The 144179-nt window shown below is 41.0% G+C and overlaps 4 protein-coding genes across 6 annotated transcripts; 2 read left to right on the top strand and 2 right to left on the bottom strand.

Moving 5' to 3' along the window:
• The first annotated feature begins 61452 nt into the window (after positions 1-61452).
• Positions 61453-116366, top strand: LOC310965681 (semaphorin-3F-like). 2 transcript variants are annotated; one of them, XM_083939408.1, is made up of 19 exons: positions 61453-61708; positions 63159-63309; positions 93916-94076; positions 94163-94225; positions 96451-96570; positions 97928-98017; positions 99760-99853; positions 102710-102829; positions 104565-104704; positions 106460-106574; positions 111000-111069; positions 111870-112014; positions 112166-112388; positions 112628-112716; positions 112847-112888; positions 112989-113146; positions 113275-113342; positions 113502-113635; positions 113846-116366. In XM_083939408.1, exons 2-19 carry the CDS (start codon positions 63198-63200, stop codon positions 114275-114277), a joined length of 2376 nt encoding a protein of 791 aa, XP_083795534.1. In that variant the 5' UTR covers positions 61453-61708; positions 63159-63197; the 3' UTR covers positions 114278-116366. The 2 variants fall into 2 exon arrangements, with proteins under 2 accessions (XP_083795534.1, XP_083795535.1); XM_083939409.1 differs by lacking the exon at positions 97928-98017.
• A 1366-nt stretch (positions 116367-117732) lies between these two features.
• On the top strand, positions 117733-120619 carry gnat1 (guanine nucleotide binding protein (G protein), alpha transducing activity polypeptide 1; the record flags this gene model as incomplete). The annotated part of the gene is made up of 9 exons (XM_083938443.1): positions 117733-117838; positions 118864-118906; positions 118997-119138; positions 119251-119408; positions 119485-119613; positions 119729-119858; positions 119956-120109; positions 120204-120420; positions 120514-120619. The coding sequence occupies 8 exons, from the start codon at positions 117733-117735 to the stop codon at positions 120392-120394; spliced, it is 1053 nt and encodes a 350-aa protein (XP_083794569.1). The 3' UTR covers positions 120395-120420; positions 120514-120619.
• Positions 120620-122353: 1734 nt separating this feature from the next.
• On the bottom strand, positions 122354-134172 carry edem1 (ER degradation enhancer, mannosidase alpha-like 1). Its single transcript, XM_083938485.1, has 12 exons — positions 133573-134172; positions 130763-130835; positions 129627-129730; positions 129301-129472; positions 128923-129106; positions 128590-128764; positions 127466-127586; positions 127204-127374; positions 127042-127115; positions 126865-126961; positions 125789-125974; positions 122354-123961 (listed from the first exon to the last, which is right to left on the bottom strand). Exons 1-12 carry the CDS (start codon positions 134049-134051, stop codon positions 123872-123874), a joined length of 1926 nt encoding a protein of 641 aa, XP_083794611.1. The 5' UTR covers positions 134052-134172; the 3' UTR covers positions 122354-123871.
• Positions 134173-136014: 1842 nt separating this feature from the next.
• LOC310965396 (ADP-ribosylation factor-like protein 8B-A) lies at positions 136015-141498 on the bottom strand. Of its 2 annotated transcripts, XM_083938957.1 has the most exons (7): positions 141302-141498; positions 138939-139019; positions 138783-138856; positions 138558-138651; positions 138361-138428; positions 137225-137295; positions 136015-136638 (listed from the first exon to the last, which is right to left on the bottom strand). In XM_083938957.1, the coding sequence occupies exons 1-7, from the start codon at positions 141362-141364 to the stop codon at positions 136589-136591; spliced, it is 501 nt and encodes a 166-aa protein (XP_083795083.1). In that variant the 5' UTR covers positions 141365-141498; the 3' UTR covers positions 136015-136588. The 2 variants fall into 2 exon arrangements, with proteins under 2 accessions (XP_083795083.1, XP_083795084.1); XM_083938958.1 differs by lacking the exon at positions 138939-139019.
• Between the last annotated feature and the right edge of the window lie 2681 nt (positions 141499-144179).

The following is a 144179-nucleotide window of genomic DNA, read 5'->3' as shown; positions in this document are numbered from 1 at the left end:
AAATTAGGGAGTGCTAGTCCACCTTCAGGTTTAGGAAGTTGAAGAATATGTTTTTACACAGGCTGGTTTATTCTGCCAAATTAAGGCGTTAAGTTGTTTGGTCTAGATTAGTAACAAACGATTTGTTAAGACAAATTGGGAGTTATCACAAAAGATACAGAAACTTTGGTAAAACTACAATCTTAATAAGATTAACCCAGCCTGCAAGGGACAAGGGGACGCCCGCCCATCTAGACAAGTCTGAATTGCATTTATCCAATAACGGCTGAAAGTTCTTTTGAAAAAGGTCCCTGAAGGAGCTGGTGATACTTAAACCCCTCATCAGCTGTTTTAAAGGGGAATATGGATTGTGGGAGTGATCTCGCCAAGTTGTAACTCACTTTTCTGAATATTCAACTTATACCCCGATAGGTGCCCAAGCTGATCCAGAATTTATAAAAACTGGGGGGAGGGAGGATGTGGGGTTTGAAATAAATAAGATGAGGTTGTCCGCATATAAGGAGAGTTTGTCGACTAGACCAAAAACTCATTCTGGTTTCTAAGACAGATGGCTAATGGCTCGATGGCTATGTTGAACAACAAGGGTGAGAGCAGACAGCCCCGCCGGGTCCCACGTTTGAGAGGGAAATGCGCTGAACGGACATCGTTAGTATTTACAGAAGCAGAGGGGGTTATATTTAGAAGCTTAACCCAAGAAATAAAATTAGAATCAAAGCAAGTGAAAAATAGAAAGCCCCACTCCACCTGGTCGAAGGCTTTCTCTGCATCTAGCACCACTATGACCTCAGGAGTGTCCCACCCAGGTGAGAATATGATGTTGAGCAGCCTTCTGGTGTTGAAGAATGGATGTCTCCCTAATATGAAGCCTGTCTGGTCTAGCGAAATTATTGATGACATCACACTTTGGAGGCGGATGGTAAGGACCTTAGCAAGGATCTTAAAGTCTACGTTTAAAAGTGAGACCGGTCTGTAGCTGCCACATGAGGTAGGATCCCTGTTTTTCTTCAGGAGCAATGAAATAGATGCCTCATACAAGGTCGCTGGCAGTCTATCTTCAGTAAAGGAGTCATTGAACAATCTCACAAGGATGCGAGCTAATGGCATCGAGTACACCTTAAAGAACTCAACTATAAAACCATCAGGACCAGGAGATTTCCTGTTTTGCATAGACTTGTTTGCTTCATGCACCTCCAACAGAGAGATGGGTCTACCGACTTCCCTAGAGATATTTATTTCAAACTACGGTTATGTTAAACAGTTTAAGGGATTAGGGGCACTGCAGTAATTGGGCTGCATCCAGAAGTATATCTGTGGTGTGGAAATCAGAAAAAGACTTGACTTGATTGATAATCACTGGATCAGAAATGTGGCTGCTGTCCGGAGGGTGGGGGTGGAGTAAGTTCCATCGAGTTTCAGCAGTTCCTTTGCAATTTCCACCAGCCTAGCCTTTCAGCCCTTCTCATTTGAGAAATATAGGATATTACTTGTCCCCGAATAGTGGCTTTAAGTGCTTCCCATAGCGTGCTGCTGCTGAGATCAGGGGTGTCATTAAACTCTATGTAAGAGCGGATTTGAGTTGCAACAAACTCTTTAAACTTACTTTCCAACAGTAAGTGTGAGCTGAACCTCCATGGTGAACGTGGAATTGTATCCCATGGAAAACTAATGTCAACTGTGGTAGGAGCATGGTCAGAAGTGACTATTGGGTGATATTCAGTCACACAGTCTAGGAGGTAGTCATCGAGTAAAAAGTAATCGATTCTTGAGTATGTGTGGTGTACATGGGGGGAAAATAACAGAAAGCTTTATCAGCGTTATCACTAAACCTCTGAGGGTCCAAAATTCCCGACTGTGATGCATATGGTTTTTTAAATAAAAAACTGTTTGTTGTCCCAGGGGGCGCATAAACCAAAACTAAGACCACAGGTGTGTTCGGAAGTGGGCCAGAAACTATGACATAATGGCCGTCAGTATCTAGGATTAAATTTGCCGAAAAAGACCCAAACAAACACAAAACAGAACAAAACAACATGTAACAACCGTCTCATGTACCTATGGGGCCTGGGTTACTCTTACATTGTAGTTATTTTTAAGTTAAAATAAATAAATAAATAATAATAATAATAATAATAAAGTACAGCACTTGGGTTCAATGGAAAATATTCTTTTCTAAACAGAAATGATACCCATTTTAAGTACTGTTCAGTTACTTGTAACTAACACATAGAAAGCATGAAAAAAACTAATGATGGGCACACGCACACTCTCACACACACACCTGATCCACAACAGTCTGTATCGAGTCAACCAAAACCCCTGTTGCAGGCTTGTGTCGTTCCGTGCGTGGGTTGAGGCCTAAAACAAACTGGCCGCTTCACTTTCAGTAAGCATAACAAAATGCACGTGCAAATTATGTACTCACGGCTCCCGACAGTTAATAGGGAAAAGGGGAATGAGCAGGTAACCGACAGGGTGTTCACAGGCGATTCTCTCCGTAATACCGTCAAAATGTCCGTCTTTCTCTCCTGAAATAAATATACACATTCTAAGTCTATGAGCTGTGTCGTAGTATGGGCTAACGGCTAGCTGCGGTAAGCAATAAAAGTCAGTTGTTACACTGTAGCCTACAGCTTAGTCACAGTTTACAAAACACTTTTGTGCTCAAGTTTACCAAAGCAGTTCACCAGTTCATAACATCAGGTCACTGTCCGTTTCCCACGAATTATGAACCTCGGTCCTCTGAAACATTCTTCGACTCAGTCAAGCTAACACGTGTCTCCTTTTTTCCTCTCGCTCTGTCTGCTCGGAACCACAACACGGCGCTATCTCCCACCCCCTCACCGCAAACTACCCTGTTATTGACCGGAGTCACTGGGGCTTCACGCATGCCAATCATATAAAAGAAATTAGTGACTGACAGCTCTCAAAACAAATAATCATCATACACCTCAAAACATTATTACAAAGCATCATAACAAAGCATCCCTCCTTCCAGCCTCATGACTCTGAGGGTTTGCACAGTCCACTGCTTGTGATCTGCTGTAAAGAGAGTTTCTAGCTACATACCTTCCACAGTTCTGGATGTATGTCACAATTTCAGAAACCATTTTGGGCCAATAAAATCGGTCCTTAATGAGCTCTGTGGTTCAGTCTGTACTGAGATAACCAGCATTATTGTGCACTGATTTCAACACCATTTGTCGATATTTAGCAGGTAAGATAAGCTGACTCACTTCTCTCCCAGAGGGTCTTTTGGTGACTCTGAACAGAAGGCCATGCTTTACCATGTTTGGAACTTTCTCTCTGCAGCAAGGTCACATCTGGGTTACGATACTTAGGAGCTGGGGCACCTTGTCCTCGCTCAACTTGAAGCTTCACTACACCTATGACTGGATCAAAGTCTTGAGCTTCCAAGAGCTCTTTAAAGCTCAACTGCTCCAGCGGGCTTATTTAAATCTGAGTAAGGCCAGCATATACAGCAGGAATGGCGTCAGGCAAAACTCCGAGCTGGTCAACAAATCTGGTGTGTGTTGATGGGAACCACCTGTAGGGATCCTACGACACAGGGCTTTTATGCCAGAGGGAGGTATATCCACCCACCCATCTCCTGTTTCTTGCAGATTCCTGGACAGTAAGTCAGCATCCATATCTATATAGGCTTGTAGCGGATGCTGAAGTCATAGGTGGAGAGTCAGTCATCAAGACGTAGGTAAGTGGATTATTGTCTGTTCCCACTGTAAACTTTGCCCCGTACAAATAGTCATGGAACGTATCAACCGCTGCCCATTTGAAAGCTAAAAATTCTAACTAATGGACTGGATAGTTCCGTTCAGCTGGCAAAAGCAACCGGACGGAGCCCTTCTGGATACTCTTGATTCAGCCCTGCTCCCAGCCCGTTCAGACTTTCATCTACATGCAGGATGTAATGTTTAGCCGGGCTCAACAACTACCAAAAGGCTCAGAGACTTGGAAGTAAGTTTCTTTCTTTCCTTTGATGATATCTTTTCTATTTCTCTGTGCAGGAGGATATCCTTTGGTCAGTTCCGTGAGTGGGCTGACAATGGCAGAATAGCTCTCAATGAAACACCTGTAGTAACCACAAAATCCTAAAAAGGATCTCAGAGACTTTAAGTCAGTGAGTTTCTTCCAGTGGGTCACTGCCCTCACTTTCTCTGGGTCAGTGGAAACTCCAGAGGCAGAGACAATGTGCCCTAAGAATTTCACCTAGGGCTTGCAAAACTGGCTTGTCAATGGAGATTTTGAGGCCACATTCCTCTAGCCTATCCAGAACAGGTGCTCCTCGTGTTCCTCTAGGGTCCTACCAAAAACAATGAGATTGCCAAGGTACGCGAGAACTTGTATCAATATATATCTTTGGAAGGTTGCAGGAGCACCAGTGATACCTTGGGGCATTCTTTCAAAATGAAAGAAGCCAAGAGGACACATAACAGCAGTTTTTTTCCTTATCTGCCTTGGACATCTCCCCTTGGTAATATCCACTTCTCAAATCTAATACGGAGAACCATTGGCTCCCTGTCAAACAATCCAGTGCATCATCTATGCGTGGCATAGTATTCTGATCTAGAATGGTTCTGGAGTTCAGCAGCCGATAGTCAATGCACATTTGCAATTTGCCATTCTTTTTCCTTACTATGACAATTAGGGATGCATACTGATTCCATGACTCTTTGATTATTCCTGGCACCAAAAGATTTTGGAGAGGGCGGTGAACATCCTCAATGTCGGCTGGCGATTCTGCTAGATCTCTCCCTGAATGGCCTGGAGTCTCGCAGCCTGATATGGTGAGTCACACCTTTTGCTAGACCGACGTCCAACTCCTCCAATGAGAAGACATTGGCTCTCCCAGCTAGCTTTGTGGCTAACCTGGCTTTCCAAAGTTCAGGGATGGGAGAATCCCCAAAGTTAAACAACTCAGGGTCAATAGACTTCTCTTGGACAGAAGTCTTCATTAACTAAGTGACCGTGTCAACCGGATACACCTGGGCCAGCACTGTGCCAGTAGGGACAACATTCTCCCAGGTTATAAAGCTCCGACATCACCTCTAGGTGTTTTTGGCGTTCTGCAACCACCTCCGGTGCATAATCCTCATATATGGCGATGGGGGGAGCCTCTGTACCCCAGCTTCCCTCTCCTGGCACAGGCTTTGCATATGATTTTCTCCTTCACCTGGTATCTGTGCAGCCTGATAATGACTGGTCGTGGTCTCTGTCCTGGCTTCGCCTTCTTGGCTAGCATGCAGTGAGCCCTGTCGCATTCCGGCGGTGATTCCAGGAAGCCTTTACCAAAAACCTCCATGAGCAGCTCCGCAAAGAAGCCTGTCGGACGTGGCCCCTCCACTGCTTCAAGTAGTACAATTACGCAGAGATTATTGCGCTGGTTGCAGGACTCCAAGTCGCTGGCTTTAACCAGCAGAATATTACTATTTGTAGTGACTTTCGGGTCCTAAAACGTGAAATTGTCAAAAGTTGTGGGAGCAAGACTCGACCCATGTTTACTCCATCTCAGCCAAACCGGAAGTCCAGACAGGTAGTATTTTAATCTCAACTCTTAGCAGCGAACAGAAGTAAAAACTACCGTTTAGTTTAAGTAGAAAGTCATTGGGGTAAAACTGGACAAACAGCAGGAATTAAGGTAAAATCTCCAGCCTGCTGTTGTCAAGGTGGTCCGGATTCAAAGAGACCCTCCCTCTTTATTCAAACTTGTATCTAAATCCCATTCTTTAAGTTTGTCAGAAAGATTTCAAACTCTGCATCACACCCTTCCCTCAGGGGGGAAACGTGTTGTATTAAGTTTAAACGTGTTCTTTGCATCTTCAGTTTACATGTCTGTTCTCCTTACAGAAACATCATTTTTTTCAATCTGTCTAATGTCGTATCTTGATTCCTACTGTTATACTAAAAAAAAAAAAAATCAACATTTCCCACATATTAATTAATATATTTGCTCAGTGAAATACCTCAAACCACACAGGTTACATCAAATAAGCCACTGTTGCCATTTTATTCAAAATAATTCATATATAGTATAAAAAAAAAGCCTTCTCTGTTCACTCAAAAAAAAAAACTCAAACTCATGCAATAATACAATGATAAAAGAGACCTATGCCATAAAAAGCTAGACCATTATTTGTCTTTAAAATGTCTGCACTCAACAGGTTCGCTCACATCCTTAGATGTTGTGAGGTCTTTTAAATTACAGCATTTTTTTCTCTCTCTGTCTCTCCTGCTGGTAGGATGACATGATCACATATTTTAATTCCATGTAGGTCACTATATCCTGTGACATCAATCAAATGATTATATTTTCAGGGAAACAGACATAGAGACGCTAGCGGTGTATTTGCATATAAATAGAGTATTTAATACCAACATTCACATGAATTTAGAGGTTTCATACACTTTATTGATTCTGCTTTTCATGACCTAGACTATCAGGTAAATGAAATGTGATCATACAAGAATGAAAGAATGAAATACAAATTACAATCTTGGGGAGAGCGCAAACAGCTATTAGATTAAAAAAAGTACTTGCTGATAATAAGCTTACCATCCATATCCTATAAAATACAATTATATAACACTGTACCAACAATATTAGCAAATCCTTGCATTTTGCATTCATGCAGACATCTCAAATAAAGCCACGGAGAGAGGGACGAGCTGGCGTTTCCATTTTTTCCACATATGACAGAAGGGGGGCATTTTGAGGAATTTCTGCCTATTTTCAGTTTATTTTATATGGATTCATTTCTATTCCTCTTTTCTCCATTCTGTCACAAGAACCCAAAGACAGTCCCAGCTCCCAGTGACAGATGTCATCATTACCCAGTCCTAACAGTCTATAGAATGAAAATGAATGTGCAGTCAGTCTGTGAGGATACGAGGCCAAACAGAGAGGCGGGACACAGAGAGCTGCTATGTGAGTATCCCATGCATGTGTGAAGCAGAGCTTTCAGGCAGCGTGAATGTCATAAAAGGTGGACAGGGGGGCCAATTATCCCAGCTGGACAGCTTTTAGCGGCAGTCTGGGGACGAGACAGAAGAAGAACACAGTCAGCAGGACTCTCAGATGTTGAGATGTGCTGTCAGTCCACAGAGGCGAGAAGAGAAAGGAGTAGCATCATTTGATTCCTTTTATCGGAGGTCTGACAACAAGCTGTTGCGGATGGACAAAGATGCTCTTAAATGTTGTGTTGAAAACACATCAAAACCTATAAAACTTTTTTTCTTACATCCATTCATATCAACACCAACAGACAGGCAGTTCACCAGACACCATCTAGTTTTTCCACTTTTATCTTTCAAAGAAGCCCTTTAAATAAGCTGATTTCTGTATGCAATTCAACCCATGTAGTACTAAAGATGAAATGGATTATTTTTACAATATTCCTACATGTAGGATGACTGTGTGGTTATCTCAAATCTCTTCTTTGTCGGTTATGACAAATGATCAAAAAACACATCCTATGTAGAATGACTCACTTAAGAAGTAGCATGTGTTTGTGGTCGTCCCATGCAAACAAAAGACACTATACCATCACAGACTCATAGGAAAATCATGCTTGTCTGAGCAATTATTCACCATCTGGCTTATCCTTTCAAGTGCAAGTTGAAAAATGATGTCTGTTATTGATTGCTAATCTATAACATCATCTCGAAGATGTCCTCGTGATTGTCAGGCATGGGACGTACTTCAGAGTACAGCTTATGTTGAGTTTGGAGCATCGCTCGTAGCAGAACCAATTCCACTGGCAGACTGTCTCTGAGAACATTATATACATTCAAAACATTTGGAAATGATGTCATGGATCTGCACTCAGGCACTGACGGAGATATGACAGCAGTGGTGGTGATATATTAATACAGAAAACAGACAGCTGGAACATTTCCTTTATTTCTATTGTTTGCTGATACTGAAAAAAAATAGCTTTGTATAATTCACTGTTGTCTAATTTAATTATCACTCACAGATGACTAGAGCAGTCCTTGTGCACATAAAGCTATACATTGCTTTTGTAAACACACTGAAAATAACACTCACTGTGAGGGCTGCCAAAGATTTGTAAAGCATATCTGAACTATTCAGACCTTGTGTGACTTAAAAAGATAAATCTTCTCGTACTGTAACCCTGCTGCCATGAAGTTCTGCTCTGCATCATTTGTATGTCATAATGACACTTGGCAGTTAGTTTGAATCATTATCTTCTGACAGATGTTACTTTTTCTCATTGCCAGACTAGATTTCAAAAAGTTCATACCCAGGAAAATTGTTTTTGAAGAGCCTTAACCTGGCTGACAAACTCTTTTAACTTTAGCCTATGTTCGGTATGTGTTGTTGTTTTTTTAAGCAAAGTTTTTCTATTGGCAGTCAAAACGCTGTGTTAAACGGCTCATTCAAACCTAACAAAAACACAACAATACTTAGTTTCAGGTGATTATACAGGAGAGAAAACATACTTATTAATATAAATTCAATTTCTGCCAATAGAGATGCCCCAATATCCTGCACACTCGAACTTTAAGACAAAATTAACGATGAAATGCAATTCAATTCAATCTCTAATTTTGTTGTATTCAATACACTTATAGTAAAGGCTATTCTATTAAATGCACACTGTACAGACCATTGCACACAGATGTCTGTATATCCTACTACTTTCTTGCCAAAAAACTAGTTCTTATATTTATACTTTCACCAGACATAGACATTTTTTAGATGCATGAGTATTTATGATTATTGTTTTGGGGGTGGGGACCAGGAAGATTCTTTCACCAAAGTCAAATCAGTATAATGAGGAAGCATTGTTTTTTTGGCCTAAGGGAGCAACATAACCCCCGCCACAAAAACAAATAAGCAAATATCTGTTCAGTTTTGACTCACAATGTAGGATTTACATGCCAGGATGATGAAAGCTTAATCTACCAGGACCATTCAGAGACCGGTAGATTAACTATTTAATTACCTTGGTTTATAGTTTACTTCAACCATCAGCTTGAGCAAACAAATAACGAAATAAAGAATATCAACTTGCCAAACTAATTGATTTACTGGAGTGTGCCACTTCTTCTTCTTCTCAGAATCAGGTTCTGTCCGGCTAATACGATTTATCATGACCATGGAGTTCGAGCACTCATCCTAGTATATTATTAATGACCTGTTTAATTTTTCATGTAATTTAAGGTTGAGTGAGCAAAGGGTTGAAGGACCATGAGATTGAGGGAAGAAACAATAATATGTTGAGTCAATATTAGCAGGAGGGAATGTCTATAATAACTAACATGGTCAGGTAGCATGTCGTTTCCATCAGAGGGGAAGTTTTATAATTATTTTGGCTTTGTATTTGTACGTTGTTGTTTTTTTCATTTGGTGTGGAAATACCTGGCAGTAATGTTGTTAACATTTTGCAGTAATAATGATAACCCTTGGGAATATGTCTTATGAATTTAACATAGGGGCCATATGGAAGAAACATCTTTTCTGGTCAATTCCCCGCTTCAGTTGATTATTGCATGAAGTGGAAATAACCACCCTTGCAATCAGCCATTACTGCTATATTGTGCATTACCTCCATTAGCCAATTTTGATACCATATTAGCTGCTTTCGATCTATCATCTCCTTCTCACGCCTGCATTGTGTTCTATCTTTATCCAGTTTAATCCTCTATGGTTGCATCAATGTACATAACATCAGCCTGCTACGAGGCAGCTGGTACCTTTGTAGCATGATTATGCTTGTAGCTAAATTGTGTTGATTGATGTTTTAGGGCGAAAAACACAAGTTAAAAGCATGCTACTTTTATTTTTCTGCTGTTTGAGAATTGTCTTTAAAATCTAGTGGACCATCTTGTCTGACATGTAGAGGCCATTGTTCAGTCTGAGGTACCTTCCCATAAGAGACAATATTAATCTTATTATGCATGATTGCAAGTTTAGACTATCATCCCATGGTCTTTTTCAGTACTAACATACATCAAATAAGCCATAGAGGCAGTTTTTTTCGTGTAGCAACTATTAAGACAGAAATCCAGGAGTAGCTAACAGTTGCTAACAGCCGGACATGGCTAACACTGATTAGCTTGGGGCAGTAAGGTGATGGCATTAAAATGGCTTTTTTAGGCACTAATATTACTCAAAATAACACCAAACCTCTGCAGTAGCATGAGAAGATTCCCTACAAATAAGACGAAGCACCAACAATATAGACTTACCTACTGGCCCTGGTACCAGCTCCTCTCGTAGCAAAGTCCATTCAAGACGATTACCAAATGCAATCCAAAATGAAGGAGCCCACTGGGCTTTGTTTTATGTGTAGGGACACTTATCATGCTACTGCAGAGATTTGGTTTTATTTTGAGCAGTATTAGTGGTTGCGACTCTCCTGGATTTCTCCGTTAATAGATGTTACACTAAAAAAACTGTCTTGATGGCTTATTTGATGTATGTAAGTGCCTAAAAAGACCATGGGATGATTTTGCCCCTGAATTACACTTTAAGTCATTTAGGCCATGTAACTATTCCATGCAACATTACGTACTTAACTGAAATTACATAAAACATACTTACTTGAACCGAAACCACAATCTTTTTAAAACTCTTACCAAGTAGTCTTGTTGCCTAAACCTAATCAAATTCTGACCGTTTCACAACATTAACCACATGTTTAAAACTGTGACCGTAACATTTAGGCATGAAGATGTGTTGATATGCTGCCACGGTAGGGGCACTAATTTAGGAACCTTATGGGTTGTATTAGAGGGTAGGGACAAATGACACATGTTGTCATCACTCCTGGAAACTTACAAGTGAGAATGATGATCTCCTGCTGCTGCAGTACCTGTATTTCCCAGGGTATCGCAAGTGTTTTACATGGCACATATGCATTATCACAGCTGGAACACTATCCAGAAACTTGGCTATGCTTTTCAACCTTCTTACAGGGCAATACCTGTGTAGTGGGGCCCTGTGAATGTGCACTGAATCAGAGGGTGCTGAAAGGTGCTTGCAACACCAGCTTTTTACCCTAGAACAAAAGCTTTCCACTACTCTACATCTTTCTATGGAAGTAACCGGAGAACAAATTGCTAGTTTCATCAGCAGTAGGTTTACATTAGTTTTTTCCAGCTGATAAACCTATCAGCACAGTGTTGGGTAACAGATGAAGACGTATTGACGTGTTGCTGCCTTTTCTCATTCACCCCGACATTACCACTTGATCCACTTTGAGCTGCCTTCAGGATATTTTTATTCCTGCTCTTTACAGTTTTACAGCGTTCTATTATATACAACAGCATTGTTGGAACACAGTCACCTGCGTTGGAGCCAATTCCTGGAGTGAAAATAACTGTACAAATTATTCATTGTCCTGGAGGCACAAACCAGTACAGTGACCACATTAAGAGCCATATCACGATTGTAAGCTTTTAGAGATCATAGCGGTCTGTAATGTTGCCTGCATTTTTACACAAATGAGAATGGATAGGGCTGGTGGGGGAACATGCAAATGTTTTTGTCTCCCCTTGATTTTCACTATGATAGGTAAGTCCCCATTTGTGCGTATCTACTGTATACTAATGGGGTTTGCAAATTAAGTCAGTTTAATGTTTATGTCCATGCAAGAAGAAAATCAGGACTACCATTTGCTGCTTGTAATTTTAATTTGACATAGGTGAAATAAAGGAGAAAGTCAACTGAAAAAAAATAACACATTTCTATACTAAAGTCAGCCTGTACATTGGAAAGGCACAGAAGTCTTTGTGTCTTGTTAATGTCATTTGTCTTCAGATGAAGTGCTTGAGGCCCCATGGGCGACAAACTGAGGCCATAAATCATTGTGTCTCTTTCAGACACACAGACCTCCAACTGCATTAAACCAAGGATGGAAAGCGCCAAATTGTGTCAGATAAAATGCCTCCATATGTAAGTTTTTCTTTTTCTAAGTGTATTTAAATTACATCTAAATAGCTTTATGTTTAACATGATTTACCTACCAGCCTTTAATTTCCTCTCTCTCTCTCTGTGCCAAGTGCCTCACACGAACAGTTATAGCTGAGAAAGCCTCACAGCCTTGCGACACTTTCACCTCCCAGGAGGGATTGCTGACAACAACACAGCCATTTGGGGCAGCCGGTCCCTGAATGCTGCGTGGGTGTAAGAGCACAGAGAGAAGTGCTGTAATGTGTGTGTGTGTGTGTGTGTGTGTGTGTGTGTGTGTGTGTGTGTGTGTGTGTGTGTGTGTGTGTTAATGGCCAGTTAAACCTCAAGTTTGGCGGCACATCTGCATGTTAGCAGAGGTCTTTTCTTGAGAATTTCATAGGTTCAGTAAAGAAATTATCTACCTTGGGACTTTAATGAACCAGCGATTTCCTGTTGATTAAACTATGCTTTTACTGTGCTTTCATATATTTACCTGTTCATTTAAAATTGTAATACATACATTTCTGAGACCATCAGAAAGAGGTAGAAGTGTTGTAATTATGGATTTTATTACAGCTTCACAATGAGAAAAGTTTGTGTTTCTTATGTCCCTCTCCTAAACTTTTCCCTAATTTTCCAGATGCTGAAATATACAGTGATTCGTCTACTTTTGCCTTAAACCAAATTTGTATAAAAAGAAAATTAAGGGACTGATCTCTGAAATTGTTACATAATTTCACTGCTTTCTTGATCCTCATTTGAAACTATTTGCTTGGCTTGTATTTTTCAGTTGGGCTATTAAAACAGCAAATAATAATAAATCACCATAACCGGTTCAGATTGTTTATTATGATCAGCACTCAGTATATTGATGCTCATGTCAGGCACTTCTGTTTGTCTCTCCCTCTTGGAATATCTTTACTCAGAACATCTGCATGCAAATCTATAAATGTGCTAAGAGCATCTTTCAAGCTGTTTCTGTCCCGTCGTATCTGATCTTGGATTCTTACCTTTGAAATGCCAGACTTTTCAACGTGTTTCTAAGTTATACGTTTTCACTCCCTAATTAGTGTCAACACCATGGCTCTTGCCTCTTATCCCTCCACATGTTCTTTTAATCTCTCCTCTGCTTGTCACATTGGTGTATCTTTTTACTTTTTAAATTTCCTAAAGAAGAAATGAAAGACAGGGCATTCATAGTACTGGTGTATTGAAGAACCTAGTCTACCAACTTTAATCCAAACAGGAGGAGACACATTTCGCCATTGACACAGCCCAACCTCAGTCACACATCAGATTGGGTGGTCTGATCAACTTGTCCACAGAGCAGGAACAGTGAATGATTACTGTTAGCAGAGCCTGATTGATGGCTTCGCCATGGAGACACAAGGCAATCAGGTCTGGAGGGGTAATGAGGATAGTCATTTCCCTTTGTCTCCTGCTCTGGTCTCTATGAGCATAACTATGGGACAGTGATTGCTGATGCAATTTTTTGGATGTGCAGATCTGATGTCCAAGCAAGCATCTCAGCGAAGTATGGCTCGGTTACTTAAGGCCTGTGATCGATCATACAAATCACTACAGAGCATCTTGACTTGATCCCATGTAAATGTATTTATGTCGATGTCATGCGCACATAAGGATACAAATTCCTGTAAAACCGTTCCATATGCATGAAAACTGGTTATGAAAGTTCAGATCAGGACTGCCATGATTGCAGTGTGATTAGATTTAGATGTGGGATTACTCTTCATCTGTGCATGCGTTAGGACATTGGATGATTTATAGGATTGCAGCACATAGAAACCTCAAATGACACAGGGGGTCTTGCCTTGCATTTAAACTCTAATGGAAATGTTGATGTGTTGGTCCAAACCTAAAAAACTCAACAACTGTTTGATGGACTGCAATTATGTTCTGCAGATATTTTAGCACTAGAGGATGTCACATTTATATTTGTGGTTTTGACAACATCTATTGGATGGATTGCCATGACATTTTGTACATATATTCACATCTCCCTCAGGATGAATTTGAATGACTTTGGTGATTCAGTAACTTTAAATCTAACTCTATTATCAGGTCAACATTTTGGCCCTAATGACCAAATACATGCAAAACCAATGACACTGCCAGCGTGGTCAACATTACCATTATACGTCATAGATTAACATTGTCATCATGAGCATTGAGCATGTTGAGGTTAGCCTCTCTCTCAAAGCAGTGCTGTGCCTAAGTACAGCCCCACAGAGCTTGGCATCGCTGTAATCTCTTATCGTGTTGGTAACAGTAAGACCTTGTGCTTTGTTTTTTAAAATGTTCTTATGGCAGTGAGAGAAGCAGGGATGTTTACTGTTGACTGTACGGGACTCTCACGGTGCCTAATAAGTGGACTGTGACAAGTCTGATCACTGTTGGCCACTATTCTTTAAGTTGAATTCTGTCTCAACTTTTCACCGCAGCCCAGTGTGTTTTTTTTCAGCACCCCCTAAAGCTTCACCTCCACCGCCTAAATTCACTACCCTATTCAAAATGAATGGGAGGACTTTCACCAGACCACTTGAGCTAGTTTAAATGCCTGCTTAATCCGAATATAAGGAAATAAGCTTGAAAAGTTTACTTTCTTTAAGGTAGGAGTTTTAATTTTGTAAAATGGTATTACACTGGGATCTGCACATTCTCCGTTGCGTGGGGAACTCATAACAGTATTTGACATTTCTCTTATCATATTGCAGTCCTGTCTCCTAAACATTTTGTTACCATACCATAAAACTGTATTCTCAACGTATTATGTCCCAGATTATCAAAATCTGTGTAGGGAGGAGGTCGGGGGCGATGCATGGATTAAACAAACACAGGGCTTTTGCCAAGGAGACCGCTGTTGGTGTTCCTTGTCAAAGGGTTGGATATTGATGAAATGCTAATTGTTGTGAAATTAAACCATGTACTATTATATGCAGTATAGGCAATAGTAAAATCTGCACATATGAGTGCATTCGATGTCTTTATCTCTCAGACTCAAATATTTTTCCAACGTGACCTGTGTATGAAACTGTCTTGATGTTTCCATATGGTCACGTCACATGTGATCTGTCTTCATTTTCATGGATTTGTTCGATTCTGTCCAGCTATGTGATTAGTTTTCTTTGGCCATTGATCAAAATGTTTGGATAGTCATGGTGTGCTGTTAGCCACCTAATGGAGAGAGATCAGTACTATGCTTGGATCACCTCCAACAAGGTAAGACTCCCAGTGCCTTGCATGTTTTCCCTTTGACGTGAACCTAATCACCTACATAAGTCATCTAACTGTATCTGGAGTGGCTGAGGGACAGAGGAGCTTGTGTTACAGATGCACCTTTATGTTGCATTTGTGTCAGGCTTGGTTGGTGTGCGTGCCATCTCTGCAGCTGTTCAGGCATAAATCAAACAAGGAAACTTGATAAGGCCCTCTAGTAGAAAGCGTGTAGGCATATTTGAATAATCAGCGACCATGAGAGCCCTCAAACTGGATTGTGTTGCTGGATTGCGCGAAGTGTCCAAGTTTAATGCAGTCAGTGGAGGGCAGCCTTCTTTACTTTCATAAATCTAAAGAAATGTTGTTTCACTTTTATACCTGATACTACAATGTGAACTTTCCCCACTGGAGAATTGATGTTGGTCTTTTCTAAGAGCTTGTTTTGTGTTACATTGCGTTCTTCTGAAATCCTAGAAGGTGTTTGATCTGCTGTTCTGCATGTGGCCCGGTCCATTATACGTCCTTGGCATATCAAATGGTTCAACAATGGCATGTTATCCCTCTGGCCTCGACTTCCATTTGAATATCATCTGTCAGGCAGTACAAGAGGAAACCTGCTCCAACAGAAAACGCCCATAGCATCTCAAATTACACAGCAATTTATATGTCATCTGTAATCGTTCTGCAACCACTCCGTATCCCGTGACAGCCATTAATTATCAGTACTTTTTGTCTCTCTCCTCCTCTGCTTTAGAAAACTACCTGGATTCTCTGGGTGTTCAATCACAACACGAGCTTTGATATTGGAGACAGTGCTGATGAAGACATTATATCATGGTGCTGATATGATTTCAGAATCGCTGACTGAGAAGTGAAAAAGGCCGTTATCTGACCCGCTTTGAGGTGTTGGGCAATAAGGTACAGTATATGAGGGACATAGAAGCTGTATAGTTAAATTAATTGTTCCCTTAAATTGAGCTGCTGCAAGCTGTTAATACAATGGCAACACATTTTAGCCCTGAAGGAAAAAGGCAATTTTCTTTTTGCTCAGGTCAAATAAAAGAGCAACACAGGATTAAGTTTCTGTTGCTCTGTACAACGGGTGCCAAACACAACAATGTAATGCCAAAAGAGTGTCACCACACACAGGCAGGCAGGCAGGTCAAAAAGAATCTCTATCTCACACATTTCCACAGGTTATTGTTTTCTTACAATTTCTTACTTTACTCATAATTTGTTACACAGTGTTATGGATTGTAATAGGCTTACTTGAAGTTTTCTTTTTTTTATCAGGACATTTCTGTGCTCAAAATAAAATCCCTCATCTGTGTGTGTGTGTGTGTGTGTGTGTGTGTGTGTGTGTGTGTGTGTGTGTGTGTGTGTGTGTGTGTGTGTGTGTGTGTGTGTGTGTGTGTGTGTGTGTGTGTGAGAGAGAGAGAGAGAGAGAGCAAGAGGGAGAGCTAAGCTTGGGCGTACAAGGAGACAAGGAAGATAAGCTTTGGGCAACATTCATAATCTCCTTGTAAAGACAAAATACATGATCACATACCCAATTTTATGTGAAAAAAACAGCTTGCCTTGATGCCCATAAATTCATGATGACTTGTGGATATTGATGTTTGAAGTTCAGCACGTTTGCCTCATTGCTTTCACTCACACACATGTAGAAGGAGCTAATGCTTGAAACTTTAAGGCCACAATGTATCCTGTGTCACAGGACGCCCCTCTTACCCACTGTCCACTGGAAAAGAACTCTCCTGCTGTCTGCTTTCTTAGTCCAAATGCTAATTATTTTGTGCTTGTTCAGCTATTTTCACATCAAACACAGGCAGAAAGTATTAAGACAAATGTATAGGCACTAAAAGTCATGTTATCACCTTGGCCAAAAAGCTGCTTTTGAATGTATGCTTCTGGATGCATGCTTCTGGACGAGCGAGGAAACTCACATTTAAAGTGTTGTGTTTAACGTCATTATGCTACACATATATATGTTGCTGTTTGAGGTGATCTTTGTACAGTTTTCAATGGGACTTTTTCCTCAGTAAAAAGTAGATCCAATAAAAACTGTTCACGTGGTCTGTGGTTCATCCTAAGTAATTGTGGCATTGTTTCTGGAAAAGACACACTGCTGTTGAGTTTTAAAGCATACTTGTCATTGGTTTAGAGCTATGGTCTACATTCTGAAAATCAGTTTGAAAGAAATTGAAAAAAGCAAAAAAAAATGAAAACATATGTAGAGCTAGATGTCACTAGAAAAAAAGGTGAGAAGATGTGTAATTTTGATATTCACATGACTTGACTCTTGACTTTTTAAATTTACTTTACTGAAAGACAAAAGTAAAAAATCTGTTACATTCTCTTTGTCTCACTGCTTTAACGAGAGGCTTATGAGAAATATATCAACAAAGGAAAGATAATTGGATAAACCAGGCTGCATTTCTCCCTGCAGCATTGGATAATCCTCAAGTCTGTAAAATGTCTTTTTGTCCTGGCATTCATTTCTATGACGCAATAGCTTGAGACACGTATAATCAGCACACCGGAATTGTGAGCTATTAGTCGTATCTCTGTGTCTCTAATCCTGTTCAAAAGACTGTCCATTGAGTTTCCCAAGAATGCCTGAGCCTGCGAGAATTCACATGGCCTAGAAGTCAACTTTAAACACGTTGGACACATGTCGACCTCTGACCTGTGGCGAAACAAAAGAAACCAAAAAAGACACAGGATTATTTCCTGTAAAGTTTTAATGACTGATAAGAAGCATAACGAATGTCCTAGGTTGTTAATGAAGCAAATAAAAAGCCTTGCCAATATGTCAAGTAACTGAATTCCATATAAATAAGTCATGTATTGTTTTTAGACAGTTAACAGAGCTGCTATATTATTTTATGAAACCAGTTTTTCTTTCTTTCTATCCCTTATCTGCCTATCAAGTTAAAAAAAATGAAGCTCCTAAATTATATTGTTGTCCTGCTGCACACTTGCTTAACATTTCTGATTTCTCAGTAGACTGCCGGCTTAATCTCCTGCATACTTCAAATCACCACATCTGTCCAATCTCTACTCAACATCTGACATCATGCAGCTGTTGCCATGGGGAGCCCTCCCTGCTTAGAATGAGTTTTGCCTGCACTGTACCGTGGTCACAGTTTACACATCATAACCAGTCCCCCTATATGCACACACTGAGTCACACTTTCTCCCCATCATTACATGAAGTGTAAGTGGGAATGTGTATCCAGAAACATTCATACAAGGCATAACAATAACTTTATTTTATGTATTACATGAATTAAATGGCAAAACATCATTGGGTTCATGGATCTTTTGGTGTCATTTGTGTCTGAGTGGTTGGAAGCTAACATTATAGCACATAAACACAGAACCGAGCTCCGCATGCTGCACTTACATAAGACTTATCTTTTTCTTTCAAAGGAAATCTGTCTACTTGATAAATCCAAAATAAACACCAATAGGTATTATAAAAAATTTACGAATAAGCAGTGCTTTCATGCTTCACACAGTAATTCATTAGAAAAATGTTTCTGACATTAGCACTATATTAAATCTATCACACCACGGCTGTAATTCATTTGAGTAATTGTATATTCTGGTTTATTCTTTTAAAAAAGCAACAGACCGAAGCACTAGATATCACATAACACACAGCAGGTGAGTATGTGCAGAAAAAGTAGAGATGCCGTGTCCAATCAGAGAGAGCATTTGCATGACCTTCTTATGAAAATGATAAATCATGGATAATATAAACTTATAAAAGGTTTAAAATTGAATATAAAATATTTTTGGGACCCTTTTCAAACAGAAAGGTCTACTTAAATTATGTATTCATATGTATTTCACAACCTAACAAGCCCCTTTTTAATACATAAAAGCATGTCATCTATGGTTGAACATGCGCCTTCACATCAGAAATCAATCTGAGCAGAACCAATGGCAGTTTGATGAGCCCCTGGAGTCTACAGCTCCTGTCAGGTCTGTGCATCAGACAGGCGCCTCATCTGGATCACATCTGGACCTCATCAGGCCTCTGGCCAGCAGAGGGGCAGGCGTGAAAAAGCCTCACACAGAGCACAAGGGTGCTCTGCAGAGGAAATTAAGAAGACAAAGGTGTGACACCTGGGCGAGCCAACCTCACCTTAGGTCTCACTTCATTTTCTATTTAAGTTTGTCCAGATAAGTTCAGACTCATCTTATTGAAGTCAAAGCTTTGAAATAAAAGTAGTGTGGGTATAAAAGGAGTACATGAGAGTTACAGCATTATGTGTCTTTTATTCAGTGCTGTACTTCTTTGTATCTAATGAATTTAGACTTCAAAAGACTGATTCAGACCAGCCTCTATCATTTGACATCAAGACATATCCATTTTGACAAATTCCACAGCTTCCTTGAGTTACTTTCAGGTCATATAATACTTCCTGTATTTCAGAGTGAGTGTCTGGTCTCTAGAGGAAGGTAAACCAGTGCAAGATGGAGGGAGGGCATCATGATTGCTGAGTATACTTAATACATATAGGAAGCTATTTTCTTCTTTCATCTAGTGATATCATCCATGCCACATTGCAAATGGTCTTGGATCCAGTGACCGCTAATCCAAAAATTGCATCATGAAACCATGATCAGAGACTACTGGTACATTACCTTACAGAGATGTCCCATAAATACTACCATTCAGCCAGTAGAGAGGTTAGGCTATATTATAGCCACAGTTGTTCTCCTCCTCATTCAGTTACTTCCCTGGTAACATTTTATCAAATTAAAGTTTGAGCTTGTAACAGAATATTTTTCTTGCAGACAGGAAGCAGTTTTATTTGAAAGACAGGCACTTGACTTCCTGTGGTGTTTCGTAAACTTGTCTCTGCCCAGCGGGACTCTTGACAGCCCCTTGGCTGTGTCCAAGCTGTTCCTGTTTAGCACGTTGACAGTATATTTGACACAAGTCTTGCTTCAACTTCCTCTCAGCCATAACAGACCCGAGGGCAGAGCATGAGTACATTTTGAAGGTTAACTCTGCTAATGAAGCCAGGCTGGCCAGCAGGACCCCTTGAGTTTTTGTGGCAAAGTCATCCACATGCCACTCTGCTGGAGAGCTGGACTAAGAGGGTCCTCATGCTTGTTACCAAGTTTCTGCAGGCAGCACCACGGACAGCCCCAGAGCAACACCACTGTTAATGAGAAATGAGCCCACTCAGTTATTTGCCTGCTTCCTTGAGACTGATGCTCATCAAAATATAGGGGGTGCTTTCCACTGTTCAATACAGTGTTCTATAGCATACAGACTCATGGTAAACTTAACATACAGTTTTTCTCTTTTGTTTCTACTCAAGTATCTTGATATCCTATCCATCACTGTCTGACAGTATATTGTGTTGGTTGGTGCTTTTACTTGGCGCAATATGATTTTACTGAATGAGATATTCACCCATATTTTTATGGCTGCTATGCATGTACTTTACTTAAAAAAAAAATTAGTTACAGTTACTATTTACTTCTATCAAAAAGTAACTGAATTAGTTACTGAGTCACAAATTATAAAAGTAACTAGATACAATGGAAAGTAACTATTACTTTTCTTTCAAGTACATTTTTAAATGCTCAAATGTGTCAAAGAATTTGGACCCAACCTCCAACCTTCTTTAAGGGAACTTAAAATACATGTGCATGTTGAATTATTTATGATAAATTCAGAATATTATAATGAAATGGACACTTAATACAATAAATTATTAACAGAAACAGTGTGCACAAATCTAAACTATTTTGATGCTGCTGTGGGACAAAGTTAGTCCAGCCTCCAATCAAATTGCATGTATGATTGTCGATATTATAATTACTATATTTATATAGTGCATCAATAAAAATAGAACAATAGATGTTCTGGAACTTTTGATATTTATTTTATTATATTTAGAGAAGTCAAACTGGAATTGCATGAAAAACCAATGTGCAGGAGCACGGGCATTACAGGGCATAATGTGCATTTCACATATACATTTGTTCCTCTCATTTCATGTAAGGAAATGTAATGGCTATACTCTAAAAGGCTAATTTGTGATTACCTGGGCTCGCTATTTCTGTTGCTGCTCGTTGACTGAGGCCTTGTCCACATGGAAACAGATCTTACGAAAATGATCCGTCTCCCATCCCCCTTCTTAAATATCTGCATCCATTCCATTGAAACCGACCCAAAACGCTGCAGTACTTTTGGCTCTCCACTAGAATTTAAAATACAGATATGCACATTTGAACAACATTTGGCTGCACAGCTTGAGTTTTTTACAGATTGACCCACTGGCATTCTGCTGCCATTTGAACTAACAGAAGAGATATAAATGTGACCAACTTGTTTTAGGGCATGTCATGTAAAAGAACAAAACAAGAAAATAATTTTTAACATCTTATATTTTCTATCCAGGATGCAGATAATCATTTCTGATGTGTGAAACATGTCTGTTAGCATGCGTGAGAGTGAGAGAATGTGAGGGATGCATGAACTGGAGTCAAAGGGTCAGAGCAGGAGTGGTTTTTACTCCCAAAACTGGCCTCATTGAGGTACGACTAATGTTGTGTGACTGGAAGTTTATTGTGATGAGGTGTTACAGGACAAGAGCTAATACTGATTCAGTAACTGGACAAAAAGCTAATTCATAACAGAATGTAAGAACTTGATGTAAGATTGCAACACTACAAATTTACAATGATTATACTCTCAAGAGTTTCAACATTCTGAAAATCTGTATGCCTTTTTTGGTATTGCAGAAATGTCATTGCCTCTAACATGCGGTCAGATAACTTGTAGAATGTACTGACTCTCAGTCATGTTCAGATGCCACATGAACAGATGGTAATGAGGTGTCAGTCTTGAGTCTGATATGTGCTGGAACTTTCCCTAGGCTGGGATAACGCTCCTGCTTTGGTCCTTTCCTGTTATGATTTCCCCTGATACACACACCCATTTTGTTCTGTGCATGCATGAGGAGATGGCGAGTGAGGCTGCTCTGACTCTGAGTGACTGATTTGCGTTCACATCTGGAAATACACTCGCTGATGAGGAGCTCATGGCTTATACATGTACAGCTGTCTACTTAAAACACTCCCCTTATGGGAAATATTCTGTACTCTTTAAGTCTGTCTGCACATTAAGGCAGGTGTGAGCTTGTATATGTAAACATTCTCTTATGTTTGCAATGTCTTTGCATCATTAGCCTTGTGCATAAACATGCTTGTTTACCTGTGTATATACTTGGAGACAGAAAGTGCGTTGATGAGAGAGAAGAGAGGAATGTACTGTTCTGGTGGGCTTACGAGTATTGTTACCAGTTTACATGTAGCCAGGCAATCGAGGCTTAGCATGAGATTGCATCTTCGGCCCATTTATTCGACATTTCAGCACAACACTTTGATTTACAATCCATTTTTTGATCCATTTCAAACATTGGATTAGAGTCTGTTTTTGGCCTAACCCGATATATTTTATGCCCCAAAAGAAAACTGCTGTCACATTGCTTTTAAACCAATGACAAAAGATTAAAAAGACTTTCTGAGGATTTAACCTTAGTTCATGGCTCTGATATAGTAGGTGGGGGTTGGGCTCAGGCTTGAAATGGAAACTAATCCAGTGTGAAATGGGCCTTCAGGCCAATCCGTTGGACCTGTCCAAAAGGAAAACATATCACACGCAGAGAAGTCTGATGTCATCAAGATCTGGGGAAAAGAAACCTGACATGTTGTTCACTCAAGTGGCTGTTGACAGCACTTGAATTTATTGTCCCCTCATTATTTTTGTTCCATGATGAGGTATCAACAATCTCAATAAGGGAGTCAGAATAACAGCCGCAGCACTCATAAATAATGCAAGTGCTTGACTGGATACAGGCTGAATGGAGACTCCATGGGCTACAAACCCAAAGTGAGCTCCCAAAGAGACCTCACAGAATGAGCTTAGGGAGGTTAAAAGGCCTGTCAACAATATAAACAACATCCTGAGTGAAGAAAGAGGGGCCCTCTGGTGTTTTAATCTCTCTTTTTTCCCCCTCTTGCTCTGCTTCTTTGTAGCATTTGCAGAAATATGTGGATCATTTTCCGTTTCCCCGCTCGCTAAAACAAAAAGAGCTGTCTCCTGTTGCTGAATTCTTCTTCTACACCCGGTCCTAATCCGCATCTGAAGTGACTCTCCAAAGAGCTTAAGGCATCTCAGAGGTCACAGGCAGGATTGTTCGAGCTGGCACTGACACAACAACCAGAGGCATATGCAGCCTGTAGCAGTGGGATTCAGATGTTGCTAATGCACAGTTGGAAGAGAACCACTTGACATGTTATCATCAGACAAGTTCATTTACAGCCTGTGTAGGCTGTAAATGCTCAAAAACCTTTTATTTTCACTGCTTCTTTGTGTTACTACTACAATTTAATTTTTGATTTAAGCACAGAACATGTCTTACACATACTGTATGTCTGTTATTAATTTAAAGGACTTCTTTGTATGTAGAGACAGGCACTGCTGATGTGTTGCACTTTGCATGTAGAGACAGGTATTGCTGATGTGTTGCACATCTGGATTTATACCAGTATGAAACCATTTATTGCTCCTCTGTTACCACTTCATACTCAATCTCTCCTCCCCGGTCCATCCCTTCGAGCTAACAGAACTCAGACAACCATGTGCATTAGCGTGATCTTCACAGAAGTATGTGATATTGACTGCTAGATTTCTGTGTTATGATAAATTTATGCCATACTGTGGACATCACTCAGAGGCTGCCAGCTCATCGGGTCTCTGATGTAAGAAGTATAGGAAACTCATATCCTGCTCAATAAAGTTGAATAATTGATGCTTTAGCACTTATTACTCCATTCAGGGTTTGAGGAACAGCCAAACTTGAGTTGTTTATTGATGTAATGGCAGTCAAGGTTTTAAATGGCGTTGGTTAAATAAGCTGCTTGTTTGCACTATATTGGCATATTAACTGTATGTTTTGCAAGATAAAGATAACCTCCATAATTCACTGTTTTCATGAATAAAAGTTGTCAAATTATTCTAGTGACCTGCATATCAGCTATCCGATCAAGGTGCACATTAGAACTCAAATCAGTGTGTATGTTTATTGTTCAGAACAAACCTGAAAGACAAGGTGTTTTCTGTTGTAGAAGCCGTAATTTAATTACAAAGTGGACAGAAGACATTAGTTCAACTCTATGAGGTCTAGATTGTGTCCAGTGAACACCTTAAATGGGTGCTCCGGTGATTTAGAATTGCACTTCAATAAATTGAGGGACTTTCAAAACACAGATGCAGCAGGTTAAGTCAAGATATCATGACTTTTAGTCCTGAGTATGGGTCAAGCTCACATCCGAATCTCCGAACCCAAGCTGAGATAACCCTATGACAACATCATTTGGTTTTTTTTCTTGTTTTTTTCAGATTTTGAAACTCTTCCTTCAGGTTCTCAGAAAACATTGAAGGTCCCATATTGTAAAAAGTGATATTTCCATGTATTTTCTATTATAAAGCAGATGAAGGAGCTATATAAATAATGTGAAAGTATCAAAACACTTAATCCACAGATAGATGCACATGATCAAAAACAGTGTGTTTTAACGAGCCGTCCAGGCTCTGTAGGGTTGTGATGTCACAACTATACTATATATATAGGTATAAAGTGCCGATACATTCACTACCCTGGCTGAAATGATGGTGCAGAAATGCCAAGAGCGCTGATACGGAAGACCCGGAAGACCCAGAAGACCCAGAAGACTCGAAACGCTGACCAATCAGAGCAAACCGGGCTTTTTCAGGAGGTGGTCTTAAAGAAACATGTTTTTGAACATTAAACCTTGAAACCCAAAGTTATGAACCTGAAAATGAGGATAATATGCTCCCTTTAAATAAATGTCACAGGTTGAGTAGTACTCCCTGGTATGTTTAAACTGATCTTAATGTGTAAACTAGGTTGAGTGCCCCTTTATATCTCCATTTCAGAGCCACGTTCAACTTTTGTGATTGTGTGTGGGCCTGTCAAACATGATATCATGTCTCGGTTCACATTTGGAGTGTTTTGGCAGGCAGATGGACAGCTGTCACACATTGGGGACACATTAAAGTCAAGGAGCGAGGCTCCCTCAGTAGCTAAAGGGAACTCCCTTGTTCCACAGTGTCCCTTTAGTTGTGGCAGACCATCCCTTGAGACCCTAATTAGCAGAGTGGTGATGACTGAGATTGAGTGAGAGCTGTATGGTGGAGGTCTACTGGGGGCCCCAGTGAGGGTGACCATGCCAGTGGGTTGATCTGGGCAAGAGGAGGGGGGCTGTGGACATGAAAGAGCAGGGGACACGGTGGGTGAAGAGAAGCTTTCCGGCGGCCCTTTTAGTCTGTATCAGGTGTCAACACCGCATGCCAGAGTTTATATAGCAACGGGCAACAAGTTGTGAGGAAATCTGATCCTCATAGAGGCGGTGGGTTGGCTTTCCTCACACTCAGGCAGCCCTGTGGCTAGCCACCATGCCACAGTTTCTCTACTACTTGAGGTGTGCATTACCTCTTCAACAGTACTAACCCATCCCTCCCTCACCTCTTGCCCCCAGTGTGAAGCCTGTCCAGCAACTCTCAGGTTTCACAGACACCGCTGGTAAAGCCCTCTGACGACAGCCCTGTCGGCGGTGTATGAAGCAGAAAGAGGATCGTCTGACGTAGGCCGCTCCCCGGACCTGGTGTGTGTGGAATGCCCCGGAGAAAGAGAGGAGGACATCGCCACTTCTAAGAGGACGACACTTCTGTTGCTCCCCTTATCTCTGCATGTAACTGTATCTCTCCCCGTCTACTATGGCAGTGTAGTAGGCTAGTACCTCCATCCTATCAATGCCACTCAGGTCAAAGTCAAGCTTGGCTTTTCAGATGAATAGATAATAAAGTGGATGATAAAACATATCTGAATTTTTGGTTGAATGAAAATGGCTGGCGATTATAACAGAAAGCACTTGATCCTACAATCCCTGACAGCCCGTCAAACTATGATGCTCTGTTTAAATAAAAGTGCTTGGTTATGTTCAGGCAACAACTTAAATTTAAATAAGTATGTTTGTTATGTTATATAATTTATGTGCCCGGGAGACCCGGGACATGACCCTCGGTCTCCTGGGTGAAATTTTTTTTTAACCTTCCACCACCTCCACCTCCACTTTATGCAGACTTTGTTGCTTGTACTTCTGGTGTGTGTCATACAGATGGTAAAGGCTGCCTTGTGTCGGTATCAGACGCCAAGGGGTTCAACAAAGTGTTGATATTTGACACCCTAGGCATGAGAACAGTCCATCCCTGAATGATACTTTCACTTTAACTAATTTTCTACATATAACCGCATAGAGAGACAAAAGGCACCATCGGGCACTGGCAGAAGAGGTGTCCCGGAGAGTCTCCATGGTATGGTATAAACAAACAGAGGAACTAACTATGTTTACAGTGTTCTTATAAAGATAAGATGAATGCAAAATGAAACAAAGATATTGCTCATGTCAGGGCACATTAATCATCTAAAACATAAAGGAGGTAGGATTTGAAATCTCAAAAGTAATTTATGGGACTTCTCCTGATGGGTATAAATCAGTTTTATTAGTAATGCATGTGTTGAGTGTTATGACTTCTCCATGAAGCACATTTGTGGCCAAAGAGGGAAAAGCTCTGAGTCTGGCAAGACACGCTGCCCGGTCCGTGCTCTCTGAGCCTGGTTTCGTTTTGAAGTGATATGAGCTCATTCTGGATTGCTATGAACTGTTATGTTTTTGCTCCTCAGCGAGGCATGTCCTGATAGCAGCAGATGGATGAGCTCTGTTTTAAGTGTGAGGATAAGTCTTCCCCACTTTGAGAAATTACCTTTATAGTCTCTTTGGAGAAAGTTGTAATAAGTAAGATATGGGGATTCCTCAAACCAGACCTGATAAAGTGTAGTCTGATATTTCTTTTAAGTCCCATCTTGTCTTATTGGGGTGCATTATGTTATCAGTTGTACCAGGCACCCAAAGGCCCACTTATTATTTTAACAAGAGAATACTGAAGATGTACTAATATGGTCTATTAATAGCTTTATCCGAAGATAAATGCTTTCACAGATGCCATATATAGCTCTGGAGAGCCTTCTCTGCTCTTGTAAACGATCTTCTCATGTATGACAACATCTCTGACAGGAAGCCTGGTAAACATTCTTTAAAGTTATCCAAAATAAATGATCTCCATTCCGAGATATTGTTCAGATGTTGTAAATATTGCTTTAAAAAGGTTTACACATGGAGGTGAGAGTTATTGGTTTATGCAATGTGAGGCTGGTGATGTGCTCCTCTGAATACAGCAGATACTTGAACCTCACAGTCACTCTGCAGGTGATGTATTATTCTACCAAAATATTTGTTTCCGCCTCCTGTGGCAAACTTCACATTGTGTTTACTTTCCACTTACATGGCTTACGTTAGACTTTGACACCTGAATGACCAATACAATTTAAGATAACTGTGTTAAAAACCATGTCCACCATCTACAAAAGGCTTCACAAACACAGAGGAACAGATTGTCTCCTTGAATGAAGAAACCCAGAAAGTAATAATTGCTTCAATGATTTGTTGATTGATTACCAGCTGCGACAGCAATGCTGGTATTGTTTTAAACTTGTGATTATGTACTTGCAAGTGTGTGTATGTGTGTGTGTGTGTGTGTGTGTGTGCGTCATCATGGTAAAATATAACATATTTACACAGCTTCAACAAACAACATTTAATATGTTAATTGTATTTTAGTGCCAATAGGCAGATTTTGTTACCTTTGGACAGCCCCAGGCTTGCTGTTTGCCCCTGTTTCCAGTTTTTATGTTAAGCTAAGCCAACTGGTTGCTGGCTGCAGCTTTATATATACTGTACAAACATGAGAGTAGTATGATTTTTCTCATCTAATTCAAAAAAAGGGAAAAAGATTTGAATGGTCTGCTGAGAAGTATTTGCTGCTAAAAGAATCAAGAGGAAGTAGAAATGCAGTTATAACCGAAACTATCAACAGTAAAATCAAAGAGACTAAACAGACTCAAATGCTGCTTAGCATGCAAACAGTTTGGAGAGGTAACCAGGACGACAGATGCAAGAGCTGGTGCAAAGATGGGTTGCGCGTGTCTGAGCAGAGATGATAACCTGTAACCATAGCGTGTCGTCTCCTCTCTGGACGTTACGTCTGCGGCTGGATTCCACCCAACTCACTCAGAGATAAGAAGTCTGAGGAGATCAAAACAAAACCCCAGATCAGATCTCACTCTTCAGTCTGTCAGCTTTGCCAGAGTGACCACCGATAATGCTGTCCATCACGCCATAAAAAGCAACAACATCACTGAGCTGTCTGTCTGCAGGATTCTATATGACAGTAAAGTCTGAGCAAACAGATGGGGAGGCATACAGCTTGGGAGGCTGAGAAATCGAAAACATGAACTTTGCACATTAGTTTTGTCATCACATTGCAAGCTTTCCTTGACAGTAAAACACTGAAGTTGGTGAGTTTGAGGTTTAACTCTCAAACATTCCCAAAAATAATAATAACCATATCAGCACCCCAGTGTGAGCCACTCTGTCAGCATGAAAGAGCCTTGCGTGAAATGAAATCTTGGTGCTCCAAATGTTATCCGGGAGATCTAACTCAAATACCCACATCTCCTCCATGCAACAACAAAGGGGTGCTCTGCTGATAATCTGTATTCCGTGCATTGACAGTGAAAGGGAGGGGCGAAGCTACAAGTCAGTTGAAAGCAGCAGGAGCATCTTTAACGGCTTTTACACAATGTTTTTTTTGGAGGTAGGAGTGACTTTTGTTTGAAGTAGGAGATAAGAAAGGCAGATCAGAAAGAATGATAATAAGAGTCCAGCAATACCCACAAAGCAAATAGCGTGCAAAGCAATGGCAAAACAGGAATGGTCATCATAATACATGGAGCTTGAAAAGACATTAAATGTAACAAAGCCATTATCAGAATCTAAATAGCAGCTGAAACTGGACACTTAGAGCTTTGATTACTACTATGATGAGGGAACTAACCAGCATCTAATTTGGGATCTTCAAATAAACTCAACATTGCAAATCCAATCCATTATTTCAGATTAGAAAACTGGTGACAGAACAACTGAAACCTTGAAAGGCTAAGCCATGTTCATTTGTATTCTAGAAAGAAATAGTCCAGCATCTAATTCCCAAATAAAACCACAACTTATTGTCTTTACATTTGGTTCATTGTATGGATTAAATAAATATAACGTTCATAAACAGATATGACATGTTAATTAGTGAGCTTTAAAGGTGCTGGTAGGCATTTTTTGAGCCAAGCTAGGTGTGTCCCCCCGTTTCCAGTCTTTATGCTAAGATGAACTAACTAGATGCTGGCTCATATTTACTTTAAAGTGACTAATAAGCATATTTCGTAAAACCATTTCAAAAGTTCAATTAGAAAATTAATTCTGAATTCAGAAAACATATGATTAGTCGTTTCTTTCTCTGTGGCCAAAGATGCATGCAAATCATAAGGCCACTGGCTAAGTGCTATGTTCCAATATTAGGACTGCCAGTAAATGGATAATGTCTCAACTCAGGGCCATGGGATGTTGGAGTATAAATGATTTATGTGAAATTCCCTTAACATGTAATGTTTTGAGTAAAGTGGATGTGCTCCAAGTGACATTATAGTTTTCCACAATGTTATCCAGTTCTCAAGATCCCCCATTAAAGCTGAACAACTGCTGCCAGTGACAAGAAAGAGCTAACGCCAAGATTTAAAAAAAAAAAAAATCACTTTCTTAGTGCTCTAAAAGGAGGAGGACCGCAGAGAGGAGAAAGAGGAAGAGAGTATTTGAAGAATGGATGCAGGGTCGTGGGAAGTTTCTGTCATCAGAGCAGATACTTTAGAACTTGAAAGTTGTCATGAGAAATTGTAGCTGTTACATTGTGCAGATGCAGAAACATAAATGTCCAAGGGCTTAGAGAGAAATATTCTCAGACTTGAGTATTATTATTCTATGAAACTTTCCCTATTTCACTTTCTTGATGAGAAACATTTTGACTGCATATGAAAGAACTTTCGACATACGGAATCCATATTATTTTCACCATGGCAGGGGTGCATAACTCTGGTACTCTCTGGAATTTTGGTATCTTTCCAACTTGCAAGACATGAAGCTTTTTCTTTTATACCTTCATTGTATAATACAGTCAAATCCAGCCCAGTACCCTGGAATAACATCGATATTGGACCATTCGGCCCCCTTATAATTTGCGCTGAATGTTCAATTGCCAATGTAGGATGTTGTAAAAGGTATATGTGGTATTGTCCTAAAAAACAATTTATGGACTAAAGCCTAGTTGAGACATAAGATTTGCGATGAGACGGTTGAAACTTGCAGCTACTTGCAATGTGTAGGTTTGCAATGTTCTGAAAGTTGCCAGTTCACACCAGTGAGAAAAGGCAAAGCGGTGTATCATCTCCATAGCAACGACTCTTTGTACTTACCGTTACCATTTTAACATCCAACTTTTCAGGCTTCAGGGACAGAGATAGTGAGATACTTGCTACATTTGCCTTCCTTGTAGAGAAAATATTGTTTTATTTCTCTGATCCACTGCTTTTTCTCAACTACGGCGCTCACTCTCCTTATTCATTGTATTGCTCGCTCAACCCTCTCTCTCTCTGTTGAGCCTCCATCCAAAACTGCCATTTCAACCAGTTGACAGTTTGTAAATGACTTGACCAGCGGACTTTGCTAAGACTTAATTGGCTGTTGAAACAGGTGATGTGTTTTACGTTCTAAAACCAGCTGCTTGAAACTTGACAGGCTGAGTCGCAGTCACAACATCAGCCGGTTTGAGTCCTGACCATAGACTGTATAAAATATAGACATAGCGTACCCGTCAAAGTCTGTTCTCTCAACTTGATCCAATCGTACTCATCTACGGGAGTTGCCATCTTGTCAGACTTTGACTCTGCCTCATTTCCTCTTAACAAAAAAGGGCAATGATGTCACCTTGGGGGGAGGGAGATACGTCCATCTGGCAAGGAGAAGTGAGGGCCAGCGGAAAGCTGCCACTCAAGAGGCCGCGCCCCTAATTATTCATAAACTTTAACCTCCAATAAAATAAAAACTAGCCTGGTAAAAAACAAAATCACCCCCCTCAGTGTTGTCATGGAGATATGACCTAAACACACAGACTAGAATGTTTTTTTGTACTAGGCCTTAAATAGGTTTAATTATGTCATGAAGACGGCCTTTTTAACATGGGGGTCAATGAGAAATTGCTCTATTTTGCAAACTCAGAGAACTGCAATTTTTGGCACTTCTGTATTGGATCAACCAGGAAGTCACTGTGGTGGGGGCTTGGTCCAGACGAGTTCACACCACTGCAATGTTTACCTGCAATGTTCTAAAACGGTTTTGTCTTGTCGCAAATCTTTGGTCTGAACTGGGCTTAATACAAAAGTAATCCCCTCTCAATCATCCTCTATGAGTGTGTGATGGTGTCTTTATCTGCAGAGACCATGCCCTCTGCCTGGATTTTCTGTTTTCTTCCTATAGCTCTGTGCAGGATGTTTCTGGATGTCAGCAAAGAGCCTTAGAGCCCCACGTGGGTGTTTTATCCCCCGACCAATAACAGGGCGCATGCCTCTGATTCCCAAATGCCACTTTATCACAGAGTGGCATACTGACACGCTGGACACAAGGCAGTCTTTTTTAGCAACACACATAGAAAAGTGACAGGATGAAGCTCTACATTCACTTATAACGCGACAGTACACCTTCTAACAGGACTCTGCGGAGGCATGTGTGTTTATTTGTGCTTTAAACTTAACCCTGTGAAACAATCAGTAAATATTGTTTTATTTCTCTGATTCACTGCTTTGTCCCATTGAACAGTGCTTGTTCTCTTCACTCACTCTCTAGCTCGCAGTAACAAGTGAAGCAAGAATTAAAGGTGTAAAGGTGGAGGTGGGTGCTTCTGACTTGCAGTGGATCTGGCTCATAGATGTTAAATTGATGTTTGTCTTTGTATAAACCATAACCACATATCTACAAACATTAACCAGGTATTTTAGTTGGCTTACCTCAACTATAAGCTAAACTTATACCCGTGGTCTTTCTCTAACCTCAACCATGCTGTTGCCATGCACGAATCGTTGTCAAAACATTGGCATTGGATGTACATACCAATGATTCTACTGCTTAGCGCAATATCATCATTTTTGTCTGGTAATAGAGTAATCAAGCCCTGAAGTCATAGAGAAATTGTTACATTTTGTAAGAATACTATATTGTTCCTAATTCAATAGTGCAATTGTTAAGAAATTATATCATTGCGTAGTCAGCGAGGGATCAAAGAGGGGGAAAGAGGTCAAGGTTTAGATATTTTATGGTCTAGAAATGAAAAACTTTTACATGGCATTTTCATCTCTTGACGTCCATTTTGAAACTTTTGTAGAAGTGAAAAAATATTTATAAAGGCAGATAGATTCCATATAGCAACATAATATAGATATGTCAATTGGAAATGGGCAATTTAAAAAAAATGTATTCAATGGTTATAATCCACAATTCTATGTTTTTCTTCATTCTTAGATGAAAAAGGAAGAAAATGTGAAGAAGAATAAGACATACCAATACACAATGGGTGATCAGGTGATCCCTTCTCAAGGTTTGCAAAATATTATGTGTAAGCTAAGTGTATAACTTTATGTAGAAATAGCATATCAACATTTAGAGAGAAATTACATAATGAAGTAATAAAAGAGGGTGTTCATTATTCTAAATTAGGCTCCACAGTTCTTGACAAAGCATTGTCTGACAAACATACCCTGTTTTTAAAGAAGTCCATGTTGAATGTCACTGGATGGAAAACTCAGTTAGAGGCAGACTGAAATACTGAATAATTGAATAATTGTCATGTGTAATTTCACTTACTCTGACTGACAGGCCCCCCTGCAGACAGTGGAGTGGTAGCGCCAAGTACAGCAAAACAAGCGGATAGACAGAGGGTATTGTAATGGCAGTTTTGTTCATTCTTCACAAGTAATTCAGTGCGGTTGCCTTTAAAAACAGGTCTCAAAGTGAAATTTGTTCATTTTAATATATGAATAATTTTAATCAACAAAAGTGCATATAGTAACTTTTTAGTAAGGCATAATGATTTCTCTGTGGCTGGTGTTATTTTGTGCCGTGGGCTCTAATTCAGTTTAACAAATGGGGCCTAAGACAATTGTGGCACTCTGTCAGCCTTGGCCTAGTTTTTCTGGCCGCACAGACTGTATATAATACCACATGACCACAAACACTCAGCCATAAAATGGTCGACCGCCAGTTTAGTCAGTATTTGCTGGATGTATACATTCTGGGCTCCATGTAAAAGCTTGAGACATATAAAACAAAGACGGTGAACAATGCCTGCAGAAGCATCTTGTCAGCCACCGACTTTGCTGAATTTACAGCCCAATTTTAACTAAATTGTTAAACTGAAGTTGTTCTCTTTCACAGGGACATTTTCAGTGTGAAATGGAACACACAATTGCACACAAAGCAACAACATAAGCCATGCACGCATGTGTGTGTGTGTGTGTGTGTGTGTGTGTGTGTGTGTGTGTGTGTGTGTGTGTGTGTGTGTGTGTGTGTGTGTGTGTGTGTGTGTGTGTGTGTGTGTGTGTGTGTGTGTGTGTGTGTGTGTGCGTGTGTGTGCGTGTGTGTGCATTGTGTGGATCATTTCTCACTCCGTGTCTTTGCATTGCATGCCTGGCACTCCTACTATCTATCTGCTTTGGCTGTGGCCCGGCTGTTGTTTCTCTCCAGGCTCACGCTCTGGAGATAAGAACAGAAGAGGAATCATGATAACGCAGAGACCCAGACATACCCCCCTTAATCACCGGAGAGCCAACACAGTGATAGCCTCATTCCAACCCTGATTTAGTGACTCTGACACTACATAATTATCCTGTAAGCACAGATAATCTAAATCTGTATCAATGAGCAATTAGTGTATACATGGGCTGCAGGCTCCCCTGGGGATGCCAAGTCAGAAGCATGCGGGGAAGCTTGGAAGGATGGTGAGGGAGGACTGGTGCTCTCACTGGGGCTCTGAAAGACCTCATGACAAAATGAGCAGTTCTGTTCATATGAATCCTTGATTCTGTCTCAGTCCTCATTTACATGTACACAATAATTTTTGTAAATGTTATAAATATAGCTCAACATCCACCCCTTGCTTTTTAGGTAACTAAAAACAGATTTTTCAGATTTTTTGAGAGAATGAGGGAAACACCCTCGTTAGAAAAACACTGGTGTAAATGCGGACTATGCCTTAGAAACTCAGTTTTCATCTTCATTTCGACATCTGGTATTAACAATAAATATTTGGCCTTCACAGTAACTGTAGCCTCAACTTGGATATCTGGAAGCAAAATGTGAACCAATCCCACTGTATACTCCAAACAAAAGTGAATTTGGCAGGTACTCCAAGGCTAATGAACTGGTGTTGAATGTGCAAAAAAATGCCTCCCCAGTCGCCATGGCACAGGGACTGCTTTAATTTAATTGCTTTAATGGCAGCCACGTCATCTGCAGGAGCATGCAAGTTCAATGGGGAGCAGACCCCACTCCCAAGCCCCTTAAAAACAGGTAAAAACTCATAGACACACTTGTGCAAAATGTCAAAAATTCACATGACATTGCTGACTGTTTCAGCAGGGGAGCTTGTGGATGCTGGTCAAAGTGGTCAAAGCACAATGAGTTGCTTCTTTTTGGTTGACAACTGATGATTTTGCTAGTCTGATAATGTGATTATTTTGTTTTGGAGTACTGTGCTGAAAATAATCTCTAAAATCAAGTATTTTTAGGTTTTATTTATTTTAACTTTCACTTAATTTAACATAGTTTGTCCCATTGAGATCCATGATCTCTTTTACAAATTAGGCCTATAGCCAAGAACAGTAGCAACACAGAGTTGCTTCAGTAGAGAGATCTGTGTTAATCACCTCCTAAATCCAATCTCGGTCAAAAACCCTCTCTCCTGTTTTCAGTACTGCCCATCGTCCAGTCCCCTAGTTCCTGACCCTTTGCTGTCTCGTCAGTGGCGTCTGCGGACTCCAAGACCCCTTTACATGTCGGAGGAACAGACATAACCCAATAAGTCTGTTTACTGCAGCAGTCAAAGGTCAAACATTTTAACAGACAAGTACACACACATGAATGACTTCTGCTCTGGAAACTGGAGATAGCTCTGAATTGGTGCAAGTGAGCACAACATGAAGGACACCTGTTTCGAGTGAAGACTGTGTGATTTTTTTTTTCTGTTGCAAGATTTTTTTGAATTTTTTAAATCCTATTACAACAACAGCGTCAGAGTCAACAACAGAGTCTCTCGAAAGCTTTTAAAGTTTTAAAAGCCATCACTTCTTCTATTTTTGCAGACCAAATTGTCCATTACAAATATATAATTTATTTTCCTTGAATGGAGGAGTTGTTTCATCTTACACCAATTATCAACATAAAATCATTGGTTACGCTATATACCACATTAACAGTTGTTCTAAGTAAAAACTGGGTTAAAGTGTAACTTTGCATTCCATGGTCTTTTTCAAATAAGCCATCATGACAGTTTTTTCCTCTATCACCTTTTAACAGAGAAATCCTGGACAGTCGCTAACAGCCAGACATGGCTAACACTGAGTAGCTCAGGGCAGAGGGCTGAACCATCCAAAACGGCTTTTTTAACCACTAATATAGCAAACCCTGAGTTTATTAAAAAACACTTTTTTACAATGCTACAAGCCTTGGCAGAAGGCTCTGTACATATTGACAGGCAGACCAAACAAGTCGATTATTATTGCAATGGAGTTCAGTTCAATAATTTCCTCCTTGAACTGAACTCCAGTGCATTCGGTAATCCACTTGACGAAAAAGACCATGAAATGCAAATACGCTGGAATTACACTTTAAGGGTGATCATTCCCTGATGATGTGCTTTTGTTAGGGTTTTTTATTGGTCATATTACTAAAGCTGAATTCCTAGTAGAAGCTCCTCTGACCTCCCCTCTGTTTCAGCTTGCTAAAAATGTTTGAACATGCATCTAATTGAGGGAACACCCAGGCATTTCTATGAAGCCGACATTTCATGTGGATTGGCCCAAGGCAGAATCCAGTCCCCGCAGCCACTTAAGACAGCATAATGGAATACTGGAGGGCTGCACTATGATAACCATTGGCTTTATTGTTCTAATCTAATTGCCCTAATTTTATTTTCCTGTGGCATGTGTCAGGGTTCTACTACCAGGCATTTTCCTTTCACTTGCATTCTGCAAATGTTATGAAGTTCCCTCAGATTCCAAACTCTGACCCAGAGACGGCTGTAGTACATTATCATGAACACTCTTGTTTTGGTGTTATGCCTTCTCAGACCTAAGTGCAAAGGGGGCTGCAAAAGTGGTTTTCTCCTGAGGTTTTACATTCCCTCACTTCATCACCTCTTCCCCAGCATGTGTTTCTGAATAGAAAGTGGAGGCCTGTTAAAATCAAGGGCTTTATGTAATCATACTCCAACAGGGGCAAAACAATCACAACTCAGCACGGCAGAGAGTCAGAGTTCAAGAGAGACATGTTATTCATTTTGAGAGAATACTCCAGGGCGTTCGGAGCAACTTTGTTGGATAGACTTTGTGTCAGGAATGCATGACCCGGCATCACTGGTGATCTGATCAGTCGGAGCAGCCGTGTTTTTCCTGCCAACTCCCCCAGAGAGAGGTTATCACTCCATCCAACCAATCACACATAATTGACTATTTTGAATAGTTTTGTGTGTTTCCAGTTGTTTACTATCCTCTAAAAGATAAGTAAGGTGATATTCTATATTTTTTGGCAACAAATTACATGAATTGATCATAACAAGTATTTCCCAATCTTTTCCGTCTGAGAGATACCCCCACAGGCCTGTCAGATGAACTCACCTACCCCTTCATCAGTTCCCTTTGTTTGTTCAGAATATATAAGACCATTCATTATATAAAAGTGAATATTGTTAATTTTTTATACAATTGAACTGTCAATATTTAGGTTGGTTTGGTTGAAAATACTACTGTTGGAGTGAGGGTGAGGGTTTTAATAGTTTATCCATTAGTTTTAGATAACTGTTGTTCAGGTGTTACTGATGATATATTCATTTAATCGCAACATAATTTCTATTTTTTCAAATCGATTGAGCTGCTTCACAATCTTTTCAAGTAACCTCTGAGAACAGCAGAAGAACCCCCTGTTTAAAACACAGGGAACAGGTGGTTAACATTGTGAATTCAAACAAAACTACTTGGTTAGGTTTAGAGAACAGAGTCAATTGGTTAGGATTAAGAAAAGATCGAAGACGAAAATGCTGTCTCCTGGGTAAAAGTCAGTTTACTTCTGCAGTTTCTGAGAATCTAATATTTCCACAGATGTGTTAACAGTTGAAAACCTGGTGTGTTTTAAACAGACGCTCAAGGGTGCATTGTGCATGGGACTCAAGCGCTGAGGGGCATGACAAAGCGACGGTATTTGAGCCCCCTGAGAAAGAGAACAGTGATGGATGGGGTTGAGCTCAAAGCTCTTTGCAGTCCACTCACGTTCTTATTAACAACTCAGAAAAGCATTTTTATGGACACAGCTTTGTGCATGCGGGCAAGTTGAGAAAAACAAAAGGATCTGAAACGTATTGCATACTTCGAAGCACACCATGGTCTAAAACATCAGTGTGTGATGTAGCATAAAGTGGAACTCCCTCGCCCAAACTATGAACAGCCCTAGTCAAAATTACTAAAATGTGTGTAAGCAGAAATCATACTGTACCACTGCACAGTGATGTTATTTTCCTTTGAATAATGTGAATATGAATATCTGGCATGTCCCTGTAAACATGAACTCAGCTGCATTTGACCTTTGACCTCATGCTGCTGGATGAGCCTCTGATGACACTGCAACAGCTGTGGCTGCTATTCTTTCCACTCACAGACACTGTGTGAGTGGAGCATCATGTTTGAAGCGTGAGGGGTAAGCACGGACAGTATGCGAAGGACTTTGTAATCAGAGACCCTCAGTGCGCAGAGGGAGAAGTCAGTAGAGCTGTAAACACTTCCGAAGAATATCCTGCTGCTTTAGACTCCTGCCGGTGTATTAAAAGTGCTACAGTAAACATTGCTGCCCCTCTTGGTAGAGCTGAGTTTCATACATGCCTCCAATAAACTTTCCAATTTAAATACACCCAAGCTGTGTGTTGCTGTCTTGGCAGTTTCCTCGTTTTGAATTCCTGTTTTCTACATTACATAAAATTGGGTCCCATTTACAAGAAGCTCCATCAGCACTGAGTGAAACAGGTATTTGTTTGGTTTTCATGCTTGTGCAGATTTATGTGTGTGGGTTCCTGGGTCTCTGTCAGTAAGGTTGATTAATTCTGACACAGGTTGACAGTTCTCTTGCACTCGTGATATATTTTACCACACATGTGCAGGGGATTGGAGAGCAGTTAAACTGGTCACCTTTCCCCTGTGAAAGTATCCTTTTAGCTTTATAGATGTGAAGCAGGTCTGTCTCTCCTAATCTGTCAGAGCGGTACTGGAACAGCTTGTGTGATTGGGTCAGGAGCTCTAATAATAATATTAATAATAATAACTGGCTATCAAAACAACATGGCTCTTTGTTATCTTAATGCAAGTAAATGTAAAACTAACTTACTGCATGATCAACGCAAATATCCACAAAAGTATCCTCCATAATAGAGTAAGTGAGCAGCAAAATATGCAATATTTCAATGTAGCCTATAATGACTGTTTACCGAGTGAGCAGGAGACAATAGGAGGTCCTTTCAATGTAATTTTTTTATTGAGCTACCCAGATTAGGGCTTTCCATCCAATGAGGGCACACTTGTTATTTCTTGGATTTGAAGTGCACTATGGAGGTCATATAGAGCTGCAGGCAAAAGTCAGAACTGCTCTGGATTGTAGGAGCTATTAAAAAGGATAACAGTCTTCAACAACCAGTCAATTATCAGGTCCAAATCTCCAGGTGTAGTCAGTGTGGACAGGCCATTTCGTCCTCAAAGGCACAGAGGGAGATAGACCCTGGGTAATCCCATTAATCTTTTTTTCTGTGACACCCAGACCAAAGAGAGTAAATAGTGGAACAATGCCATTGATGATCTCCTTAAATGCATGAGGCAGCTCATCAGGCTTTGATTTATGGTGTTACTCTCTTTGGGACCGAGGGAGAGGAGAGTAGCAGATCCACAGTGACAGTGGTTTGAATAAGTCACCATACACACTGTATGTGCATTCAAGTTTCATTTGACCGTGTGGATGCAAAATGTATGTAACACAATGTGAATAATATATTATATATTATGTGAGTCCTTAGATTGGAGAGGGACAGGTCATGTCTCCAAATAGGATATTTTCGCTATGCAGTATATAATTTTGTCACATTTGATAGCTCTGAAGTAAGTGATACTGAACATATTTTAGTATTGAATATACAGTAAATGAACACTGACAAGCTCCAGTATGCCAACAGCACCTCCTCTGCTACTAGGCTGTGTGTTGAACGATCCAGGCGGATTATGGGATGCTCGGAGCACCAAATAAAATGTCATCATGCTGACAGACATGTTAAGCTGTCTACATCTCCTGTGTAGCTGTAGCTTGGAATATGTATCACATGTGAAGCAATAATTACTCACACTTGTTCCTGCAGGCTGCTGTGCAGTAAACGGCTTACGATTCTACAAACATAAAGCAAAAAAATTAAGGAAAGTTTGAAAGAAAATGAGAAACTGTGATGACCTGTACAGTAGCTGCACTGCTGCAGCTGTTAAACACGACAGAGATTGTGAACTGTTGTAAATAAAACATTTATGATGTATGAACATTTCAAACAATATAAGAACCATGGGACTTTTAAAAAATACTTTTAAACAAAAAAAGAGTCTAAAGTAATCTTACAGATGTGGATGAGGTCAGCCATTTTCCTCTGCTGTTGCTTAATTTGTTCCCCTCGAGGTTTTAGAACCTTTACCTGAAGCTTCTTGTTGCAGCGCCTCAGACATTAATTACAGGCAATGCTAAACATGTCACAGAGCCTGAGTGGATCTGGAAAGAAAGAACGTGCCGCTTAGGAAGTGGAAATCTCCACACAGTCATCAGTGTTGAACCGTACAGTATGCACGCATCCCACAAGCTGCCTGTAGGCCATCAACACTCTCCAGAGCAGATGGACTTCCTTTAAGGAGCAAAGGGCAGAGAGTTTATTGAGCACAAATCCTATGGGTGTCTGACTGACTGAATTAGGGGACGTTTATTCTAGACATACACACACACTTTACACACTGATTTGAAGCGAAGATGATTGAAACAGGAGAGATATGTTTTTTTGTGTGGTGGCCATTGCATCTGGGGTCTGTCATCCTAGTCTGGAAGAGGGCCTCCATTTCACAGATGGCAGAGCTGATGTGGGCCGTGGGCTTCCTACGCAGGGTTTTGATTACATGACCTGGTTTCAGTTCTCAAGGAAGGTGTGTAATGTAGAAAACAGTCTCTCTGACAATGTTCAGGTGGTTTGAAAAACAACAAATCAATTTTCTCTCCACAGCTTATTAAAATATGTGACTACAGTAACATAAAGCACAATTTCAGTATTATTATTTAAAGGTCTCATATTGTCATTTTGATTATAGCATGCTGAGGAATATGTAAACACACAATACTACTACATGTCTTTAAATGAGCCGTCAGGAGTTTGGCATCTTTGTGATGTCACAGCTATACTATAAGTATGAGACACGTTTGTTTTTTTCAGTGAAGGTGAAACTTGGCTATTTACATTGCTTCAGTAAATAATGATGAAACCGACCACAGTGAGACACTCGACCCGATGAGTGACTTTGACGTATATTCCGGTGGCCACTAGATCACTAGATTAACATATGTTGCCTTATTCCATTGATCCACTCCACAAATTCACTTATATGGCACAAAATGTACACTTATATAAATACAGTTATACAATTATTTTTATTGTTGAATGTTCCAATAAAGGCAACACGGTGGTGTGGTGGTTAGCACTGTCGCCTCACAGCGAGAGGGTTCCTCGTTCAAATCCCTGGGGCCCCTGGGCTCGAGTTTGCATGTTCTCCCCGTATCTGAGTGGGTTTTCTCTGGGTTCTCCAGCTTCCTCCCACAGTCTAAAGACATGCAGGTGTTAGGTTGATTGATGACTCTAAATTCTGTGAGTGTGAGCGTCTGTCTCTGTCTGTCTCTATGTGCCCTGTGATATACTGGCGTCCTGTCCAAGGTGTACCCCGCCTCACGCCTGATGTCAGCTGGGATTGGCTCCAGCCCCCCCTCGACCCTGACATTGACAAGCCGTTGAAGATGAATGAATGAATGAATGTTCTAATAAAATACTGACAATTCCATCACCTTTCTTTTTTAGTATGACATTTTAATTGCTATTTGTATTTATAGAAGTCTCGTGTGACCAATCAAAAGTTTGCGGTATCTGCTTGTTGACGAGGCAGAAAGTCTTCAAGGTCATCGGAGTCACTGAAAATCCTATTTTAGCAGCCAAATGAGCCATCTGCTTTATCTCCACTATTAATTGGCTGCAGTTTCCTTTCTTTATCCCGCCTCTCTGGACATACAGATTTATGATTCATTCATTAGGTCTGATGTCACGACGTAAGGAATATTATTTACTTATCTGTTCATTAATGGCAATTATATCTCTCCTTTTAGTGAAAGGTATATGAACATTTTGGTGTAGTAATTATTTTATTTATTTTTCGATAAGCAGCCTCCCCGGTAGCCCAATCTGCTTCCCATCACCTGCCCCCCCCCAGAAACACCCACCCTCCCTCATTAGTGTGCTTGGTCTCCATGGAAACACTAAACAGGTGACAGTATTCCAAAGGGGGAAGGTTTGGGGAGCTGACAGGCTACCATCCTGCGTGTGTGTGTGTGTGTGTGTGTGTGTGTGTGTGTGTGTGTGTGTGCGCGCGCGCGTGCACGTGTGCGTGTGTGTGGTTAGATGTTCTTCCTGTGTTGGCTGTGAAGCGTAGGACTTTGGCTGTGATTACGCTCAGGCTTAGCTTTCTGGAAAGGCAGGACAGTGCCAGGTCACAGTGACAGAACGTGTCAGCTGCCTCCGGCCAGTGACGTTATCATGCTTCCACTGTAGGTAGCTCAGGCCATATCAACACACACCTCTGAATAAATTCATCACGCAAGAATGTGGCTGCATTATCTATCGTCTTGTACAGCTGTTCCCTAGGAAATTATAACTCCGGAGATGCCAGAGGAGAAAGAGATTATCAATGTTTGAACTAGTATATGATGAGCTTTTGATAATAATGTCTTAACTCTGCCAGTCTGTTAATATTATATAAATATCACAGGGTCAAGTCATTTTATTCATAGAGTATATTTAAAAATACAATCTGATCAATAAAAAAGCATATATTCAAAAGAGTCAGTCAGTTAATGAATTAATAAAAAAAGAATTATCAATAATTTTGGATACCATTTTTCAAAACACATAACAAAAAGTATGACCATTCATGTCTTCAAGGTTATGTGCACCAAATGAAGCAGGAATTCTGCAGTTAATGCACTATTTGGATTACAGGATTAACAGGATTATCAGAACATCATGCTAAGCATTCTAACACGAGGTGAACTAGTGAGCGAAAGTCAAGGAATTGGAGGCTAACACTTATCAGCCAAGAACTTGGAAGAAATAACTGATCCTGTCTGAGGACAGTCTCAAGTTAGCCCAGCATCTCAATCACCCTATCATTCTATCATTTGCAGCATTTTTTGAACCAAGGGAAGTTTGTTCCTAACCTAACCAGCCAAATCCAGCCTACATAAAGTTATGCAGAGATATTCGTACGAAAAGAATACGCTGTCGGGCCGCAGGACTGGACCTGAAGTCAAAAGAAGCCAAACGGAAAGTGCAACAACGCCCAAAAAACAACGTTACATGACCGATTTTAGACAACAAAAGGAAGGTGACAGTTGTGGTAAACTTGAAAAACACTGTGGATTGGTTTAGAAGGGAAAGGAATTGAACACCCCCCCCTCTGGCTTAAAGACCTGTGTTTTACACTCACATGACATCCGTCAGCACGCCATGCCTTTTTACCTCCAACCCATGGGGCATGACAGTCAGGCTGCCCTACATATTAAACTGGTCATGCTCCGAATTGGGGTTATCCCTGCACCCACTTCAGCAGACCACCCTCTGGTTGTTTCTCCCTATGTGCACAAACAATTCTTTATGTTGTGGTAACAGTGCTATTTACAAAGGAGTCGGCTAATCCACTGTGGATTCATCCCTGTTGTTATGGCATGAAGAGGAAATGCCACACTTTCAACTGTCTGATCATGCCATCCCATCTAAGCATTTCTTTACATCTGAGTATCTCATTAAAATAACTGTTAGCCACTACTTCCTTGACTTTCCCTCACTGGCATTAGCTAGTGTCACCAGTCCACCTTATGAGTGCATTTGAGTATGCTAATAATGATATTCTGGTTCTCCTGTTATATCTTTAACCAAAGGCTACATTAACTCTTCAGAAATCACGATGCATTTGGTGCACAGAGACATGTATAAATATATTTTGAATATGAAATGAAAGAAGTAAAGCTAGTTATGTTAAAATCATTTGACAAATCTTTCTAATGGCTGTAGGAATTATATCCATCTGGAGGAAGTAAGGTGATGACAGTCCACAGAGGGAGTTCGGAGGGGATGGATGAGTCAACAAAACTGTTTGTTTCTCGTCGCCTACCGACAGTTTTCGTTTATGACCACGACCATTCCCTAACATTAACCATGTGGTTATTATTGTAACCGCAGCTTCAAAGAACCCCAAGTCTTAATAAAGTAGTTATTTTAACCCAAAGCCACAATGTTTCCCTTACTTTATTTATTCTAATCCAAACCATGATCATCCCCTAATGATATCGAAGCCGTGTTTTTGCCTCACCACACCTAAACCATAGCATTGTCACATCATAAAAAATGCGCAGTAATTAACGTGCCGTTTTCAATTTGGCATCTACAAACTATTTATTTGTCGTTGAATTCAAATGACCTCTTGGGTAACTTTTTCACAGCACACATTTTAGCATGTCATAGTTAGAAAAGCACATGGTGTGCTTTAACATTAATGATGGCTCTGTTCTATTAAAGTGTCCCAGTAAACCATAACAGTTTGGCAGTGGGCCAGCATGCACAATAAGAAGATACATGGAATACAACCGTCATCACGTCAAAATGTCTTCAGTGAAAAGAAAAGCCTACAGGAAACAGTTTCTGCAGCATAATGAGTAGAACTAGTTCATATGAATCCGCTTTAAAGACATGCTCTCTCAGTATGCCCCTAAAGCCCATGCATGCGTCTGTGCAATCCCGCTGTGCCTGTAGACTCGTTGTGAGAGAGAGGCATCCCAGAGAGCGTTGTACAGTTTATGTCGCCATGGTAACATAACTCAGTTGGGACTGGAAGGAGGGGGAAAAATACAGTATAGTCGGTGAACACACATCACCCCACATGTGCTCTGATGCTCTGACATGCAGGGGCTTTCAGCTACTGCACCGAGGGATGACATACATGTAGGGAGGATGGAGGAGAGACTTTAAACACCAGTGTGTCAGCAGCACTGTCTCCATGGTGGGCTGTCAAGCATAAACAAAGTCTCCCTCCCTTCCTTTCACTCGCACAGTACGCAGGTGAGTGTCAGGCTAGAATCTGCTGAAGTTTCATTAATATTAAAAATTCAACCCCACAGCAGGCGGCGAGAACAGCTGTGCCCTGAGAAACTTGATGTGGGTGAGGCGGAGAGCTCCTCCTAAAGCTGTGAGAGCCGGGGACAGCAAAGGACCGGTGAAGGTGCAGGAACAATTTATTGTGTGGAGCTATGAGATGTCAAGAAAACTGTCTAATTAAAGAACAGTCAAAGGCACCAACTGTCACATTAGCGTCACTTCTTGAATAATGCCACGCAACAGCAAATACCCATAACCGCAGTTTTTATTGGAAGTAGAGAAATTCACAGAGGTTTAGCCAGATCTCTGTGGATATACAGTAAATGAGTGCCCTCCTCTCTTACCTGGCTTTCTATGTTAATGATAAGTGACACTAAAGATGTGGCTGATTTCGTACATGGCCCTGGCAGTCGCTTTGCATTAGCAGGGATGACAATTGATTAAAAGGGGAAGCAGAGAGCGGTATCTCGCCGAGTGACAGTCAAATGAGGGAAACGCGAGTAAGGCAACAACCTGCGAGAGGCAGGAGCTTGATTACTTGATTACTCTCTCTCTCGGCGGCTGCTGTGAATACATGCAGGCTCCCCAGCTATTTTTTAATGAGAAAAAGATGCAGATGCAGATAGTCCAGCTGAGTATCTATTAGCACTAGAAAATATTTTACACATTGAATGAATTTGTCTTTATAATGCTGTTTAATTCACTGCTATACCTAAAATGTGTTATTATCTATGCAGCGAAAAAAAACAAAACAAGAGGAATTAGCCATTTATAGACTTGTAGCTTTACTGCTGTTGGCATTTCATTGTTTGCATCTGACATTTAGTGCTGGCCTAGCCTATAAAAGAACAATAAACCGTAGATACTCAAGCTGCATAATGCCATTGTGTAAAAAGTATCCTTGTTGTCTAAACTGCTTATGTTGTTTACTTATTTATTTGAGGATACTACCACGGCTTAATGTTCCTCCTTTTCATGTATCAAATTCCCACAGTTGCCTTCCACAGATGGATGCTTGTACCCTATGGATTCTTTGCAAAACTGCAGACCACCGTATTGATTCAACACACTCCTATACTGAATCCATTGTGAAGTCGGCTAATTTGTTGGTTTGCTAAAAGCATCCCAACATCCCCCTTCCAAATAGTCGCTTTCTGACATTTACAAGTCTGATATTCATTGTTTTGATAAAACAACCTCCAAACCTTAATGCTGGCATGTCAGTCCGTAGGGGGTCAAAGAAATGTGCCTGCTGATGAACTTGGTGCCTCAGGGATGGCTGCATGAGGGGTTTCCCCCTACTGTTTTCAGGAAGGGATTAGAACATTTATTGTGATTAATGCCGCATTGTGTCTCCTCACCATCTCTTGTTGTACACAAAGCACCAATGGCTGCTATTCCTCGGGCATCTCATTTGAATTTAATCCACATTATACTAATAACCTCAACTAATTTATTACCATGTTCTACACAAATTAACATGCCAATCTTCGAGACATTTCAAAGGAAAACAACAATGCATGCATGCCGCTTAACATTTCCCATACATATCAGTTTACATAACATTGGTTAGGCGAATGAGTGCTGAAGAGGTGAGGGGTCGTGTCAGAGCCCAGCGACCCTGGTCCTTGGTATCTCAGGAGGGAGGTCTCAGCATTGCGTTTTGAGGGAGCTCATATTGCAAAAATGTCTAAAAGTCACAATCCTTCAGAACGAGAAGGTTGATATCACATGCACTGCTGAGACCCACTGACCCCTGAGTCAATGTCTATGTAGACTTCAAGGTCTGTATCTTCCCCCCAGTGACCTCTTAATGCATGCAAAGAACATTTTTGCTGATTCTTATAGAAAAAATAAATTACCAGACCTTACTGAAATAGCCATAGGCCCTGTTTAAACTTAATCACCATGTTTTAAAATTAATTTTGGCAATCCAAACACAAGAGGACAGCTGAGACACAGCGACCTTCACACCTGTGTCTATTATGCGTCTATCATGCAGCTCCTGCTGCCTACATCACAGTCAGGTAAGCGGTTGTGTTATACAGCTGAATCTAACACACCTCCTTCCATGGATGTTCAGGTAACACTCGTTGTAAAATGGAAAACTTCCAGAGTGTTGGTGCGGTGTCACCAAAACAACCACCACCTATTTTCTCGACTTACATTTATGTAGCCAACAGTATGAAGCCTACGATATGAAGTTGTAGGCTACATAAAGTTTTGCTTTAACTTCTGTGTCAACTGTGTTGACGCTACTAGTACATTATTTAGGGAGGTACTGAACGAAGCAGCGAGTAATAATATCCACGTGCTAAGAGATACTGAGATGACTGTGTGACACTAATTAAATCTGGTGAGTCCCCGAATGGTGTCTGCGGTATTTTTCAACATACAACAGCAGTTTGGCATGTACAAGAGCTAACATCACCTGCAACAAGTCAGTTGAGAAGATTTTTGCTTGCACTATAGTTCACACTAAAAAGAGGAATTCTCTACAGAAGCTGCTTGGCACAGCTGGAGACGACATCACCTCATATCTGCCTTGACTACCTTTGGCCTTTATCACCATGGATGCATGGAGCATGACACACTGCATGCCGATCAGACTCCAGCATGGATTAAATGTGGGATACTTCATATATCTTCTGTGGGTTGTCACAAATCGAAATGCTGATGAGAGTTATTAAACACTGACGCATATCCTAGTGCCCATCCTTAGCGCTGTAAATAGCCCAAATTATTTCCATCTTTTGCCAAAACTCTTTCTGAATTTTACCAGCCCCGGATTTAGACGTAATTCAAATGAACTTTGTGTTACGTCAGCCAGCGTGTCAGAGATTGCTGGGAATCCTGGTCTGCTTTGAGTGAAGCTAGCACAGCCTTGACTAGCATGCTTGTCAATGGAGCCATCCGTGGCCCCTGTCCTGGGCATCATGCCACAGGTCTATTGCTGGAGACATGAACTCTTGGGAATGTTGGGATAAACAGTAGGTCAATGTATGATTACAGCGCATGATCTTTTTCCTGTAAGACAAGACCAAAAAAAGGAAGAAACTGAACAAGGATAAAGGCAGTAAAAGCATACTGCTGGGTAATAAGATTCAAATCAAGTATTTATATCTTGTAGTATGTTGCAATCAACAGTGACAGTAGTATGTGTTTGCCTGAATCGATCCATTTTCCCAAAAAGAAAACTCAATCCCAGCTGGGATTAGCATATTCTTATTAATAGTTATATTGCTATGCATCAGCATGTGCTGATGGTATTCCAGACCTCTTTAAAGGAATAGTTTTGCTGCATCATATTTTTTGATAAAAGTGTGCTTACTACTGCTTTGCCAGCTTTTAAAAATTATCCAAGTTATCCAATCAGCAATATGGTATATCTCCGACGGGGCCATTTTCTACCCAGTTAAACGGCGACTCACATGCAAATTAGGGGCGTTTTTGGCGAGATAGACCCGCCTCATTCTGGGTAGTCGACAATAGGGGACATGCACCTTATGCTGATATAAAGGTACCACCAGCAGCCAGTTAGCTTAGCATAGCATAAGGACTGTAAGTGAGGAAACACCTAGCCACCTAACTTTGTTCACAGGAATCACAAGCAGGGGTGAAGTGCTGCCGGAGCAGCAAGTGAGAAAAAAAGTGAGAAAAAAACAAAAGTATAATCTGATTGACATTCAGGCACAACAAATAGTTTATCATTTTGTCATCATTTTGATGTTTATATTGGCTCGATTGATTCAAGACGTCAACTCGTGCACTAAATAACATGAAAAAAGCACTCCACCTCCAGTTGCTGTCAAAGAGACTCCATCCAGGAGAAAAAATAAAAGTGTGTCCTCCTGTGAGTTTTCTTTTAGTGAAATGTTCTGAATGAATTTAAGTTTCGCCTGGTAAACAGTTAACTGTTGTATAGTGTTTGTCTAGAGCATTTATTGTGAAAGGTCAGAACGGAAGAAGTGATAGTATCTGGATTGCCTTTGTCGATGTTGAAAGTCAAATAGATTTCCGCCTGATCCATAGGTGGATGAGGTCTAGAAGCAGGCCTTTGTGGTTTTCTAATCCTAATAAGTAAACTAACAACCTCATTGGTTGATGTTTTTATTTGCGGTGCAAAAGCATTCATGAGAAAAACAACTCTTATAAATATGTATTTAAGTGCAAATTAATCACACGAAAAAAAAGAGTACCCCCGGTGTGTAAAGGCCTTTATACAGTTGACTCATATTAGGTCTATCTAGACTTGTCACAGTAGGTTACACAACCTTAGAAAAGGTGTACCATGCGAATGCACACCTGTACATGGTAGGTGTGCTTCGGTAGTAAAAAAGAGTAGCCCTTCACCACTGATTACAACCCGTTCTCATCAGAATTTGTCACATACAGACACTTGGTCAGTCAGTTTGGCGTAGCTGGGTAGCCCTGTGCATCAAACTCTCACTGTTTTTAACACATGGTACACATGGTTAACATTGTGAATTCAAACAAAGCAACGTGGTTATCTTAAGGCAACAAAATACATGTACTTGTTTAGGGTTAGGAAAGATTGTGGTTGGGGTTAAATTAAGTACATGTGTAAAGTAACTTAAGTTACAAGCGGGACATGAACAGCGGTCTCCTTGGGGAAAGTCTTGTGTTTGTTTGACTCATCCACCACAAGACTTTGGGGCTCTTACTCCTGGAGCCCTTAGTCTGCGCATCGAATATTACAGCAGATGGGTTTACAGTTAAAAGCCCGGTATGCAGAGGGTTGTGACAAAGCATTGGTAAACTTACTAATTGTCACATTTGTATAATCCATAGCCTACGAATAACCAATTGTAAAGACATCAAATGTGTGGTTTTACATAGGTTTATGTTGGCTGGGCGTAGTGTTGTTATCGTGAATCAGTGGATTTACTCCAGGAAGTCACTGCTCTTAAAAAGATAGTCCTGCACAGCCCCCTTAAAATCATGTTGTCATCTTGTTATAATCATTGAAAGTATGATTATGTGATGCATTGTAAGGTTAGCTGTTACCTATTGTTTCCAGTCTGTATGCTAAGCTAAGCTAACTGGCTGTATATAGAGAACCTCAAACTGTGTGAGTTGTGATACTGTATTCAATGATAGAAACATGCACAGATTGACTATACTGTAGTTCACAAAAAATGTTGCTGGTCACAGCATCACCTCAATTTAGTGAATTTGTGGAAAGGAAAGCTTTAGATATGCAGTATTATTACTGGATGTTCATACAATTAGGCCTATAGCGGTACAGGGGAAAGAGGACTTGGTCTTTGGGAAAACAACTTCATACACCAGGGAGAGGATAAAAATGAAAAGGTCTGCTACCTCCTGCCTTTTGACACAGCAGGTGGCTTATTTTCTTTGGATTCGAGGTTTATGTGCTTGTTTGTTTCTGTGATTGGCAAGCCAGAGTTGAGAGGTTTGATGGAGGCTGCAGGGCACACGTAAGAGTCTGGTTGGACCCACTTGGTATGCTGTGGGCTCTCAAGGGGCAGAGAGGAAGGACTGGGGGCTTCTGTCCCTGCTAATCTAGCTGGCAGATGACTGACATCTCCCTGTCCATCAAAGTGTGACCTGGGGCACACTTTTAATGAGATCCATTCCACATGACAGGCGCCACCTCTCCCTGGGCTGTCTGTCTGATCGCCTCCTCTGTTCCAATCAGATTGCTGACTACATGTGTTGCTACTTTATGTACAGACTGTGGGCCTATGTGTCTATGTGTATTGGTAAAACGTGTGCGTTAGCTGCTCAGCATGTCTGTTAAAATGTCTCGGAAAAGGAAGGGATGTTGAAACCTTCAACCAAAATTGAATGAACATGTCAAACTCAACACAGGCCTGTCAAATGTTCCTGTCAGCCACCAGCCTTCGAGTACAATATTGTTTTCAGTAACAGCTCATTTTACTTTGAAAATTAGCTTGTCAGCTTTGAATCACGGCACACGTTCATGTCTTTACAGCCACTACAAAACTCACACACAGACGTGTAACAGTTTACATTGTACAAAAAATGTACCCCACGTTTGCGTAGGCGAGGCTATTTATTCAACAGTTGTATCTGTCAAACCTCGCTTTAGAGTGCATGTACTAATGTGGAATTTGTGTGCACAGGCCAACATCCATCGCACACCCAAAAGAAAACTGCTGGAGCATCTTAGGCTTGGCTAGACTGATCTGGCCTGTTGGTTTGTATCAGAAACACATCTTGCTGGGAGGTTGCGCAACCTTCGCTTTGCCACACATCTTTTTAAAAATTCCTCAGATTTAGAGAAACTGAGACAGAAACAATGAAATACTGCATTTGTATAAGCCAGCAGGGGAGAGAAACATGGAATCTGGGATCCTGGGTCTTCCAGTGTTGCACAATTTTTTTTTTGTAATTAATACACAACTTGAAAGCTTGTATCCATGTGGTCCATAACATATGTCTGATCTCTGTTAGTTACAAACAAAAAAGTGAAGGAACCATTCCACAAATGCTTACAAAGTGCACACAAACACAGACACGTAGGACAACAGCAGCAGATCTGAAAATACAGAGAAAAAATCTCTCTCTGTCAACTTCACACAGAGAACAAGATAAGCTTAGCTTACTTTGGATGGTGACTGCTGCCACAACTGGATCAAATGAGGGCTCTGCTTCTTACTGCAGAATTAGGAGCCAGATGTGCCATGCACTGGCAGCTGTTTGAGGCAAGATACTGTTTCTAGTGATTGACCATTAAACTGTCAACATGTGGCTTAATTGGTGTATTGTTAGTGGACCAACAAGCGTAATATTTTAAAAGTTTTATAATTTTTCACTTAAGTTTCACTGTAAAACAAAGAGTCACAACTGTTTTTTGACATGAAAACTAGGTCATAATTGGAACATAATGACTAACAATACAAAAATCTTGCAAACGGAATTTTTGCAAAATGTGTGAGACCGATCAGTAACTTGAGGTTTGGGAGGCAGGAGTGCTGATAGGAAAGCAGACAGTGATAAGACTAAGGGACTTTCTTCTAGGATTGACTGGGGAGCCACTGACAGTTGTGACATCCCCCTTACAACATTTTCACAGTTAATTAAATTGAGAACTAAGCCACAGAGAAAGACATAGTTTAGAATATGCGCTTGATGTGCCATACTGTCTCCAGACAACTTGCTGCAGGATCTTTTACAACACAACTGCTGCCGCAAATTCTGGGAACAGATGTCCACAGAGATTTGCTCTCCTTCTGCAAAGCTGAGAAAACTTCTCCTTTCAAGCCATTGTTAGATTTTTCATGTTACATAAAAAGTATTTCTTCTTATCATAGCAAGTCAGTATATCTATTTCAACTTTAGTCATGAATGCTTTTGATTTGTAGAAAAACGTGCAATCTGCCACTGCTTCCAGCTCTTCATCTGTGTTACTTTAGAGTTCAGGGTTTGAATCAAGATGGATTTCATTAACTTTAATTAAATTTAGGTGCATTCTGGTAACAGGCTGACAGGCTAGGCAAAGAGAGAAATCTCTCTTAGAGAGAACTAAAAGAAGTGTGGTAGCAGGCTCTTCAAAAAGTATCAGCCAAAACACCATGCAACCACATTTTTTTTTTTTGTTTGTTTTTGGGTGCAGCACCTTCCTTTCTTCATCTCTCTTTCATGAACACAAACACACACATGCAAAGTTTTTCTCTACAACTGTTTGGCCTCCATCCCTCCCATGTCATTTTAAATTCTCGAGCCACCTGTTTCACGGCCTCATCAGAGCAAGTGATGACAGGAGGATGAGATGGGGAGAGGGTGGGAGGAGCGAGGGGAAGGGTGAAGGACACGGTACTCTGCATAGTCCAGTTTGAGTTGTTGCGGGAGGTTAAATTAAAGACAGGCATCAAGAATATATATTTAAAACACTGTATACTAAAGCTAAGCAGACACAACCATGTCCTTGTTGGTTATACATGAAAACAAGACTAAGATTCTGCAGCCTTACCAGCCGCTCCGTGAGGCTGTACTAACTGCTAACATTAGCATGCTAACATGCTCATAGTGACAATGTTAACATGCTGATGCGTGCCTGAACAGCCAGGCATAGCCAATAGTGCCAACTTCTGACCAAACTACTGTACCCTAGTCGCTTCAAAGCAGTTATTGAAAACTTTCCTACTGCACATTCTATTTAGCAAAATTTTAAAAGTTTGCTTATAATTTGTTCGACAGTTGAATGGAAACACATCTTGTGGTGCTATCTTGTAAGCCAACACTTCTTTTCTCAGTCGTTTAGTAGCTGAAATCAAACAATGCATTAAGAAGGTTTTCACTTTTAAAATAATCATGGCAAAAAAACACAAAAGTCCCATATTTTCCCCTATCAGACCACAGACTACATTAGATTGAGTTCAACTAAAAAGCTGACCACTTTTGAGTGCAGCGTAGAACAAAAAGCATAGTCATATCCTCTTGCTTTTTTCAGTATCTCCCTCCGGCCAGCGACCTGCGGCTGGATGCAGATGAAGAATGACACTGACAGACTGAACCCGAAAGAGGCCCACACCAACAACACTGAATGGGAAAACTGTTACACAACCCCCCTCAACCAACGAGAGGTAGCATGGCTGGGGCACCTTCAGCCACAAAGTCATGCTAAATAAAACTTCTGTTATTGTTTGCACTACATTTAACTGTATAGAACAGAAATACTGGGGGCTGATGTAACAAAATATATGCTCTCCTCGGTTTGATAGTGGTGGAGAGAATCCACCAGACAAGCAGGGGACAGGATCAGACCCTGTGGAGCCTGTTAGGAAACAGCTTTAATTCATAGCAAATCATCCCACCACAGCTGCCCTCCTCCCTCCGTTTCCCAGGCAGGAGACATGGGGGCCAGATACAATGAGACAAACTTGTGTCATATTTAAAAAAGGCAGCTGTCCCATTTTTAGCCCCACAAAGCTCCAGCTGAGTCACAGTCAGCTTCTGTGACAAAAGAGTGAGTGACAAATACGAGCAGAAACAAATGACAATCAAGGCAAACACAGTGAGATCTGGATGAGAAAAATATGCATAAAGAAAAGAGTGCCATTAATCTCAAGAGTGCAGCTCAAAAGGCGTGTCATGTGTGAGCAATCAAAGGAAGAAGAGTATGTGCTAGACCGCATAGATGTTTGGCTAATTACAGATTCACTGTCAAGCAATAACATTGTCCTTCACATTTATGAGCGTTACAGAGAGACTATTGTTTTAGCTTTACAGTGTCTTCACTATTTAATTGGTAAAGTCAACATTGCCAACATCTTGGCAGGTTAACAAAAATAGCATAAATCTAGTTCTGGGTCATTCACAAACCAACAGATTATGGTCTGAATCAATGAAAAACATCTGAAACAGGGTGAATGCCTCTTTTGCCAAACAGTTTTTCAAATACTGCAGCTTGGTCAGTCGCCTTTAAAGTCTAAGACTTCTCCTTGGATGGCTTAGTTATGACGCACCCTACTCTGACTCTGATTGGCTAGTACTTGTTGCCTTTGTTGGATTTCTTTCCTATCATATTTCAATGGGTTGGGTTGGTTAGGTCCAGGCATGAGGAGTGAGACTGATTCAGGTAAGAATATCAGGGTAAGCCAATCAGTCATGTCTTCACAAGATGATGTTGAGTTAATGTTGGATAAAGAGCGACGCATATGGAGAAGGTCGGGGTGGACGGATGGGTAAAGCAATCACAGGACTTTCACCCGCTGTTCTTGGGACGTGTGAAACCAAAAGTCAATGGTTATTACTTATTTTAACTATGCACGTAAGTTAACATACTTACATAACATACTTACTGTAATGTCACATACATAAGTTAAGTTACAAACATATAAACCACAATCTTTTTCAAAATTCAACCAAGCATTTCAAATATACTTATTTTAACCCAAAACATGATGTAAGGGAAATCTCTTGTAATTCCGAATAAATAAATGTTGATAACTGTCACGTGAAATGCGATGATGATGATGATGATGATTTAGGCTTTGTTTAAATACAATGCATTTTATCTCTAAAAATGTATGTCTAAAGTTAGATACACTGACGGGTTATAATATATATGAGGTATGAAAGCAAAGTAAAGCAGACATTGACACAACATTAGTAATGAGATGTAATTATTTTCACTCTTAAAAAGAGCCAAAGTTTTCAGGGTCTGATTCAAGTTTTCTCCTCCGCCTGCCAGCTTTGTGATGGAGGTATGACTCTGCGAAGTGCAGTGTTATCTTTTTCCCATTTAAATGCTAATGAGCGTGCTACCGTACTAGTCAAAGCGCTGCAGAAACTGAGTGAATTTTTAATACCTTATCACACCAAAAGGTAACAGCTCTCCCGGTGAGGTGGAGGGATGAGTACATGTTCCCTCATTAAATTCTACACAAACGATGCATCCCTCAGAGAGTGCTGAGGGCCATTCTGTGTGTCACAGCATCTTTAGCTGTGTGTGTGTGTGTGTGTGTGTGTGTGTGTGTGTGTGTGTGTGTGTTGCTAGTGTAATGTGCATGGTCAATTGTGTTCACTCACATCTGCCCGTGTCAGTTAGATGAGTGCATACATGCAGATGTGTGCGGGTGCACTTGTTTCTTCACCTCATCAGTAATGAACAGCTGTTAATTGCCTCCCCATCATGTGGTGGAGGCAGCAGACAGAGGTTAAGGTTGTCACAGCCTATTAATAAGTACTTTCCGTGGCCGGTGGAATCATTGATGGCAAAAGGTTAGAGGAAAATTCATTGAATGTAATGAAACTCATATGAGAGAGTGACCTCTGCTCTTATACTGGATTTGTATTCCCCACTGGCACCTGTTTCGATGAAAACCTCCAGTGTCTTCAACAGTATGCAAATGTTATTTTTTTTTCTTGTTTCCTTGTTATAGAGTTGCTGGGGATAAATAAAAGTAAATTGCTTCTCATGAGGGATCCTTAGAGAAAGAACGACAGTAATAATCTATGCAGCGTTGCGTTCATGTCCTCCAGGAAAATGACAACATTTTTTTAAATAGATGTGTTTAACTTGGAGTCTTGCGTTGTTAAAACTGGCAGGTTTAGTCTGAATGATAAAAGTGAAGTGTAACTGTAACAAACACTAAGCTTCTCAAAAGAAAAGAGTAAAGTCTCCCTCCAGCAGTATTCAGATTTAGAAACCCGGCATCTCCTCTGCATCACAAAAAAAGGCCTTAACATCATGCAGAATCCCTCTAAATGTGTTGCTGCTGTGGTCTGGCACCCAATGATGCTCTTTGGTTTTCACATTATCTTTCACATTGTACTCCTCACATAGCTGCTAGAGAGAGCAACGCTAGAGAAAAAACTGGAAAGCATGAGGGACTTTTATGAAGGCGGTGCTCCTCAAAGCCAGGATTCAATAATTGCTTTCCTCTTGTCTCACGCAAGTGACAGATGGTGAGGCCACCAGAGGCCTGAAGATTGGAATAATATTGTTGATTAAAAAGAAATATAGGAAACAACATGCAGCTGTTAGCAAGACAGAGGAGGGATGACAAAAAAGAAAGGGAAAAAATAAGAATATATAGAGCCGGGAAACAAAAATAATTTTGGTAATGACACAATTAAACTTGGCTGGCCTGCACAAATGTTGATTAGAAATTGTTTAAACTGCAGATATGTGAAGTTTGGGGCAAGATATTGTATTGTTTGACTCATTCTTAGTGGGAGTTGAGTTCCAGATATTTATGAAAGTTGCTAATCATTTGGCTCTGTACAGTCTGCTCAGACCAGCCTTCAAACACACCCACCTGCATATATTACTGTAAGAAGTCTGCATGGGAAAAAGAGTCTGATGATTTTTCAAGATCGTCCAAGATTCAGATGGACTGAAACGTATCAATATCTTCCACCTTGTGTGCGTGAGCTCCTCAGCGTGGGGGTAATTGTTTCCCAGAGCTCTTTGCCAGTATCAGGGGAAATTTAACACTTTTAATGGCAAATGCTGATGCTGAGCTCTCTTCCTTCCTCTGCTGTGAGCATCAAAGCCTGGAGACACACAGCGAAGCCTCTTTTGCATAGGCTAATGTAATGATTGTCTTTCCAAGACATCTTTCAAAGGACGAAAAGCTCAAAGTCACAGCCAGAGATACGGTATCTTTTTGTTCCCATTTAGCATAAAGGTGCTTAACATGCCTTTTTGTCATGAATCCAATTTATTCACCATAACACAAAGGTTAGAAAAGAATGAAAATGTACACATTTTTAACAAAATAAACAACAAAAAACATTCATTAGCAAGCTGGTTATATTAAATCGAGCTCACAAGTAAGTTTCAGTGAAATTACCATCGGTCAGTTTTGCAGTGGTTCAGGTTTTGTGGTTTGTCGGTGTAATGTTGTGTTCACACCAAACACAAAGCAATGCCTAGGGTTGGCATGCCATGGGATTATATCGGCATCATTTGTGTTTATTTGTTATTCACACAAGATGCTCCAGTATAGGCTCTTTCTCTCTTCAACCATGGCCAAAATAACGACTATTGTTGCTTTGTACCTGCTGTGGAAGTCCAAGATATGTTGTAAAACCAAACACTGTCATGTATGGCTTCATAGCACCATCCAGATGAGCACAAAACTCTGGGAATTGCCTCACCTTCTCCAGGAAGTTGTGTCAGGTGACCACCACTTCCAGCACCACTTGAGGATGCTGTGATTTTATAGCAATAAACTGATCGAAGGGATGTTGAAATAACTACATCATGATGTCAATTTGACTGAATTAGTTTGGAGTTTGGATCAATCAGGGCTATACAATACAGGAGCATGTTAAATCTGATAGGCTTCATTTGTGTCGCCTGGTGACAGTTACGTCTATTTACATCTTTGCATCGACATCGTGTGTAATCACCCCACGGGAAATGCGTGCCTTATATTTGTTGTGAATACACCATAACATTATCTTTCCTAGTATAACACATAGGAAACATTAAGTCAGCTCCAGAGCCATGATTCAATGAAAGATAGTAATTGTATCCTCCAAAGTCCTCTCATATTTTATACATTTCTGCGACAGTAACATCCCCAAGACATGCATAAAACCTACACTACTGTATTTATCATTTATGGAATAATAAGCATGTATACTGGGCATCAGCTGTGTGGTGCATTGACTGGATAAGAAGCATAATAAGCCAGTATGATCAGGGGAAGGATCGAGTGAGATTAAAAGATTTAAGGCTCCATTTGCCCATGAATATCTGATGCTTATCTGAGGCGGAAGCCAGTGATCCTCAGTCAGGTCGTCGAGGTGCCAAATTAAATCTACCTTATCTCCATCTGGCCACTTTTCAACTGTTTCTTATGTGAACGTGCGGTCACATTCCCTGTTGTGCCGAAGAGTTATGCAGTGGCTGTTTGCCTCAAATAAAAATGTTTCTTTTCATCTGAAATTGTCATCTGCTCGGTTATTCTTTCTTCTCCTCCTGAGTCATAACATAATAAGTGATTCGATCAAACACTGTTTGGTGCTGTGAGACTGCATGTATCAGCAGATACTGAAAAATTGTTTAGCTCAAACCTGGCATCTCAAAGCTTCTCAGCACAACTCGATGTTGGCACCAGCTAGCAAATAAAAATCAGTAGCTGGCAGTCACAGCCTCATCAAGTTGTGAAATGACCTCAGTCCTATACTTTGAAGCAGCCATGTACAAAAGCTTCCTTTGGACATTCATATGAACAGCTGTCCCTCTTTATAAAATTAGCACTCCTACGACTGAACCATCTGAATTTAGTGTTTAAAACCTTATTGGTGCATGCATTTCGGACACAGGTTACATGGCCGTGAAGTTGTATCCTATTGCTTCTCTTCGGACGGATAAAGCCTTCATCACACTAACACTGTCCCCTTGTGTCTTGTATTATAATACGTGCCTCTTGTATTGTCCACTCTGCAGTTAAGTCATTATGGGCATATTTCACTGTTCGCGAGCTCCACAAAATAGAAATGTGTCTACATGCCTTTGCTTGTTTCATCATAAAGTGTAAGTGCGGCGAAAATGGAGCCCATTGTCTTTTTTCAGCATGAAAATACATCAATAAGCCATTGAGACAGTTTTTTCATTGATCAACCATGTATAGAGAATGCCTGGAAAGAAGCTAACAGCCCCAAAGCGCTAACACTGATTAGCTCGGGCGATGCGCTGAATGCATCCAAAACAGCATATTTTAACCACTAATACTCCTCAAAATAGCAACAAACCTCTGTAGCTGCATAGAGTCCCTACACATAAAACAAAAGACCAATAACGTTGTTAGCGAACCCAGAGTTTATTTAAAAATACTCTTTTACAAGTCTGTGCCTTACCAGTAGGTCCATGTTGGAATGCAGTCCATACAAGTCTATTTCAGTTCAAGGAGAAATTTTTCTTATAAACTTTTGTAACCCAGTGACAAATAAAGCTTTAAAGCAAATAAACACATTTATTAGAATAATGTAATACCCTTTAATCCAGTAAATGATACTATCATTAGAATGTGTTATTTTAAGATTATTTTATTATTTATTTTATTTTCTCTATTCTTACTCTCTAAAAATGGTATTTCCACTATTCCTATTCACTGAATAGTATGTCAATCACTGTCAGCCTTGCATTGAATCACTCACTGGTTATGTCAAGTAATGCAGATTCCCGACAGTTTCAACTGATGGCCCAAATTCTGCCGTAGAATCAGATAATGGCAACAATGAAAAGGCCTGGGAACATCCTCGGAGGTCTCTGCATCCAAGAAGAGCACCTGGAAAGTTCACTTAACTTCAACTTGGCAAGCCTTTGATTTCTTTAGTCCTGTGGGCAACCTGTGTACCGGAGGTTAACGGCTTCTGGTACTGTCTCAGCTAGGTTTTTTTCCTGGCATCACTTGATTTGGATTTGGATTGGATTCAGAATTCTCCTTGACGAAGGAGATGGCGAGCCAACCTTGGACCTGATTACTTTCTCTTTAGAGGAGTTGATGCGGATATCGGGTTAACCTGGGAAGGAGCTACCGTTTCTTCCACCATTTGAAGTTCACCGGTGTGGTAGGACTTATAAAGACAACCTCAAAGATGGCTATTTTCTTTTTGTTGACTAAATGAACTAATAAAACTAACTAAATGACCTTACTTTCTGAACTGAAGACATTTCAACTTGTGACAGCACAGGGAATTTCTTTAAAGGACCACGAACATTAAAGGACACAACAGAGAGACATTTTATTGGATTTCAACTGCACTGTATATGCAGAGGTTTTGTTTTGTATGTTTAATATTGTGCTAATTACATCGGCCACTGTTGTATACCTCAAATTGTTAAAAAAAAGGAAACATTTTATTTTAGTGTTAGTACTTTTCCACACTTTTGAGAGTAAAGGTTAATGTCTAAAATCTATCTTGTCTGGTGTTTTCATGTGTGGTCGTTATGTTACTTAGCTCTTCCCGAACCTAGAACATGTATTACCCAATAAGAGTAGGTTATCAGGGTTAAACTTTATTTCTACACTATGAATCCTCTGTATCTGTATCATCCATGTCTCATCAATGCATGTTACTGATTCAACTTCTTCCCCGGAGTTGTTTGTGCTTTGTCGTCTCGCAGGTCTCTGCTGATCGTGGTGGTGCCTGCTGCCGTGGTCCTGCATGACGCTTCCTGCTGCTATTATATTACTTATAAAATATATACTATCATTAGTCTTATAAATCATAAAAATGTGTAGCAATAAAAACACCATCAGTGGTATGTCTCACTGTATCGCAACTGTTATTACCACTACTCATCATTGATCATATTTATCACCATAATTATTATCATCGTCATATTCTATCACCTTGGCTGTACTTGTTTCTACTATTCTACTATATGCTATGTAAATGATAATTAAGTCAGAGTGTGGTCTATACCTACTCTGTAAAGTGTCCTGAGATAACTTTTGTTATGTATTGGCAGTGTAAATAAAATTGTATTAAATTGAATTGAATTTATGAATAAACTTTAGGGGAACCAATCACACAGTGTGTTATACACACATAAACAGTGATAATGCAAATATATGTTGCCAAATGTCTTAAAGTTATTGAAAAATAAGAAGTGTATTCTTCTTCTTTTTTTAAAAAAAAGGGAAACATTTATCTGTTGGGCATTTGGGACAACTCCCCCTTAATGTTGAAGGGAACATGACATCTCTTCCAGCTTCCCTTTACCCCATGTAGAGTTTGTTCTTCATCTTTTTAAATGAGTTTGCCTCTGTAGCCTCTCTGTTTTGTAAGAAGATGCAGGACAGACTTGTTTGGGGCTAAATTTTGGGGCAGGACGGAGCGCAGGGATGCTAAGGTAGGTTCCCTCCCCCATGGGTGTGTCCACTGCCGGGAGACCTCAGTGTATCCACCTGCAGAAGTCGCTTCCCTGCACTACACACTTGAGCGCCGCAGAAGACGCTCTCCGCCACTCTTCTCCGGGAACAACTCTTCGTTTCTGTTGATGCGATTTAGAGAGCACTCCAACTTAAGGCGGCCGCGTCAAGTTAATTTAAATCCAAGCTTTGTTTGGCTCTGGGGATAATCGTGCGGGATCTGCCGCGGATACACTGATACTGCTGCGTGCGGACAGAGGAGCTCAAAGGATCTGGAGTGGATGGTTTTAAATGTTGACCAGATTTATCACAATATTCACTGGACGGAACTAGAAGGTAGGTCATATCAATGGGAAGTCACATTTTGGGGGGAATCGAGCAAAAGGAAGGATGCATGCTGCATGTGCAAGAGCAGGACCCTGCTATTTAAAATATGGCAAAAGTTCTGTGAATTATTTTTGTCCTGAATATTTTAAATTGATACATTTTTACAACGTACTTCAGTTCGGCTGTATTTATGTTTTAGGTGCGTCTTCTCTGGTGCGTGGGAGGATGTTTTAAATGAGCAATACTCTCAAATACAAATGTCAAATACTGCAAGAGCAACGGGCAGTGTGTGTGCGTGTGTTTGTGTGTGTGCGCGTGCACGCGCGCGTGTGTTTGCTGCATGTGATGTTGCATCTTCATAACCTGCACTTCACAGTCATTAAATGTGTGTAATAACTCACGACTTTTCACAATTTTATACAATCCTCTTATAAATGGCACGTGCTCGCGTCCATGTCCTCATAACTCAAAGCTCAGTCGCGCTTTATTTTGGTTAACGGTCTGCTTTGGAGTTGCGCCTTCGGGGCTCAATGTGGAACTTGATCTTAAACCCTGACTGACAGTTTGACCTCAGACTCAGATCTACGTTTACGAGTAGATCAGTGCCATGCATGGATAATTACAGCAACAAAAATCCCCCCTCGCTATTGAGTGTTTTACTGTCTCCAAACGTGGCACAGTCAATTCACTATACTAAGCTGTTGTAGTCGTGCTAAACCGTCCGCACGTTGAAAAACTTGGAGCTTCTTAAAATCCTTTTGTGGGGCACATTATTAACTTCAGCTCCCTTGTGAGGCTCATACCAGTATGTTGATGCGCTTTGTGAATTGAGCCAGTGCGCGTCAGGCTTAAAGAGCAACTCGGTGTAGACCTACAGTATACTCTTGGTGAAATTCCGCTCCTGTAAATAATGATGACATTTCTTGTCCAGGTATTATAGGCCTGTCTGCCGCATTCACCAACACGTCCTGTGTCTGCATGTGAGGATCGGCAGTGAGTGAGTGGCTCCTTCTGGCTCCCCCAGCTGGAAAAGGAGACTCCATCCATTCACACGCTTGCCCTTCCAGCACACACAAGCAGACACGGGCGAGAATAACTGTGGGTGGTTAGGAGAGGGAACCGTCACAATGAGAGATTCATCATGAAATCTAGTAGCAAAGATGGAAAATCAGTGGTGAACCAGCAGAGTTTATTTCCAGACTCCTACACCCCTCGGGTTTTTATTGTTCAGGATCTATATTGTTGCCCACGCTAATAGAATTACCGTCTCAAGATTTTAAAACATTTATATTCCTCCACAATATACTCAACCAATAGCCAATGCACAGCAGAACCAACTGATCCTCTTTTAGCTTCAGTGTCTTAGTCCCTGCTTGTGTTGTCAGTGTATGACTTGACACACTAAAACTACGCTATGTGCAGGCATATTATCTGACGCACATCCCTCTGTGTCCCTCAGCTCCTGAACTCTCCGTCTCTGTTAACAAACAGAGGAACAATGTGGTGGGACAAACTGTGCTGGTTACTGGCCCTGCTGGCCTTATCGTCCGGGGCACTGCCCGCCTCCAATGAGCCCCTCTCTGCTCCCAGGATCTTCCTGTCATTCAAAGGTAAGGCACTCAAAGTACTGTGTCTGTGACCCAGTTTGTTAAGTTTCTGTGTTTCTCTACAGTCATGATCACCGGTGTAAAGATCTGTCATCTGTCTTTGAATTCCTGGTCTTGTTATGGGTAAACTATTGGCACTAGCTGAATTCAGGGCTCGGCAAGCCCGTCATGTATTTCTTCACTGGCTAACAGAGAGTTTGATTGTGTGGTGGTGTGAGAGAGGTGGGATGAGAGGGGATGAGGAGATGTGCTGCTGATTGTCCTGACTATTCAGGACCAGAGAATATGTCTTCATTTAATCGCCTGGGCTGCCATTAGTTCCCCAAACAGGCCTTTGTGCGACCTCAGCTCCCTTCTGAAATCAAGTCAGATTTAACACTTGGCTGGGCACACACTCAGGGCGCAGACCCAGCATGTTACGAATGCTTGCCAGTGCCACATGAGACCCTGTGTGTGTTGAACTGTCCTGTTAAAATAGGACTCAGCGGTGCGGTCTCCGGTGCTTTGTCATTCCAGCGCCAGCATAGCCATCGTGTCCATGTAAAGCTCTCGAGGGTTTTATAGTACCCCTGAAGACTTTAATATGCATCTGTCATGAGGTCAACATTTCAGATCTCAGCTCTGTGTTCAGTTTTGAATAGTTAGGAACACCAAACGGGAACTGGAGGTTTCTCTGCAAATCTTGGCATTTGTAGAGTTGTGGAAATGTGTGTTTTTTATTTTATTTTTTATAATATCTATCGTCTAGATCTGTCAGGTGTTTCTAGTTGGTCCTGGAATAGCAGAAATAACTTATTTGCTTCCTAATTTGTATGTTGTTAGTTCATGTCGTGGTCTTTTGCTAGGCTGATTAAAACTTTAAACTGAAGGGCTTCGTAAGTAAAGATTTACGCGTTCCCAGTTTCCCCCTCCTGCTCAGATATTTTTGCTTACCTGTTTCTTTTCTCTCTCACCATCCCATCTCTTTCTGTCTGACTCTCATCACTAATCGAGTTCGATTTCACCCTCCACTGGTCTCACACTTACTTGGTAGAAAATAGTTAATTTATTTTCTACTTCTTTTAATTGAGTTCCTTTTTTGTTTTTAATTAGTTTGGAGGTTAACTTTATGCCTCATAGAGCAACTTCAGATAGCTGGAGACTAGAAATTAACCCTAAGCTGTGCGTTCCCCAATTGTGTTGGTTTTGCACCGTTCTGCTGGGCATAGCGCTGTAATGTGCTTTTATTCATTTTTTAACTGCCAGTATACTTGATATACAAATGATTGGCTTTAGGTGTCATGAAATCAATCAATTACTGGCACACAGATTTGTTGTAATAAGTGCCTTCTGATAGCATAATCCAAGGTCATTTTTAATAAGCATTTCAATTTTAATGATTAAACAAAACAAGGAGATGAGCTCCAAATGTAGGGTGCAAACTGTAGCAGCTAATAGTATCTTCTTTTTTTTTTTACTGTATTGTTGAATTTGCTTCTATCTGTGACCCAGCTTCACATGTTTATTATCCATAAAGGTTACACAGTGTCACTCCTTTCTGATTATTTTCATTTTTAAAGCTGGTAGAGAAGATGTTGGTGTTTTTGGCTGAAATCCAACACTTTGCTTTTCAAATAGATTCCCTCTATAAAAGAAAGCAGACAATGGGTTATACACATCATGGATACACCCACATTTCTCCAAAGAAAAATTATAATGGCATATATACATTACTGCATTTCAGTGTGATTCTCCATACTGCTGCTTATTAATCACTTCTTTGTACAGTTTTCCTGGAACTCTGCATAACTGAAAGCGAAATGATTTTCATGCATAAAAGCCTGAACAAATCAGATCACATGTAACATCACAGTGACATAGCAGGTTAAGATTCATTGCTGAAGAAAAGGCTCCAACTGTATTACTTGAACTATAATTACATTTGTGTACATATTTTTAATTTTAATGAATTGTTTAAGGATTGCTATTATTCAATGTTGAAATTGAATAGAAAATAGAAAATACTCTGGCCAGGACATATTAAAACACATTTATGAACATACTGGTGGATTTAATGCATGTGTGATATGTCCACTCATGTTCAAAATGTAAGCTCCATCTTTGCAGGTTCCCCAAATTAGAAACAACAATCTAGTAAATTAATTTTCACCAAATAACTTGAACATAAAGTTTACTAAACAAACAACCATGAGCAACCTAAGCAGATAATTTTGTCTTCTGAGGTTGACAAAATTGAGCCTGAAGAGGCTACTGAGGGTGTTTGTGCAAGCTGAGTTATTACAACTGAGATAAGGACCAAGGGAGCAAACAGAGGCTAAGACCAAAGGAATGTCCATTCACAGCTCGTATGGATAGATCATCAACCCAGACTTCAAAAGAGCTGCACAAACACACACACACACACACACACACACACACACACACACACACACACACACACACACACACACACACACACACACACACACACACACACACACACACACACACACTTACAAAACACCATGCTGCGATGCAACTCTCAAACTAAAAATTGTTTGTTTTCCAAGGTAGAATTCAACAGCGTGCTACCTTCTGCACTGTAACTTTATTTTTTCAGTAGTACATTAATACAAAAGTGTAGTTAGGTTATGAAAAAGTAACTTCAAACAACATACAGTATTGGTGTATTGATGATATTTCGCAAACAAAGGGTCACAGTTATGTTGATGTGTCTTCTCTTAAAAGGTTGAACCAGGCAGGCTTAGATCAGCTGCTGAGAACTCCTATATTTACTTTTAAACAAGGTCTATAATCACGTGCTATTTTAGTGCATGGGGCTCTGCGAGGTTGTGACCCTTCAAACAGAAGCCAGTCACACCCGAGGTTAACTGCCCTTAAACTGTGGGAGAATGGCACCATATTAACAAGTAATAGCTTGTTAAGCTAATCCTCTGGCCCATTCGAAAGTGTTTAACTTTGTTTTTACTTTGGCCTCTTCGGCCCTTGGTGGAACACCTGGGTGCAAGGTCTCTGGGAAGAAAAGCCAGGCAGTCCTGTAATTCTCAGGGACAATCTTAAGGTTACTCCAGCCTCTGCACGTTCCCAGACAAGTTTTTTTGTCCCGTGTAATGAATCGATGATTGTCACGCCGGAACAGAGACCTCACTATCGGTACATCTCTCCTGACAGTTTTTCAGAGTTAAGATCAGACATGGCGAGATGTCCTCCACCTCTTTGCATGATTAGGTGCTGCTACTGAGTTTGAACTTTCTTGCCTGTTCTCTGCAACAATAGACTTAATCTTCCACAGATTATGTTCTATAGGAAGATTTATGTGTGTTTACATAGTAGATGAGAAAACCCCTTTTATATTCATCGAGTTATATACTGTACATGTGACGTTCTTTTGTGTAGGTGGTCCTTGTAAAAGAGAATATTTTAGCCATACTCATCCTTGTCTTGCCATGATATGTTATATTGTTTTACACATTGTAAGATGACACCAAAGCAAATTTTTCTCCTCACACCTTGCCCAGCCTCCTCACTTCTCATTATATAAATCATTGTGACACTGGAGACAGAGTAAAGTGCCTCAGCCAAGCCTTGCTGCAATCAAGTCTCAGCAAACAATGGGCTGCTGAAAGCTTAGCCACAGCTAACCTGTCTGCTACAACATGACCCCTGGCTACCCTGGATGAATCTTTAGTCTGGCCAGTGAAGTCCAGACAAGGTGCTCGCCTGCAACAATCCCACAGACATTTAAAAAAAAAAAAAACATCTCCAAGCTGCTTTGATTGTCTTGTACTGTGTCCTTCAAACTAAGATGAACAGGCTGTATGTTACCAGCTACTGTGATTGGGTAATCATTAGGGACATTGCTTGTTCTCATAACCCAGAAACCCTCCTGTTGTTCAGCTACAAAAGTGATGTCATTAATTAGCCGTATTATCAGACCAGATTTAGAGTACATTATATTACATGCATCATCAGAGATGTTAAACATAATGAAGTGAAGTCTGGTATTTTTGATCTTGTATCTAATTCTTAAAAGTTTTTTCACAATATATGTTTTCGACTGTATAATATTTGTGGTTTGTATATCTGGAGTTTCGTAGCAAAAAAATAATTTTCCCCAGGGATTATTAAAGTATTTCTGATTCTGAAACATCCTCGGCAGATTGCCTCGAACATTAATTTATAGGCGATACACATTGATAATAATAATCATCTGTGTGAGTTGCTCATGCTTTGCCTAATAAACAGTTATTTAGAATATGGAGGTGGTCAACATATCCAAACATGGAGGGAACAGAGACCAATTGTTTGTGGATTGATTTTACACCTAGTGGTTTAAATGAGGATATATTTTTGTTAATGTGTTGTTGTTTTTTTGTAAATAGACATTTTCTGTTGTCAAATTTGTTTTTATTTTTTAAGATGAGAGACGATAACAAAAAGTAATGCTAGGGCATTTGAAAGAATGTAGTATAACAAGTTAAAGCTTCAGGAAATTAAGTGCAGGAGCAACATTTCTTATCTAAACTAAATAATCATTGATGTTTGTATTTGAGTAACAAGCAGTTTATCCACACAAGCAAATACGCTTTTTGCACTGGCTTATGTCCAATGTACAACCACTCACAGAGAGTACAGCGTTATAATATTCACATCCTCTACCTTCAGTACCAGCTGTGCTTGTTTACTTCTTTCCCAGCAGATAATCATCATCAGTCCATGAGAATAACAAGTTTGTCACACCCTTTTACTGTCCCTGTCCTAAATGCGTTCAAATTCTTAGAAATTATGGATGGCAGAATGCTGTCTGTCTTTTGGTCACGTTACTGCTAATTCGTACGTACAGTACTTGGATGCAGTTTTGCTCTCTGGGTATGCATCACACATGTTACATTGTACCTGTTGGCAAAGTAGTCCAAAGCTGCCACCTTTCCCTTTTATCTCCATTAGAGAATGTCAAGGCTCTGCAAAATGTTTCAACTGAGTAATGTGTGGTGGCTGTGGCATGCAAGCCCACAGCAATTATTACAATACTTTGCCACTTTCTCTCCAGAGATGCTGCTGGAGGAGGAGGAGGAGGAGAGGAGTGGAGGGAGGGTAGTGCATCCCAGCAACCTCTGCTCCATAGGATACATGCTGTCAAACTATGATTATTCAGGAGAGAAAAATAGAAGGTGACAGCTCCAGTGCTAAATATAGTGTCCTTCCTGTTTGTCTCTTTCTCTTTCTATCTCCCTCTCCTCCTCTGCCTCGTCGTCCTCCTCCTCTGCCTTTACTTTACACTCACACCCTCTATATTTTGCTTGGTGATAAGAGGTTGGCAGTGTGAGGTGAGGGAGGAGAGAGCACCCAGTATGCCGCCCACAGCAGGAGCACACTGTTTTAGTATACTCAACCAGACTTTCCTTGAGAGGAAGGCATAATGGTGAGGGGGCAGGGGATGGTATAAAGGAGGAGTGGGTGGATGTATGCACAGAAAGGTTTTGCATACAGGCTCCGTAAACGTGCAGTAAGTGCAGAGTGCTAACTTAGATCGCCAGCTTAAAAAGGAAATAATGTGTCTCCTTTGTAAAGGACTTTTAGTCATTTTCACTCCATAAATTGCTGGCTCCCGGCCCTTTTAAGGGTGTCACAGACAGAAATACACACACAAATAATTGGTCCTAATGAAAAGCTTTTGATTGAAAACAGTTTGCTGTGATTTGAATATTTCTTCTGAGCTGACAAGCAGAGCCTAAATGCATATTAATGCTGGGAATATATCCCCTGTGGTGACAAAAACATCTAAATGGAACCCTAATCACTCTGATATTTACTATTCCAGTCTTTAGCTATTAGGCATTTCAAACATATATTTCTTTAATTTTTTTTTTTCACATTCACATATCTAATATACATGTTCTCCCCATTACCTTTCAGTGGCACTGAAAATGTATTCAAACTTATGTTTTGATACTTGATTTTCTTTATCTGTGTGTGTTTCCTGAGAAGTCTTATTTTGTCACAACTCCTTCAATGCTCCTCAACAAGAAACATAGAAGTCCTTTGGATATTGTAACAACACTAAAGGTTTCGCATATATGGCTGTCAGTTTAAATTTAAAATAAATCATGGCTCTTTCGTCAGTCTGATATGGCAAATGGCTGTAAATGCTACAGTACCCATGAGCATCAGTCAGCACTGACATGGAGAAGAAGCGACTTCATCATTGCAACTGGAGAATAAAACCCGTTGCCATAGATGCTGATTACTTGCCGATGCAGAATCTGAAAATAAGTTATTTAAACTGCTGAATGTTTCATCTGGTTTCTAGAAACCATAATAATCAGTTCTAGCTTCCTGTTGGTGTTGCACACAACAGATTTTTAAGTTTGGTGATTGCATGTTTCTAACTGAAACACTATCAAAACACCAGACATTTCTGTACAAACTTTCTCATCTCTGGCAGGGATGACAGTTTGATGCCCATTCAAGACTGGGACGTACTCTAGTTACAGTCCCCTAATGCATGTGCAAAAATAAGACCATGACTTTCACTTTTTATAACATTCTTTGTTGATAGTTTTTTGTCAGAGATTTTCTGTGTATAAATATTTTTTAGTGCAAGTAGCTTTGGTAGGCTCGATAAATAGCCCTTGCAGTTCTCTGTCTTCTGTGTAAAGAGGGGGAACACTCAGCAGGGGGTGAAAGACAGACACTATGATGAGTGTGGGTGTGGGTGTAGGTGAGTGTGTGTGTGATAGACAGTGTGTGCATGATGTGTGTGTTTGTATCTCATGGTTTTCTGCTGCAGCCAATTTTTTTTAGATCGAAATGTGGCAGACAGGATAAAAATAGAACACAGTGGTACATCAGACCAATGTCATTTTTTTATGTTTGAGGAACCTGATTGGCTTGTGTAGTTGGTAAGTGTAGTCTTTGTGATTGTTTTCTACCTGGCTTCTAAGCGCTTTACAGAGCCCATAATTCCGGAGGTGTCATTTTAGTCATTATTATAGAGTCTGATTATAATACACGGTGTGTGTGTGTGTGTGTGTGTGTGTGTGTGTGTGTGTGTGTGTGTGTGTGTGTGTGTGTGTGTGTGTGTGTGTGTGTGTGTGTGTGTGTGTGTGTGTGTGTGTGTGTGTGTGTGTGTGTGTGTGTGTGTGTGTGTGTGTGTGTGTGTGTGTGTGTGTGTGTGTGTGTGTGTGTGTGTGTGTGTGTGTGTGTGTGTGTGTGTGCGCGCGCCCAGAGCTTCTGTAAAGAGATAAATATGACACTGCTTTGGTTTGGTTGCCATAGCAGCATCTACCTGTCACTCCTCACAAACCAAATCGGGTTCAAATGATTCCCTCCACAGACGAGAAGTGGGATGTAATCACAGCATTGTGCTTATTTCCCCTGATGTCTGCTGTCTTGTCTGCTTTCTGCAAATCCTTAAGTAAAGTAACGCGGAGGCTTCAAAGCTCATTTAAGACAAACGAGAAAATACGTTTGGTAAAACAATAGACTTTTATAAGACTGCTGTGTTTTCTTGTGAAAGTGTTGGTGAGGGTTGGAGAGTTCAGTGAGCGAATGAGTGAAGGATTGGTGTGGAGGCTCGGACGTGCTCTCCAGATGTGGCCGAGGTGTGGGAGCAATCTATGAGCAGCCTGGACTGAAATTAAGTTGACAGGGGGTCAAGGGCACCTCTCCACATGTTTACTCAGACAGCTATCATTCATTATCATTTGTCTGTCAGTGTCAGGATCCTGTTACTTCAGTAACATTGACCTCGTTCATGTGGTGGCTATTGTGAACACTCTGGGTGGGAAAACGACTTGGGAAACACATTTCAATGTAGCTAAAAATACCGAATTTGTGTGTGTTTCATGAGTTTATACCCAGTGTTACTACAACACATTTGAAGACCTACAGTAAGACCAATTTGAATAGCTACTTTTGTTTTAGCGTACTCTCCTCCGCCAAGAAGGTTGTGATTCTGGCTTGGTTTGTCTGTTTGTTTGTTTGTTTGTTTGTTTGTTTGTTTGTTGGTCTGTCTGCAGGATTTCAGAAAAAATAAACAATTGGCCTGGCCTTTATGAAACTCAGTTGAAGGGGGTAGCATTGGCCAAGCAACAACCCCATTCATTTTTGGAGCAGATCCCAACCATAGAGCAGAAATTATTTTTCACTTTGACAAGCATTGCATGATTGGGCATTTGTGTTGCATTCAATGTGGTGTCAGAATAATCGTAAAGATGCATTTACTGCACCTTTCTGGTTCAAGGTAAAAAAGTAGAATCTATTGTCATTCTCTCCATATACTGTACATTAGTGGTATCCAGGGGAACGAAATAGAGTTCTTTCAGGACTTCGTTTAACTAAATAAGAACACATACAATTAAAAAAGTGCAAAGAAAGTTAAGTACTGAAACTACTGGCGATCACACAAAACACAATGGGGTTGAGCATTATGTTTCAGGTGTAGTCACTCAATTAGGTCTTGTGCACCAGTTTAAAACCCACTGTAATGACGGGCCTTGCATCCTGTTTAGTTGTTCAGAGTAAGTGTGTTTTTTATTTTTTTCATCTGTCAACAGACAATCACTCATAGGACCTCACATACTAGCAGCATGGCTAAATGCTAGCACCATGGGAAACACAGTGAAGGCACAGATGGGCCATTTAAGTGACACTCCTATGCCACTGCACAACGCTGGTGTGAATGCAGCCCATGATAATAGATACTGGGAAGCGGTTTTGAAGCAGTTTTGAAGCAGTTGAGGAGTTGATTAGTCAATCAATACTTTTGATAATGGATTAATTGTTTCTCATAGTGCTTTATCAAGAAGGCTCTCAAATGTGATAATTAATGTTGATGTGGTGTCTTTTTGCAGATAAATATAATTTTGGTTGTGAACTGTTGGTCAGATAAAACAAGCTATTATTTCGCCATGAAACTCTTTTTTTGTCATATTATAGACTAACTGATGACTTGATTAATTTAAGAAAAAATAACAAATCAATCAATAATGAAAATAATCAGTAGTTGCAGCACTGCTAGACAGGGAGTAACTGTTGGAGGTAGAGAGCCCTCACTATCAGTGACAATAGGTGTGTCTGACGTGCTGGAGGAGAGTTATCTATGCAGCTATTGTTATCGCGTGTCCGAGGGGATTTTCGGCAGCCGCATCACATTAACGTTATTCGAATCTGACATGAGTGACTACAGACTTGTTCCACTCCCTGCGGACACTGACTGACATGTTGAACTCAAGGAGCTCTTCTTGTTGCAGCTCAGACATCGTGTTGGAGCAAATGAGGAAGGGAAGGAGACAGAGAGACAGAAAGACAGAGAGAGTCCGATAAGTGCAAGGGTGAGGACTGTTACAATAAGATGAGGGTGAGTGGAGGAAAAAGTTAAGGGAGCAATTGAGTAGACTCCGATGGGGCTCTCTGAGAGTGCTAATGGACTACAGGGCATCAGTGTCAGGTTTGCTATCTCAGCCAGAGCATGGAATAGATGGAGGGATTTGAGAATGAGAAGGAGGAGAGGAGTATGGGTGCACAAAGGCATACTCAGGACAAATTGTGTGTCTGCTTCCCATTAGCGGCGTATGAGTGTCAGTTGAGATGGTTTACCTCAGCTGGTGACTACATCAGACTGTCCAGCTCCATGCCAATGCCCTGGCCATAACCTCGCGCTGCAAGGTTTGATGTTAGTCTATGAAAACTACTTCATTCACACTTGCATATTGTCATACAGATAGATGTGTTTTTTGAGAGAACATTTGGAATAAAGCCCAAAGTGCATTCTGAACCGCACATCTATTCATCAAGATTACAAAATGATAGTTCGAAAGTGCACAGTTTTCTTTCTGCAGGGTGTTTATACGATCAAAGTAACGTGTTCTATGCCAGTTTGGCAAAGTTTTATGGGAAGTGCATCCTTTTTATAAATGAAAGGTCAAAGTTGTTTTTAGGCAGAAGCTGGGAAACCTCAAACACCCGCAACCTCGTGAAATTTTTCAGGTTTGGGAGATTCAGACTAATAGTCCATCAAGCCTCTCTGTGTGTACAGTATATGTTGGATGAAGACCAAGTGGCTGTCTGTGTGATTATAAGAGAAATTAGGCCTGTGGTTGAGCCTGACCATGATCCTGTGGGAGGCTGCAGTAGTGGTGTCTCACTATTGGATTTAAAAAGCCATAACATTCCTCTTTTTACTCCTGTTCCTGTCAGAGCTGTATTTCATTTAGCTTCAGCCCTTTCCTACTTTCATACACTCTACATACATCCCCTCTACAGGATGCATAATTGGTGAAAACCTAACACTTAGTCAGATGCTAACATCATTACAAAGCCCACCTTCAAGGGGTGAGATGTAAATGCTTGGTAAATAGTAAAGCCTCCCTTGTCGGATTGATCTGGCTTCAATCGGATTTGTATTCCCTGTGTTCCATTAGCCGCTGTGGCTTCGGGCATGTAATGCCTGAATTTGAAGGTCAGACCTCTGAGTGGGCGAGAACCCTCTGAACCCATCCCGTCCTGGAAGAACAACAGAGAAGAGCGGAGTGGAGGAGGAAGGGCAGAATGTGGTGGAACATGAGGTTTCCAGGCCTTGTTTTCTGGGTTCATGCACTGATGGGCTTCCTGATAATGTGCTGATTGTGGAGGGGAGGAGATGGCCTCTCATCCCTGATCATTGTGACCGTTGCATTGACGTGATGCCAAGATTTCTTTTCCATGCCTTCCCCATTCACGCCCCTTTGCCTCCACGCTTTGTTAGACAGCCCTGTTCTCAGGAACCCTCTCTAGGTGTCCTTAATGGTATGTTGGCAGTGCTATCGATGGTATCTGTGCCATATGTGTGTGACTGCATACATATGTATGAATGAGAAATAGGAGCAAGGGCCTCCTATGTTGCTGTTGTTATTGTTGTTGTTGGTGTCGACGCCTCACTCATCCCCGTGAATGGACTGCTTGGTCTCTATAGGAGAGAGGCGTTTGTGTGGGCTGGGTCCATCATTCACTTACTTCATTCATGTCCCCGGGGAAGCGGAGGGGGAGTGGCATACAACACTGGCGCGGCATTAACGCTCAAAGCATCTCTGTGCGTCCTCTTACTCCCTCTGCTCGCTCTCTCTTCCCGTCTCTCATCATTCTCTCTCGTCTCTCACTTCTCCTCCTCTTGGCACGAATGCTGAAGCAGTCATCACTCAAAGCTTGGCTGAGATCCTGGACTTTCATGTTCTGTAGGATTTCATGTTAGATGAATTGATGTGTTCCTCTGGACCATGTGCTCCACACTACAATGATGGAAGACCACAGACAGCCCCTAAGAGAGCTTATAGCAAAGCAGCACCTCCTGGCACAAACACAGGGACACAAACTTCTTTTCCACGGCTGACAGATCGAGTTTTAATGTGGTCAACTCAGCCGAGAATCACACACAGGAAACAAAAAGTGTCTTTTGACATTGGGAAGATCCCCAACCTAAATGATGCTTTGTTCAAGTGTAATCACATTTAGAAAGTATAAAAAGCTTTGAATTCATTAGTCTGTGGCTTTTGATTATACTAATGTCACTTGCATAAAGAGTTAGTGCACAGCGTGAAATGTACTTTTTTACCCCCGTAGCCAGATTACACTGTCCTTTTAAACCACGTGCATGATTAATTACTCACCAACCACCGCAATGCATTTTGAGCAAATAAGACCGTTAAAAATAACAGGAACTACACCACACAGTGTGCTGTGATGTTTAGCGGAATCATTCTGTGTCACTAAAAGCCATATTGTTTCTGGAGTTGCAAAGATATTGTTATATGCAAAATGTCCAGTGATACATGTTCAGGTTCCACAGGCTAGCATTAGCTTTTACAAATTGTAGTTGTGCTGTTGTAGTTACTTCTTGACAAATTATCAATATATTCATGCACCCATCACTGAACTGCATTTCCAGGTACATCAGGTGGGCAGTTTACTGGGTTTCCATGATGGTACCCAAGAGTTCAGTTCTGTACCTCTAAACAAGTAACCCCTCCTAAAACCTTAATGTTTTTATTCTATTTTAATTTCTATAAAGGTGCAACAAGTGATTAACCATGTGGAGTTGTTGGAAAGTGCATATCTTTTTCACTTTTTAGGTTAGGCTATGTTAGCTCCTTTATGTTACATCCAGTTTTTGTGTTAAAGTAATAATCTTAAAGATTTTCATTTAAGTCATGTTCTGAGGCAAGTGGTGACTGAGCCAAAGGGCCACTGATGGAAGACCTGGCATTTGTATTATTATGAACTGGGTGTCTGTGGCTACATTCCTGGGATTAATCCCAAGCAGCGCACAGATAGTGATGCATTTTCCATCACCCAGCAGTGGTCGGTCCGCCAGAGAAGGTAGGCGGAGCCAATGCTGCAGACTCATTTTTCACTTACTTGTGTGAAGCAGCATACTGTCTTTTTTCTGGACTCTGAGCTGCGAGTAAACAGTTGCTATGCCCGAACAAACAAATAAAAGAGTGATTATAGAGACGATGAAACTGCAAAAACAAGTAAATGTGAGATCCAAAAACACCTGCAATTATCGCATGTTTGTAACAGAGTAACAGATTATTGAAGGTCCCACATTGCTGTTTGTGATTAACATCAGTCTTTTGAATTTAAACTGGGCAAGACAGGCAGTATGTTTCTCCAAAATTGGATCATTCCTTTAAAGCTCTTAAAATCAGAAGTTTTTAGTAAAGGTTATCTCAGTGCTGAATATCCTAAATATGAGATATTTTCATCTTCAATCCACAAAACGACATAAACTGTTAAACTAAGAGAGCAGCTGTGGAGATAAGTTCTGGGTTTGTCTACCAGAGAAATGTCTTCAATTAACCTCTGTTTTGTATCACGAGATGTTCTTATACTGTCCTGTGGCAGCGAAATCCACCAGGTACATTCAGTTTAAATCAAAGTCAGTTCGTATTTATTTTTATTGCCGGATGTGATTGCGTGATGTTCAAAAGATCATTCCTCAGCAGTCACTATTCTTTCTTGTATGAAAGTTGGGAATGATTCACCAGTTCTTCAGATGATCATAACCAGACTGCTGGAAAAGCTACAAGAGAAAATATGGCACGCTACAAACAAACAAGCCACAAACCGGGGAAAAAAAACTTGTCTTCTGTTCAAAGCTGATGGATGAAAAACAGATAACGAAGATAGAAGAAGGGAGTGTGAGAGAGAGCAAGAGAGGCCACTCAAAAAATAAATAACTCTCTCCCTCCATTCCTGGTGTGGATCAGTCTGCATTTGGTTGCCTTATCAGTGCAGAACGGATGGCTAAGCCTTGATTTATGAAAAGGTATGACAGTGTAAGATAAGAGGGTTTTTAACCTCCATGTGTCCGTGCAATCACTGGCCTCCTTCAACACCCCATATGAGGACGGATGGAGGGACTGTGACTAAAATTTCCCTCTGTCACGCATGTTGCCTCCTAACTGATAAGACTCCTTCCTCTCCGTTTTTTCTCATTCTTTATATCTCACTATCTCTCTCTCTCTCATGCTCCAATCAAAACAGGTACGTCCAGCTAATACCTTCTTTTGTCAAAACTGTCTGAGCATCTTCCTCCTGGATGTTAAGTACAGACTTGTTGCTTTCAGTACAAGTGCAAGCCTGAAGCCAAATAGCTTCGAATTGCTGGATCCGACTGTAAAACATAATAACGAGAGACTACCGCTGAATTGCATCATGACTGTTTAACTGTTGGAAAGGTCATTTCAACATTTCTTATCTATCTCCATTTGTGTGCATACTAAATCTCACTGAGCAGAACTGCCAACAATAACATGCCAGAAAAAAAATCACAGCCATTTTCTGATTTGCTGTTGGTATTTGGGTGCATATCCTGTAATCTGAACAGGCAGTCTTCTTTGCTCATTTCATGCCTGGTGTGCATTAATTGCTGTGTAGTATTGACATGAAGGGTTTTACAAGAGCAGGCCTTGATGTTATTTTTGCAGGACAGACGTGTTAGTCTTGCATTGTGTTTTTATGATTTTTTTTATCAGTCTTTTACCCTTTTCTTCAAAGCATTTCAGGTTTTCAACTTGTGCCTCCTTTGTCTGGCAAAAAATGCATTCAACCCCACAATACAATTTGGGAAAAGTATCCTTATTAATATGAATTTCTAACTAGAGCCATTCAAATACCCCCCCCCCACACACACACACACACACACACACACACACACACACACACTCTGCACGCCGACCCTTATGGTCATGGGTGAGAAGAAGGTCGCAGGGTCGCAGGGTAGGATGTCCCATCTGTCCATCAAACATGAAAGCAGCCAAATCAACAGGCGCTGGTGTTTTTAAATGGGAGGGGTGAGAGCGTCACTCAACGAAGGGAGTAAAAAGGCAGTGGATTACACAGACAGACAGTAATCTATAGGTCTGTCAGCCTGTCAGTCAGCCTGACCTTGGATAGCTTTGCTTTAATTGCAGACTGGGATGAGAGAGCAGGGCCCGCCTTTAGCAGACAATTCACATTATCCATTTAAGTTGTAATGGCTGCCAACATGTTTCATCTTGAACGACATTTTTTTTTTTGCTTTCAAAGCACATAGTTAACCTATTGGAATGTAAATGGACCTTTTTTAGCCTGTAATTATTTTCTGTGAAGCCCCTCATTTTTAAGTAACGCAGTCTGTTCATGCTGGGTAAGACCATCCAATGCAACATTCCTCTGGTCACATACTGAAGTTAGTCCTTCTTTTTTGGACAATACTTGAACAAACTTTAATTTAAAATGATTGTGGTCTAAATTGAGTACCTGCGGTTTTCTGGGCAACCGTGTGATGTACGGTGTTTTTCTTCACACCTCTGATAAGCTCAGCTATCACTTTGTCAAATTATCACAGAGACCCTTTGACCTAGGAACAAGACAGTTGGCATATGATGATGAATTGCGAAAGTAAAAACAACTGTGGCATCTCGCAAAGCTTAAAGATTTGTGAAATCACTGCAACAGCAATTTGACTTCATGTTCTCTCATTACTGCAGTCATTTCAGTATGTTCCCAAACCAAACTATTTCCATAACAATGTTCTATAGCATTCCCACTGTCTGCATTCCTTTCTGCCACCTCTTCCCAACCATCATCTCCCATCATACAGCCACTTTTCCACTTAGAAAAGATGAATGCCCTTGACTGACGGTCATCATCCTCCACTTTGTTTTCCCCACTCCTCCGCTCCCTTTTATGCCAACCAGACAGACACGCAGCAAAATGGACAAGTTAACATGGACTCTGTGTCACTCACAGTATCCAGTCATCCTATTCTCACCAGTTAGCCTCCCTGCTTTCTTTTCCTTTCCACTGAACTTTCCTGCTGTGTTTCATTGAATGTTATGATCAGATCTCCCTGTGTGTGCAAGAGTCTTTTTGTGAGTGCATTGGTATGAGGCTGTATTAAATGTCATGCTTGTAAATGTACCAAAAATACACATGAAAAGATGATTGTAATGAAAAGAGGCTGCAGGAGGACCATGAAACTCATCACACCGCCAAATAATCTCTAAAGGACAGACTCAAGAACATAGATAAAGCTGCTGCTTGTTCTGTGAAGAATTCGGTGATAGAGGATACTTAGTATAAGCAGAGCCAGGGCTGGGCCCAAACCGAAGAACCAGCAAATAACATATCACATTTGTGGGGCTCAAGCTGCTCTCACGATGGCCATACTAAGAAAACATAATATTGTTTCTCCCAAGTAATAACAGCTCAAAAATTACCTGTAATAATTTAACAGGGAATATCTGTTTTTTGTTTGAGAATGTACTCAAGAATTGTCCAAGCCCGTTGCTGGTTGATTTATTTTTCTATAGCCAAGATTGTGGTTGCAGAGCTTAAGAGAATGGAAAAGCAGAGTTTGTGCCCCGGGTGTAATTACCTTCAGAATTATCTGAGGTCAATGCAATATTGATCTGTTGATTCACCGGTGCACGGTCGACACTAATGGAGTGGATTACTGGAGGAATGTGGCGTTTTATTTGTTTGCAAAGAACTTATCTACAGGGTTTGAGTTTTAAAAAATCTTGATCTTCGACAGTCATGTGTCAGTCAACCAAGACTTGAAGTGGCAGCTACTGAATCTGTCAGAGACAGTAGGGAAGTGAATTTAGTCAGAAATGATGCAACGACCAGGCTGGTCAGATGCATGCATGAACTGATGAAGCCTCTTGGTTGTTTCTCTAGGAAGACGTTTCACCTCTCATCCAAGTCCAGTTGCTTTTGACTTAAATTTCTTTCGGGATAAAACCTCATGGTGGCGCTAGAAGAAAAGTCAGGGGATCACCCTGTGTTCATTAGCGTACATCCTCTGGGAATCATGACTGTACAAAATGAGAAGTCTAGATATTTCAGTCTTGGTTAAAGCAACCAACAGGCAGCTGGCCTTATGGTTATGCATGCCTGTCTTAGTCTTTGTGGCAAAACTCCCACTCGCTGTTAACTGAGCACAAAGCCTGTCAGACAAATAAGCAGGTCCTCACTGCAGGCCCGGACTCCCAGCGCCCCATCTGAGGACCCTGCCACGCTGCTCAACAACCAGCCGCCTGATTGTTGAGCATTATCTGGTTGTCCCCTGCCTGTCATACGGCATTAGTGCATGAGGCTCAACCGGGGATCTGCACTGACACGTACCTGGTTGGGGGTGACCCTGCCTTTGTCCAACAGCCACGTTGGGTCAAGTGGATGTATGCAGCAGCAGAACATGCAGTATTATGTTGACCGTGCAGAAGCAGATGGGTTTCTGGCACTCGCCCATTAGTGGCTTGTAGTATGATAACTCCTCAGATGCTGGTGCCCCCCGAGCTCAGCTAGCTGCCCTGACTGGCCATTAGGGACATTCACATCAAAAACCTCTAATTGACCATCTCATTTCATGGCCAGTAAGAATGAGGCACATGTAAGGCATGTCTTGAACAATGCAGTGTATTTAACAAAGGATGCCACATTTTTCCATTAGCACATTTGATCCTGAGTTTATTTCCAACCAACTGTTTTTGCATATTTGCAGAACACTTTTTACCTCATGGTTTAAGCAATTCTAACTTTCCTAGCATTTTTACACTTTCCTTTTGTAACCTTAAAATGCTCCTTTGGTCCCAATAAAATTATTTGCTGAGCTTCCTGCCTGTCTTCCGTCGCTCTGTTTCACTTGCGCTGCTTATGTTGAGTTCAAGTGCGATGGGAAGTCTCGGACCTCCGACTAGGCAAAGTGCACTGGAATGCCTGTCAAAGTGGAACCTCCCACTAGCGAATTTGGGGGAGATCTACCTACCCCGAATTCCAACTCTTGCTTCAGGCTTGAGTTAAATAAGTTTAATGGGTGAAGCACAAGCCTTAAAAAAAGTCATAGGAAAATACATCATCACTGAGCACATCATTCACGCATTTCCCCCGTCACCCTGCTCCTTCCACCTGCGGCATGCTGGGTGTTATCTCAGTAGGTTGGTATGCAGACAGGAGCTAGTGGATGCTGACAGGACCAGACAAGCTGAGGAAAAAAGAAAGGTGTTAAAGGAAGCTGGTGATATATCAAAATGGCATTAACCAGGCATAGAGAGGGAGATAAAATAGATGGAGATGCTATAATTTTTTTCTTAAGAGCTGCGTGCGTGACAACATCTTTAAAGAATCCATACAATGATCTGGATGGTGTGCAAGGCTGGCGGAAAAGCTCAAACTATCTTAAGAGGTTGATGCAGGAGAGGAAAGTGATAAATGATTGTTGAGATATTTGTTTCCTCATCACTTCTCACTGAGAGATAATTCACTATTATTTTGTAAAAGGAAGTCGCATTCTGGTTATCTGTCTTTGGCCTGCTGTAAGTTGAAAATCATCCAAATGAATGGTGGATTGAGAAAAGGAAGAAAACTTTCAACATTAGAGAGCTTTGGTCTTAAGAGGTCAGACCTTATCTGGACAAGTAGTGCTTGGAGGATTGAACCCTTACACATAAAATTACAGTGGTGTCTCTCCTTCCTTGTAGTTGACCACCATCTTCTCTATTCTAGTCTATCTTGTTGGGACCATAGATATTATCCTGATCAGCAATAGGAGGTGCATTGTCTTAGACTGCAATTTATTCAAAGCGATAAGTCCTCCAAATCAAAATACATAACATGTCTTTGCGTGGCCTCCAGAATGACATGTATGAGCCTTTTCTGATTGGGGCATCATTTGTGCCTTCCCAAATTGATACAAACGACTGAAAATGCTAATCTGAAACTGCTATGGTCACGTTTTAGACACAAAAATGACTTGGTTAGGGTTAGGTAAACATCTTTGTCATGGCTAAAAGGCATTGACCGTTGGGAAACAGGAAAACATTCTCAAGTCAAAAAACAATGAGTTGCTGACCTATCAACCCACCTCAACTGCCTCCCTCTGACTTTATACCTTTTTAGAAAAACATCTCATCACACTTACTTAGAGTCATAATTCCCATTTCTGTTATTTGGGCATTTGCTGGGAGGACATTCTGTCAAGGGTGACTACCAGAAATGCTACATCTGCATTGCACTAGCACAGCTAAAACCCCTGTCATACAGCCAATGAACTGTGCTCACATCCCGTCCTTAACACTCCCCTTCATTATTGTTTAAACATACATGATCTGAACTATTTCTCCCTGCGTACGAGCACATGCCACTCTATGTTTTTTGCAAATGCAATAGATGCAGAGAGCCAACAGTGAGCATCTTCTTTGTCTCATATAATATTGCTTATTTGCCCTTTTGAGTCATGTGAATTTGACTGTCTGTACACTTGAGTGTTTGACTGCGAAACATTGCTTCCTCGCTTTTTCTTCCACCCTCCTCTACTCTGGGGGTAAACATGACTTTTGAAAACTTCTCTCATCTCTTTTCACTCCTGCCCTGTACCTTAGCTGGCAGCTGAGATCTCAATCAGTGTTTTTTGTGTATTTGGGCTCACAATCAGGGTGTTTTGTCCTCTTTCCAACTCATGATTATAATACACATTGGAGAGCCTCTCTGCGCCTTTGTGAGTTTGTAGCCGCAGCAGAGGGGATCTCGGGCTCTCTGTGTTGGCTGTACAGAGGAGCTCTCTCAGAGTTCGACTCAGAGTTTCCATGGCTCTGTCCTGCCTGCTTTGATAAATTAAAGTTCTTAGGTTTGTTGTCAGGCTCCTCTCCCCTTGGGACTCCTCCCTCCATTCTCACTCCTACTACACCATTTGCTGTTGTGGCTGAAAAATTACCTCAGGGAATATAGCGGATTCTCAGTGCTGGACTGGAGAGTGGAACACCCAGAGTGGGCAGAGGTGGCTGTTGTCCCCAGTGGACCACGAGTCAACACTTGCTGCTAATGGTCTCTCTAAATTTACCTCCTAATTACCCCCTTCTTATTGCCCCCAGCTAGCACCACGCCAGCCGTGACCTTGATACGCGAGGAAGCAAGAGGGCATGCTTAAAATTATGCTTTGTTCAGTTCTGCTTAAAATCAGTGGGACGAGAACTGATTTAACGAGGCGCTGGCTCAGGAACTATGCAAATTTTAACACTCCCAATTGAATAGAAGATCAGGAAAAATCCATAAATAAGATGAACAGACTCCTCTAAGAAACCTTTGTGCATCTGGGTATGTGTTGGTGCAGCTGACAGAGAGGGAGAGTATTTGTTCTGAGTGCCCGGTCAGAGGTCAGCCAGGGAGAGGAGGATTTTTCACTTAATTCACATCAGTGCTGTCCCATTATTCAGCCCTTTCCATAATCCCTCTACCTTGCGTTGCCACTGCTGACAAACACCGATGGCCCGACCAGCACGCTGCAAGCGGCAGCACAGCTACAAAAACAAACACAGCTTCATCATCATTACAGAGGCTTGCAGCATCTGCACCACCCCAATCCCACACACCCAAACACTTGTGCCAGCCTCAGGCCCAGACAGCGTCTTGGGATCTAGCCTTTTATAAACAAAGAAAGGAGCCAACCAGTGTTTTACAAACTCTCCAAAATCCAGAGATTAGTGTTTTTCGAGGAAGAGAGTCAGGCAGACCTGCTTACTTATTTCCTTAAAGCCAAGGCTTTATACAGCCGAGTGTAAATATGGATTTGTAATTTTTCTTGGCACCTCAAATTTGTTTGTGTGAAATGTGGAGATAACTTTTATGCTACTTGGATGTATCTATATATATTTACGTGTAACCAAGCAGAAAATTTGATTTAAAAAAAGACTAGATTAAAAGCTTTTTTGTCAATTATGAAGTGGCAACGGCAAATATGTCATATCTCAGTTGATTTTTTTGTTGTTTTTTTAAAACACCTGCAGCTACAACAGCGTTCTTCCCTACTTGCAGATGCTTCTTTCCAATCTCTCTTTGCTCTCCTCCTCTCCTGGAAACCATCCCACCCCAGTATCATGACCACCCTGTTCTGTCATGACCCAGCTTGGAGCAGGCACCCTGCCTGACCCTCCTAGAGATAATCCTGATTATGCTGAAGTGTGTAAGGAGGCCAGGGATGAGCTTTCACCCCAGACCCCTTGTGTCCTTTAACCTTTCACCTGCGGCCCCGCTATTGAGGGCAGCTGTCTTTGGCAGTCTGTGTTGAGGGAAAAGCATTTGTAGTATTCATATGCGACACAGCATTGTTTTTGGCCTTCTTACTGGGTGTTTTTCCAAAGAACCATGCAAAAAAATTTGTTTTTCATAATTTTTCAGTGAAAGTTATTTTTGTTTCTTGTTTCTTGAATTACATGCCTTGTACTTCCTGTCTGCATGTAATCCCACAGTATCCTCTTCTAATGCAGTATAACATGAACTTAATGAAGGTTGGGTTTGCAGACCAGACTTAGTCGGAAAAAAATATAATAAATGACCTTTCCTGTCAGTTGAACCAGAGTTCTTCCTCTACTCCCTTGTGTTTCAATTAACCTTTCCTGTCATCTGAAAGAGCTGAAATAGATTTGTTGTAATCTCTCATTGCCACTCATGAAGCGAAAACACTACTTAAATCAATTTTTCTCTGCCGTTGATTTGAGCTGTGGGGAGACAGGTGTCCCTGATTTGATGTGAGGATCAGAGAGCTCTACATCTATTTCTATGTACACAGACACACGCACACACGCGCACACACACACACACACACACACACACACACACATATGCAGAGTATCATTGGCAGACAAGCGTGAAGAGCATTTGAGTGACAGCATACGGAAGCTAAGAGATAAGACGTAATCTGGTGCCAATTATTTGTCCTTGACAGGCACAGGTAAGCAGCAATCAGCTCCAGTGACATGTGTTCTGAGTCAATAGTCCTGGCCCCAGTGGGTGGTGAGAGGCTGATTATGAGGTGCTGAACAGTGCAAACACAAAACTGTGACAGTTTGGGCTGATAAGGCTTCCCACTGCTTTTCAGCCCCTCTGATATCTGCAATGACCTCTCCGTTCTCTGCACTTACACTGGTGTCTGCATGTGTGATTTGCACTGAACACAAACATACGTTTAATCCTTTATGAATTTACTATACATCAATTAATGTAAGGCTTTAGTTTAGACACCTATAACTTCTTGGATAGAGTTAAGGAAAGATTATGATTTTAAGTAAAGTAATACTTTGATATTTTAGGAAATGTGCTCAATCAATTTGTTGCCAAGAGGTTGATGAGAAGATCAATGCCACGCTGGTATCTGTGTGTAAAGTACAGAGATAGTCTATTGGGTTAGTTTAGTATAACAGGAAGCAGAAATGCCTATCTTGTTTCTCTGTTTGTATAAAAAATATGCCTACAACCACTTTTAGAGCTCACTAATCAACATTTTGTTCCGTATTAGTTAAATTGTTACACAGAGAGTGTAGTGTCAAGTTCTGTTTTTGCAGGGAGTTGCGTGTCGTAATTTCTTGGCAAACAGCGACTAGGCGCAGTGACCTCCTCTCTGTAAAACTATAACTTGTCTTCTTTGCATTTCTCTTTGGGTATATATTAAACAAATGATATACAGTAAGTAACAATGAGTTTAGAAGTGATGGTAGATGTCTAACTTTGTTAATTTAGCTCAATACTTTATGTACAGACATGAGTGGCTTTGCTCTTCTAATCTAACTATTTGCAAAAATAAGAATAATCATGTTCAAAAATGTTGGACTATTTCTTTAAGGTTTGTAAAACATTGCTCTCTATGGTTAAAATAAACCAGTTTTGACTAATAGGAGGAGGTCAAATGAGACCATAGTCCACTATGTCAAAGTCATGCACTTTATCAACCCCACCATCCACCCTGACCTCCTTCTGAAGAAGGTTTGCAATGTTCAACATCATGTGACCTCTGCATTTGCTACAACAGTCATTACTTGGACCATGAGGTCACTTTTCAAAGTAATTTAAGTCTTCTTTCTGTTGAGTCCTGAAATATGCTGAAAGCGGTGTGTCCTTCACTTGATAAAGAAAATCTACATAGGGACACATCAGTACATGCATGGCTGCAGACAAGCTCTAGCAAGGTGGAGCCACACCCCTACTTTATGACAATGTGAACATGAGTAGATTGGGGAATTCAGACAGCATGCCAGGGATGCCAGGGCAGGTATGTGTGTTTTTCTGCTGCTTCTTTCCTCAGACCTCCCCCTTTTCTTGCCGTAACACACGCACGCATGCACGCACGCACGCACGCACGCACGCACGCACGCACACACACACACACACACACACACACACACACACACGCACGCACACACACACAGATATGTAGGAAAGAAGGGGAGATCTGCGAGGGTGATAGTATGAAGTAGCATGAAAAGAAGTGGCACCGCTGTCTGAGCACCGCGTCTTTCAACATGTCCCCACAGATTCAAAACAGACGTCCCTTATGTCCCTTTGAGGGTGACCCAGGAAAAACCACACCAAGGTACAATTCTTGGCCGAAAAGGCCACTGGCTGCAGAACAAAGCAGAGAGTGACCGCAATGCAGAGGGATCACATCAACAGGTGGACAGACTTCAGGCTCAGTTTACCAGCAGATGTCATTAATTTTCTGGGACAGTGGTAGGAGCAAATTGGGTTTTATCCAACAAAAAAGATTGTCAATAAACCAAAGACAATTTCACACGCACATTAAAATACAGAGAAGACAATTTAGCTTTGTGTGCCTGTGTGTCTGGTAGTGATTACAAAGACCTTGCTGGGAAACTTGGTGATATACACCAGATCCTGTGGTCTTTGGAGCCTGACACTTGTACCCTATCATTGCTAAATTTACCAGCTGGTTATAAATTAAACCATTTAACACAATGTCAGGGCTGTGTTTTGTTTTGTAACATTTGTCTTGGCTTCAGAGGCATGTCCAATTAAGGCTGAGCTGCAGCGCACAGGAATGCTTCTGAGAAAATGAATTTGTGCTGACAATAGAGCGTGTGAGCACTTTGAGGTGGACTGTTATCATGCCTTACTCCTTATCTCACCACGCCACAGGCATTATTTCAAAGAAAATGTGTTCTGGCATGTCTTGTCTCGCAAAGATGTAGCATTTGTAAGATTTCCACTTCATTTACACAGATTAAAATGGCAAGATGAATAGAGTTAATGTACAGTATAACTATAATAGAGTCATCACATTTAAGCTGAAGGGACTTTATGGGCTTTAAACGCACTTTGGAATGAGTCTTATGTGCTTCGGATGTAGGAAAGTTCTTGTAAATGACAAGCAGTCCTGTTTAACTCACAATTCCCTCCATAATGTCCCATGCATTATGATCTCTTACAATGACATTTTAAATTGTTAAAGTATGGTACTGCATACGAAAAAAAGGTTCTGTGATGAGTTAACGTAGACGCGCAGACCTCCGTGAAAAGATTTCTTCTTTTCATGTTATTTTCATAACAGCCAAACATCTTTTCCATTATGTGTCTGCGGCGGTCTCTCGATTGCAGTCAGATTTGGAAAAAACAAGAGGCAAGAACAGTGTGGTTTAATGGTTATTGAATGATTAAAAGTTGTCCAAACCACAATTGGATTTAATTTCCTGCAAATTTTCAGAAACAAGATAATGATTCTATTTTGAACGTGTTTCGCACTGTTTTTTTTCAATACATTTTGGAACCTGACAATGTGTTTCATTTGTGTATTTTGTTACAAATATTCTACCAAAATTGAAAATTATATTGTATGTGTCTGTAAGCGTTCAATGTTGTTAAAGATTTGAGTTTGGAACGCAGTTTTATGTTCTCTGTGTTGTGAAATGTGGATCCTTCAGGTCATTTTTGCCAGGATGAAATTAGGTCTGCTCCAAAAGTTACAGATATTGATCCAGTGATCCTGAATAGAAGTAGACTAGAAGAGAGGGAGTGAGATGGCAGGCTGTCAGTCACGTGCTACTAACTGATAATATGATTTGATAAATGTTTATTTGTAACGCAGTAGGTTATCTGTTTGTCTGCCTGTCTCGTCTGTCTGTCTCTCCACTCTCATTGAACTTTTCTGTTACCTAACCGCTGTCTGACTTGCAACAGACAGCCACCAACGGCAGGCTCTCGTTCAGATGCCCCTGAGTGTGAATCTGAGTGCAGAGGTGATAAATGTGGGATGTCAGGTGGTGACGTCTGGTGTCCCTGAAGCTCTAGTATCGTTGGACCGCTGGGCCTGCCAGAGCAGCTAGCTTGCTGACTGTGTGTGTGGTTGTGGTTGACAAGCAGACAAGGATGGAAAATGAGACAGGACTTTTATGTGCAGTTTTAGGATGTCCTCTATGTCTCTGTGTGTGTGTGTGTGTGTGTGTGTGTGTGTGCGTGCGTGCGTATCAGAGGTTTGAAATTTCATCGCTAAAATAAGAAATAAAATTGTCTGAAAAAAATTGAAGGGAGACTCCAGCCACCCTCCTGAGAAAACCCATTTTGGCCGCTTGTACCCGCAACCTTGTTCTTTCGGTCATGACCCAGCTTTTATGACCATCCGGCTCAGCTCTCTTTTCGTCACAACGGTGCGGTAGAGCGACTGCAACACGCCCCCCACTGCTCCAATTCTCCGGCCAAACTCACGCTCCATCGTCCCCTCACTCGTGAACATGATCCCGAGGTACTTGAACTCCTTCACTTTGGGTAAGGACTCATTCCCTACCTGGAGTAAGCAATCCACCGGTTTCCTGCTGAGAGCCATGACCTCAGATTTAGAGGTGCTGATCCTCATCCCAGCCGTTTCACACTTGGCTGCAAACCGATCTAGTCAGTGCTGAAGGTCACTGACCGACGATGTCATCAGGACACGTCATCTTCAAAAAGCAGAGACTAGATCCTCAGCCCACCGAACTGCAACCCCTCCCCACCAAGACTACACCTCCATATCCTGTCCATGAAAATCACGAACAGGATTGGTGACAAAGCACACCCCTGGCTGAGGCCAACCCCCACCGGGAACAAATCCGATTTACTGCCGAGGATCCAGACACCGCTCTCGCTTTAGTTAAACAGAGATTGGATGGCCCACAGAAGTGCATATTATACTCCCGCTGCACCTCCAACAGTATCTCCCGAGGGACCCAGTCATATGCCTTCTCCAAATCCACAAAGCACATGTAGATTGGATGGGCATACTCCCAGGCCCCCTCCAGGATCCTTGTGAGAGTGAAGACTGGTCCGTTGTTCCACGTCAAGGACGGAATCTGCATTGTTCCTCTTCCATCTGAGGTTCGACTATAGGACGAACCCTCCTTTCCAGCACCTTGGAGTAGACTTTAACAGGGAGAAGTAGTGTGATACCCCTGTAATTAATTTAAATAGGTGAACCACCACCTCGGTCTGCCACTCCGTTGGCACTGTCCCAGACTTCCACGCAATGTTGAAGAGACGTGTCAACCAAGACAGCCCCTCCAAACCCAAAGCTTTCAGCATTTCTGGACGAATCTCATCAATCCCTGGGGCTTTGCCACTGTGGAGTTGTTTGACTACCTCAGTCACTTCCGCCAGAGATATTGACAATGATTCCCCATCAGCTTCCAGCTCTGCCTCTACAAAAGAGGGCAAGTTAGTCGGATTAAGGAGTTCCTCAAAGTGCTCCTTCCACCGCCCGATTACCTCATCGGCTGAGGTCACCAGCGTCCTGTCTTTACTGTAAACAGCTTGGACGGTTCCCCATTTCCCCCTCCTAATATGTCGAATGGTTTTCCAGAAGCACCTTGGTGCCGCCCGCAAGTCCTTCTCCACGACTTCTCCGAACTCCTCCCACACCCGCGGCTTTGCCTCTGACACAGCAGAGGCTGCAGCCCTTCTGGCCCGTCGGTACCTTGCAACTGCCTCCGAAGTCTTCTGAGATAACATATCCTGAAAGGCCTCCTTCTTCAGTCAGACAGATTCACTGACCACGGTGTTCATCACCAGATGGTGATCAGTTGACTGCTCTGCTCCTCTCTTCATTCGAGTGTCCAAAGCATACGGCCTCAGATCAGATGATACGATCACAAAATCGTCGACCTTTGGCCTTTTGGGTGCTCTGGTACCAGGTACACTTATGAGCATCTTTATGTTCGAACATGGTGTTTGTTATAGACAATCCATGACTAGCACAGAAGTCTAATAACAGACGACCACTTGGATTTAGATCAGGGAGGCCGTTCCTCCCAATCACGCCTCTCCAGGTGTCTCAATCATTGCCCATGTGGGCGTTGAAGTCTCCCAGCAGAACTATGGAGTCCCCTACGGTAGCCCCATGCAGGACTACATTCAGGGTCTCCAAGAAGGCCGTATACTCTGAACTGCTGTTCAGTGCATATGCACAAACAACAGTCAGAGTTTTCCCACCCACCCGCAGGCGTAAGGAGGCAACCCTCTCTTCCACCGGGGTGAACTCCCAACACCGCGGCGCTCAGCCGGGGGTTTGTGAGTATCCCCACACCCGCCCGGCGCCTCACACCCTGGGCAACTCCAGAGAAGAATAGGGTCCAACCCCTATCCAGGAGTACGGTTCCAGAACCGAGACTGTGCGTGGAGGTAGGCCCCACCAGATCTAACTGGTAGCGCTCCACCTCCCGCACAAGCTCCAGCTCCTTCCCCGACAGAGAGGTGACATTCCACATCCCCAGAGCAGTCCTCTGCTGCCCAGGTCTGGTTCATCGAGGCCCCTCACCTTCACTGCCACCCGTACAGCAGCGCACCAGACCCCAGCAGTTTCTCCTGCGAGTGGTGGGCCCAAGAATGGAGAGGAAACCCGGCCCCAGGCGCTCGCGGGCGAGCCCTCCGTCTGGGTCTCTCTTCCTCTTCCTCGTTTTTCCATAGAGTCTTTGTGAACCATTCTTAGTCCGGCCCCTCACCTGAGACCACTCTGCCATGGGAGACCCTACCAGGAACACTAGGCTCCAGACAACACAGCCCTCAGGTTCACAGGGACACACAAACCTCTCCACCACCATAAGGTGATGGTGCCCAGAGAGGGTTAACAATAATTACCACGGTTTAATACAACAGTAAACACTACTGCTGTATGTTTTAACATCCATGACAAATTTATAGCATTTCCTGTGACTTCTTCACAATAAAAGCCAGCAGTAGGAAATGTTGTGTTTGCATTAGCACTAACTTATTACAGCTCTGACAAGGTATAAAGAGAGTGAACAGTAAACAGTGAGTGATATTACTAATATAAATGTGTTTTGCATGCATGCATCTTTACATGCAGACAATTCAATCAATCAATCAATACTTTATTTGTTAGGGACAGTGCACATTAATGAACAACGATAACAACATATCACTGTAAAAGTGCCGGATTATAGCAAAGATGCTAATTTGCATCCATAGTCCCTGCTAAAAAAAATTGAAAAAATACAAATACTACTAAATAAATAAAATACAAATAGAAGAGACAAGACACACCGCACAATGCATTACATACTCAGGAAGACACCAGACCCACACAGGATAAAACAATGAAATAAAACGTCATGTGCAATATGATTACAGACGAGTCAGTGGTCGCACTTTTGATTTGATTTAAGCCACTTTTTGAGTTGACCTTTAAAAGAGGAATATGTGGGGCATTCCCTTATTGTGGAGGGAAGACTATTCCCCCCCCCCCCCCCCCCCCCTACAACAGACAACACATTCTTCCCAAATGCAGTGCGCCTACGGGGGATCTCACAGTCTCCTCTAACACAAGCCCTGGTGCTCATACCTTGCAGAGTCCTTTTCTTAATGAATTCAGTCAGTGGTGGTGGAGCGAGACCATGGAGACTTTTATATACACAACACGCAAATCTTTTAAGAGTCTTGCAGATGTGGTAGGTGAAGGGTTTTTTATCCAGAGTCTTTAGGGCTCTTTTATAGAGACTGTCTATTGGTTTAAGTGCTGTCGTACATGCCAGTGACCAACTTCTGAAGCAGTAGTCTACGTGTGAGAGGATCATACAGTGTAAAAACTTTAAAGCTGCACTGGTGGGTAATGAATTCCTAATCTGTTTGAAATTTGCCAGGTTGTATTTGACAGAGTTAGACACTTTTTTGATGTGTTTCCTAAATGAGAGTGTCGAGTCCAGGATAACTCCCAAGTATCTCAACTCGCTCACCAAAGTGAGCTCCTCCCCTCCCAGAAAGACACCAGAATGATCAGCATTTGGCGGCCTTTTAACAAAATACATACAGACACTTTTGTTTTAACATTTAGAGAAAGGCATGAATCAGAGAGCCAGCCCTGAATATGAGACATTGCTGTCATGAGTATTTGAGCAGCCTCTGTTGTGTTTTTCGCATTGGTGAAAATCACTGCATCATCTGCGTACAACTGTGCATTTACACCCTTACAGACATCAAATAAGTCATTAATGTAAACTGAAAACAAAATAGCTCCAAGTATGGAATTGGAAATGGGGATTTGACACCGCTGACCACCACACACTGCTTTCCATCTGCAAGATATGATCTATACCAATTAAGGGCCTGTGTAGAAAAATTTAATTTTGACAGCTTAGTTAACAGTACTCGATGGTCAACAGTGTCAAAGGCCCTTTTAAGATCTAGGAAGCAATATGTATCCTGCAATATGATTTCATGTAACACAAACTCCAGTAACTATTTTTTTAGTATTTAATTTTAAATTGGCTTTGAATCATTCATTTCTATTGATCTGTACAGAATTACATGAATCAATATCTTTATATAGTCATATCACCACCATATGATTCCACAGAAAGACCATAAACACCGGCTGTTGCTTTGTCCATGAGAGTGGGAGCAAGTATGTACGCACACTATGTGTTTGGAGGCAACTTATGAGAATTACACAGGTGACAGCCATGTCTATTCCTATTTACTACCTTATCCACCCCACTGTGTGCCGTGATGCTGCAGAGGGACTGCAGCATCAGTTCCTGAAGGAGCTCAGAACACCAGCAGCTGAGAAGCTTTGTGTCAGTATTTCAAAATGTCCTGTGCAGGAGGAGAACATCACATTGCCTTTTATTCCCAGTAAAGTAACAAAACATTCTGCCTCTGCCTGATCAAGAAAAGCTGTTTTAGGTAGTCTCTCTCAGCATCTCAGACTTGGCCGGAGGAGAACAGTAGGGGCGTTTGTCTGGTCCTATTGAAGTGGAACATGAACAGGTCCTCTCTCTGGTCCTCTAGTTTTCTCTGCAAATAGAACAGCACAAGTGCAGGCTCACCTTTCTCAAGCTCCACTTTCCAGAGCGTAGTTTTGAAAGAGAGCAAGAGAAAGAGAGAGACCTCCTATCAGATTCTCTAACAGCTCAGGAGGTAATGAGAGGACCGGGAGAAAAAGCTGCTTTCTGTTCACCAGATCTCTACTTATCTCCCCTCACACCCTGAGTGTAACTCAAACTCACGCTCACACACCAGCTATCAGCCCCGAGCAGTGTGTGAGCCAATCGAGAGAAGTTTTATATCAGAATACTTTTAACAGTGGTATGAAGGAAAGGATGCAGCAATGTTACATATGATGTGAGATTAAACCGGGAGTGGTCGCCATCTTCTCTGCGACAGTTGAAATAGAGAATTCAGAAGACGATATTATAGAGAAAGGCATCATCGTCATAATGTCATGTCCAAAGCATTATCTGTTATTTGTTTTTTATCAATGGAAGCTATGTTAAGTGACGCAGCTCAGGATACCAATAGCAGGCCAAAATAAATAGCTATGTAGAGTTTTCTTGACACCTTAATGCTGCCATACATCAGGGGGTGATGTATGGTCCGTCTGGTGCCATTCAGTTATGACTCTTGTGAGGTTTACTGTATGCCTCCTTGCTTTTGTCAAACCTGCAATAACCAGATTTAGCCTGTCTATAACCCCATAATTGCAGGATGTAATTGCAGTAGCTAACGGAAAAGTGGGGGAAAACGAACAAACGGGCTTCTGTAAATTAATTAAGGAGAGTCTGAAGGAAAATTTGGCACACCATATGTAAAGTAAATGGAGAGAAAATCTAATTTTTGAGTACAGAAAGAATGAAATATTTGGCAAACCAAATGGCATCTCTGTGCCAAAAATAAGAAGCCTACACACTTCTCTTGTGACCATATCTTTCCTGTGTGTTTCCCAATTGTATTGTATGTTGGTTTTTTTCTATCACAGTATTATGAACACAGCCTGAAAAACATTGATTTAATTTCTTATTTCTTTTTGCCTCTTTATAGAATTAAAGTCTACTGGCACCGCTCACCACTTCTCCTTTTTGCTGAACTCAACCGACTATCGGATCCTTCGCATGGATGAGGACCACGACCGCATGTACGTGGGCAGCAAAGATTACATCCTCTCTCTGGATCTGCACGACATCAACAAGGAGCCGCTCATAGTAAGAAATGTCCCGCACAAACAATCATCCCGGCTGAGCTCCACGCAGGTTTACATCTAACCAGCTTGTTGATCTCTCCCTGTCAGATCCACTGGCCCGTTGCCCCCCAGAGGAAGACTGAATGTGTTCTGTCAGGGAAAGACACAAATGTAAGTATTCAGATGGCGTGATAAAAAAAAGGAAAAGCAGTGCTGAGACATTTCATTTATTATTTAATCAGTCAATTACCAACCATTTTGATCATTTGATTTGATACAAATACCAAATGTTGTCTGGTTCCTGCTTCTTTGTGATTAATGCCATTGTAAATTAATTACATTTTGGATTTAAGACTGTTGATCAGATAAAACTAGCAGTTTAAAGACTGAACCCTAGGGGATTGTGTGTGGGTTTTTTGTTTGTTTGTTGTTGTTGTTTTTTTTGGGGGGGGGGGGCATTTTCTCGACTAAACTGCTGACCTGCTGCATATTAAAACATTGTTTTATTTGGTGATACCCTTGTGTAAGACTGTGTTTCCAATGTGTCTTTTTAGGATTTGAATGTGACACTTGGGGTCAGTGCAGGACATTTTAAAGCTCCTTCCGGTGTGTGACTTGCTGTGAAGCTCTTTATTTATTGTCTCTGCATCTCTGATTGCATACAGCTGCCACCAATTAAGCTCTGGCAGGAACTTGGAACATTTGACATTTAGTCGTCTCCGTTGAGCGCTGAGAACCTATTCCATGCACCACCTTACATGTGTCATACATGTTATGAAGTATTGTTTTTTTTATACATAATCCGATTTTCTTTTTGACACATTAATTATGTTTACCCAGCGTTCAGGTAGGCAGGCAAAATAAATCTGCCACTGGTAGCAACAAGATTGTCTAAAGTGTTAATATGATTCAGACGTTCAAACACAGCCGCCGCCGGTGCAGCCTCCCCACAAGAAAACTCATCGTTCAAATTCATATAAAAACCTTCTCTTTTGATTTTGTTCTCACATCCGCCGCCCCCCCCCCCCCCCCCCCCCCCCCGGAGCACACACATATACACACTCGTCTTACTTGTGTAAAAGGGTGAACGCTGGCAGGATTGGTGAGCACCGACAGGGGGATGAGGCTCTGGCTAATAACCCTGCTCTCCCCTGCTGGTAGCGAGCGAAGGCTGCTGTTTATCCAACTGGAATGTTCATTTATGCGTGTTTGGTGACCTGCGCCTCTCACCGCCTCTGGCTACATCGTATTGTGTGTGCGCGCGTGTGTGTGTGTGTGTGTGCGCGCGCATGCGTGCATCAGAGGTTTGAAATTTCATCGCTAAAATAAGAAATGAAATTGTCTACCAGGAGACACCTTGGCAATCCTGGCCCCGCTCTTTAGGGAATGACAGATGATGACAATTCAAAAGCAATTCAGAGGGGATGTCGGTTCAGGCAGGAGGTCAAAGGCAATCATCCCCACTGTGCTCTCTGTGGGGGAGCGCAACTGTGCGCTGAATAATACACGCAGGCCCACATGCGTTAAATACACACTAACAAACACATCCTCTCAAACCTCTGACTTGCACATCTGTTGTGTTGCTAAGATCTGCCAAAATGGCTCATCCCCCATCCTGCATTCAATTTTTTTTTACGCTTGGTACATCCTTTCTTTTTCACCAGCTGTCACTGCCAGCCGACACGACGGACAAATCTGAACAGATATCATCAGCCTGTATGTTGGGAGTTTTGATTTGGGGGGATTGAGACCAGGAAGGCAGACAGCTGGTCGGAAAGAATAGAGATTAGAAAGCTGCAGACCTCGAAAGTACAGAGCTGTTTTACCCAGCAGCACCACTTTTGTGTGCACTTCAAAAAGAAAAAGTGTTGTCCCTGTCTAAATTCTTACCACTTAGATGATTAAAATCCTTAATAAACCACATCAAGCATGTCTCTTCTAAAAAACCCTAATTGGATTTTAAATTTATAACCGTTTTCACTCAACAGTCTTGTTTGGTCTAACCACAGTGTTTTTCAGTTGTCAAGTCTGACAGAACATTGAATTGCTTCTCCACGCGATATCCATAGCAAACTCACTTCACAGATGAGATGCACTCCGTTTTTTGGTTTCTGCCACAGTTATATGGTGTTGGGAAACATATTTCCCTCTCACAGTGTGGTCTGATGTGAAGCCTGGACCCAGCCAAAACACAGAGCCAGAGCACAGAGCTGCCAAAAACAAGCCAGCCAACAGTGGAAATGATAGATGTGATGGTTTTAAGACAGGCAAGAGGTTATTAACCATTGGTAGGACATTATGTATTATGTAACCCTTTTTTCCATTTTCATCATCAAAACCTTTTTTTTTAATCTAAGCTTCTAATCCTGTTGGGTTTTGTTTTTGCTCTCCCACAGGGAGAATGTGGAAACTTCATCCGTTTGATTGAGCCATGGAACCGGACCCACCTGTATGTGTGTGGAACAGGCGCGTACAACCCCGTCTGCACCTACGTGGATCGAGGACGCAGGTCACAGGTAACCAAAGACGCAGCCGTGAAGACATTTTGACCTTCACTCTCTGCTTCTTTTATAAGAACTTATCTGTCAATCAATCTTGGGTCAAAGACTCTCCTTCTGCTCTTGCTCCTCCGTTTCATATGGGCTCTGCTTCTCTTCCATTTTCCACCTCTTTCTTTTTATCGATTTGCGCTGTTTCACGGTCTGGAAGAGTCAAAGAAAGAAGCTCATGGGCAGTCTTGTCTAGATCTCTATTATTATTGCAAAATTGCTGCTCGTGAGGTACCTAACTGCCACCGCTTAGAGATCGTTGAGACACCAATCTTCTCTTACCGCTGGGAATAGCACGTTGACAGTATATCTGTAGCAAACACCCCTTCCTCATAGTCCCCCCCCCCCCCCCCCCTCACCTGTTTATACACAGCGGAGTCTGTGGCCTGTCTTTCTATCTGTGCTGAGAGCCTCTGAAAGGCCATCATTACTGATGGAGCCTTTCATCCATCATCAGCCATGTAGCTCACCCTTTCCTCCATCCCTCCCTCGCTCCAGCATGACGGGCCCCACAGAGCCGCAGCAGCTGTCTGCCCGGCTACAGTCTGCACACTTACATTCACTGCTCTGCCTGTTTAGTCTCACTGTTCAAATGAGAGGGTTAGAATTTCAATGTAAAGGTCAGTCCAGCCTCTTGTCATTCGGCTTCTCCCCTAAGGCTCAAATGCAATGTTACTTCACACTGTAAAGATTTTTTCTCCAGCAACAGTAGATGAAAACAGAAACCAATTGTTCCGAACCTCTTCCACTTGGCACACGGAGGGCTTCACACATTTATAAGTCCTCAGTTAACTTTTTTCCCTCAACTGCAAAACCTTTTCTTTTTAACCGCATCACTCATCCTGCTTTTTTGATGCTGTTTCAGAGTTTTCAGAGTTTGTGTCAAGTTCTACATGAAAAACTTCCAAAACCATAGTTTTAGTGAATCAGTCGTGTATGTTGATGCTTGTTATTGGTTTTACCCTTAACTTTACTTGATACTGCTAGATGTAAAGCATTTTTTCAACTGTTGCTTGTCTCATTTTGTTGCATTTCCTTTTCTGTTTTCTTTCCCAGCACTGCATGGTTAATGCATGGAGTTTACAGCGGTGTTTGCTTGACACTGAGTCTAATCCAACATGGTTACTAAATAATGAAGAGAGTAGAGGCTCTCTTCACTCTACTTTGACCACCACTTTGACAATTTTCTTTTTTTTTTAAGAATTGTTCATCTTCATCGAGTTTCCTATATTTCTCTTCTGTTAATCACCAAGTTAAATTCACTTTGTTCTGGGCTGTCGAATGTCGTAATGAGATGGCCCGCTGTGCCATGTCTCTGTTTTAGGGGTCCCACTATCTACAGGCACCCCAATCTGGAGGGAGAACAAATCGGGCAGCAGACTTCAGCACTACATCAGAGTCTTTGGAGGCGAAGGTGGGCAGAAGGGAGATTTTAAAGCCTCTTAAGTTTGGTGCCGACTGAGAATACTTTTTCAATCTCCATTTGAGTAGTGGGGATAACACAGATATCCTAAAGATATTTTGATCGTTTTCACAGATCTTGGACAAACAAAAGCAGCCTGCTGAACTGTTGAATCTGCAAACCCCTATTAAAACTATTACTGTGAATATATTTATTTGCAAAATGTAGAAAACATGCTTCCTTCCAACAGCACTCGGCACCAATCAATGCTCTGTTCTCGTGCCAATGGAGCCTTTAAAGGCCCTGAAAACATATTTTCTCCATCAGATTCTTACTTTGAGCGATGGGCTGCACACGAGCGGAAACACGTCAAGACAATTTTGTGTTTTCAGATCAAATATTTCTGTTTTTTTTTTCTGTGCTTTTAGCAAAATTGTTAATCTCCGGGTGGATTATAGGATATTAGGGGACATTTTCTTTCCAAACTTTAGCTGTTAATGATGCTCATTTAATTCCCACACACACTTACTACCTCTGTATTGATTGAATAAAAAGATGCAATGTTTCGGTCGCAAGAAATTTTCATAGTTAGACAGTTTATGAGACATTCTATGTCTACAGTACAGATGAAAAGATTAGTCGACTACTCGATGAGTCAATCGTCAGAAAAACCACCATTTTCCAACTATTTTGATAGTCGATTAATCATTGAAATAATTTTAAAAATATAAGAAAATGCTGTTCTCAGCTTCTAAGATATGGACATTATCAGCTTCTCTCTGATTATATCATATTAAACTGAATATCATTTGGTTTTTGGACTGACAAAACTGGGATGGACATTTTTCACTATTTTCTGACATTGTAGAGACCAAACGATAATCGATTAACCTACAAAATAATCGGCAGATTAATTGATAATGAAATAATCGTTAGCTGCATCCTTAGTCTTGAGAGAGTATCTTGTAACTGAAACGTCAATGCAGAGATAAGTGTGTGCAGAAAAATACTTACAATGTTTTTGCAGGCTAGAGATAGTAACTGTAATCATTTGAAAACTGTTTTGGTGACCTAAGCAGTTATTATCACATTAGAGGTTTACTTATTATTGTTTCCAAAAGAGTTTTCAACCCCACACATATTTCATCTTGTTACTGAGAAAAATATCCAAGAACCGGCAAAAAAAAAACAGCTTTGGTATTATTCTGCTTTCCCTTACATATTTCCTACCTGTCAAACGTCATCAGCCGGCTTTGAAGTATCTGACAAAACTCCGTGTAGACACATACCCAGTGTTGATATAGATGTTCAAGTTGTCCTCTTGCACTGTGGAATAATGAATTCTTGTTTGAGCCACTAACATCAGAAGCATGGTGGATGAGTTTTGGATTGCTCTCAGCATTTTCCTCCACCTCTCCATCTCCCAGATAACTGGCTTTGTATGCTTTTTGTTCCCCTCAGCAGATCCAATAATTTTGTGAGAGAGTTTGTTTTTCAGCGGCGCGTAGGGTCACAGCTCGCACCTCGTCGTCTGTAAACTGATCACATTATTAGTTTGATGCCATTTAAAACTGCCTTTAGCATCTACTTCAAAGTGCATTGTACACGCAGCAGCACAGAATAACCTTCACTCTCTCACACACACACACACACACAAAAAGGATTCTTTAAACACAATAAATCTGTTGTCAAATGAGACAAGGTAAAACAAGGAAATTATTAATGATGTTTTCCTAATTCTTTACCGTTTATAGGAATACATTTTCCGACTTGAACCTGGTAAAGTGGATTCTGGGAAAGGAAAATGTCCCTATGACCCCAAACTGAACAGTGTCTCTGCTTTGATCAGTAAGTCCCTGCTTGTTCTTCATACAACAAGTACAGACAGCTTTATATGAAAACAAAGTCTGTGCATGCCTCTATAGGATTTTTGAAACCACATTAATTCTGTTAAACATTATTGAATTTAGATTAGAAGATAGTGTTTACTTATAGAAAATCTTAGTTAATACAGTAGCTGCTCAAAAGGTAATTAGCTCCTCTGATTATGGGTGATGCTTTTAAATTCCATGCTCTCATTTTGCATTAGAATGAACCAATGTACAATCTAGTAGGGCTGAGAAAAACTACTGATGCACTTGAGTATCAAGACAATGGGCCTCATTTATCAAACGAACGTACGGCAGAAAAACGTGCGTACGACCATTTCTTGGCGAACGTCGGCATTTATCAATTTGGACGTGAGCGGGAGCTACGATCAAATCTCACGTCTGGTCTGAGGTCGTGTACGCACATTTGAGCCTGTGGATTTGCGGTGCAGCAAAACCTGTCTGAAAATAATGAACAAACCTCAGCTGTCATTAAGCATAAGCAGTCACATATTAAGAACAGATCAAAACGGATTCTTAAAACGAATAAAAAAAATAAAAATTGTGTTTGGAGCGATTTATTGTACTCACGTGCGTCTGTAGGCACCATCCATGAATGATTACGCATTCATCAATAGCAAAAACTACCACTCGATAAATGTACAGGTGATTTGTGATGCCAAGCTGTCGCTTTTAAACGTGGTGACCAAGGGGAACACACAATTCTTTTAAATATCAAAACAGCTCGGCTCCAGCCCCCCGCGACCCCGACATTGAATGAATGAATGTGTTGGCGCGCGGCTGCAGCAAGACGCACTGCAGAGCCAAAGTCATCTCCTCGGTTCGTGGCTACCCTCGATAAATTGCATTAAATCAAACAAGGTATCAGATGATTAACATCTTGGTATGGTTCTTTTAGATGACAAAGGTATCCTCTTACGGAATACCTAATAACCCGCCGGTAGCGCCGGTGTTGTGCGGTAGAGTAGTAAATAAACTACTCCTATAGGTGGAAACAACAGCCTTCTGATCCAGAATATCAGCTATAATGCGAGGGGGTGCATTTCACGGCAGGGGTGCTGAATACGGCACAACACCTGTCCAACAGTGCGCACAGGCGCACACGGGTCCCAGTGGAGCGCTGCCTCGGTTTGACTTCCTCCGTTATTCGTTTGCGTTTTTATGGGCCCCTTTTATTCCACTCTTAAGACTGGCAAAAAGCTCAGCTTTATTTTGCTCCATCTCGGATGTCAGGATGCCGATCTGTGTGTCGGAAAAGTTTCTTTTCTAACCAGCGTTTCTCCTCTGCATGTTTGACCTCAGTGGGCGAGGCCTCCGAACCAGGAATATTTAAGGGCGTAACATGTTAAAGACGATCGAATTCAGCCGCCGCATTTATCAAGGCCCGCTCATTCGTACGCTGAGATTGGCCAGATAGGAATGTTTCATAAATCACACGTGGGTCCTTTCCTACGACCAATTCTGCGCTCAGATCTGCGCCCGTTTCCACGCAAGTTTGATAAATGAGGCCCAATATGTTTTGTGATATTGATTCTCAAAAACACTACAGATTTTTGATTAATAGTTTACATGCAAAGATTTGTGGCAGACAGTGGTTTATTTTGTGTTGTTTAAACCCCTGACTGCTAGATAGGAGTGTTGTAATGTATCATCAGCCGTTTGACTCTTCCACTCCAATGTAAAAACATATGCATATGGTGGCGTGTTCTTTATACTATTTATTTAACAGTATCCCAATATAATAAATCATGATATGTATACAATCTTGCGTATATACAGCCCTGTAATCTACAGTAGGGGCGCACCAGGTTATCTTCATTATCCAAGTCCAAGAGGCGATTTTTTTTCAAATCGTTCGTTTTGTCTGACCACCAGTCCAAAACACAAAGATTAGACAGCCACTTTAAGCTACTGCATCAAGAGAATGATGTAATTTTGTGTTAATAATTTCAGCTCTAGTATAGTTGTAGTTTGATTTGGTCACTTGTTCTGACGGACACTGTCTGTGTGTGTGTGTGTGTGTGTGTGTGTGTGTATGTGTGTGTGTGTGTGTGTGCGTGTGCGTGTGCGTGTGCGTGTGTGTGTGTGTGTGTGTGTGTGTGTGTGTGTGTGTGTGTGTGTGTGTGTGTGTGTGTGTGTGTGTGTGTGTGTGTGTGTGTGTGTGTGTGTGTGTGTGTGTGTGTCTGTGTGTGTCTGTGTGTGTGTCTGTGTGTGTCTGTGTCTGTGTCTGTGACCTTCTCTCTTGGTACACTATGTCAGCTCAATTCTAGCTGAGCTGAACAAAACTGTGACACCAAGCTACAGGTTGTCTTACATAGCTGGCAGGGCATAAACATACCAAACTGAGGACAACAAGAGGAAGCTGGAATTCCTGTGGTTTAGGCGTTAGTGTTATTTTTTACACTTACCACCTATGACTTACCTTCTTAAAATATCAGTACATAGAGTTGATGGCCAGTAGAGAGTCGAGAGTTTCACATTTTTCCATGCTCGAGAATGACCTTGATTTATCCTGTCTGATGTCAAACAGGATGAAAGAGTGTAAATTCAGCTGTCCTCTGATTGGCCTAATGAGTGTGATATAAGTATGATTGCAATATAATTGTCAGGTCAACATTTTCAACCCAGACATGACATTTCTGACACTACTTGACTGTGTTGGGTGAGAATTTCAAAGTAGTATGATGATAATTATAATTTTTAAAGAAATTCTATCATCATCATCATGCAGAGTAAATACTGTCCGTGCCACCAGTTGAAACTGTTTGGTCTGTCATGACTTCACCTCTTTTCCTTCTTTCTCTGTGACTGACAGATGGAGAGCTGTACGCAGGAGTCTACGTTGACTTCATGGGAACAGACTCTGCTATCTTCCGTACACTGGGGAAGCAGACAGCCATGAGGACGGATCAGTACAACTCCAGATGGTTAAACGGTAATGTATCAACTCACGGGTTGTTCTGCAGCCAGCATTATTTCTTTCACTCATCTCTTTCCAGACTGTTTTTAATTTATTCCTCAGCTCATGAAGTGCACTGCTGTAATGTTTCATGTCTAGCTTCAACACTGCCCTGCACATCGTCTGTTCCTGGAGCTGTGTTGTCTAGGAATGAAATTGTTGTCTTTCCAGCCTGCTCCACATGACCACATGATCATTTGACTCGAGGCATAAAATGCACTATGGTAACTGTTGACTGCGTGCCTGCGGAGCCTGACCGCATTAGTGTAGTAGCAGGAGGAAATCACTGAATGTCAATAATGAGTCAGAGTAGCCTCCGCTCTCCAATGAACCATGATTCTCACAACGTTATAAATGTTGGTCAGGAGCTTACGGTTGATGTTGCCAAATCAATCACGGCCTCCCCCAGTGTTGCTGGCTCCCAGAATTTCCTCTTACCCTGTTGCCCTGACAACAGTCCCCTGGTAGTGGTACACTGAATCGGGACACCTGAGTCCCGCTAATCAGCCATGTGGAATCTTTCCCCTCCCCCAGTTACATGGTTGCTGTTTTCACCCCCTTCTCCTAGTTTTGGTTTGTCCTCATTTGGGACCCTGGCCCCTCACAGTGGGGAGGGGTACCCAGCGGTGACCCAGTAAGTTAGCCAGTGGGAGTGCACTATGATGCCATATTAAGCATTGTCACTAGGAAGAAATAATGGGGTAGGTTTAGGACGGTTAAAGTGCTATTCTAGGCTCCGGGCTACTATTATTTAGGTTACAGCAGTAATCATTCTCAATAGACCTCTGCCACATCCAGTGGATGTGAACTGTGAACTGACTAACATACTGTCACATGTATTTTTAAATAAATAGTAAATATTTTAATCACCAGTTGATAACTTTGATAAGAGAATATTTTCTATTACCACTGTTCTGTAATTGTATGTTTAAATATTCAAATGAGGCATTATCTAATGCTAACTTTTGGTGAATTTAGGAGAAATGTACAGAAGCAAATAGACACAGAGTAGTAAAATAAACCCATAAATGTGTATTTTGGTTGTTTTATTTCCATTCGTCTGAAAGAAGACATGTTCTGGAAGGCATTGTGCCATTAGTGTCTCCCCCTTAAAGTATAGCCATTGAAACAGTTTTTGCTTGCCATAATAATTTCTCCCATTCATACTGGCCATTAATGTATATGTTAGTGATGGTGGACAAACTCCATTGACCTAATTCTGTGTTAAAACTCATATCAAGTTAGCCAGGTGTCTGTCTCTCCACTGCATCTCCCCGGGGAAACACAAAGAGTTAATTTCAACCTAAAAAGTTTGGAGCACATCCAGTAGATATGTCTGACTCAGTCTGCTGAAGCCTCTTATCAGCTTAGGCTGAACTTTAGAGTGTATTTTTTGTTTGTTTTTTCCACTTAACACGGATTTTGTCCCCCATTATCAACATTAGAAGCATGCAAGGAAAGAATCTGAAGGAGTATTGAGTGCAGCTATGAAACAAAAAAATGTTTTAGTGTATAAATGGGGGTGTGAGTATTGTTTCAAGGCAGACTTGGAAAAAAGTGAACACCTCCTTTAAAGAAAAGATAAAATAGGATGGACGTTTTGGTTGATATGCGATTTAGTTTACTGAAATTGTTTGACACTAATATTATTTTATTCACACCAAAGCCTGAGCTGGGGATCTTTCTTTCTCTCCTCCTCTTTCTTCTACAGATCCTACATTCATCCATGCGCACCTCATCCCAGACAGTGCTGAGAAGAATGATGACAAGCTGTACTTCTTCTTCCGCGAGAAAGCCTCTGAGATGGGCCAGAGTCCCATGACCCAGTCCAGGATAGGGCGGATCTGCCTGGTGAGTTATCACACCAGTCAGCAAACCTCATGTTGATCATCACAACTGAAAGGTTTATATGTCTCCGTAATGGTTAGTTATAGCCTGTCTCTTAGTCTCTTAGAGGCCCATAAAGAAAGTTCCCCATGATCATCAGTAATTGCTGAGCAGGAAATGGTAACAGATAGCAAGAACGCAAAATCTTTGCGGTTTGCCTTAACAGCTAAGTTTGGAAAGTGTAGTTATTTTTGATCCTCTGTATGAAATGTTTGAGCGGTAGAGTTTACTTTAGTCCACATCTGTATACATGCATAATACATCTGTACAAAGCTAAAGCTGTGGAATGTGGTGCTGTGGCCTGAAGTGTTGTTTGTGACTGAAGCTGGACAAATAATGACACAGCTTCCAAAACCTTCAAACCATCTGTACATCAGGAAAATGTCTTTCAATTCGCTCCAATGTTTGTAAGATGCATCCTTAAAGAATGCAATTTACAGGAAATGTATTAAACAACAATCCACAGCCATGCTAGTGGCTCAACGGTATGAAGGCACAGTGGTGCTTCGAGCTTGATGCTTGCTAATATGCTCACAATGACAATGCTAGGGCAGGGATCTTTAGCAGGTACGTTGACAATGTTCACCGCTGCAGTTTAGCATGTTAGCAGGCTAACATTTTTCTAATTAGCATTAAACAAAGTATTACTGAAAAAGATCATGGGATTTAGGTTTTTTACAATTCCTCATCTGGGGACCATGAATATCTGTCAATTTAACAACAGTCCATCTTATTTGTTGAGTTATTTCAATAAAAAACAAAAATGTCAACCTCATGGTGGTGCTAGAGGGACCTTTAGTGGATCACCAAAGTAATAACATTGTATCATCTTAGAACATGAATATTTCTACAAAATTTCGTCAAGTTGATTTCACCAACTTAGTTAAATGTTTTTGAAGGTTTTTGTCTTTTGTCAATGTTTTCATCTTTACTGGGCAGTTAAACAGTGAAGAGATAGAAAAAGGGGGAGACAACAAAGGTCCCTGGCTGAAACCAAATTGCCGACATTGTGCTGACGTGGCAAGTGCTGTAACAACTGGGTGACCAAGGTGCTCCAGAATAAAATTGATCTTCAGGAAACTTTAATAGCTTTTGCATCTTTTGCAATTTTCCTGGAAAACAGTATATTCCTATACTGTAATAAAAGAAAAGTCAGGGGATCATTAAAGTCAGTAGCATTCATCCTCTGGCCACTATGAATGTTTGTACAAAATTCCACAGCAATCCATCCATCCAATATTTCCCTCTTGAACAAAGTGTCGCACCGACTGACCAACTTTGCCATTATCCATTAGCATGGCTAATAATAACAACGCAAAACATTTCTATTTGTTTCTGTAAGATATTTAAACATGTTACCCTTTTTACCACAAGAGTTCAGAATTCTTCCCTGCGTGATGCTACAGTAGATAAAAAAAAGACACCAAATGTATGTCTTCCAGCTCTGCAAATCATTTGGACTCCATAAAACGTGTTGAGTTTCAGCCCATGACTCATTTCCTGAAAGCTTTGAATCTGTACCTTTAGCAGTAGAAGTTGGCTGACCTCCTGTGCAGATGGGCCAAGCCAAAACACAGAGCTGATCTTTATTCATACAGGCCGAATAACAACAGAGCCAGTGCAGTTAGTTTGGACAGTTGTTTCAAACAGCTGTTAGTCAGATGTTGGTCAGACACTTTCCGTAAAGGTGGCTGGATGACGACTGTCTTTTCCCTACAGAATGATGACGGTGGACACTGCTGTCTGGTCAACAAGTGGAGCACGTTCCTGAAAGCTCGACTCATCTGCTCAGTGCCTGGAGCTGACGGCATCGAGACACACTTCGATGAACTAAGTGAGTCTGAATTATTATTTCCCTGTCTCCCGAGATTTCCCCTTGATCTCCCGAGATTTGCCCTTGATCACTGGCCCCTTTCAGAGCATCTGTGGGGCTTTCTTTCATCGTTCATCACATTTATTCACCCCGTCCCCTCAACAGGTTTGTCCTGCTCCCGCCACCTGTTGATCATTTAGGCAGTGTTTGTGATCTGACTAAAAACTTCAAAACCAAATATCTAAAATACTTTTTGCAGATCATATTCCTCAACTCGGGCAACATTTAACGCATCTGCTTCAAGTCGGTGTGAAGCACGTAATGAATATGTGGCAGATGGAGAGTGAGAATTCTTACGTGACCGTGTAACTCCAATTCAAAACAGAAGTCTCCATGGACCCTCGTTGACAGATTCAGTATCAGCAACTTTCTAATTTCTTCTCTTGTTCTTTTCACATTTTGCTCTTCATTTGCTTTGCATACTTTCACCATGATGTTACAGCTTTAAGGCCTTCAGAATTAACGTCCACTCAGATTTTGCTGCAGAGTGTGAGCCAACAGCTCACTGTACTGGGGACTCACACACCCAGCAAACCAGCCTTTACAGCAGCATGTGTCTGCTTATGTACAGAAATGCTGGAGAAGCTGCAGCTTTAGCTTAACTTATCACTGACTCATGCATGTTAAGCTCGACATGTCTATTCCTTTGAACATCAACATGGCTCCTGTACTTGAGGTAACATTCTGAAAGGTAACACCATACAGTAAATCTTTGATCCCTCTGCTTCAGAGCAGCCTCAACATGTTTTGCAGAGAATTTGTACTGTAAAAAGCAAGAGATTTAAAAGCAAATACACACGCATACAGAGTAATCAAAGTAATGAGCAGCTGGGATCAGTCCGACCCCCTGTGGATCGTCCCAGCCTGTCCGTCCTTTACATGATTGACAGGATTACGAGGGATTTGTAGTATCCTTGAAATTATAGTGACTGGTGGTATGAGCAGCAAATCTTTCACTACTTTCCACTGTTTTTTTGTGCAGTTTTTGTAGAAAAATGTAAAGCGAAACTGTCAACAGTGGTTAACATGGCCAGAAAAATTATAGTGAAACCACAGATCTAACTTAGCCGCAGGTGTTTACTGAACACCAAACAAATGATCTGTCCTACGCTGCAAGGCGATTTAGACTGCCACCAAAAATTTCTACAAGAAATAATCTGTCCCAGGTTCAGTTAGATTATTAAATACACTGTCAATCGTGCAGGGACACTCCCACCCCTTGCTGAATTTGCACATTGTACTTTTTGTAATAGGCCTATTGAACTGTATTTGATTGCACGTTTTTACTGTTTCTTACTTTTGTCTTATTTGTGAAGCCAAAGACAATTTTGTACAAAAGTGGACAAACCAAATGCATCTGAATCAAAGTGCTAGAAATTATTTATTATATAGATTATACATGCTGTGGTGTGTTGTGATCATGTCACAGTCGAGAGCCCAACCCAAAGCTTTAATAAAACGGTCTGGCAATATGAAAGTTATAGACCCAATTTAATTTAGATAGGTCTGTATTAATAAATAATACGATACAATAAAACAGGCCTCTTGGGCTGCCTGCCTGCATGTACTGAGGTGGTTGCTATGGAACGTAGCCTACAGTATATTGGCGGCAAGCATTCACCAACGTCAAAAATTGCTCATTTAGTCAAAGGAGTCTGGTGGCTTTGACGAGAGCATGGATTACAGCTTCTGTCCCCCATCAGAAAGGGCCGTCTGATGGCAAGGCAACTTTTTATATGTGGAGTGATACTGACTTGTGCAGAGGAATTAGAGGTCATCGCTCATTGTATTATACCACGGCTAATCAGATTGCTGGGTTTGAGCTACCTGTTTTATATGTTGCACTTGAACACACCTTATAGACAACATTCGATGTAGTACAACATATATTTATCTCTAAATCATTCAGTCTCAGCATTAAATAATTCACCCAGTAACTGTGTATCAAGCACAGCTATGAGCTGCATGTAGAGTAGCATCTCTTATCGCTGCTGTGATGAGGCTTTGTGAGTTGCAAATGTGCAGTATGTTATGCATTAAGAGCACTCAGTGTCAGTGACAGAAAAGTGCTCCTCTGTCAGCGTTGCTGTACTTTTAGTCGTCTATCCGCAGCACAGCAGGTCAGTTGTAGTCTCAGTGCACTCGCGGTGAGGTCATTGTGAGTCCTGAGTTGCAGTGTAACGTCCCACAGCTATGTGGTCAGTCTTCCCACAACCACAGACAGTCTGGTAGAAATGCATTCTGTCTCCAGTCCTGCTGGTCCTGATGATCCCCAGCAGAGGCATCAGAGTGGTTGTATGAGGTCTCCGGGGAGAGAGTGGAGTAGATTCAGATGGTGAGGCACAGTCGGGGCTCACAGAAGAGAAAGCATTCAGTGTTGCACTGAGGGAGAGGAGGAACATGAAGACAGAAGGAAAGAGACACACAGACGCAAGAGACATGAAAATGTCTGCCAGACAAAAATTGAGAATGAATGTGTGGGCGATAAAGTTTTATTGCCTTTTCTGGGATGTAATCATGGAGGGTAACGTTGTGTTTTGTATTGAGTTATTTTTTTATGCCACTCTTCTTTAGTCCACACATTTCCAAACCTCTTTATTATATATGAAGACAGAAGTCTTTTATGTTGTTGTTTTTTGGTTGTTTTTCAAATTTCTCTGTAGTTATTCTAAGTGGCCATTTCAACAACATATTTTGGGTTCACATCCTTCAGAGTGGGTATCAAGGAGCTAATGATATGCTATTTGTAGTCTTCTATTCAGTGACTATTCAGAGTGCATCACACACTTTCTCTTGGTTTTAGTTTAAAGATAAAAACATATTCATTCACTCTGTTTGTGTTCTTTCGATGCTTACAGAAACCAGAGATGTTCGCTGCTAATGCGACGCTGAGAGCCCTTCAAAGACTTTCTGATCTGATACATCAGAAAGAAAAGTTGCAATGATGCAACTTGTTCTAGTTCTCTGCTGATTTATTTATTTTCTCTTTCAATACGCTCATTCTGCAGCCAGAAGGTCTGTCAAACTGGCGTCAGATAGGGTTGTGAAGTTCTAGTTTGTCTGCCAAAAGTTAATTTTTGCTATAGTGTGTAGCCATAAGCTGCCATTTTCATAACTTGGCTTGTAAGGAGGTCTCTTTCTGAAATGATGTCAAAGTTGTGATCAAAGGACAGTTTATTTCGTAACTTTGCTGTCAGAAATGATGTTCTTACACCAACGATGTAAGTTGAAACTTCCTCATGTTTATTTTGTGCACTCTAGATCTAGAACCCCAGGGGCACAAATATCAAATCATGTGTTGTTACATTTCACCCTCAATTCCACATGCATAATTGTGGCTTAACATTTTGTGAAATGTTTGCTTCAGGTTCATTCAGGTGATATACATTCTTGCTGTGGTGTGGCAGATTAATGTCTTGCTTCTAGCTCCATGGATAACAATGAGATGTCAGGTTGTAAAAGATAGGATAGGATTTCACGCCTCTTTATTGTAATTGGTGTTTTTTAAAGACATTTGACTATAGGCTATTGTCTTTTCATGGCCATTTAAAAAAAGCGATCTGAGCTCTTTTCACTAGTTTCCTATGGGTGCACAGCATTAAATGGACCTACTATGTGTTCAGCTGCAGGTGAAGTGTTATTGTACTCAACCTGTCTACTATTTAAATGTATTCCAATTTTCTTCCATATTGTTTTTCCTTGCACTTTTCTCTCATTAAGCCATCACAAGGATATGTAGGGTTCACAACTGCCTCACCCCCACACTCATTGAATACATATGGCTCCTATTAAAGTCATGTTTCACCAGAGATCTCTATTTCACATATATTCCCTGCTGAGTCTCAGGAACTGTAGTTTCAGCATTGGAAGAGTTTGGATTCAGGATCTCATTGAGGTTCTGGTGACCGCAATTCATGAGGAAGGCTCCCTTAACTCCCCCTTCAGGGAGGCGAAAGAGTCTCCATATGTCACAGTTAAAATTACTTTGAGTTTGAACCAGGTGGAATCTGGGAACTAATAAAGCCTTGGGATAATTTGATACGAGACACAGATGCTAATATTTACTTAATACATCCTGTTTCCTTTTCTGATAATTCATCATGACAGTTATTGTGCTTCTGTAGAAAGGCATCAGTGGTGGAATGTAACTAATAATATTCACTCAGTTACTTAAATACAATTAAACAGTTAGTGTTGAGTTACTTGTATTTCAATTTTCTGCTTCTAAACCAGTTAATCAATTTGAGTTTTTTAAAAAGGGAAAAAAGTAAAAAATCTCAGATTCTTAATTGTGAACATTTTCTGGTTTCCTCATCTTCTTCCACCACTGCTTTTCGTATTTTATGCTTGTGACTAATTACTATAACTGATGTGTTTACCTTTTAGGGGATGTGTATATCCAGCCGACTCAAGACAACAAGAACCCTGTCATCTACGGAGTTTTCTCAGTTTCAGGGTGAGTGACTGACGGCTCTCTCAAACTCTCTAAACCTTCTTGCCGTTTGGAGGGAAGGTATCTTATGGTTTCCTCCTGCAGATTTTGTTTATTCTCAGTCAGCGTGCAGTCGCATGTCTCTCTCTCTCTGATATTGAAATGCTGTGTTGCGTATGGTCTGTCAGTTTCAGTCTACAAAGACAAAACATGCTGTGAATCTGAAGTTGTGCAGCGCTCCTCTGAGAGACTGATTGAGCCTATAGTTCCCTTATAGGTCAGGTTTTATAACAAGTTGTCATTGAGCACACAGCATTAAAATTCAAGTCAAGATTCTGACTGCACACGAGCAGGGAGAGGTACGCACGAGTCATAATAAACACGTCTTGATTAATGTATTTGAGAAACAAACACTGTTATTGTTTCCGTCCTCTCCTTCGGCATCAGGCATGTTTAAACCCGGCTGATAAAAACAAATGCAGTGCTAATGATAGAGGCCCATGACAGGAGTTACAAACATAGTACACCCACCACACACCAGCGAGAGCCTGGGCTCTGGCGATTCTCTGCAGTACGTGGGTGTTTGTATGTCAGTGTGTCAGACAGTTTGACTCTAGTTGAGTCGGTTTGAGAGTGTGTTTGTGCGTCATAATGTTTCAGTGCGTTCCTGTAAGAGGCCGGCTGAGTACGTGGGAAGGAAGTAGATTCTACCAGCCGCAGGCAGAGAGCACCCGTAGTAATTATCTCAGGGAGGGAGTTTATCTGAATCCTCTAGCTGCTGTCTTTGTGTGTTCACTCTTTTTTTTTCTCCTGCTCTCCTCCAGAGCCGTGTTCAAAGGCTCGGCTGTGTGCGTCTACTCCATGGCTGATATCCGTATGGTCTTCAACGGGCCTTTTGCCCACAAGGAGGGGCCAAACTACCAGTGGGTGGCATACACCGGCAAGATCCCCTACCCACGACCTGGCACTGTGAGTTATAAACAATGAACAATCAGGAACACGTCTCCTCCCATTACAAACAAAGCAATCTGTCATCCTGTTTGTAAGAACATGTTCTTACTGCAAAAGGAATTTGGTTTATAGCAGGTTTGACAGTTGCATCTATTTTTTTTGTCAACAGTGTCCTGGAGGCACTTTCACCCCCAACATGAAATCCACAAAGGATTACCCTGATGAGGTTATCAACTTCATGAGAAACCACCCCACCATGCACAATGCTGTATACCCGGTGCACAAGCGCCCCCTAGTGGTCAGAACCAACGTGGACTATGAGTTCACTACAATTGCAGTGGACCAAGTGACAGCTGCTGACGGGAGCTACGAAGTGCTCTTCCTGGGCACAGGTCGGGGATCTAAGGGCTTCATTGATCTGATGTGATGTTCTAACTATTTGAAATTCATTGTCCAGTATAAATTCTCTAGCCTTGACTCTAGAGGATCTGCATTGCCTCTTAATCACATTTTAAGAATGCTCAAAGCATTTTTTTTCTTAAAATATGAGTGCAGCCTTTGCTAAGGTTAAAGGTAAATGGCTCAAAATGTCAATGGGGCTGGAGTTAAACTTCTGTCTTGCGTTTTACAGATCGGGGGACAGTCCAGAAAGTTATTGTCCTGCCCAGAGATGACTTGCAGACAGAGGAGCTGGTCTTAGAGGAAGTGGAGGTCTTCAAGGTCAGTCTTCTGAACTTATTCTATTTACTCCTTCTGTACATTGTATTTTTTACCTAAGGCAAAAAAAACTCAACACACTGTATATTCCTTTTCTGCTCATTTAAAGCTGTTATTAATTGTGTAACTGCAGGTTCCCACGGCAATTACCACCATGAAGATTTCATCAAAGCGGGTATGTTGCTTTGAAGTGGCTTAAGAAATATGTCAATTGTAGCACAGCAGTCAGTCTTCTGAGATGTTTAGTCATTAATTAATGAATTAATTTTTTATAGCAACAACTGTATGTAGGATCAGTCTTGGGGGTGACCCACCTGGCTCTCCATCGATGTGACGTGTACGGGGAGGTCTGCGCTGACTGCTGTCTGGCCAGAGACCCGTACTGCGCCTGGGATGGCAAATCCTGTTCCAGATACTCATCCTCACAGAAGAGGTGAGAATTAAAACGTGGCATGCAAAGGGTTCAGTACAGAACATCTTCTTTCATATTTTAGCACGTAAGATTTTAAAATATGTTGAAGTTAAGCTTTTTATTTTCTATTGTTGATCTGACCCCTCTAGACGGAGCCGTCGGCAGGATGTAAAGTACGGCAACCCGATCCGCCAATGCAGAGGTTATAACTCTAACAGTGAGTTTCAGGCCACTAAAATGTATAGGAATATTATTGAAAATGTTTTTTTTTATTTATTGTGCCTCCAGCTGGCTATTCTAATATATTTCTTACTATCTAGATTACATATTTTCTCATGAACAATACATCAAATAAATGCTACATATTGTTTTACAGCCAACAAGAATACTTTGGAGACGGTTCAGTATGGGGTGGAGGGCAGCACCACGTTCCTGGAGTGCCAGGCCAGGTCCCCTCATGTGTCTCTCAAGTGGCACCTGCAGAAGGAAAACAGCGACAGGAGAAAAGAGGTGAGACATAAGATTTCACTGTAAAGCAATTAGTTATACTTTTGATACTATAAAAATTTAAGATTAACAGGGATCATATTGTTTTAAACGTGGTATTGAAAACGTGTTGAAGTATCAATACTTTCCACAGCCTTAGAGTGTTTGGAATTCACAATTAACATATTAAAAATAACGCTTTGTAATTGTCCTCTTAACTCTCCTTCCTTCCAGATTCGCTCAGAGGGCCGCATCCTTAAAACAGAACAAGGTCTTCTGATCCGCTCGCTGCAGTCCTCTGACAGCGGCATCTACCAGTGCACGTCCACAGAGAAAAACTTCAAACACACACTCGTCAAACTGCAGCTCGTGGTCCTTTCCAGTCGCACGGTCAACAATGTGTTGGTGGAAACAGGCAGCCCAGCCCTTCCTCCTCTGCAGTCCAGTGCCTGGACTCCAAACGCCGGTCAGTACAAGGACCTGCTGACCATCCTGAGCCAACCGGAGATGGGCCTGATCAACCAGTACTGCCAGGATTACTGGCAGCTCGGCGATGGCAACCTCGGAGACAACAAAGCCAAAAGCCTGAAGGAGCTGAAAGAACAGAAGAAGCCTCGCAACCGTCGGCATCATGATGACGAGCAAACAACTCCAGCTGAGACATGAGGAGCTGCATATACACCTCATCATACGCCCCATCTACCTTTTCGCACCGCCTCCTAAACACTGCAGCCCTCCATTTAGGGTGATGACTCCAGTTAGAAAAATCTAATTATCATAAAGGACAAGACAGACACTGCAACCAAAAGCAACAGCATCAAACAGTTTCTATGTAAGTGTTGGAAAAAATACACAATATTTATTGTAGGTTGTAAAAAGTAATTCTTTGTACCTATCTAGAAAACATGTTTTTTTTGTGAATAGGTAAATTTGTGCAAATATTGTTGTTGTTATTATAATATTATTGTTAGTGTTATTGTTTATTACAATGTGTTATTATGTTGAGAATATCTTTATGTCTGGTGTTTTTGAGAAACAGCAACAATAACCCAGGACTTTGGGAGTATCCACACATGGACGAGGACCGATGTATTCAGAAACTATCACAGGCGACCATGTTGGATCACTTGACTGCTGGCAGTATTCAGTGTCTAAGCTGGAAGTCAAGTCGCTTCTTCAGTGACATTCTCGAACTTCCCTAAACTTCTTCACCAGAACTCTACTGTATATCAGACAGTCTCCTTTTTTACTACGAGATACAAGCTGTCGACAGAATGATGACTGCATTTCTTGGGACACGTAAGGATGAAAGAAATGCCCATAGATTGCAGCTGCGACAACACGTCACAGTCACACAGTCGCATTTTAATGAAAGGCCCTCTGTGGCAGGTAAGACGTCTATCCTTTCATGTTTGTGGTCCAGCCTGGCCTCAAGTAATGATGTTACGTCACCCACCTAAATTCTTCCAAAATCAGTTGCTGCCAAGTGTTTGTTTTGTTTATATGTGAATATCACATCTCAGTGTTGTATCCTTAACAATCGTGATCTTTGTGATAAGCAAAAGCTGAAAATAAAACATTGCCTTCTCTTTTCTCTTTTGAGATAAGAAATTCCAACAGGCAGCTATATGTGAGTTTGTGACAGTTTGTGATAATAAAATAAAAATATATACCGTATATTACAGACAAAGCACCTTCTGTTGCCAGATTGGTAATCTTGATAAACTTCTTCACATGTATCTGTGGCATATGTAGTATATTCATTTAAAGTTGTTTTTTTTTTATCTCAATGAATCCAAAGTTTGCATTCCTGACAGTTTCATGCTAAATATAGGTTTCACTAAGTGAATATTCATCATGTAATCGTCTACACTTCTATGATATTACAATGACACATGACATTGTAATATCATAGACTACTTTGTATTTTCTGTATCAGTTGGTTAACAGTTTTTCAGTTACTTTTTTTGAGGCTGTCCTCCCCACAAAAACGACCCCATAGGTAATTTATACAAGCAGCTTATTACGACTGATATTTACGTTATTATTGTCGCGACCCCTAGTGGCCGTAGAATTATGACAGGAGCAAAGGAGGAAATCAGGTGAAGTATAGGGCGACGAAGTCCATGTAGAGAGGAGATCAGGGTGGATGAATGAGTCAAACAAACACTTTCACCTAGGAGACCGCTGTTTATGTCCCATGACTTATTTTAACTTATACGTACTCAAGTTAACTAATAAGTCACGTCTACGTCATGTACTTACTGTGACAGTTTAACAACGTCAATGTCAGTGTTTAAAGTTTAACAGGGTTAGGGGCGCTAATTTAGGAAACACTCCTATGGGTCTTATGAGAGGGTAGGAACAAATAACCTATGTTGTCGTATTGGTTGGAGGAGGACTTTTTTTTGTCAGTCCAATGCAGCGCCATCTGCTATCATATGTGCCACAGACTCAATTTAAAACATCCATTCAGCAAAAAATGTCACAAGTAGAACCACTAACAAGCGGATCACCACTAAGCTGAAGAGAAACATATACCAAAAATCTTCAGAAGGTGGCTTTTCATTGTGCATGGCATGTACAGTGTAATGTATATGGTATCTGTCTAAAATGCTACGTTGCTGTGGATGTCAGTGAATGTCTTTCTCGTTGTGGGAATATGGAAATACAGAAGGGCCTGATTGTGATTTTAAAGCTCTCTCTCTTCTCTCTCATCTCTCTCTCTCTGTCTCTGTCTCTCTGTCTCTCTCTCTCTCTCTCTCTCTCTCTCTCTCTCTCTCTCCTCTCTCTCTCTCTCTCTCTTCTCTCTCTCTCTCATCTCTCTCTCTTCTCTCTCTCTCTCTCTCTCTCTCTCTCTCTCTCTCTCTCTCTCTCTGCTCTCCTCTCTCTCTCTCTCTCTCTCTCTCTCTCTCTCTCTCTCTCTCTCTCTCTCTCTCTCTCTCCTCTCTCTCTCTCTCTCTCTCTCTCTCTCTCTCTCTCTCTCTCTCTCTCTCTCTCTCTCTCTCTCTCTCTCTCTCTCTCTCTCTCTATATATATATTTCAAACATGTGCATCTATTTTATTTTCTCTGTTTGGCAGACTTTGCTCCCGGTCATTGAGGTAAAGTAGTGTATGATGTAATGCACAGTTGATGTTATTGTATTGACTGTAAAAAAATTACTATCTTTTCTTCCTCATCAATGTTGCTGACTAATAAATTAAAGCTCTATAATTTATAATAACAGAGGTCCTGTTCTGTTTGCCATTGGTGAGTGCATAGTTTAGTTACAAATGACTTTACAACAGACAAACAAATAGAAAAAGAGACAACTACTTACTGTATGTGTAGGAAAATGCAGTGCAATGCTACCACACACTTAATGTTCATGCATGCAAACATAATTGAGATTAGGATCATTAACCAGCTTCAGATTGAGGTCGATGAGATCTGTCAGGTGAAACTGCAAAGCTCTTTAAGCACTTCGGAGCTCACTCTTCAGTCTGCAGTATCCTATAAGAAATATCGGTCTGGGGGCAGGGGTCTGGTTATTTATTTCAGTGACCCCCGTTTGTTGTTTTTGTTGTTTGTTTTAATCCCTCTATTTGACCTATTTGCAAACACCATTTATATTCAATACCAAACTTACTCCCATATCTGGTTTAATTTTGGTCCTGATGTGAGATCCAGCTAGTTCCCCAGCTAAAGGCACAGTTGATATTCAGCACCAATCTATTTAGCTTTATACACATCTCTTTTAAAGGCACCTAAGAGCCTAGCAAGCATAGCAAGATAAGCACTTGAGCCGATGTTCATCTTCCGCTGAGCACAGCAAAGTCCCCCTAAAGGTTAGAGCACTCCTACACTGATGTATGCCTGCTTCTCCTCACACCTTTGGCTCTGCCCTAAAACACTCCTGTCCTTGTGCTTCATTGGTCCTCCTCGGTCAGGTGGGCAGAGGATGCCCAAAATCCTCTCCTAAGACAGGAAAATACTCACAACGTTTCTCCAGTGTTTGCTGCAGGCAGTTGACGCATCAGCTGCACAGTTAAAAGAAAGTAGGCAATCAGCTAGGACCTACTTGCATTTTTTCCTGCCACTTGGCTTTTGAGCAGAGGGGCCCAAAGCCGGGAAAAGTAGGATGGGGGCTGGAGCGAGCGCCGAGGAGAAGCACTCCAGAGAGCTGGAGAAGAAGCTGAAGGAGGATGCAGACATGGATGCAAGAACTGTCAAGCTGCTGCTGCTAGGTAAAGACAGTCAAGTTGGATGCAATGACGGGAAACTTCATCATCATGGTTACACATATTTAAGGGCTACAACAGAAATTGTCTGACTATGGGACAGAATTGTAGCTGGTGCATTGCTTTTTCTCTTTAAAAGTTTGGTTAAGTCTTTCATGATACGCTTAGGTCAGCACAAACATATGTTGTGGCTAAAGTTCATTATGGATAAACCATACTATTCCAAATAACTGAATAGTTACTACATTGTGCATTGTTTTAAATAAAAAAGTTTGTTTATATTAACTGTGATGAAAAAAAGCAAGGTGTGAAGGTTGAATAATCTGTCTCATTGAATTGCTTAGACACTTTAATGATCACTCAATCCAATCCCTTGTTTATCCGCAAACAACAGGACCTCCGACACAAAGGGCTTAACTCTGAAGGACACAGATACACTACACTGCCCAACCCAAACAGGACCTGTGACTGCAGCATCCAAATAACTTGAATTCATCACAGGCACTATGTAATTAGTCAATTAAGGGGGGGATTTAGTACAATCTTTTAAAATTGTTATAGTTGTTTTAAATTTAAGGGCCAACAAATGATGATATGACGATGTTGAATTTAAAAACGAAAGCATTCAGAAGATTGGTAGAGTATGGCATGCTGTGTTCTGAATATCTGTCAGGTTGTTAGAGATATTGTTTCACACTCAGCATAATCATCTCCTCATGACAATGTAGGTCAGGGGCAGGGAAAGCTCTACCTGATATCAGCTTTGAACAAGATTAGTAAGAAGTATTATGACCTGGGATTGTTGGGATCCTCTGTCTGATGAATGCCATTGCCTGCAGTTAATATCATTCTCCACTCAACATTAATGAAACCCACAACATAAATTTAAAGCACAAAAAACACACTATGGTTTAGAAGAAGTCTAATTTCTCCAAAATCCCTATTAATGTTAAAATAAAGTTATGAATAAAAGCATAGTTTTATTATGCAATGCACATAACTGCGTTTCATGTTTTTCTATTGTCACATAGGTGCTGGAGAATCCGGGAAAAGCACTATCGTCAAACAGATGAAGTAAGATATTTGACTTTTGCGCCAAAACAACGTCTCACTTCTCGTCTGACTGACTGTAAATCACATTCTAATGCTCTATTTTGTCATCAGAATTATCCACAAAGATGGTTACTCGCTTGAAGAATGCTTGGAGTTCATTACTATCATCTACAGCAACACCCTGCAGTCCGTCATGGCCATTGTGAAGGCTATGAACACACTCAATATTAACTTTGGCCATGCTGATCAGCAGGTAACAGCTGAAATAGACTTCTATGTGTTTCGTGTAAATTGATTTCAACATTCTAGCAGACAACTCAACATAAATTGCATGTGTGCCTGTCCTCTTGCGTCCGCCCTTGCAGGATGATGCCAGGAAACTCATGCATCTTGCAGACACCATTGAGGAAGGCACCATGCCTAAAGAGTTGTCAGACATCATTTTGCGTCTCTGGAAGGACACTGGCATACAGGCGTGCTTTGACAGGGCCTCAGAGTACCAACTCAACGACTCCGCTGGATAGTAAGAAATTGCCCAAGCTGAGAATTGAAATTGTCACATTAGTGCTTGTTATTGAATGTATTTTATTTTCCCTCAGCTACCTGAATGACTTGGAGCGACTGGTGACACCAGGTTACGTGCCCACTGAGCAGGATGTGCTGCGATCAAGAGTGAAGACCACTGGTATCATCGAGACCCAGTTTTCGTTCAAAGATCTCCATTTCAGGTGATTCTGTGCGGTATTTCTCAGGAGGATGGCAACAATAATCATTATCATCATCAGCGCTCCCACTGCGCTGGATGGTGGCTGCAAAAAATAACATGATTCTGTTTCCACGCAGGATGTTTGATGTGGGCGGCCAGAGGTCCGAGAGGAAGAAGTGGATCCATTGTTTTGAAGGCGTGACCTGTATCATCTTCATTGCTGCTCTGAGCGCCTACGACATGGTGCTGGTGGAGGATGATGAAGTGGTATGATAACACTTGATATTCTATAGTATTTGTGTCTTTTTCCCTTGTTGACAATCAACAGCTGGTTACGTTGAAAGGCACAAATCCTTTCTTTCAGAATCGAATGCACGAGAGTCTGCACTTGTTCAACAGTATCTGCAACCACCGTTACTTCGCCGCCACCTCCATTGTACTCTTCCTCAACAAGAAAGATGTGTTTGTCGAGAAGATCAAGAAAGCTCATCTTAGCATGTGCTTCCCTGAATACGATGGTGAGGTGTATCCAAACACAATTTTAAGCACATTTAAGGACCTTTAAAAAGGGACAAACTGATTAAATTATGTCTTTTTTTTTTTTTCATTAAGGCCCCAATACCTATGAGGATGCTGGTAACTACATCAAATTGCAGTTCTTGGACCTGAACATGCGTCGAGACATCAAAGAAATCTACTCTCACATGACCTGTGCCACAGACACAGAGAACGTCAAGTTTGTGTTTGACGCCGTAACCGACATCATCATCAAAGAAAACCTGAAAGATTGTGGTCTCTTCTAAGAGCCAAGCAGCGAAACCTGATGACGGTGAGTAAAGTTTGCAGTTTCGTAATGGGGATTCAGACTAATTTTTGGACCAGCTAATAAAAGTTGCCTCATTTTCTTTCTTTTGTTTCACAGGGTGATGTTTTTAGCCCTGATACATTCCACAAATCCCTTCTCAATCCCAACTGAGGACTGAAGATGAAATCGATCCCCTCATACAGCCATCCTCAAACTGGCGAACGCAAACAAACAAAAAAATAAACAAAAATAAATGTGTTGTGTTCAAAACTAAGTTGTAGCTTTGACCAAAGACTCCGGTCAACTGAGACCAGAAGACAGCTCTGAGTCAGAAAATGTTTTGCAGATTTCAGAGGAGATTAATTTTAGTCAAACTATCTTTTCTCTTGAGTCTCTTGAACTGGAGGGCTATGCAACCAGTAGACACAAAAAGCTTCTGTCAACATAACGTGATTTCTTGTCACATGCACTAATGTGAATAGATGTCAGGCTATTGCATCTTTGCTCCAGTAAGTGGTCAGTTTACAGCCAAAAAAGCAAACAAGAGGGCCTCAACACCTGCAGACGCACTTCAACCTGTTAGAGATTTTAAATGAACTTGTCACTAGACATGGCTTCTGTGTACACAATGTCTATTCAACAGATAAAGTGAAGATGAGAGTTAGAAAATGTAACTTTTTGCAATAGTTGAAAAGGGCCAGTGTATATAATTAAACTGTTATTATTAAACTGTCTATTGGACAGTTCATGAAGTGTGGTGATACCATGTGGATATGTAACACTGTTGAGTGATAGATTAATATATTTAAACCTAATAATCAATTTCTAAAGGATGACTTAACCTATTAAAGCTTCTGTAGAAAACTGAGTACTTTCCCATTTTTCATAAATAAAAACCAACACAGCAGTGTCTTGTTCATAATCTGTTATTTATTAATTTCACAGAATATTTCAGGTTCCTTTTCTGGCATTTTGAAACCACTCGTTTAGAAATGAACAGCCTTTACCTTTAGTTTCAGACGGATTAAAAGGAATAGTTTGAGATTTCTTGCAAAAAGTGCTAAACTAACTTAGCATTTACCATACCGGGGTCCATTTAACCAAATTTTCAAATAGAGCTCAATTTCCAGCCAATTAATTTTGGTGTCTGGTTCTAATCAAAGTCCTCCAACTTATAACACATTGTTTGTTTCCTCTATTACGAGCCACAGGAGCGTTTCCTAAGTTAGCGCCCATCTCCATTCCTATACGTAACATTCACAGTTTTAAACATGTGGTTGATGCTTTGAAATGATAACTGTTTGGTTAGATTTAGGCAACAGAACTACTTGGTGAGGTTCAGGAAAAAATCGTGAGTGACGAATATTTGTAAAACATGAGACTCCCACCAATTGTGATCTGTAGGGGGAAAGCCATGCTCGAAAACTCAGCAAGAAACAGAATAAGCATAATTTGCAAATTCTCTGACTACGTCTTTAAAGATAATCTGAGACAAAGTGGTTGGGGGTGATTTAAAAACTCAGATATCATGCTCATGGCTTGGACTAGATTAGTCAACACAGCTGTCCCCTAAAGCGAAAAGAAGAGGCCAATGCTGCGATGTGATCGAGCCATGCAGCTTGAAGCTCTGCTGAGCTTTACAAACATTCAGGATGTTTGGTAAAAGATGAACCGGTCCAGAAGAGATATCTCAGTAGAGCTGTTCATCTACGTTAAGGAGATATCACACATGTTTTCCATCTGTGTGGAACAATAATGATTTTCCACAGTACAACTGTACTACAGTTCAGTGCAGTTATTCTTTGACCATACTGGAAGATTTGCAGTATATATATATATATATATATATATATATATATATATATATATATATATATATATATATATCCTAAGACATTGTAGTGTAGGCAACAACATTTCAAGAAACTTTTATTTTTTTATGAAATCGTTCATTGATTTTAGTTTTCCTTTAAACCCTGAGTTCTCACCACATGACAATTGGTTTGATGATGTGCAATTATGTGACAGAGAAACAGAAAGAGAAACTTACATCTACTCTAAACGAGAATATACAATACAGGAGAGCCTGTGTAATAAACATGTCTGACAGAAGAAATTATGCTTATTAACATTTAAAAAAACAAACATTTTATGGCTTGTTTCGTCATGCCAAAAAAAAGGAGCTTAATGTCATAATCAGTGTTAAACTGTACATACACATGGAATGACATCTATTGTGCAATATCGACAGTGGTCTCAAAAAAAATAGTTGACAATGTTATCCAACACAAATATGAGCTGTACAGCATCCAGAAAGACCAAGAAAAAATTGAAGGCACCTTAAAACAGCGAGAGTCATCCTGAACCTCTCTCTCACTGTCATCATCTGTTTATGTGCAGCCCTTTTTTAAAAGCAATGATTTAGTCAAGTGAATCAACTGCGAAGAGGCACTAATCATCATGTTAAGAGATACTTTAAGAGTTGAGTGTTTCTATAGGCTACACATTGTACATATGAGTAGGGAAGGGAATCGAGAACTGGTTTCGTCAAACTCGTGTGTCCACACTGCTGCGACCAAAAGGAACCATGGTGGAGAGGAAGAAAAAGTCCGGCAAGGCTTCATTTCATGAAGAAAGATGATAACTACGCTGTAATATCTGTAAAATGATCATTTCCGATAAAGATGGAAACCTAGCCTGGAAATCCAGACGCACGCATTTCGAAATACCACTGCACACAAAAAAAGACCAATCAGGGAAATGAACAAGGTGACCTATCTCACTGTCGTCATTGGTTACGCCCACCCACAACAGATAGAACGATTTAATTGATGATATTTTATGACAGTTGTTGAGCTCCATCGGTGCGTGCCCAGAGGCAGCTGCAGAGCAAGATGAAATCTGCTAGAGGTGCGTCTGGATTTCCAGAGAAGGAAACACCAGCAATAAGCTGAAACATCTGTCTATGCAACATGGGTTTACATTACAGAAATGCCACGTATTTGACACTCTACGCAGTGCCACTGCTTCCTAACCCAGCAGCAGGTCTGTTACAGAGTATATCCAAATATTCTCTCATCTTATCTACGCTGTGTTCTCGATCAGATAATAAAAAGGTTGTGTTTTCTTCCACACAGAAAACTGATCAGGAATCAATAAGGAATGATTGATGAAGAATCGGATAGATATGCAGAATCAGTATGGTATTGGCATTAATACAATCTTATCAGTTCCCATCCCTACATATGTTTGGCAAGATGGCACTGTTCCCGAAAACACATTATGATTCACAGCTCAGCTGTAATTTCAAAAATGCATACACACAAACACACACACAATCTCACACACCTTAACAGACAAAAATCACACCAGTATTTGTAATAACGGTGGATCATTTTGAACCTCACCGGATTTGCACCTGAGGGGTACTGAAGGCCTGTCCATGTCAGTGTCACCACCGCATGCATCCTCTTACTCAGAAAAGTCCCACCATGTGATCGATCTGCCTCATATAGACACTCTTTAATGGCAGAGTGTACCGTCGCTCCTCTGGGATCCTGTTGCACTGTTAGAGAGAGAAAAGGAAGAAAGGATGAATATGATACTGATGTTATGGAAGCCTTATGGAAGCTGAAAAAAAGTAATTACATTGACAAAATGTCATACCAAGTCATAATTACCAGCCACGACAGTGACGCTGATATCGTTTTCACCTTGTGAGTCTTCTTGTGTGTGTCTTTTACCATGGTAAAATGTGGTCCTAGAGACGTGTACTGTGGCAGAAACTAACACTAACAGGTTCTAGATTTTGCCAAGTGCTGATATTGTCTGTCTGTCAATAGATTTTGTTGTCGCAACTGTGCAAGTGTCACATAATGTCACAGTTGTGTAGATAAGATTAACATGAAGGCGGCGTTTTAAAAGGGGTGTGGTCCAAGCACAAAAGTAGGTGGGTAGGAAGAAGGGAATGTGTCCATTGTCCTCCCACTCTACACCCTTGGCACGATTTAGCATCACAGCTGGTGTGACGCCATTGCTTTTCATTTTATTTTCAGATATTCATTTGTTGTATTCCTGTTCTTTAAAAAGGTGTCCTATAATTTATCTTGCTTTGTTGATGTGTACTTGTGTATGTGTATAGATTTGTGTGTCAGCTTTTGCTTTGTCTGGCAAAGTACTTTGCAAACTTTTGTTTATAAAAGGTGCTATATAACTTAAGTTATTATTATTCATATTATTATTAGTGTTAACTTATTATTATAAACTCATTTGGGCAGGTGTGGCCTGCTGGCTCCATAGCGCCCCCAAACACACGCCATGGTTGGGAAAAAGTTATGTTGATGTTCACGAAATTTGGTGAGATCATTGCTCTCATCTTGAAGAACATTTTGATTTTGATTTTTTTTTTTCGCCAAACATAAAGTCCGCCATCTTGGAGTTTGTGAATTAATTTTCATGTTTGAGGCCTTTAGGATGCAGGATGCACAAAAATGAATGACGAACTCAAGATTATGGGATAAAATTCATATTTTCTTGATATAATCCTCCCACTTATGTGACGCTAAATTGTGAAGGAATAGTCAATACCTCGAATGATGATGTCATAATTCATGTGACTACCCGCCATTTAAGGTAGGTATGGTGTTTTTCATAACTTCTCCTAGAGAATTCAACAGACCAATCTTAAATGTGGTCAGCAGAATCACAAGACCTTCACTATGTCAAATTGTAAAGCATTTGTGTTTTACTGGAACAGGGTTCCAGCGGCGAGGTGGGAAAACTGTATGTTTCGCCATGACACAGTAAACTGTTGTAACATGACTTTACATTGTCCATTCTGCCCCAGATCTAACATTCTGTATGAGAGTCCAGACCTGAAGACATCTACACACCCATATTGAGTCAGAGTCACAGCACCACCTACTGAAAACAGCAGGTAATGCTTATGTGACAGACATCGTTGGATTTACATGAAATGTATGATGTGGCCTACATCTTGTATACAGCAACATGGTGTATTGTTAATGTCTGTTCTCTGGTGCCACGTAGTGGACATAGGAAGAGATAAAAAAATTTAAATCCATAATTCGCAGTGCCCAATGGCCGATGCAGAAAGAAATGTCTTGGGTCACCCAACAGGCGTAGGGTGCAAAAGGCCCGTTCAATGCTGCTTGTTACTATCGCAAGACGGTCTCTAATTTTGAGTAGTTTCTCATTATTTTAAGATAATAAGTTATTATACCGTAAGTTTCTCACTATAATGACTTACACGATTCGGAGAGAAATGGGCCTCCATACAATGTACATGTACTCTAAGAATCACAATATGAATTATACATGACACTGAAAATGGTGAACAATGAGATGGGCTAAGCGAGGATGATGGCCTTACATTGCTGGTGTTGCTCGGTGGTGGACGGTTGTTTGGCTCTTGTTGTGCCAGCACTCCCTCTTCACAAGGAAACAAGTCAGTCCACTGTTTCTCCCTGAAGCGCTTGTCTATAGGCACAACGTGGCCCTCTGTAGTGAAGATGTACTTGTTATCGGATTTGTGAAGTGGGTTGTCCTCATCAAACAGCTGCAAAGTAACAGAGACATTTTGGTTTATATGACAGGTGAGATTAATCAGAGAAGATATTTTTGATTAAATACCTGGACATTGATATTGTGACAACATTTAGTAACATGTCACAGTTACAGCTGGTGAAATGTCAAAGGATTTGTAAGTAAAATGTTAATCCTCATGTTAATTTGCACTGCTTTACGTTTAGATTCGCATTTTGAGACTCAAGAATTTCATTGCCTACAACTGCCTTCCTGTAATTGATGTGGACATAATAAATTAAAAAAACCTTGAACCTTGATTTGCTGCTTTTATGTTGTACCTCATTGTAAATTACATATATTTTTGTTTATAACTGCTGATTCAAACAAAACAGGCAATTTTAGAATGCTACTGTGAGTTCTGCGATACTGTGACGGGCATTTCTCACAGTTTTGACATTTTTAGGTTAATCTGCTGATTTATATAATGACGAATGTATTCATGAAAACATACAAATTTATTTTAGAAATATATATTTTTTTTAAATAAATTAGGTTATAATGAACATTTGGCTCAGCTAGAACCGTCTAGTTCAAGAAACCAGTACTCCAGTCTTTAATCCAGGAAAAGATGACATTTATCGACATACATTTTATTACATTTGTTAAAACCTTGAAGAGGTTAAAACTCCAGCAACACCTGCAGTAAATGTAACAACTCCCCACAAGCATGTCGTTCAAGTTTTGCTACAGTTTTAACCTCTTACGACTTCCTTCCTTTCTCAACGCACCAGGAAGTAGGTGAAGTTGTGCCAGAAACCCCTTTTCTACTTCTACAATTATCAAAACCTTACAAAATGTCTAGCATCATATCATGCAATCATATCCATTTATAACATAGCTCCATGTCAGGCTGTAACTTACCAGGTAAAGATATTTGCATGTCTCACTGAGGAAGAAACTCTCCATGCGATCCTCTTTGGATTTATCCACGACATGGTGGAGAGTGGCGTACCCACACCTACAAGCGAAAGTTTAGCTCAGCTTAAAGTATCAAAGCATTATAAAACTTTAGAAAAAAAGGCGTTACATGTTCCACACCTGACTTTGGTATTTTTCTCAAGGCTCTGAAGAATATCCATTCCAACATGCAAATAGAAAGGATTTTTAGTCGCCTGTGGGAAGTGAAGAAAAACAACTCTTGAGTCAAAGATAACAAACCACTACAACCACCACCGGTGCTGTGTTACGACAGGCCAGTACCTGGTACAGCAGATAGGTTGACTCCACCAGCTCTGGTCTCAAGGGGTAGAAGAGCACATCCGGGGCCTGCAGCTGCCAGTTGTATCTCTCTGGCAAAGCTCCAAAGCGCTTCCAGATGGCATAGTAGAAGGCGTGCAGGCAAATTGCATTATCCACATCCCCATTCAGCACCTAGTATGCACAGGTACGAGTGGCAACACCTTACTTTAGTTGAACACAACAGCACTTATTTATATGCATAGATGAAAGTGAGTAATCCAACCTGCAGCCCAGGAAAGAAGGCCTGAAGGGAGTCGATCCAGGTGTTCATTATCTCACCACTGAACATGTTCACATTAACATAAAGAGGTGGGTCACCCTCTCCTTCATTACATGACTCTCTCCTGGGAAAAGCACAGAGGCAGAAGAGGGTTTACAGTATGTCAAGTTGTGTATGTGTTTTTCCATCAACTTCCTAATCTAAGTGCCCCTGAGATTCTCCTGCTGTTTGCTACAGATCAGGCAAACTAGGCTACAGCGAAGGTTGTGTCCCTTGCTCAAGGGCTGCTTATCAGGGGTTACAACGGGGAGGAATGTGTTACATTTCTCTGTGGTTCTGTGTGAATGCAAATCAGACATCTGTTGACATCCTCAAGTGTCAGAATTCAGATTTTAGCCCCTTTCACACATGCACTGCCACACTGACATAATCTAGATATTACCCGGAGGAGCTGTATGTTAAAACACAAATGTCCAAATCAGTTGGATTAGACATTAAAACGGACCTTACCATCCCAACTCCCTAATCTCCGATTGAGCCTATGTGTGAATTGAGCAGGTCAGTGTTCGGAGAATTCACAGCAAGAGAGTGGAAGTGTTTATGACATGTCTATCATGCGGCTGGCGCGTAACCAGAAGAATCCAAATATCCATGGGTAAAGTAGAAGGATGATTTAGACAAACACAGCATCAACAATGTATAACTGGATAGACAGTGAGATACAGGAACTTCTTCCGGTAAGGCCTGGAGCTGAAATCATCAACAACTTCAAGGAACACCAGGAGACTTGGTTGTTTATGACCAAATTACAAATCGGCCATGTGAAGGTGCCGTTATCCGCGTCATGTCTTGCCTCCTGCACGCGCTACCCAGACGCAACAACTCGCCTTAGCACAGTATTTCCAGCAAGTGAGACCGTGTTGGACATTGACAATCTCCTGTGTGAAATGGGAACTCTAGGAGTTCACATGAGATAAATGGCTTTTGTCTTGCCAATCCTTGATAGAGATTCATTTACATAATAGTGATAGTTTCCCTTTTCAGGTGCAACTTAACGTGAAGCTCCCAGTCACGCCCGCTTTCACTCAAAGTCACGCAGTGACACATTCTTTCGGAGCAGGACTCACCCTCTCCTCATGTGGTTCTGGATACTCTCATAAGCGGCTTGGAACATCCTGTGGTCCTCTTTTTCACCAAAAAGCAAGTATGATTTCAGCAAATACTCATAGAAGGAGTCCATACCGGCTCCCAGACCACTCTGCTTGCCAACCCACTGGCCTGTTTGGATATTCACTACATTCCCTAAAGAATTACAGATAGAAATCACAGAAAAATGTGTCAAATAATATATATTATATTATCATATTTACATTAATCCTTGTTGGGTGGAAGCTTAAACAAAAAATAACAACAAGGAAGATGAAAAAGTATTTTTAATGGAAATACTCAGCTGCACTGACCTAAAAGACCAGTTTCATTGCTCCGCAGGTTCCACAGAGCTCTGACGGCTCGTCTGGCTACCCACTCAAACGTAGAGTCGCCAATCAAGCGACTCAAAATCCCAAACTCCACCAGGAGTGACCCAGCTCCTGCAGTACAAGTCTCATTGATGCTATCAGGGGGAACGCCAGTCTTCAGGTTCACCTGCATTTCAGGTATAAGTCAATAAAGAAGCTGAATGATATTTTACTCTTAACAGTGGAGGAGATCAAGCAACTTTGCTCACATGACTACTTTAGGTAGAGCTGTGACTGTTTGAAGAGTCCCTTGTGTGTATCGTAGCAGGTATCTTGAAAATGTACCTCAAATGCTCAACATTAGTTGGTAGTTTCACTCACCCTGGGGTAAGGGATGCCTGTGCTGGTGTTTTCGAAGGCCGGCAGTAAGCGGACAGCCAAGTCATGAGCCAAGTGAAGCAGCTCATCATCGTAATCGTCAAAGTCGACCTTGCCAAATGGATGTTTCGGGTCCGTCAGCAGGATGTGAGATGAGATAAGGCTTCCAAGGATTCTGCAAAGAAAAGAATATTAGTAAATAATACACTGAAAATGGATTGTAAAAAAATTAGGGGTTCATTTCACAATTTATGCATGTTTTGCATCTTCAGCAAGCATGGCAGTTGCTTGTGGTGTATGCACTCTGAAAACAGCAGCAACATTTGTACCTGATGTTTGCCTCAAACACTTGAACAGTTGAGTCCTTGTCAAAAGATACAGTATCTATAACCAGCTTGACCGCTCTCTGGAACTCTGTCACATTGCCGAGCACCTGCAGAGACACACCACATTATGTAACCACTGTATACTGTATCAACAAGCCTGTTTGGTCACCTTACTACCGACTTCCACAGATTTTGCTCAAATCACACTATTGTCAAAACAGATGGAAACGAAAAATTGAGAAAGAAGCTGTGATTTAAGCCATCCAGTTATAACTTCATAAAAGAGTCGAGCGCATTCATGTATTCATTGTCCATGTAGCCTAGACTGAATCAATTTTAGGGCTGACACAGCAACGCTCTACGTGTGAGTTTAGATACTCTGCTCCACCTGAGTTTTGACAGTTGCAGAAAAACAGACCATTTACAACACAGGAAGTGCTAATGTTGTGCGACTTAGGGTGCTCTCACACCTGAGCAGTTTGGTCTGTTTTTATCCAAACCCTTTTTATCTGAAGCTCATCTGAACTCTGGTGAGGAGCAATCAACCAAAGTCTGGTCCCCCTCAGAAGGTAGGTCTTCGTTAGCTTCCAAGTGAACCAGAGTTTGCGTCAATTTAGGTGAGAACACGATCATCCAACCCAAATACAGGAAATGAACAAAAAAAAAAAAAAAGTGCCTTTTTTTAACATTTGCAATTTAAATTAATTCAACCTTGCACACAATTTACAAATATACAAATGATTTGTTGATTATGACTAATGTATGATTCATTTAAAATGATTATGACCATATTGTTTACAATGTTTGATGAGTTTGACAGTGTGAACGCTGTCTGAACCAAATGAATAATTTAGTACAAAACACTGCTTTCTGCAAAACAGGTGGTGTCAAGACCATAGAAAACAACTCACCTTTCCAACATCACAGAAATGGATCAGGCTTCTGTCCAATCTCATATTTAAAGTTAAAATATTGCCAAATTCCAATACTTATCAGTAGGTAAAATATTGTAATAATCCTGTACAGATTCTAGTTTTCTATTTCACACTTTGTCTCTAGAAGATCCACCAGAGAGCAAAATGCTGCTGAGTTGTTTGGACATTGTATAAAGACATGAAGACACAGACAGTATATCTTACCAGTAAGGTGTCTAGGGTGTCGATCAGTGTAAGGGAGTAGTTCCCCAAGACATCATTTATGTTGATGTTTGACCTGAAATGACAGCGGTGAAACTCAGTGCGGTCATTGCAAGAGAGGAACAAATAATTACCTCATTGCAAAACAGAAAGCATCTTTTAAGTCCAATGACAAAGAGGAGTGTTAAGATATAAGTGCAAATGATGTTATCTTAGCAGGCAGGATGGAGACAACAGCAGAAATTCCACATTAAAAACATGTGAATTATAATTTACATCTTATTTTTTTATTTATATCGGGCATGTCAGTTAGATCCATCGTTATCACACATTATCTCAGTTTAAATCATACAAGTCCCATGACCGAAAGGGAAAGCTGGAAAAGCAAAAGTTTATCTAGTCCTGCCTAATCTTCCCACACAACTAGAGGGTTTCCGTGTTGCACCGTCACACCACAAACAGTTCGGGACAACTGAGAATATCAAAGCTGCAGCTGATCTGAAGACAAAGAGTGATTATTATCAGTACAGGCTCGGACTGCAACAAACAACTATTTTCATTATTGATTAATTCTTTTCTCTATTAATTAATTAAATATTTTATCTATAAAAATAGTTTCCTGAAGCCCAACATGACCTTTATTGCTCGACCAACTGTCCAAAACCCAAATATATTCGATCTATTGTGACGTAGAAAAGCAGGAAATCTGATCTGAATCTTGAATGAAATGTGAATCACCAAAAATAATTTTTACATTTTCTAATGATCTACTATTCAATTTAGCTCTGGTATCGTCAGGCACCCTGATTTTGGTGCGATTCTGTTTGTCCTGGGGCATGTGGCAGTCCAGTTTCATTTCAACTGAAGACAAAACCTGCCACAGTTTCTATCATGTGCCTGAGATTAATATTCAAGGATAACACCATTTTTTTTTTGCCAATAGAAACATGTTCAACGGAAAATGTGTTCAACCGAAATTAAAAAAAAACATGTTCCACACAACCTCTCTACTCTGCTGAACCTAAAGAAGACATCGTGCTGCATGACCAGACGCCACGGTGGCTGAGCAGAAAAAGTGAAGCAGCCTCTAAAAATGTACAGACATTTATATGACATGTTAAATTAGCTTCTGTTAAGACGCCAGCCTATTTAACACATAAAAGACGTTTTGTCCCCTCAGCCATCACAGTGCTCAACAAGAATATGTAAATCATGTTGATCTGGGATATGTGTGATGAGGGTTTATTTGTTATTCGTGGGGAGAGGGTGTGTTATCTGTATATGATGTCCATGTGTTGTGCCTTTTTAAATGTATGCTGCCATGAAAAAGAACTGAATTGTGGATGATTACAGTATTGGGAGTCTTATTCTAGTCTTTCAGTTTCAGTGTTCAGCACAGGAAAAAAACATGCACAGGTGTTCCAGCTACACTTTTACACACTGAAAAAGGCTTAGACGACGCATCTGCATCCTACTCCCCTGAGTGGGACACAAAAACTTGGGATTTGTATGCAAACACTTCTTATGCTCGCCGGATTTCCTTCCCTCTTTTTGTCTTTGGTTGAGTGTGAGGTTTTTAGTAGTAGTCAGTAGTTGATCAATGTAGAACTGATCGGAAACTATTTGGACAATCATTAAAATCATTCAATTGATCATTCGAGTGACTTTTTATAAACACCAAATATTTACTGGTTCCAGCTTGTCAAATCTGAATATTTGCTGGTTTTCTTACATAATAAACTAAAAGGATAATAAACGGATTATCTTAAGGTTTTGGACGAAAGCGATTTGAAGATGTCACCTATAGGGGCTCTGGGAAAATGTCATGGACATTGTGACTCTAATTAATTAAGTGATGATGACACTTTCTTAGTGACTACCTTAATTTGACAGAGACCTCCTGGAATCAAGACCAGTGTGGTGACACCTGGATCCCAGTTTGGGACCTACTGTGCTACTGCTGTTCAATGCAAAGGAACTGTGGGTCCTCAGAGTTACTGCATTTTATATACATATATTTATTTTCTAAAATATGTCTGAAAATACACATTACCGTGAATGCAACATATTAGCAAAGATATATTTGTGAAAAAATAAATAAATATTTTACACAACCTTCATGATAGGCTTACTGGCAAGGTAGCCATGCATGGATACAACTGAGCTGAAGTATGCCTTCATAATGTAGGTTTACCATTAACATATGATGTATAAACATATGAATATAATGATAATTATATCTTAGTATTGTATGCATCATAAACAGTTGTGTGTATAGGCTTTAAACCACTGTAGCTGTTAGGCACAATTTAATATGCAATTCAATACAAAACAATATTTGTAGTAGGGGGTGTCTGCTTCCTCTCTCTTTCAACGGGTCCTTGGCCTAAAAAACGTTGAGGACCCCTGCTGTAAATCATAAATAAGTCACAGAGTGTGGTCTAGACCTACTCTATATGTTAAGTGTATTGAGATAACTTTTGTTATGATTTGGCACTATGTATAAAATTGAATTGAATTGTAACCTGTTCATTATTGAACCGCAGTGGGCCGCAGTGCGGGCTGTAGGGTTACAATACAGGCTACAATAGGATTGCAAAGTACATGCAAATAGCACAGTCAGTCTGCAGGGACAGTTAGGATGTAACTGGCTGTCTGTCCTGCAGCGTGCACTCCTGACGCCAACAGGTGCCGCCAGTTCAGTAGTGTGTGACTCGGCTGAAACCACAACCACCTCAAACACGAATACGCTTTTGTTCAATGAAAAATTAACCTTCACATGCGGATTGACAGGACAGCTTTGAGTGACTCACGGGTTTAGCACGTCTGGCCCCCTCCCTTCACAGTCAATGGGGTTCAGCTCGTCCTCGGGAAAGGCATGCTTCATGTAATTGTCGTACCCGAAGTAAAACATTTCTTTGGCCATGCCCTTCATTTTTGCTTTCAGTGTATCCGGGAAGGAGCTGTATCTTCGCACGTACTCGTCCTTGTTGCCGTCGAAGAAGCTCAGGTAGGATCTCCCCTCGGGTGAGTCCTCTCCGGGGGCATTTGCACAGGTGCTCGCCGCCGCCTCTTCATGTCTGTGGCCGGGTATGCGTTGAGACCACGAGGTGCTCCTCGGGTCGGTCCCTTTCTCGTCCCTGAACAACAAGTCTAATTTGTGCAAACTGAAAGAGAGAGGGAAGTCAAACCCCCAGCTGACGTTAGGTCCGAGTCCGAAAGCTAACCACAGCACACAGCTGAGGGAGAGTCTCAACACCACCAGACCAACTACTATCGACCTCCATTGCATCTTTGCCCTGGGTCGATCTTAAAACGCATAATTTACGTCCACACGCGTCCGAGGGTGAACCGATGTGAAATCATCTGTTTGTCAGGCTAAACTACCAACACATACACCGAGAGTTTGTGGTGATTTTGTTTTCGCCCCAAAGCACGCTTCCTGTCAACAGACCAGCCCCTCCCCGCATCCTGAGCTGTGATTGGGTTTTCGCTTGTTTCGTCACGCAAAAAACCGGAGCGAGCTCGACCTGTGATTGGTCACCGGGCGCAGCGGGTGGCGTTTCGTGTAAGGTCTGACGTGTCTTATAGTTGAACTTCTGTGCCAATAGAAACCAGACACAAGAGTGGGACGTTCAGGGGCACCATTGCTTTAAAAAAACATAGACCCCCCTCAGTCTTAAACATGAGGGGATGCATCTTGTGGCAGGCTGAAATTACAGCCTGAAAGAATGTGTATCACTCTATAAATGCTGCCAGGAAATAAGAAACTACTCCATATGCAACAAGGTTATTGGGCATGATCTGAAGTAGTTGCAAACCTCACTTGATGATTAGGACATCATCTGTGCGTTTTAGAGAGGGGATACATGTTGTAGCAGTATGGACATTAATGCGAAACTGTAAGAAAATACTGTCCTCCTTTAACTTTTGCTAGGAAACAAGAAACGTCTCCATATTCACCAACTTTACTATTTATGATCTAAAATATGTGCAGAATTAAACACTTGATGGTAGGACATATGTGTGCTGTAGAGAGAGGATACAGTTTGTGGCAAACTAAAAAATAAAATAAGTCTGAAATGTGTCCCTCTATAACTTTTGCTAGGGAACAAGAAATTCCTCCATATTAACCAACTTTATTATTTATCATCTGAAATATCTGAAAAATGATGATAGGGCATCATCTGTGTGTTTTAGAGAGGGGATACATTTAGTATCAAACTGAAAATGTAAGAAAATACAGTCTGAAATAATGTGAAACTTTAGCTAAGAAAGAAGAACTTGTTGTAGAGGAATTAGTCAATAAGGGTCAATCGAGAAAAATGAAGAAACAATAATATTGGCTTCTCCGTGTGAGTTTATTCCAAATCATTCCCTTGCAAGGAAAGCCCTCTTCAAGACACTTGCACAAATGGCTCCCATCTGCAATAGTCCAAGGTCAGGTTCTGCAGAGTTTTAAATACAGACGTTTGCAGAGCACAAGGTCGACTTGTCCTGTGCTTTAACTTAAACAGTCATAACTATAAATTTCAGTTCCACTTGTATCACAGGATAAAGGGAAGTATATTCACCACATTATAGGGTTGTACATTGCATGCAAAGATAAAGAAAACTTCTGCATCATGAGGAGATAAAGAATGTGTTTTGTCCCGTGTTTTAAAACCCAAACATGTTAATTGTAATTCCCGTCACAAAACTCCTCCATATTTCCGAGCAGATTTTCCCAAGACTGTGTGGGTGTCTACAACCTGTACTCTCCTGTAAGCTTTATTGCACCTGTTATTAGCATGTGAATTTAGTTGACCTAAGGTCATCCCCTGCAACGCTTCAACCAACTTCAACCTGAGCAGTGATTATCTTTACATTTTTGTATGGCTACTGGCGGTATTTGATTATGATTTGACCACGTGGATTGATTCAAAATACAAATATATTCTGACAATGATTCGATCGAAATAGGTATACTGTTCTCAAAAGTCCTGCAACCACAAAGAGTGAAAGAGTTCAGAACTTGGTGTATAAATAACAGGACAGTGTCTCAATCAAAAGCATAACTTTTTATTTCTTGAATATATTTAAGTGTTGTTGTTTTTTTGTCTTTTACTCTTTCATGTAGGAACACCTGAAGTGAGGGACATTGCACAAGGCACTTTGAATTCTGCCACTCTCTCAGCTTCAAGGCAGCACAAACAACATTTCCAATAAGGCTGCTGCAAACGAAGGCAAATATGAACCACACAACCCCCTACAGCTTTACTTTTAGTACATTCAGACTTTAAATAGAATAATATATTCATACACGCACATCTCACATCATTAGAAATTATACTAGCTTGACATCTGACAGAGCTGCATCGATTGACTTGGTTAAATGCAGTTCTCTAGAATAATAGACATGTTCTTCACAGAAGAAAAAATTATCAAGGGAAGGGTGAAAGTCAGCAAAGACAATCACAGAGTAGAGGGAACACCAGTCCAAATCAGCAATCCTGGCACCATATCTGACTGTGTGAAGAACATTTCTCGTCATGTGAGCAGATTTAACCTTCCTTCAAGAGAGTGATCAACCGGGTAATGCCTAAATGGTAAACGGTAGATTCAAAATCAGGTTCAGACTCCAAGTTAGAGTACAGCTTTACAGGGTGAATAATGCCATTCCTTAAATTTGGTATCAGAATCACATTTTTAATAGTGCGCTCTCAGGGTTTGTGAAAGAACCACAATGAGGAAAGAGGAGAAAAATATGTGTGTCACAAACAGAACAGAGCAGCTTGTGAGTTTAAGATATGGCTTTACATTATCTTGCTGGAAAACAACTCCGGCATTTCAGCTCTGCTTGGATTGTGAGTGTTGGGTGAGCCACTCAAGTGTGATGTCTGCAATCAAAGAAACAGGCTGGGTGAGTGCAAGAATATGGTTTCAGCATTTCTAACACACAATGGGAGTGCATACAACTTTGTTGCAGATTTAGCTGCTATACAGAACCCAATTCAAATAGTAGTATAATAATATTTAGTGCTTCCCGTAACCCCTTGAGATGTTTCTATTTTCATACTCTTACCTTTTCCTGCACTGTATTGTTTTTTATACACCAAACTGGTTTTATCCGTTTTCTTTTAAAATATTTAAAGACTTGTCTGTTTTATTTTGCTGCCTTTGTGAAGCACTTTGTAACATGGATTTAGAAAAGTGTTATAAGATTATTATTGTTATCATGATTACTACTACTACTATTATTAATATTATCGTCATCCTCATTATTAGAATACAAAACAAAAATAACGAGATAATTAAACTAAACCAAATGTGTCAAAAACGAGTAAATATGTTCAATAATTCAAGACACAATGAAGCCAGATCTTCTTAAACAAGAGTAAGAATTAATCGATTGTTCTAAAAACAAATTAATTTAAGCGATAAATACATTTTATAAATTGCCATTAGCCATTAACTGCCACTCACCAATGTTGTCTTTCTCTTTGCAGGAAATCGAGTAGCAGCATATCTCTCTGTCCTGAATATCTGCCAGATTCCTTCAAAAGGGGAAATCAGGTGTGTGATGTGTGCATTCAAGGCTGATCATCAAATCTCACTCATCTGCAGTTTAAGGTCGTACTCACACTGTCCTTCTGGCCGGGGCCAAAACCGTTTTTTCAGCTAAAGCCTAGTACCTTTAAGCAGTGTGAGTGCACCCGCTCCGCGCACAACTGCGGCCAGCGGGCCGTCCACGGCCTGCTTGAAAGAGGTGGGCTTTAGCGGAGCCGTTTGCACATGTACGAGCACAAGCGTGCGCACGTGTACGAGCACGAGCACGAGCCCTACGGCAGTAGCGTTATGTCCGCCTGTTCGGACATGTAAATAGAAGGACGGACCATGCGCGGACATTTAACAACAACAACAACAATGGCGGTGAAAGGTTCATGTTGGTGTGATGCGGAGGTGGAGTGTCTACTGCAGATTTGGTCGGATGAAAAGATTAAAAAACAGTCGACAAGACGCACAAAAACTCCGAGGTCTGTGGAAAGATTTGTAAACAAAGCCACACACACGCGATCAATGCGTGTGACGTGTTACGGCGTGATGTCGTATGGACAGCAAGAAGCATTGGCCGAGGCCCAGGCAGTGTGAGTACAAACGGGGCTGGGGCGCGGGGGGGAGAGGGAGGGGGGACAAGAACCCTAAAGCCCGGGTCGCGGTCTGGAAGGACAGTGTGAGTACGCTTTAAGGTACGAGCACAACTGCAACACCTGTTTTAACTTGACAGCAGAGGGAGCCAGTTCCTTACAGTCTACTACAATTTGACACAGCTCAAAAAAGAAATCAAAGAGAAAACTGTCCTGGTTTTTATAACCTGTCATTAGCAGAAAGAAAGTTCAACTAGAACTAGTTAACTAAAAAAATCAAACAGATATAAGAAGAGGGTTTTAATATCTGTAGACCAGACTTACTTCAAAATAATATTAAATCCAAATTTTTTTCTCCAGTTAACCTCGAAACTAAAATAAATGGGTTTTCATGACATAAAATGACAGCACTGGGCATTTAGCTGTAATCAAACGAAATACGTGAAGGCAATACTTTGCATTTTTCATACGCACATTTTCTCAATGAGCTGTTTTTCATCTAGAGCACTGGGGAGATCCCTTTTGTTACCGAGTACCAAAACCTAAAAAAAAAAATAAAAAAACACATTACAATTCAAATCTGTAATCACTGACAGAAACCCACACACCATTTTTCATGACTGGTACAGATATTGCACAAATCATGAAATTGGTTTCACAATAACACTTACAGGAATTCCTTTCAACTGAGGTTCGTCTAATAATTTACGCAGCTCATTTCTCGCTGCATCCAACTTTCCTTGATCTGCTGCGTCAACCATGTACCTAAAAACACCAAACAGTATTGTTAAGATGTGTTCTACATAGATTTACAGTACGTCCACTTCAACAAGTGCCTGTTAAATTTCCTTGTTTGTTTTTCAGACAAACTTGAGAATCGAAACTGAGATACTCACACAATTGAATCAACTCCATGACAGTACCGCTCCCACATGTTCCTGAACCTTGTCTGCCCTCCAATATCCCACATCTACAGAGATAAAAGGCAGCATGATGTGGTATTCATTAATTACAGTCGCTCTGTGATAACAGCAGGAGGATTAAATAAAGACCTTGATGATGACGTTTTCTTTGGTGACCTTCCTCACTCTGAGTCCGATTGTAGGCATCGTGCCTTCACAAAAATGCCCCGACTGAAGGGAAATACATACGTATAAGTCAGTTCTTATAAAACTGTATGACAGGGAACATGCGTGGGTAGATGCATTACAATTAACTAGTCAGTCAGTATATTAAAGCAGCATACAGCAGGGCTGCTCGGTTAAAGTACACACACACACACACACACACACACACACACACACACACACACACACACACACACACACACACACACACACACACACACACACACACACACACACACACACACACACACACACACACACACACACACACACACACACACACACACACACACACACACACACACACACACACACACACACACACACACACACACACCCCTTTAAAAGTCTAGTCTCTAAACTCAAACTGTGTCTATTCCTTCTCCCTACCCTCCTACATCATGCACTGCATGTCTGCTCTACACACAACAACCATTCACACATTCTCTAGCGCCACTAGCTGGCAGGGCATTTTTTCATGTCTTCTGTGAGTGAAGGAAGGATCTGGGTTATGTTCAAACCCCGAACACAACTTCCTCCTCAGACACCTCTTATCTGATGCCCACAGTGCACTGAAACCCTAGTTGAACTTTTCTTTACAGACATTGTCTTCTTTTGAATGCACAATGACATTTTCTTACATCCCGCCTGCTAAAAGTAACATGTTTCTTAATCTGATTATTTTCCTCGATTAGTTGATTTGTTCTTTTAAAAGGTCTAAGAAAAGTGAACACCTGGCAGTTGCCGATAGCTCAAGGTTATGTCATCAAATGGCCAACAACCAAAAATAAATACATTCCGTTTATGATTCAATGAAACACAGAAAAGCAGGAAATTTTACAAAGGAGGCGCTTAACCGACTGAATGTTTGCCATTTTTGATGTTTATTATTTTTTTATCAAATTACCAATCAATTAATGGATAAATGGTTTCAGCTATAGAGATGTATCAGATTAAACCGAAACTTAACATCCTGTCCATCCAGTTGAAATGTAAAAAAAGCAACACTTTAATACACTTGCCGTAGTCTCAACATAAATTTGATTGACTGAGTAAAATGCATGTGTGCGAAATGTCCTGAGAGCAATCACAACTGCAAACTGATTCAAAACTGAACAAATCTATGAAACTTGAGACATTCTTTGTGCCGCTAAAAACAGTCGCTGTGTGATTAGCCAACGGACCCTTGCTTCACCAGAAACCGACACTTCCGAGAAATCACTGAAAAGTTACACAAAGTTGCACAAGAGAAATCTCTTGCAAAACAAATGCTCTGCAGCCTCAGTCATGGGAGGTCACAGAAAAAGATACAATCTGTGTGCTTACAACACCAAGCATCAACTGCTGTTGATGTCTATGCTACATTTTTAAGCCACTGGTCACTTGCATTCAGGCGTCAACATCAACAATAACCAAGACTGATATTTTTGTAAAAATGTAAAAAAAAAAAAAAAAATTAATAACTGACCTGATCTTATCTGTATTAGAGCTGCACAAAATAGGCTGATTGGCAACTATAGTGAAAATGGATTAATTGTAATTGTAGTAAAAATATTTTTTAATGTCAAAATGGCAGAAAATTGCTGTTTTTAGCCTCTCAAATATGGAGAAATCTTGTTTGTTTGTTTTGTATTTCATATTAAACTGAATATATTGTATTTTGGACTGACAAAACAAGACATTTAAAGACACCACCAGACTTTGGGAAAATGGGAAGGATATTATTTCACAATTTTCTGACAACTTTGGATGACCTTAATATACGATTGATCACGAAATAATCAATAATGATACTAATTGATGGATGCAGGCCTAGTCTGTATGTATACATCATCACTTATTCGTGACAGGCTTTTGTTTAGAGGGTCAGTTTCAACCTTATGCAGGAAGTTTCCCCCTTTGTTGCCATGTGAAATCTTCTTCTGTGTGATCAGCTGTTATTGTTAAGCAGGTGTTTTTAAGCTAACGTCCTGGTTTGAAGTGTAAGTGCATCCCGCACCTAGAATAAGATAACTACGAGCCAATAAATGCACGCTGCGTTTGGGATTTATCGAGCTTTGTAAACCACAACACAGTGAGAAACAGACCAGCAGCAAACTAGTGAGTTGGCTCAGCTGACTGATGTTTTTATGGATGCTGCGGACCGACAAAACAACACTGTTTTAATTTTGGACCCGAAAACTACACAATGTAGCAAATCCAGTTAGCTTGGCACCTCTTATCCAATTATTAGCTCTAGAAGTATTAGCAAAGCCCCTCGGCAAGGAGCTTAGCAGCTGAATACTTACAGCGACCAGGTTTACAAATGTTGTTTTTCCAGAGTAGTGTATGCCGACCAGCGTCACCTCCATCTCCTCCTTCTACAGAAACAGAAACTTGAACCAGTGCAAAACCCGGTTCATTATATACGTATTAGTGGCAGTATCTTAAAGGTCGGTCCACGCTGTGGTTTGTTTCTCCCCTCACTGACACATGTGGGGGTTTTCTTCCAAAGAGGAGGATTTTTATGCAGTCTATGAGAGGCACGGAAGTGTCATTTGATCAATCTGAAGAAACACGCCCCGACAGCGACACCACTGGTGCAGGCAGGAAGTACACCCGAGTTTATCCCCTATTAAAAAAGATTGTTTGGATTTGTTTTTATTCATTCATTCATTCATCTTCAACCGCTTGTCCCTATCGGTTTCGCGGGGGGGCTGGAGCCGATCCAAGCTGACATCGGGCGTGAGGCGCGGTACACCCTGGGCAGGACGCCCGTCTATCACAGGGCACAGACAACCATTCACACTCACATTCTCACCTACGGGCAATTTAGAGTCACCAATTAACCTGACACACATGTACGTCTTTAGACTGTGGGAGGAAGCTCACGCAGACACGGGCAGAACATGCAAACTCCCCCCAGAAGAGCCCCAGCCGGGATTCGAACCAGGAATCCTCTCGCTGTGACGCGACAGAGGGTTTGTTTTTATTCATTTTTTAAACACAAACAAATAACACATTTTAAACATATATCACTAAATCTGCTCCCCCTGAATATTGTACACACACACACACACACACCTTTCTTATTATGTTATCCTCAAAGGAATTTCAGTCAAAAGCAACTGGACTTGGTTATTTGTCTAGGAAGACGTTTCACCTCTCATCCAAGAGGCTTCACCAGTTCATGTACGCATCTGACCAGGCTGGGACTGGTCAGATGCGTACATGAACTGACAAATAACCAAGTCCAGTTGCTTTTGACTGAAATTGCTTTGAGGATAACGATGACCTGGACAAATGAGAACATTCACAGGCCTTTCTTATTCTGCTGTTCCAGTATGGCAAGCCGTTTTAACATTTAATCAAATCACATTCCTCTCTGTTATCATGATAACATTTCTCCGGGTCAATATTGAATTCTTACTAGTCAGAATGGCATTTTAAGATATCAACAATGACATTTTTCCCACCTACAATTGTCATTTCAGATATCCACAACTTCCTTTTTAATAGTAGCTACAGTAAAGTATCCAGAGTGTTCATTCTAGATATCTAAAATGTAATTGAGGATATCTAGAATTGAAAGCCAAATACACATGAATGGAAAAGGTGACGTTATTTGTAAGAATGACGTTGTGGATATCTGAAATGTTCTTTTTGACTCGGAAGAATTGATTAAAGATATCTGTTACATATCCAGTATAGTTATTAAATGTTAAAACGGCTTGCCATAGTCCCAGCACGAATATATACATACATTTCAAAACAAACAAAAACACAAGGGGGTGAAATACATAATACAGTCCACATTTTTATTAGGGATGCTCGATATTGGCTTTTCTGCCGATATCCGATATCCGATATTGTCCAACCCTTAATTTCCGATACCGATATCACCTGATACCGATATCACCCGATACCGATATCACCTGATACCGATATATGCAGCCTTTTTACACCAAAATTCATCACATATCACCTATTATGGAATTAACACATTATGCCTAATTTTATTGTGATGCCCCACTGGATGCATACATAAATGCAACACGCTTTTCAAATGTAAACACAGTCTGTACAAAATAAGTTATTGAAAAAAGTGCCATTCATTTATTTGTTTGTGTTTTTAGAGAGAATATTTTGCCTCAAACAACACTACAGACAACATCACAACAAGGAAGATGCATAAATTCAGTCCAGAGTAGTGAACAAACTTAGTCCTCTTTTTCCAGACTGAGTAACCGGCCGTAACTTGGCAAATAATACAATCAATAAATCAGCAGTCAAGCTCAACATGCTAACCTGTATTGGATCTAATGGATACAGCACCAGAAATTACCTTCTTGACGTGACGGTAAACAATGCTGTACAGTCCGGGTAAACAATGGTCTGAGAAACACTTGTGACTGGGCGTTATACAGACATAACGGGTCTCCAGGAACTCCACACGTTTGGTGAATCCGGCATCTTGAACGATAAAAAAAGTTTGTTTCTCGGTGTCGGCTGTTGCTTCTTCTCATCACTTTGCTGCACAGATGTAGCGTTTAACTCCGCATGATTCTTCTTGAGTTGCGTAATCAGATTAGATGTATTAAAGGAAGACGCCTTGTTTCCTCCTCTCATAACTAACGCCTTGCAGTCATTGCAAAGCGCACATTTACTGTTAATAGGTGACACTTGGAAATACTTCCAAACCACGGACATCTCATGCACCGGGAGAGCTGAAGCTTGTTAGCCACGGTTAGCAACCTACGAGTGAAGCGTGTTGTTGTTATACGTCATCAAGCACGCGCTTGTAAACGGCCCGTGTTGCATTCAGGTACACTCGGAAATGCTGAAGCCTACGGCCCGTGTTGCATTCAGGTACACTCGGAAATGCTGAAGCCTACAGAACTAACATCGGTTGTAAAAACCCGATACCGATAATTCCCGATATTACATTTTTAACTCAATATCGGCCGATAATATCGGTGGGCCGATATTATCGGACATCCCTAATTTTTATACATACTTTTCCATAAGCTCCTTATAATCTGTCATCATAAACCCCAGGTCTTGGCTCCATATGCCATATCTTGTGGTGTATGGTCTTATTAGAAGTCCCCTTCCACTCAAATATTTGCGTTTCTTGTTTTTCTTCCTGTTGGATGTTTGAGCTTCACTGCACAGAATGATGTATGT

This window comes from Echiichthys vipera (assembly GCF_963691815.1).
Source record: "Echiichthys vipera genome assembly, chromosome: X".
In the NCBI taxonomy this organism is placed as follows: Eukaryota; Metazoa; Chordata; class Actinopteri; order Perciformes; family Trachinidae; genus Echiichthys; species Echiichthys vipera.
The sequence above is the reverse complement of the archived record's forward strand: the minus strand, read 5'-3'. Positions and strand labels throughout refer to the sequence as shown.

Excerpts from the sequence above, each read along its gene's own strand:
- LOC310965681 (XM_083939408.1), top strand. The coding sequence starts at position 63,198 with ATGTGGTGGGACAAACTGTGCTGGTTACTGGCCCTGCTGGCCTTATCG. Across the intron at positions 96,571-97,927 it reads ATCGAGGACGCAGGTCACAG|GGGTCCCACTATCTACAGGC; the intron begins GTAACCAAAGAC and ends TCTCTGTTTTAG. Across the intron at positions 99,854-102,709 it reads CAGTGTCTCTGCTTTGATCA|ATGGAGAGCTGTACGCAGGA; the intron begins GTAAGTCCCTGC and ends TGTGACTGACAG.
- edem1 (XM_083938485.1), bottom strand. The coding sequence starts at position 134,051 with ATGCAATGGAGGTCGATAGTAGTTGGTCTGGTGGTGTTGAGACTCTCC. Across the intron at positions 127,587-128,589 it reads CAGAACCACATGAGGAGAGG|GAGAGAGTCATGTAATGAAG; the intron begins GTGAGTCCTGCT and ends TGCTTTTCCCAG. Across the intron at positions 125,975-126,864 it reads CATGCAAATATCTTTACCTG|CTGTTTGATGAGGACAACCC; the intron begins GTAAGTTACAGC and ends GTTACTTTGCAG.
- LOC310965396 (XM_083938957.1), bottom strand. The coding sequence starts at position 141,364 with ATGGAGGTGACGCTGGTCGGCATACACTACTCTGGAAAAACAACATTT. Across the intron at positions 139,020-141,301 it reads CATTTGTAAACCTGGTCGCT|TCGGGGCATTTTTGTGAAGG; the intron begins GTAAGTATTCAG and ends ATTTCCCTTCAG. Across the intron at positions 138,652-138,782 it reads CATGGAGTTGATTCAATTGT|GTACATGGTTGACGCAGCAG; the intron begins GTGAGTATCTCA and ends TGGTGTTTTTAG.